The sequence below is a fragment of the Canis lupus genome, chromosome 2 (genome assembly GCF_003254725.2).
Source record: "Canis lupus dingo isolate Sandy chromosome 2, ASM325472v2, whole genome shotgun sequence".
Classification (NCBI taxonomy): Eukaryota; Metazoa; Chordata; class Mammalia; order Carnivora; family Canidae; genus Canis; species Canis lupus.
Window position 1 is genome coordinate 48,337,706 of NC_064244.1, and position 144,179 is coordinate 48,481,884.

The 144,179-nt window shown below is 36.9% G+C and overlaps 2 long non-coding RNA genes and 1 pseudogene across 2 annotated transcripts; 2 read left to right on the forward strand and 1 right to left on the reverse strand.

Moving 5' to 3' along the window:
* Positions 1–9,228: 9,228 nt before the first annotated feature.
* On the forward strand, positions 9,229–11,457 carry LOC112659773 (60S ribosomal protein L19-like; annotated as a pseudogene).
* A 10,714-nt stretch (positions 11,458–22,171) lies between these two features.
* Positions 22,172–92,876, reverse strand: LOC118354056 (uncharacterized). Its single transcript, XR_004813981.2, has 3 exons — positions 92,243–92,876; positions 78,302–78,373; positions 22,172–22,547 (listed from the first exon to the last, which is right to left on the reverse strand). It is a non-coding gene; the product is annotated as an uncharacterized LOC118354056 (long non-coding RNA).
* On the forward strand, positions 71,754–75,995 carry LOC112659855 (uncharacterized). The gene is made up of 3 exons (XR_003136547.3): positions 71,754–71,877; positions 72,876–73,057; positions 75,914–75,995. It is a non-coding gene; the product is annotated as an uncharacterized LOC112659855 (long non-coding RNA).
* Positions 92,877–144,179: the final 51,303 nt, after the last annotated feature.

Below are 144,179 nucleotides of genomic sequence, written 5' to 3' on the forward strand. Positions count from 1 at the left end.
AAAACTCATTTGCCCTCTCTACCTTTTAACTTTCTTACACCTATACTGATATTATCTTCTTCTATAGCAAGAAAGCCATAAATACCTGAAATGGTCATTGGCTTTTTTTTTTCTTTTAACCTTTGAACCAAAAGATTGTGAAAGGCATTCAAACTACCCTTAAAATGGTTCTTTGTCCTCCTTCCCAGTCTCACTATCCTCACTCTGTGAAGGCTTTCTTGGTATCTCTCACTCAATAATGTAAAAGTCCTCCAATAAATCTCCTTGTTTACAGTTTCTACACTCCTGATACATCCTGACACCAGAACAATCTTTTAAAACTAATCTAATTGTGTCATTCACCTCTTCAAAAACATTCAATGGTTCTTCATAGCCTATCCAATTAATTTTAAAACATTTTTCTTACCAAAACAGTATTTCTTTTAAAAAAAAAAAAAAAAAGTAAAAAGCCTGAGCTACTCCATTTGAAGTAGGATTGAAACCATTTTAATTGCTAATTCTCCCAACTCAACAAAGGTAATTTCTTAAGTACTACTGTGGAACCCTTTGTATCTAAAAAGTTTAATTTGTGCTTCAGAATAACAGAGACTTGCTTTGGCAATGTGGTCACACTTTTCATTTCAAATATTATTTCTCAGGATTTCATTTCATGGATCCTATATTATGTTGGGACAGATATTATCACCAAAAATTCCCTGTGGTTTCCTTCCCTCATTGTTTTCCCTAATGCCCATAATAGCCCATAGTTGTCTCATAGCACACTGGCTAACCAAACATCTTCCAATGTGAGCCATAAAAGGTTGATGCACAAAATTAATTTTTTCTTAAATAAAGACAAGTGCTATTCAGCAAAGTCTGTTAGATGGAACATCTGGTGCTATTGAATATAGAAAGCTGAGAACAAGAAGTAAAGAAATGGCATCACCACAATAAGACATATGTACTAGATTATGCCAAAACAATTCCATAGAAGAGCATACTGAGGATAACAGAAAGTTCTATTCAGTTGTGCCAAAGTGCTAAAGGGTGATTCATATATGCAAAGTCTGTGGAATAGTCTAAAGTCTCCAATTATAATGCCAAAAACTGAGTATTTGAGAATATGTTATGAACATGATAAATTGGACATAACTGCTTTAATGGTGTACTCTCTCTCTTTCTGCATTGTCTTCTGTCAATATATATCACTTTTTTTCTTAAAAAAAGATTTATTTATTTATTTATTTATTTATTTATTCATTCATTCATTCATGAGAGACACACGCAGAGAGAGAGAGAGAGGCAGAGACACAGGCAGAGGGAGAAGCAGGCTCCACGCAGGGAGCCCAATATGGGACTCAATCCCAGGACTTCAGGATCACGCCCTGGGCTGAAAGCAGGCGCTAAACTTCTGGGCCACCCAAGCGTTCCTGTATATCCCTTTGTACCCATATTCTGAAACCGCTCTCAAATGCTACCTTATATCCATGAAATTTCCCCCAATTACCCCAGCAAAAATGCGGACTTTCTCTTCTCTAGAATTCTATTCTCTTTGATTTGTTTCAAAGGACCCCAATCTATACTGGGAGAAGATCACTGCCTTAAGAGTGAAATGCTAAGTTTATTTGGCAGTGATCAAGGACACTCAAGAAAGGGAAGCATTCTCCAGGGAACCATGTTGCACTGGCATGGGCTATGCATGGGGGCAAGAAGGTCAGAGTATGAATCTAGTCTATAATGATATCTATTTAAGGGCACAACTTATCCCCATGTCTCCAACAGTATCCAAGGAAGGAGTTGTCTTGGACCAAGATTTGTTATGATACCTCAATGACAGTGACAATATATATCTATTCTTGTTTTTAATTTGATGATTTTAATTTGACTATTTATAAAGACATGTCTTTTGTATGAATACAGACATGTATGTACACACACATGCACATACACACACACAGATTAGAGAGAGAGAATGCATGCTTAAATTAGCTAATAGCTACTCCAGGGAGCCTTTTGTTAAAATTTCAAGAATAAAAATAATAATAATAATAAAAATTTTAAGAATAACACAAGTAGTTGACATGTTGGTAGCTTCAAATCTGTCCTGGTTCAATACACATAAAATTCAGCAAATTCTAAAAATAACTTATCTCTTCCCTTAAGCCCTCTAAAAGTCAATTGTTAAACATTTATTAGAACGCCATTCCTAAGATATAACATCCTAATTTTTTATCTGCTAGATCATTTATGAGGGCACTAAAATAACTGAGCTTCTGGGATCTGCAAAGCTGAGACTGTGACACTTACGTATAAAAAGACTAATAAATTAGTAAATAACATTCATCTCTTATTGAGTACTCCTATATGCTAGATACTCATATTCCCTCAAACATCATCTAATCAGCAGTTAAATGTTATATTACCTCCATGTTACATATGAGAGCTCCAAGGAGTTAAAGCAGTGAACCAGAGATTATATATTGTCTCTATAATGGTTTGTGCCTATCAACTGACCTTCATCTTTGACAAGTCTGCCTTTCTTTTATTACAAGAATAAGTAAATAGGATCAATATTGAGAAATACTGAATATAATTTAATCATTTATATAATATTTGGTCAACATTTCTTGAAATGTTCTCAATTAAGAATATCATTTATCCTTTGTGGTTCTCATTTTCTTCATCTATCAAATCAGTAATTGGAGTAAGATGGTACTTTTAGTTCTCAAGCAATATGGTTTTTTAATTGTATTATGAGTATATGGGAATGTCAATACCAGAAAGATTCTGCTGATAGAAACATGAGTCCTTAAGATTTTATTTTACCTTAGTTATAAAACCTGCTGGTTAAGAGGATAAATTTTGAAGCAAGATAGCCTTGAATGTGAAAGCTATCTATTCTCATTTCTAGCTATATGGCTAGTAGGCAAGTTGCTTAGCTCCAAAGATCATCATGTATTTAAATCTACTAAGCAATAATGATCCTGACACCCCAATCCTACCTAAAATTTCTATAAAGATTAAATATATTAATATATGTTAATTGCTCAACACAGTATCTGGCATCAAGTAAATGATAGTTATTATTTGATTTTTCCAGAAGCATAATGGAAGTGTCTCACTTATATGTTATCCTCACTGTATATTTCCTATGTGTTTTCAGGAAGATAATAGTGTATCACTTAAGTATTATCCTCATTGTATACTTCCTATGTTTCTTCAGCAATGTAGTATTGGGAAAAAGCACTGTACAATTTTTTAGTATTTTGAATGTTGTCAGCCAAAAAAGATACCAATGTATTGGATTACTAATACAAAAATGTTGACATACCATAAATATATTTCAATAATACCTCAAAAACAAGGATGTTTCCAGTCTTTACTGAGTACTTGATTGCCTCAGTTAAATAAATTTGAACTGAAATGACTTTACTGCAACTAGAAAATGATTAGCCACAATTATCTCAAAATATACCGCCTATATTGCATGCTCTCAGTTATTCTGTTTTTTCTCATTACAATTTAATTGCCTTGGAACATAAAACCTTATTTAAAATGCAGAAAATGCATAATGAAATATGGATCTCAAAGAGAAGGCTAAGAAGATGTGTTTTATATATTTAAGACCTGTACCCCACTGATCTCAGCAGGTGAAATGTATCCAGAGATGCCTTAAAAGGCCTTACTCTACTAAATTGTATCTTTGAATTATTACATGAACCTAAGAGAAAATTTGAAAAATTGTCAGAGCAAAACCCCCAGTAACTGTTTATTTAGACACCCCTTACACAAACTGAAAAATGGCTTCATATGAGGCTGCAGCATGAACAAAAGAATGATGAGAGGAATAATTGGGTGAATATTCTGGGAACCATATGGTCTATAGAACCAAGACCAGTCTGCTAGAAAGAGATACTGGATCACAAGGTTGTTTTCTTAGTCTCCCTGAATTTCTCTAAAATCAGGAGTAGATGGTCTAAGGTGACTTCCAATCTAGAACATTACAGTCCAGAAAGCCTAGAGGATAGATGTTAGAATCAGATGGATTTGGGCTGAAATCAAGGCTGTCACTCACTAGCTTTGTGATCTTGGGCAAACTGCCTTAATGCTCTAAGCTTCAAGTTCTCATCTATAAAGTGGATATAAACAATGGCGTTAAAAAAAAACCAACAACAATGGCGTTTATCTCATATGGTACTTGTGAAGACTAAATAAGATAATATAGAGTATACAACAAAATGCTTGTCAGACAAATGGGCTCGTAATTATTATTTTAAAAATATTCTCTCTCCATACATAATAAATCAAGTTTTGATACATACAGTTTTTAGGAAGTAAACATCCCTGGGAGAGGTCAATATGAAAGCCTTTACCATGTAACACCTTATCAAAAATTTAGTAAAACTTGTGTCAGCTGAGATTGTGTGAACTGGGCATCTAAGAGACACCTAGCAAAGAGTGGCAGTGAAGACAAATGGGGCACTGCAAAGAATGGGAGGCCCCAGTGACAACCTTAGTATATTTAACAATTTGCTTGAAGCAAGCCTTGACAACACCCTTAACATTTTCTTCTCTTGCTATATGGCTCACTATAAATGTATCCAATTTGAAGGTCTTACATCTTGGACTACCTGCAGGATCCAAAACACCTGCTGCATCCCTCAGCTGCTGCCAAAAATAAGAAGATGATTCTCTCATCTACACAGACATAGCCTAGACAAAGAGAGGGAGTGCATGGAAGGCTGGTGAACACTCTACCATTTCTAAATATTCCAAATGCAGAAAAGAGAGGGGATTTTAATATGTTATCTGACGCACTGATAGAACATCAAGTGCATTACTTACCAATTATTGTTCAAATATATTTAAAGAAATGTAATATATAAATATAAAACATTAGCAAAATTCAACCTAATCACAACTCTACTTATAGAAAATCAAATGTCTCTAAGTCATGTAAGTTTACCAAATCTCAAAGTATGTTTTTGTTCATTTTCACTTAGAAAATAAATATAGTTTGTATGTCAGCATTAACAGCATATTTGTGGATATGTCTCCTCAAGGAAAGAGAAACAAAAGCAAAAATAAACTATTTGGACTACACCAAAATTAAAAGGTTTTACATAGCAAAGGAAATCACCAACAAAACAAAAAAGCAACCTAGTGAATGGGAGAAGATATTTGCAAATGATAAAACCAAAAAGAGGTTAATGTGTAAAAGATGTAAAGAACCGGAGCAACTTGGACCCCCAAAATAAGCTGAATAGAAAATCAAAAAAGGACCTGAATAAAGATTTTTTTCAAAGACAACACACAAATGGCCAACAGGCAGGTGAAAAGATGCTCACCATCACTCATCATCGGGGAAATGCAAATCAAAACCACAATGAAATACCAACTTACACATGTCAGAATGGCTATAATCAAAAATATAAAAAACATCAAGTATTGATGAGAAGGTGGAAAAAAAGAACACTTGCGCACTGTTGGTAGAAATGTAAATTGGTTCAGCCTTTGTGGAAAACAGTAGGAAGATTCCTGAAAAAAATTAAAAATAAAAATACCAATTGATCCAGTAATTCTATGACAGGGTATTTACTAAAACAAAAACACTGATTCAGAAAGAAATGCACCCCTATGTTTACTGCAGAATTATTTACAATAGCTAATATATGGAAACAACCTAAGTGTCCACTGATGGAAGAATGGATAAAGATGTGGTAAATATACACAGTGGAATATTACTCAGCCATTAAAAAGAATGAGGGGGTGCCTAGGTGACTTAGGGTCGTGAATTCAATCCCAGTGTTGGGTTCCACATTAGGTATCCAGCCTACTTAAAAAAAAGAATTAGGTTTTGCCATTTGCAACAAAACAGATGAACCTACAGTATATTATGCTAAGTGAAATAAATCACATGGGAAAAAATACTGCATAATTTTATTTACACGTGGAATCTAAAAATCAAAGCAAATGAACAAAGAAAAAAGCAGACTCTTTATATAAATATAGAGAACAAACTGGTGGCTGTCAGAGGGGAGGTGAATGGAGGAATGGGCAAAATAGATGAGATGGAGAGGTAGAAATTTCAGTTCTAAAATAAGTTATGGAGATGAAAAGTACAGCATAGGGAATACAGTCAATAACATTGGAATAACATTGTATGGTGACAGATGGCAACTACACCTTATTGGGGTATAGAATTGCCCAATGAATAAGTTGTATTTGTGAAACAAATGCAACATGTCAATCATACCTCAAAATTATACTTTAGCAATGAAGAAAAATAATTAAAATATAGAATACTGCAAGTGTTGTAACATATGGAAACAACATAGCTCACTACAAGCAACTCTAAAAGAACTGAGCATATGCATCCATTCATCAGTTAAGTGCTAGGCATAGATCCATTATCAGAATTCACACTAAACAAAGCAGATATAGACTTATTTTAGAATTCTTCTCTAGGTGCAAGCTATGGTCTTAATGAACTGTTGCTCAGATACCGCCTCACCCAGCCGCACTCAACCTTAGCTACATGTTAGTCATTTGAGAATCTTTTAAAAATCTATCCAAACTCAGAGATCCTGATCTAATATTGTATGAGGGATACCTAGGTATAGTTTTGTACTTTTTACTTTGAAATAATTTACAAAATAAAATTTGGAGTACAAAGAAATCCCATGCATCCTTCAGAAATGGCATTCAGTTTTGCGTATAGTCCCAATAATATAATGTGAAATGATCCATACCAGGATGATATGTCACACTTGGCTGCTATAGCTTTTTCTACCTTAAGTCTGGAAGAGTTTCACAGTTCTTTCTCACCTTACTAACTTTCATATTTAATATATACCAGTTTTTTTATGAAATATCGTTCCAGTTGGATTTGTTTCTTGTTTCCTCATGACCATTCAAGCTGTGTGTTTCTGGCAGACAAATTACCAAGTGAGATAATCTCCTCCCTGCAGCCCATCAGATGTACCATGTCAGTATGTTCCAACACTGATGAAAATTTTCACCAGTTGCTGGAAGTCTTGGTTATAATCTGCTAAAATGACCCCCTTCTAAAGCTACTCTTTCCCCATTATAGTTGTAAGCGTTTTGTGAGGAAATGTTTACAGACTACATAACTATTCTGTAACTATGTTACAGACTACATAACTATTTTGTTTGTTATTAAACAAACTACCGTTTTTAGCATCCATTCATGTTCTTTGTTGACCAAATCTTTACTGCAATTGTTTCCAAGTTGTGATCTTCCAATTCTACCATTACTTCCACATTTATTATTTGGCATTCTGTAAATAAAAGCTTTTTCTACTCCAAATTCATATGCTCACTTATTTCACTGTAGACTGCTAGATTTCTATTTTTTCTATTTTAAAATTTTATTTAAATTGCTTAAAAAGGAAGATACTAACATTTTAAAGCTCCTCAGCTAAAAGTAATAACCAGCTGTGCAATGATTAGTATTTTTTTAAATTTTTCACAACCAACTTTGCCTGCATTTGGCTACAATATTATCTTCCCAGATTTACATAGATGAACGAGACCAGATTTCACTAACGTTTACCTTTTGTGATTATTTCCTTTGCATGTTCTCCTATCTGTCTGAATGATCTGGCTGTGGTCAAAGCCTTAAATCATTATATTCTTTGTATAGTTTCCTTTTGACTCCCCACACTTCTTTCTAGTGTAAATGGACTTATTCTTACCCTTAAATCTTTCTCTTTTATTTGTCTCAATAACTTCATTTATAGACCATTTTAGATACTCTTATGAATGTTAGCAGCCATTTCTTATTTTTGGTTCTCACAAAATACAGCACAATGTTGAACATGGTAAAAGATAAACAACTAATTAAGTAATAAGGTTGAGTAGAAATGCTGATGTGACATTCCATTCTATAGTCTAGTCTGTCTGCTTTATCCTACTCAATTCTGAGTTAAAACAAAGATTCATGGCACTGATATATATATATAGATATATATCTATATCTATATATATAGCAGCTGTGCAATGATATATATTGTATATATATATAAAAGCTTTTTCTACTCCAAATTGATGTGCTCACTTATTTCTCTGTAGACTGCTAGATTTCTATATATATATTTCTCTATATATGTATTTTTAGTATTATATATATATATATATATATATTAGTGTTTTAAACCAGGTAGGTGAAGGTAAGTCACAAAGTGAGAAAAGAATGACGACAAAGAGTTTAGTCCAATAATTTTCAAAAGAGAAGTGTTGGAGAACATTAAACTTCACTGTAAGATTTATATTTCACTACTGTTGCTATACATTAAGCAGTTTTAGCTATCTCTGATAGCATGAACCTGCATTTGAGAAGGCAAAGAAACAAACACATTGCCCAAGCAAAGGAATTTGAAATGTCATCATATAAGGGTTAAATCATTTGGCTGGTAACTTTTCCTGAAGTTTACCTAGTGCAGAAAATGTAGGGTGCTCCAATAATCCTTCCTTCTCCATGAAACCTTCACCAAATGATAAAAAGTGGTAATTTCTTCTTATTCTGATTGAACATGTAACTCTCTCTTCACTCATTTCTGTATCCTCATCTGCCCATATATAAATTTGCACTATCTTTGGATAGCTCTTCCAATATTTACAAACAAAGAAAGAGAAAGAGAGAGAGATAACCTCATCTCAGCAATTTGGAACTATGTCTAGGGATCATGTTTACTTCATGCAAAATGTTTACAACAGATACATATATACCCCTGGGCATAGAGTTTCAGTACATAGAGTTACTTTGCGACACTAGGGAGAGGTTCAGTGCTCTAACCAAGGAAAGTGGACTATAGCATTTAAATCTCTTCTGGCAAACATAAAATTAGAACTTAAACACACATATGCACACCCACTGGAGGCTTCTCAACAAAAGAAACAAATATATGTTGGTGTTCCTAACCCAGATTCTCTGATTAGATAAATATAGTATGAAGATAATCAAATTTGGTACCGACAGAGGGTAGGAGAGTTCACCTCCCCTTCCCTTCTTGCCAATTCCTCTAGGGTCTTTTTGGCATTTACAGTTAATTTTCTAAGTGTGTAATATGTAAGTTGCATAAATCTATAAAAATATAAATTTATGTATGTATAATTACATGTATTTTCACATGTTAATGTATACATGTAAAGCATATGCAAATATCTGCTTAAACTTTCTAATAAATTGATTCCATGCTAAGTCTTCTAAAGCATGCACAAAGTACAATGGCGGTAAGCTCTTTGATATAAATCATGGTGGCGATATTTTGTATGTGACACCAAAACAAAGGCAACAAAAGCAAAAATAAACAAATGGGACTACATGAGACTAAATAGCTTCTGCACACCATAGGAAACCAACAACAAAATGAAAAGGCAACTACTGAATAGGAAAAAATGTTTACAAATCATGTATAAGAAGTTGATATCCAAAATATATGAAAGACCCATATACTTGCAGAGCAAAAAAAAAAAAAATCTAATCAATAAAATGAGAAGATCTGAAGAGACATTTTTCCATGAAGGACATACAGATGGCCAGCAGACATATAAGATGCTTATCATCACTAATCTTCAGGGAAATGCAAATCAAAACTGGAATGAGAGGTCACTTCACACCTGTTAAAATGGCAATTATCAAAAAGAGAGAAATAACAAACACTAGTGTGGATGGAAAAAAAGGAAATCTTTGTGCACTATTGGTAAAAATGTATATTGGTGCAGCCACTACAGAAGAGAGCATAGAGGTTCCTCAAAAATGTAAAAAGGGAACTACCGTATGATCCAGCCTGTCCACTTCTGGACATTTATCCAAAGAAGTTGAAAACACTATCTAAAAAAATGCACATTGAACTCCATGCTTATTGCAGCATTATTTACAACTGCCTGATTTTTAAGATAGTGAAAAAAGTAAGTTTTTGAGGGGCACAAGGAAAAACAAATTTTCTCTCATCTCAACTTTTCAGAATGGTCTTTAAGTAGCAGGACAAGCAGAGAGGAGGAGGGATAGGATAAAAACTAATCTCAAACTAACACCTTTAGATTATCTCCTATTTCCTATCTGCACCTTCATGGAGCTTAGAATGTTGCTTTTTTTGTTTTTATAAGCCCTAGATTTGGGAGCATGTTCATCTCCTTTTTCTCTTCCTCTTTTAACCTAAGGAAACCATCACCACAGAACATAAAGAGGAATTTTGCCACGTTAATAGATCTGAGAACACTCTCATTAAATGTGGTCACTTAATCCACCCAGGCATATCATTTCTGCAGTTGTGGCAGCCCTGTGACCCTATTTCATCTCCACAACACTTAAATTGCTCAATGATATCAAGACGACTATGTCTCCATAATTCTCTTTTTAGTTGATTCAGGATCATTAAAAGTTCACATTTTCTGGTGTTCATTTTCAAATGCTCAGTTCAGATCTAAACATAAACGAGATGACCAACGTAATTACTGATAATAGTCCATGGTTAAAAAACCAATCAAGAGGGGTGAAGGAAGAAACACACCTAGAGTATGAAGTTGTGATTATCTTTCTATGTTGTTTAAGAAAATCTACTTTTCTTTCGGCGCTGCGGCTGCAGCCATGAGTATGCTCAGGCCTCAGAAGAGCCTTGCCTGGGAACCCTGGGTGGCGCAGCGGTTTAGCACCTGCCTTTGGCCCAGGGCGCGATCCTGGAGACCCGGGATCGAATCCCACGTCGGGCTCCCGGTGCACGGAGCCTGCTTCTCCCTCTGCCTGTGTCTCTGCCTCTCTCTCTCTCTCTCTCTGATGACTATCATAAATAAATTAAAAAAAAAAAAAAAAAAAAGAGGCTTGCCTCCAGTGTCCTCCGCTGTGGCAAAAAGAAGGTCTGGTTGGACCCCAATGAGACCTGAAATCTCCAATGCAAACTCCCGTCAGCAGATACGAAAACTGATCAAAGATGGGCTGATAATCCAGAAGCCTGTGACTGTCCAGTGACTGTCCATTCCCGAGTTCAGTGCCGGAAAAACACTCTGGCCTGCCGGAAGGGCAGGCATATGGGCATTGGTAAGAGAAAAGGTACTGCCAATGCTCGAATGCCTGAGAAGGTAACGTGGATGAGGAGGATGAGAATTCTGCGCAGGCTGCTCAGAAGATACCGTGAATCTAAGAAGATTGACCGCCACATGTATCATAGCCTGTACCTGAAAGTGAAGGGACATGTTCAAGAACAAGCAGATTCTCATGGAACACATCCACAAGCTGAAGGTTTGCAAGAAGCTTCTGGCTGACCAGGCTGAGGCCCGCAGATCTAAGGCCAAGGAAGCCAGCAAGCACCGTGAAGAGCGGCTCCAGGCCAAGAAGGAGGAAATCATCAAGACTCTGTCCAAGGAGGAAGAGACCAAGAAATAAAACTCCCTCTCTCTTGTCTGTACATAGTGGCCTCATCATGAATCAGATCAGTTATTCAATAAAACAAACCTTTATCTGCCAAAAAAAAAAAAAAAAAAATCTACTTTTGTCATGTGTAGCTTATCTTGAAAGAAAATGAAAATGAACAATTAAAATGCATTCCCTAGATGACAAGGTACTTGTGTGTTAAGTTATATGATTTTAATAGACTGGTTAAAAATTCAAGGAGTAATGTGGAATTTACAGATTATATAACTTTATACACACACACACACACACACAGGAAAAATCCTGATGTGGCCATTACAATATTAACTTTTTCTTGCCTTGTATATTTGCCTTTGCTATGTTAACATGTACTCACACATGCACATAGCCATATATTTTTTTTAATCCAGGAAAAGTCTTCTTCATTTTTAAAATGTTAACATTGAAAAACTTATGCTTGTTTTAGATATATACTTTCACAATTGATACACTTCTCAGTGCTCATCAAGATAATTGTATTCTTAATTCTTTTTATCTACTTCACTCAACCCCTACCCATTTCTCTGGCAACCATGAGTTTGTTTTCTCTCTCTTTCTCTCTCTCTCTCTCTCTATTTTTTTTTCTTTATTTGCTTTTCTGGTTCTCAAGATCCACAAGAAGAGTGTAATCATATAGCATTTTTCTTTGCCAGACTCATCTCAGTTGGCATTATATGGTCTCAGTCCATCCATATTACTGCAAATGGCAAGATGTCTTTCTTTCTATTGAAAGATTGTCTTTCTTTCAATATTAGCCATCATGCAATATGGCTAATATTGCATTTTATACATAGATACACAAACTGTATCTTCTGAGTTATTTTCCTAATGAAAACAAAAACACTCAGAAAAGCTCTATGTACCCTTATGCTTATTGCAGCATTATTTACAATCGCCAGGATACAGAAGCAACTCAATGTCCATTCATATAGGAATGGGTCTGATATCATCTTTATTGTTAATATTCTATTTACATTCAAGTCTGTAAGACCAACAATTGTACAACTGAGTAAATAATATCAAAATTGTAAGGGTAAAAAGCAATTCATTTCCTGCTCAGGTGGAAAGTAAGAGCAGAATATCTGCAGGTGCAGGACGAGTTCCTTGGTAGAGACAAACAAGGACGCTAGAGTCTTGTAGGTGGTTGTGATTCCCTGGGCCAGACATGTCTATGTCTCCTGGCACTTGATATGGGTCAGTAAATGTCTCCACTTATAACCCAAATCTACTGCTTTTTCATGTACTTCCACTCCATTTCATATCAGCCCTCTGCACTTAACTTTAGCTAAATCCCAAAGCATGCATGAAAATACCTAATGACCTACGAGTTCACGAGCAAAACAGCACAGAGCATATGTGAAATGCTGATTACACTCAGCTACAAGCACCCCAAGGGGAAAAGCACCGAAATCTTAGTGAACGTTATCAAGTCAGACTCTAATTTATACCTGACACATGGCCTTAGACAAGTACAGCCTAATACCACAATCATCACTTGTTCACCATTTTTTACTAAAAAAGTACAAACTGCTGGTACGATTATGTCATTCTATTGCATGTTTATTTTAGCCAGCTACTACCCTGGTGAGGTCTGTAATATATTTTCACTTTTACCTTCATGTAGGATGAAACTAAAATATTGAAAGGTGGAACAAACAAAAGAAACCTTCCCACGGTTATAGAGCTATAGAGCATTTATGTAGCACACTTGCAGTGCAAACTTGCACATGCCTGTTAATTAAGGCAGTGCCCTTCACCCTTCTACTAACTCAGTTGTCCCAGCTCTACAGTGGAAGTATCAAGAGAAACAACATCACTAGGTATGGGACACAGAAGGAGAGCTGCATCAAAAGGACTGTAAAATATTAATTGCTCAATAAATAGCCATGGGCTTATTATTCATCCTATGTCCTTGTTATTTTAGGGTAATAAATTTTGAGCCCAATTACTTGGTCAAGGTTTACATATATCCTTTTATTGTAATGACATAGGGGTCAGGAGAAAAAACCTAGGGCCAAGGAAGCAGTAGATGGGGTGATGTGGATAACTATAAACAGGGTTACAACATTTTATAGGCCCATCAAAATTGTTGACAGACTAATGATTTTTGAAACCTATCTACAAAGCCACCCTAAAGCCTGCCTGGGCTGCTCTAATGACTGTTTTTCTGAAATGTGAACATGAGGTCACATATTAGAGTGAGTTAAGGGCAAATATAAATGAATGTATTAAGGAGCCACAAACATGGCTCTCTAATTACACATTGATATTTTGATCAGAAGCCAAACAAAACAACCAGTGAGACCCAACATCATGAAAATATTTTTCTCCCTTTGAGGATTTAATCATCTTTATTTTTTTCACAGATAATTTTCTCCTTGACCTCCAGTAGTAAAGTCAGTTTTGCATACTGCCTATTTCTAGAATATGTATTTCTAGTTGTTGTTTTGTAATTACATATCAGATGCCAATGAAGTAGTTAGAAGCACTTAAAAGACACCTTTGAAAAATTTATGTAAAAAAATAAACACTTAATGTGTAATTGTCTCTCTTTGTGCAAGTCACATGGCTTTAAAGAGTGCTTTGTCCCTTGTCTCTCTATATAGATGTTTCCAACAAATGCACTTTTTCTGTTGCCTAAGAGTTAGTGACTGCTTCCAACTTCTCTCACACCCTGCACTCCCTTCAAAGAATAAAACCATGTCTGCAAAGTCAAAACACAAGAATAATTTAAATATCAATGATAATGTTTTGTACATGTAAGCACTCTGCAGGTTTCATTAGAAAAGCTGCAAATAGTTTTCTTTTTATATTGATACATATGTTATATTTTTATATATTGCATATTTCATTATACTAATAATTATTTCACATTTTCTTTATATTGTATATAATTATAGAGTATCTATAGTATGCATAGAGTATGACAGGAATACTCTTGAGGACAGAACTATGTATTACAAACCTTTGTATTCCTAATTACTTATAGTTTATTCCATTCAGTACCACTATGCTTTGCTTCTGTTGGTCTATTGGGTCTCTCCAGAATTCATGTTGAAGCCCTAACCCTAAAGCAACCGTATCTGAAGATAGGGCTTCTAGGAAGTAATTAAGATTAAGTCAAGTCTTTAAGGGTAGGGTTCAAATTTAATAGGATTAGTAGCCTTATAGGAAAAGAGAATTCTCTTTTTCTCTGTATATGCCTGCCTACTGAGGAAAGGCCATGTGATCACACAGTGAGACGGTCGTCATTGACAAGTCAGGAAGAGGGCTCTCTCCAGAATCCAACAGGCTGGACTTCCAGCCTTCATCACTGTGAGAAGTAAATGTCTGTTCACCAGTGCATGGTATTTTCTAATAGTGGCCCAAGCAGAGTAATATACTCACCATATATTAATGGTATTCTGAGAACAAACAACTCTGGGCCAAAGTTTCTCATTTAAAAGAAAGATTAATATTACCTTCTATTTACCTCTTATTTCATACTTCCAACTTCCCAAAGATAGCTCTCTTCCAAGGAGTCCTGAGTATATCAATTTCAATTTGCCCCAAACCATTTTTTTTCTCAGATACTACAAAAAAAACAAACAAACAAAAAAAAAAAACAAAAACCAACCATTCTTCCTTTATCTACCTTAATTAATATAAAATCTTCAATTTTTATCTTCATCTCCAATTGTTTGAAAAGACTGGTTAATTGAAACAGGTTACACCCATACCTTTCTGCCTGATTAATATGCTTTTGATCAAACCCTTATTATCTTTATCTTGTCCTGTCACGGAAAACCTCTTAACTTGCTTTTCCTTTTCTGGCTCTGTGGTTTCACTTTCAGATCTGTACCATACTTCTGCACTTTCTATAATTCCTAAAACTCAGATCCAGGGTTAAAAATAACAACATCAGTCAGCAATCTAAGTGATTCCTAACTTTTCAAACCTCAGAAGACAGGCACAAAAATGAAACACCCTTAATGTGTTGAAACTTAAGATGGTCAAACAGCTTATTTCCAGAATCCAAGGGGTGGGGAGGAGGGGGGAGTCACTTAAATAGAAAATTAAAGAAGTTGCAACAGCTTGTAGTTCTTGGGGGAAAAAAAAAAAAAAAAGGTGGAAAGACACATTCTCCTTCTTCTATTATCTACCACCGAATCAGAGTCTTGGGTTCTGTGCTAAGCAGAAAAACTATTCTTGGAATTGGGCTCACGTAACAGAGAACTTCATCTTATCTGTCCCAGAGAGACTATACTTAATGTAGGAATTAAAAGATCAAATTGGATTGACCCTCATTGCCCTTATCTTCCAACAAGTCTTGGATTCAGGTCAATAGCATTTGGCAGGAGCTGAAAGAGCGCCCATCCATTCAATTACCCAGCACTGTAATGCACAAAATTAAACTGTTCCATTTCATGGGCTACTTAGAATTTATTTTCCCAAATGGCAGAAGAGATCCACTTTTCTACTCTCTTGAAGAGATGTAATTTACGCCCTACTTCCATGTTAAATTAGTTAAGCAGACAGTTCTATTGGTGGGAATTTCTTCCCTTTCCTTTGTAGTAAATGTTGGTGTTACAAACTGCTCCAGTAGAAGACCTTTCACATTTGAGAGGAATTCTTTTCAGATATATTATTATGATACATGAGTAAAATGTGTGTCAAATTTTTTCTTCCCTTCCACTCTCCGAAGAAATAATTATCCAGAGGAGATTGAAATGTCACGCAAAGTTTTAGGGTAAGCAGAACGAGTGAAATAACACAGGTATTGGATTTAAACGTATTTGAAATGCAAATGTGGAATAAGGAAAACGGAAGAAACTAGACTTGACATGAGAGATAGAAACTACAAAGACCTCGGTAGGTGGGCAAGTATTTATTCATTCAAGGAGCCTTATATGTATTCATTTGTGGATTAATTTAGCATCTGCTCATTGTGTTGGAAGTGGAGATTAAAAAACTTAATCAGAAAGAAACCCTAGTGTTAGGAATTTGAAGGGTAATAAGATATATATATATATTTACATTTACCCAGAATAGAAGTTAAGTGCTGTAGTAGAAACAAATCAGATGTGTAGGAACTCAAATGGAGTTATGGCTCTTTATTACACAGTAATAAGTACAGTACAGTAATTTCAAACCATCTTTGATAATTTTGTCTTAACGAACTTTTCTGAAGGTAAACAAAATACTTTTAAATTCTCCAGGAACATAAAATAAACCTTTATCAAGTCCATTCTGTCTGTTGCTTGAATATTACTTTCCATGCAACATAAAACTATCACAAATAATGCTGTTCACCAACATGGCTGACTCTATCAGTTAAAGTGTTACTCCCTGAAATAGTGTACTGACTCAGCGTTATACTACATATCTTACTTTATTTTCCCATTCAATTCATCTGCTCTTTTGTACCTTTAACATCCACACTAGGAAGTTGGCAAAGGCTTATACAAAGGTGTTGAAAACATGAGACACACCTAATTCTGGGAAATGAACAAGGGGTAGTGGAAGGGGAAGTAGGCGGGGAGCTGGGGTGATTGGGTGATGGGCAATGAAGGGGGCACTTGGAGGGATGAGCACTAGGTGTTATGCTATATGTTGGAAAATTGAACTACAATACAATACAAAAAATATTAAAAAATATAAATAAAGGTGTTGGGAGGCAGCCCATTAGTTTTAGGGTTCTTTTGAGAGCTGGTAGTCTGAATGTTGTTCATCTCCTGGCTTGAAAACTACATCGTTGCTAACATCCTCATTCACATCAAATAGCCCAGTTAATTTAAGTAAGAGAGATATTGGCTGTGGAACTAAGTCACATATATATTATATAGATACTGAGTCTTATTACTGTTTCAGGCTTCTATTTTTATTTCCAAATATGTGTTGGCTTGTGATGGTCCGACAATACGGCAAGCCAAGTTGACATTTTCCACATATTTAATTCTTTCAAAGTAAAATTTCTATTTGATAAAAGGACTATCTTTCTAATACTCCATCGTGTGCTTTAATATCTTGTAATTTGAGTCTCGCAAGCCAATCGTGTTTTCTACTGTCACCGTGGCAAACGTTGGCAGCTACAGTCCAAGGCATAGTTTATGCAGGGGGAAGTAATTGCCTATTGGTGGGATGCTGGAAAGGTTCTAACAGTACAAAGAGACATCAACTTAATTGCTCAAATATTTCCTAATCAATAAGTAATAAGTCTGAACTACTGGAATCCTCATCATTCAGCAAGGCAGATCCATATATAAAGAAATAAAGCAAAAAAAGGAGGTATTAAGGAAAATGTAGACAAAGTTGGTATACAACTAAAATCTTTATCTCAATTGCTAATGCCTGATCATAATATAGTCTATTCAGTAGTATGGACAGAAATTGTCCTCTTAATTGACTCCTCACTTTATTATGTCCAGAAACTTAACCTTAGCAAAAAAGTCTAAAATTATAAATTTTATCTGTAAGATGAAGAGCTAATATTATTTACTGAACTATATACAAGGAGCTATGCATATGTGACTATTTAAATTCTTTTTAAAATTTTTCCTTTAAATTCAATTTAGTTAACATATACTGTAGTATTAGTTTCAGGAGTAAAAATTAGTGATTTAGCCATTGCATTTCACACCCAGTGCTCATTACATCAAGTGCCCTCCTTAACGCCCATCACTCAATTACCCCATCTCCCCACCCCATATCCCCTCCAGCAACCTACAGTTGGTTCTCTATTGTTAAGAATCTGTTATGGTTTGTCTCTCTCCCTCTGTTTTCACCTTATTTTTATTTCCCTTCCTCTAAGTTCATTTGTTTTTTTTTTTTAATTCTACCTATGAGTGAAATCATATGGTATTTATCTTTCTCTGACTTATTCTACTTTGCATAATACCCACTTAGTTCCATCCACATCATTGCACATGGCACGATTTCATTCTTTTTTGATGGCTGATATTCCATTGTATATGGAGGTTAAAGAGCATCCTATTAAAAATGAATGGGTCAACCAGGGAATTAAAGAAGAATTTAAAAGAATACATGAAAATGAAAACATGACATTCCAACACCACTAGGATGCAGCACGAGTGATCTTAAGAGAAATGTACATAGCAATTCAGGTCTTCCTCAAGAAACAAGTTAAGGCTCAGATACACAACCTAACCTTATGTCTAAAGGAATTGGAAAAAGGAAACTAGCCCTTTATCTGATATGTCATTTGCAAATATCTTCTCCCATTCTGTAGGTTCTCTTTTAGTTTTGTTGACTGTATCCTTTGCTGTGCAAAAGCTTCTTATCTTGATGAAGTCCCAATAGTTCATTTTTGCTTTTGTTTCTTTTGCTTTTGTTTCTTTGACGTATCTTGCAAGAAGTTACTGTGGCCGAGTTCAAAAAGGGTGTTGCCTGTGTTCTCCTCTAGGATTTTGATGGAATCTTGTCTCACATTTAGATCTTTCATCCATTTTGAGTTTATCTTTATGTATGGTGAAAGAGAGTGGTCTAGGTTCATTCTTCTGCATGTGGATGTCCAATTTTCCCAGCACCATTTATTGAAGAGACTGTCTTTCTTCCAATGGATAGTCTTTCCTCCTTTATCGAATATTAGTTGACCATAAAGCTGAGGGTCCACTTCTGGGTTCTCTATTCTGTTCCATTGATCCATGTGTCTGTTTTTGTGCCAGTACCACACTGTCTTGATGACCACAGCTTTGTAGTACAACCTGAAATCTGGCATTGTGATGCCCCCAGATATGGTTTTCTTTTTTAAAATTCCCCTGGCTATTCGGGGTCTTTTCTGATTCCACACAAATCTTAAAATAATTTGTTCTAACTCTCTGAAGAAAGTCCATGGTATTTTGATAGGGATTGCATTAAATGTGTATATTGCCCTGGGTAACATTGACATTTTCACAATATTAATTCTGCCAATCCACGAGCATGGAATATTTTTCCATCTCTTTGTATCTTCCTCAATTTCTTTCAGAAGTGTTCTATAGTTTTTAGGTTATAGATCCTTTACCTCTTTGGTTAGGTTTATTCCTAGGTATCTTATGCTTTTGGGTGCAATTGTAAATGGAATTGACTCCTTAATTTCTCTTTCTTCAGTCTCATTGTTAGTGTATAGAAATGCTACTGATTTCTGGGCATTGATTTTGTATCCTGCCACACTACCGAATTGCTGTATGAGTTCTAGCAATCTTGGGGTGGAGGCTTTTGGGTTTTCTATGTAGAGTATCATGTCATCGGCGAAGAGGAAGAGTTTGACTTCTTCTTTGCCAATTTGAATGCCTGTAATGTCTTTTTGTTGTCTGACTGCTGAGGCTAGGACTTCCAATACTATGTTGAATAGCAGTGGTGAGAGTGGACATCCCTGTCTTGTTCCTGATCTTAGGGGAAAGGCTCCCAGTGCTTCCCCATTGAGAATGATATTTGCTGTGGGCTTTTTGTAGATGGCTTTTAAGATGTCGAGGAATGTTCCCTCTATCCCTACACTCTGAAGAGTTTTGATCAGGAATGGATGCTGTATTTTGTCAACTCTAGTGAGATAATTTTTCTTGCTTAAGAAGTAATTAGAAAAATCCATTTGGTTCTTTTTGTAGGTTCAAGTTTTCTATTGAATTAATCCAATTCATCAAATCTCTTAAACAGTTTTGCTATCGAAATTAAAATCTGAATCTGATACCTCTAATAATCCAAATCTCCAATGAGTCTTCCTCTTGTCTTTTTTTTTTTTTCTTGATATTTGGCTCTTTCTCATCTTATTACATTTCTGATTTTTTGTTAAATGAAAACCAGATCTTTTATTTTAAAAAAGCATTAGAGAAAATTTGAAGCTTTAGATAATGTTATACTCTCCAAAGAACATTTATATTTTTGTATAAAGGTTTTTAAGGAAGGAGAAAATCACTTTAATCCAAGTATTCAAACCCAGATTTAATTTTTATGTGAGCTTGTATATATCAATATGCATTTGTTGCTGTACACAGTCCTCTGGAAATCCCAAATGAAAGATCTCTGTTTAGAGAGCTTTTCCTTCTTGATTCAGCTTTTGTTTGCACAGTCCTGTGTGATTATTAAATGTTCTCTGAATTTCTAAGCATCTCAGGAGCCATTTTAGAATCAGTCTTCTGTTAAAATTGGAATGTTAATTCCAACCGTTTGCATTTCCCTTCTGTCTGGCTTTCTAATTCCTTCAAAAGTTGTTGTGTATCTTTCATTCATCTTTTCTATTTCTTTTTGGTGGAAGGGTTGTCCTGATAAAAGCTAATCTATTATGGACAGAAATTGACATCTCATGTTCAGTAGTCAATCAGACAAAATCGGATTACAGCATAGCTCACTTTTTTTTTTGTCAGCATAATACTATATACCACTCTTGTTTTCCATGCACAAAGTTCTAATTATTCTACTGTTCTTTAGAAATTATTTTTGTTTCAGGTACTCATTCTTTTTAAATCAATAACAGATCCTTTTATGGATAACATTTCAGGGTCCTAGTGACTTTCCAGATTGATCTAAGGTACAAATACATTTAATATATATACTCAATAGAATGCATGGGCTATTCACTTTTTTCTTAGAATATAAAACAAATTTATGAGAAAAAAATTTTAGCAGTGGTATGGTGAGGTTTTTTTTTTTTTGATGGTATCAACTTCCTGTATTTCAAAATTGTTTTTTATTTGCTTTTGAAAAGATCTAAATAGTTTTTAAAATTGGAAAGACTAATCACATGTCAGATTCACACTCTAGTCTACCTTTCTTATCTTGCTGTTTTTCTACAGAAACTACTTACTCTCAGCAAAGTGATGAAGGTGTTTACTATTGTTGAAATGTACTTATATTTCCTATGTCCATGCTTTGGCTTATGCCATTACTTCTTCTTGGAGTATATCCATTTCTAACATCACTGGGAATCTTATACATTGGATAAGAATCTGCTTAAATGGCATTACTCCAAGACAGATGCTACCATCACTTAAGCCCACTTTGAAAGAAAGAAAACAGTCTAATCTATGACATATGCATACAATCTCGCCTAATATGCCTATGCCATTGGCATAAATTTTATAGAGTGATGTTTTGCCGCATAGTTACTCTGTATCTTTGTTACTTCATACATTACTGTAATCATCTTGATACAGGAATCTGACAGGAAATAATGCTTGAGTGCTTTCATATAGCAAATAGTCAAAGTAAAATCACAAGAGTTAGAGATAGTTAAAATCAGATGCTGCACATAGTGGGATTACATTGATTATTTCTATTTTTTTTACATCTAATAGAACTTAACAGGATTTTAAAAATTCTTTGCAAAGATGAAAGAAATAATTGTATGGCGTAAAGTATCTCAAACTACTTTAGGCACAGAAATACAAATAGCAGGAATGTGGAGCATTTTAGGAACTCTTGTATTCTCAGCATTTTAATGAAAATACTGTGATATTAACTCTCACTAGAATTTTGTTCATAATTTTAAAAGCCCTCTTCCCTTTGAGGGGGTGTTTTCATTAGTATTTTTCAATTTTCCCCCTCTTAGATCAATTGGCTGAAAAGCTGGAAAGTGAAAACTTCACTGGAGATGCCTCAGCCTTAACAATATTCCACTGGAAGAACATGTCTGAGGCCATAAAATCTGTTTGACATTTGACAAGAATAATAATTTAAAACCTCAAACTGTTATTTCTGAAAATTTACACTGTGCCCGAGAGGATAGAAATAACCAAATCTCTACAACATTTTGGCTTCACAATTGTTTATTTTTTAATGACAGCCTGTTCCTATTTTTAATAGTACTTATTTTTGTAAACAGAATGATGAGGCCTACCAAGGAAGGACATATGCCAAATGCAAAAGATCGGTCCTCAGAACACTGGAAGGCAGCATGTTGTGCCCATCATTGTTTATTGACATAACGGGTGGCAGAGTCTTGCTAAATGTCACAGATCCCATTTTCTTTTTTCCAAGGTTCCCCACCTGTCAATACTCAGGGAGTCAGCATGATATTTGTTTAAACAGTCTGTGTTCTTTCTACAACTTGTAGTGGAACCAGTCATAGAAATTCAGCAGTCAGATTTTAGCTGACAGTTTTCACGCTGAAACATGGTGCAGAAGGAAACCCAGCTTGCTCTTCCCCAGGTGCATTTTCTCTGTCCTGCCAAAAGGAGCATAAAATAATATATAATTGTCAGTTAGGGAAGCAAATAGAACTCAGAGATACCCAAGGGGAAGAAAATGTTTGCTGTGCAAGTAAGGCTATTTTTATAGTTACATTTTTAGCTATCAACGTTCTTTAATGAAGGAAAGGAGAGCAGCCTGGGAATCATTGGAATACCAAAGTGCAGGTATACCCACTGCATAAATAATACAGTGGTTTATTAAAAACTCAGACCCTATCATAGAAGTAGTTTTAGGTAAGCTAGTGAAGCAATCTCCTCCTGTAGGTAATATGAAAATCTTGAAAATTCTTTTATCAGGTAATTAAGCCCTGCATGTTGATAATAATGGTCAAAATATTTGATGTCTTCTACACATAGATAAGAATGATGTCGTCTTTCTCTCTTCATAGTCTGTAAGTGTTTTTTTTCCATATAAAATCCATAATTTCATTTACAAATATGGTATATCTATGAATGGTAGCTTTGAAATAAAATGTAACTTATTTCCTCCTCTTTCCTAGAATTGAATTCACAGTAATAGCTTGTCATTTCAGTTAATAGAAGGCATCTATTTAAAGTGTACAATTTAATGAGTTTTGAGAATTGGGTAAGTGCTGAAGCTATGGTCACAATTAGGACAAAAAAAAAATATGTGTCATCTCAAATAGTGTCTCAGCCTATTCTCTATTTTGCCCCAGGCAACCAGTCATCTGTTTTATGTCTATAGATTAACTTGTATACTCTGGAATTTTGTATAAAATGGTTAGTATAGTATTTTCTGTGGCTTCTTTTAAACTAGTATACATTCTTTGAGATTCATCCTTTACTTATGTGTATCAGTCATTCCTTGCTTTTGATTGCTGATTATCATTCCATCATATTTTTGTTTTAGCCACTCACCTGCTAATAGATGTTTAAATAATTTCTAATTTTTTGTTACTGTAAATAAGACTGGTAAGAATATCTGTGCATGGGTTTCTATGTGTGTACACACACATACTATTATACCCCTTGAATAATATACACGTGTAGAAGGCCTGAGTTAGATACCAAGTGTATGTTTTTTACAAAATTGCCAAATGGCTTTCCAAAAGGGTTGTGCCATTTCATATTTCTTCCAGGAATGTATAAGAATTCAGCTTCTCCACATCTTGACCAGAATTTAGTAGCATGAATGCTTTTTTAAATTTATCTACCCTAGGAAGTAGTGTTCTTATATATTTAATATGCATTTCCCTAATGACTAATGACAATGTGCATCTTCTTAGCATTTATTTGCCATCTGTAGGTTTCCTTCTCTGAAATGCAGTTGAAATATTTTGCCCCTTTTTATTTGGGTTATTTGTCTTTTTATTAAGTGATAACAGTTCTTGATATATTCTGTAGACAAGCCCAGTTTCAGACATATGCATTGGGCTTGCCTTCTAGTCTGGTTATAAAACCAATTTTTTTCTAAACTGTCACTTAATTAAGGTTATCTTGCTTGAAAGAATGGAGTTTAAAGCTGTCTGGAAGCTCTGAAAATCATGGGCTCACATGGAAAGTGGCACATAATAGAGGTACACATTCGGATTTACTTTGATAAGGCCTTCCTTTCTCTTGTTGCCTAAGTTATTTCCTGTCGATATCTGACCTCTAAAGAGAGTTTATTATTTACTTCTGTTCCCAAAGCTGGTATGAAACTCTATTGTCCAGGCTACTTTGCTTGTCATATTTCTTAAAGTATTCTTTCTGTTGTATTGTCTACCCATACCCATAACCTCTTACATCAAATACTCAAAGATTTTGGGGAAAAAAGTGGATAATGCTTCTTCTATTAAAACAATTTTAAATTAGTTTTGGAGGTAGACTTTAGTGAATCATCAGTTGCATATAACACCCAGTGCTCACATCACATGCCCTCCTTAATGCCCATCACCCATTTACCCCATCCTCCAAACCACCTCCCCTCCAGCAACCCTTAGTTTGTTTCCTAGAATTCAGTGTCTCCTACAGTTTGCCTCCCTCTCTGTTTTTGTCTTATTTTTCCTTCCCTTCCCTCTGTTCATCTTTTTGTTTCTTAAATCCTACGCATGAGTGAAGTCATATGGTATTTGTCTTTCTCTAACTGACTTATTTCACTTAGCATAATACCCTCTAGTTCCATCCACATTGTTGGAAATTCCAAGATTTCATTCTTTTTGGCAGTTGAATCATATATACAGTGTTTTTCCCATTTAGAAAACTATTTAGAAGACTATTTGAGCACCAGGGATTGCAATATTAAACTAGTGTGTTAAGGAAGACCGGACCAGTGTATACCACTTGCAAGGGGACTTTGCTATTTGGAACGAGACTCAGGATCTCTTCAAGATCATATCTCAGTCCAGGCTACTAGAGACTGTATCCATTCTTCTAACAGAGAAGGATTTCATATGGGTGGGTATGTCTTTACAGACTCGATTCCATGTTAAGGACCATCAATCCATAAAGAATGGGTCACTTGATAATCATTTTTTTAAATGTAAGAGGTATGGATTTCTCAAGAATGTGTTTCTAAGAATATACAATTTGGAGTCTCAATATTTACGGTGTGCATGTTTTGTGTGTGTGTCTGCCGTACTTGGCTATTGTGGCACACAGTGGAAGTTTGATAATGATTACAATGCCAGCCTGATCAGTTTTATAGAGCATCACTCTGCCCACCACACAAAACATTCACGTTTCTGAGAAGCTAATTGCCAATCTCAGCCTAAAATAGTTTTCATTGGGAGGGAACAGGCAGCAAGTGTATTAAATCCTTCCAAATATGTTTCAAATTTTTAAATGAAAACAACCACTTACAAATTTTTACTGTTGAGGGTGTAAAGAAATAAACCACAAATACTATGTTTGTTTCACATCATTTTCAAGCTAATGAGAATTCTATGTGATTAATAACATAATTTCCAAATTATGACATTTGACTAAGCTCCTAATGAAGGGTTTTAGGGGCTGAGAAAAATAAACAAAAATATAGATCTTATAATACTTGGTCATAAAAACTGATGAGACTCTCCTCTCTTGGTTATGCTTCTTATGAGTAATACCTCTTTTCTTTGATAAAGATCAATGTAATAACCCTGACTGGTAGTCATGTGCTTCACCATCTCTGTTTTTGATTTTTATCTTCACAAGTGAAAAAAGACAAGTTGTTTTCAGATAGCAGTGCTCCGCAAATGCCACAGTGTAGCTGAGTTCAGACATAAATAACAAATTCCTTTTCAGGTATTATTCCAACTAATACAGGTATTTCATATAACCATATTGCAATATATTCTAAAGCAGTAATATTTAAAGTGATTCAAAGCCACATAAACACTTCTCTGCTAACTTGTCTTTTTAGTGTCCAATTTTTTGAATGTCTCATATTATCTGTAGAGAACATATCTTGCAAAATCCTTGTTTTTTTTATATACTCCATCATTGTCTTCCATACTGAGGTTGGGCGGGGGGGGGGGCGGGTGGAGTGGTCTATTCCCTGCCTTTTCCCTTCTAAAGCCCCACAGAGCAAACTGCAGACCCAGGGAGCTTCACTGGTAAGTCATACCAACATTAAATGAAGAAATAATTCCGATATGCAAAATTTGCCTAGACAATTGGAAAAGAAAGTAGCCTGCTAACAAAGGATATAAAAGAATGTTATGAGAGAGAAATATTACCAGTTTGTCTCAAGTGTGAAGATGGAGGCACATTCCTCAACAAAATAACAAACATGATCTAGCTGTATTAACTATATCATAACCAACTTGGTTTTATTCCAGGAAAGTAAAATTTGTATGTCTGTTTCATATTAGAAAATCAATTGGTGTGATTCACTACATTTGTAGAGTAAAGGAGAACATTATAGAATGGTAATAGACCAGGAAAAGCATTTCACTAAATTCAACATCATTCATTTAAAAAAAAAAAAAAAAAAAGACAAACCTCTTAGAAACCAGTATTAAACATTTAACTGTAATCACGATAATGAAATCCTCCCTCTTTGTGTTTGAAAACACCAGTTTGCTTCTGGGAGGATGCAATTTCTCCTTACAGAAGCTGGCTTCTCATAACTAATTGGGATAGGAAATAGATTGCAGATGTATGACATTAAAACATCTGAACTTTGGGCTGTTCTCACCTCTGCCCTCTTACACTGAGGAACAGGAGCAGCTAGTCAAAGCTTAGGGCATTGTTTCTCATACCTTCGCATCCTTTGGAATCACTGGAAGGACTGTCAAAAAGATGACTGTGTCCGACTCCCTGAATATCTGATCTAGGGCATCTAGATGGAGGCCTGGGAACTTTGATTTCTAACAAATTCCCAGGTGATACTGACGCTGCTTCTTGGGGTACCCAACTTTGAGAACAATGGGCCCAGAATAGTGAGTATGATATCTGGGTTGATGAGGCAAGGCAATGACCGTGGTTGTCATTCTTATTTGCCACCTCACAGAAGCTACATAGAGCTTTCAAATTCTAGTCTGGGTGACACTTTCAGTTTACCCCCTTTGTATTTACCCTACCTTTCTAGAAATCAGACCTTGAAGTAAAGGCTTACGTGGTATGACTTTATTGAGGAACAGTATCCCAAGAGAGATGGAAGAGTGATACAGGACAGGAAGGAGAGAAAACACATATAGTGTGTTATTAAGATTGATACCCAGGGCAACTGGCTACTTAATCCTATGGGGCTATTCTCAGTCTACTTTGGGGCTATCCTTGAAGGGGAAAAAAGAGAGAAAATTGACCTACCAGCTCCTGTATCCCACTGGGAGTGAATTTTTTTAAATGCATTGGTTTCACAAGTACACACTGAAATTTCTCAGTAAATTTCCTCACTGAAACCCTGAATGATAGATGAGGAGCACATTGTAGACCTTTAAGGCGAGACCCTAGGTTTATGTCCCCTGATTCCACTGGAATCACAAAACAGCTGAATAGTGAGACCCAGAGAATTCAAAGTGAATATAAGAAATAGACATCTTGTATACACTGCATAGATCTGTATTATAATTGGCTTCTCATTGTAGCTGGAAACTTTCATGTGATATGTGGCTTCCATTGTGTCAAAGCAAGATGCTCTTGCTTGCTTTTCATACAAGGAAGGAGGTACATTCTTCTTAGAGTGATGGCCAGATGCAATCTTTGAAAAAAAAAGTTTAAATCACCTGTATTCAATCCCATATTTCTCTCTTAGTATATCTCTTCTTGGTTTAAAGCAGAGTGACCTTTGGGACTTCTTGGGAACCATAATCAGGCTAGTGCATTCCCAGGCCTCACATAGTCTCTTCTAAAATTTCCTTCTACTTGTGTCTTTGGACATTTCCTAAGTATTTCACACTAATTATAACATTTATATCTCATTTACTCTATATCCTGATCATATGCAAAATCCAAGGAGTGGTTTTACAAAACTATTAAAACTGATCCCTTGTGTCCTTACCAGGCCATGGAGTCTAATGTCACTAGTAATTAACCCATATCAATAATTCTTACCACCCTACATTACATTTTACTCCCCAGCTCAGTACCACACCATCACGAGCCATTTCTATATATGTTATCCTAGCCCCTGAGTAAATAGTAGCTAAATCTTTATTGCTGTGGGGAATGGATAGGCTTCTAGCAAGTCTACCTCTGAGTAATTCTTCTTTTGAACTTTTGCAAGTAGGTCTGGATGAGCAGCTCCTGGCATAGCAGACACACTCTCCAGTTCCCAGTAAGTCATCTGCGGGTATCACTAGGCCACTTCACTGAGTTTTTCCAAATTGTGGGTTACCGTGTGCAATTCTGGGGGAAGCAGCTTTTTCGGTGCCTCCTGGGTCTCTTCGTTTAGCTTCTATAAATCATGGACCAGCCTGGCATCAATTGCCTCTCTCTCTTTCTCTCTCTCTTACTATGTCCATCATGAATGAATGAATGAATGAATGAATAAATAAATAAATAATCTCTTTTTAGTATATTCTTATATCTCCTCTTGTACTTTCTCATTTGTAAAGTTGGTTGCTGTGTTGATAATTGCATAGATATTAGTAACTATTATATCTTCACCATGAGTTATTTTGCTTTAGAAACATAAATTGTCCTTTTTGTAAGAACTAATGATTTTTGGAATGCTACTTTGTCTGGCACCTTACATATAACACAGAGCTAATTTTATGAAGTAAAATGAAAATATTTTTAATATATGTTACCATATTTATATTTTTTTGAAATGTATAACATATAATTTTATTTTATCAAATAATTTGTAGTGTTTTAATTCCTGTGTCTCTTTCTCTGTGTGAGATTTATTCTCTGATCCCTTCTTTATAATTCCTTTCTGGATTTAAGAGGTTTGCATTTTTAATTCCCTTAGTCAATCTTTTCCTTATTTAGCCTTTAGTTCTTTTGTCGGTCAATTGTTATAAGGGATGAGCTGTTTCCTATTTTTCTCGTGCCTTTTCCCTGCTCACATTTTTAAAAATGTGTCAATTTTACTCGACCAGAATGCACCGGGGCACATTTTAATCATAAATTATTCTACTCTTTTATTCCTTTTATTTTAACCTTAGATCCATGATTAAATGTAGGTAATGCTTTCTTTAAGTCCTGTTGCCAAAGTGACTGCAGTCATTTCTTGGTTAAATTAAACATAGCAACTTCAAGAAGGGCTTGTAAAAACAGTATTTCTTGAAAATTTTTTTGTATATTTTTTTATCTTTAATTCTTCTTAAAAAGTTTTTTTAGATTTCATTTTTAAGGACAGTTGATATGGATATAAAGGCATTAGCTCACAATTTATATCTTGGAGTATTTAGGTAATGTTCCAATGTTGCCTTGCTATATAAATTGTTTTGAGAAACACGATGTCAACTTAATTCTCTTGTCCTTGTAAGACATTCACAGAGCTGTTAAAAGCTCTGAGGGTTTTTTCTTTTTTTAAGATTTTATTTATTGATTCATGAGAGACACAGAGAGAGAGAGAAAGGCAGAGACACAGGCAGAGGGAGAAGAAGGCTCCATGCAGGAAGCTTGATGTGGGACTCGATCCCAGGATCCTGGGATCATACCCTGGGCCGAAGGCAGGTGCTAAACCACTGAGCCACCCAGGCACCCGTTTTTTATTTGTTTCTAAAGAATGTGCATATAGCATAAATCTGCCTAGGATGTGTCTTAAAGTTGAGAATTCCTGATCAAATTGTCTAGATATTTGATAGGCACTTAAAATATGCAGAGAAGTATTCTTTCATTTAACCAGAGTTTATCTAAGTTATAGTTTAGATACTTATTGTTTTAGTTTTCTTCTTCACAGACTTCCAGTATGTATATGTTGGATTTTGGAGGGGCCTATCTTTCATTTTGATCACTGTGTCTATGGTTGGTTTTACTTCTGTGTTTATCTCATTTTCATTCTTTTTCATCGTATTTTCAAGAGACATTGTAAAATTTTAATACGTTGGATACTGTAGAAATTCCTTCTTTTGGAGTGTTTTTTTCTTTAAATATTTTTCTAGTTTAATTAATGTTCATTATAATTCTTCCAACTTTTTGCTCCATTTTAGTTGTTAGTTTTTGAATTTCAAATTCCAGTTGTTTCCTCCTATGTTCCTAAATGTTATGTGCACATCAGATAAGATGGAAGAATTGTATGGTGAATGCTCAAATATGTACCACTTCGATCTAAAAAAAAAAAAGTTAATAAACTTTATCACATATTTATCCATCTATCCATCTTATTCATCTAGCATTGTATTTTATTTCTTTAATGCATGAAATGTCATTTAGTTTCCATTTTTTATTGATACCCATTTTTGTTTTGAGCTGTAAGTTCTTTGAGAGCAGTGACTCTGTTTAATTTATAGTTTTTAATCCATAAAATAGTCTTAGTAGCATCCTGGTGTAAGTTTAATGATTTAGAACTCATCGTAAGTAATGAATTTAGTGTTTATTTTGTAGAAATGTTAAGTAGCTCTTTAAATGCTAATAGGAAGCATGGCCTAGTGGAAAGCTTAATCTGTAGCATCAGAAAAACATGATATTAATTTTCTCTGCCTTTGTCCAAGTTCCTTGAATTTTCTATGCCTCAGTTTTCTCATGTATACCACCCTGTAGATTTGCTGTGAAAAATAGGATTTTATAAATAATAGCAGGGTTGTAGGATATCAGGTTGATATACTAAAGTCAACTACTTTCCTTTATACCAACAATGAACTTGTGGACTTTGAAATTAAAAACACAGCACCATTTATATTAGCAAACCCTCCTCTCTCCCCCATGAAACACTTAGGCATAAATCTAACAAAAATATATACAAGTTTGATAGGACAAAAATTACACAACTCTGAAGACTGAAATCAAAGAACTAAGTAAGAAAATAAGATAGAGTCTACTTTGGTGTAAAGCATGACTCAATATTATCAAGATGTCACTTCTTCCCAACACGATCTATAGATAAAGTGGGGTCCTAATCAAAATCCCAGCAAGTTACTTTGTAGATATCCACAAACTTATTCTATAGTTTATGTGGAGAGGCAAAAGACTAGGAATAACCAACACAGTATTGAAAGGGAAGAACAAAGCTGGAAGACTGATACTATCCAATTTCAAGATAACTACATTAATCTCGTTAATGATTCACAAAAGAGAAAGAGAGCCGAGAAATAGATTCACTACAATCAGCCAATCTGTGACAAAGGATCAAAGGCAACATCATGGAGCAAATATATTCTGTTTAACAAGTGGTGTCTGAACAACTGGACATCAACATGTAAAAAAAAATCTAAATAGAGACCTTATACTCTTCACAAAAATTAATTCAACATGGATCACTCAAAATGTAAAATATACTATAAAACCCTTAGAAGATAACACAGGAAGAAACCTACATGATGTTGGGTGTGGTGATGACTTTTTGATGTAACATCAAAGATACAATCCAAAGAAACAATTGAGAAGTTGGATTTCATTGACATTAAAAAGTTGGCTTTGTGAAAGATGACGTCAAGAGAATAAGGCCAAGACTGGGAAAAAATATGCGCAAAAGACACATCTCATAAAAGACTATTAACCAAAATATGCAAGTAACTAGTAAACCCTAACAATAAGAAAACAATTTGATTTAAAAATGGGCCAAAGGTCTTTAAAGACACCTTATCAAAGATCTACAGATGGCAAGGAAACACATAAAAAGATTCTCCACATACATATCATCAGAGAAGTACAAATGAAAACAACAAGAGGTGCCATCATGAACCTGTTAGAGTGGCCAAAATCTAAAAACATTGACAATACCAATTATGAGTATGTGGAACAACAGGACCTCTCATTCATGCTGGTGAGAATACAAAATGGTGCAACCACTCTGGATGACAGTGTGGTGATCTTAAAAAATCAAACATACTCCTACTATATATCAGCAAGTATGCTTCTGGGTATTTACCCAAAGGAGTTGAAAGTGTATGTCAACATAAAAACCAGCACATTGATGTTCATGCAGTTTTATTTATAATTGCTAAAATTTCAAAGAAACTAAGATGTCCTTTGAGAAGTAAATAGAAAAATAACCTGTGGTAGAGACAGTCTCGGGAGAAATGAAAGAAATGTTAATCAGCACTAAAAAGAAATGCGCTACCAGGCCATGAAGACATATAGAGGAAACTTAGGTGCATACTACTAAGTGGAAGATGCCAACCTGAAAAGGTTGCATACTGTATGATTTCAACTATAAGACAACCTGAAAAAGCAAAACCACGGAGACAGTAAAAAGATTCATGGTAAGAGGAGAGGGAGACATGAATAGGCGGAGCCAGAAGATACTTAGAAAAGTGAAACTGCTCTGTATGATACATGTAATTAATAGATTTGTTGAAACTCGTGAAATATATATCACCAAGGGTACCCTTATGTAAATTATGAACTGGGGGTGATTATGATGTGTCAATGCAGATTCACTGATAAACAAATGTTTATCCGCAAACTGATTCTGCAGTTTATGTAGAGAGGCAAAAGGCTAAGAATAACCAACTCACTATTGAAGGGGAAGAACAAAGCTGGAGGACTGATACTACTACCCTACTTCAAGATAAGTACAGTAATCAAGATGGTGATTCATGAAAGAGAAAGAGAGCCTGATGTGGGGGTTGAGATTAGGAGAGGATATGCATGTTGGGGGGGGGCAGGGGCACATGGGAATTCTCTGTACCTTGTCCTCAATTTGCCTATGAAACTAAAACTGCTCTAAAACATAAAGTCTTGGGGCACCTGGGGGCCTCAGTCAGTTAAGCATCTGCCTTCGGTTCAGGTCATAATTCTGAGGTCCTGGGATCGAGCCCCACATTGAGCTCATTGCTCAGTGGGGAGTCTGCTTCTCCTTCTGACCCTCCCCTAGCTGTCCTCTTTCTCTCTCTCTCACAAATAAATAAAATCTGTTTTTAAAAAAGTCTTTAAAAGTAAAAAAGAAATCTCCTGCTGCATTTAGGCTTTATGTGCTTTCCTTTTTCCAATTCCTTTTTTTTTTTTTTTTTTGGTAGGAGAATACTCAGCAGTTTATTTATTTATTTTTTTATTGGTGTTCAATTTACCAACATACAGAATAACCCCCAGTGCCCGTCACCCAATCACTCCCACCCCCCGCCCTCCTCCCCTTCTACCACCCCTAGTTCGTTTCCCAGAGTTAGCAGTCTTCACGTTATGTCTCCCTTTCTGAGATTTCCCACACATTTCTTCTCCCTTCCCTTATATTCCCTTTCACTATTATTTATATTCCCCACATGAATGAGAACATATAATGTTTGTCCTTCTCCGATTGACTTATTTCACTCAGCATAATACCCTCCAGTTCCATCCACGTTGAAGAAAATGGTGGGTATTTGTCATTTCTAATAGCTGAGTAATATTCCATTGTATACAAAACCACATCTTCTTTATCCATTCATCTTTCGATGGACACCGAGGCTCCTTCCACAGTTTGGCTATTGTGGCCATTGCTGCTATAAACATCAGGGTGCAGGTGTCCCGGCGTTTCATTGCATCAGTATCTTTGGGGTAAATCCCCAACAGTGCAATTGCTGGGTCGTAGGGCAGGTCTATTTTTAACTCTTTGGGGAACCTCCACACAGTTTTCCAGAGTGGCTGCACCAGTTCACATTCCCACCAACAGTGTAAGAGGGTTCCCTTTTCTCCACATCCTCTCCAACATTTGTGGTTTCCTACCTTGTTAATTTTCCCCATTCTCACTGGTGTGAGGTGGGATCTCATTGTGGTTTTGATTTGTATTTCCCTGATGGCAAGTGATGCAGAGCATTTTCTCATGTGCATGTTGGCCATGTCTATGTCTTCCTCTGTGAGATTTCTGTTCATGTCTTTTGCCCATTTCATGATTGGATTGTTTGTTTCTTTGGTGTTGAGTTTAAGAAGTTCTTTATAGATCTTGGAAACTAGCCCTTTATCTGATACGTCGTTTGCAAATATCTTCTCCCATTCTGTAGGTTGTCTTTTAGTTTTGTTGACTGTATCCTTTGCTGTGCAAAAGCTTCTTATCTTGATGAAGTCCCAATAGTTCGTTTTTGCTTTTGTTTCTTTTGCCTTCATGGATGTATCTTGCAAGAAGTTACCGTGGCTGAGTGCAAAAAGGGTGTTGACTGTGTTTTCCTCTAGGATTTTGATGGAATCTTGTCTCACATTTAGATCAATGCCCAGAAGTCAGTGGCATTTCTATACACTAACAATGAGACTGAAGAAAGAGAAATTAAGGAGTCAATCCCATTTACAATTGCACCCAAAAGCATAAGATACCTAGGAATAAACCTAACCAAAGAGGTAAAGGATCTATACCCTAAAATCTATAGAACACTTCTGAAAGAAATTGAGGAAGACACAAAGAGAAGGAAAAATATTCCATGCTCATGGATTGGCAGAATTAATATTGTGAAAATGTCAATGTTACCCAGGGCAATATACACATTTAATGCAATCCCTATCAAAATACCATGGACTTTCTTCAGAGAATTAGAACAAATTATTTTAAGATTTGTGTGGAATCAGAAAAGACCCTGAATAGCCAGGGGAATTTTAAAAAAGAAAACCATATCTGGGGGCATCACAATGCCAGATTTCAGGTTGTACTACAAAGCTGTGGTCATCAAGACAGTGTGGTACTGGCACAAAAAAAAGACACATAGATCAATGGAACAGAATAGAGAACCCAGAAGTGGACCCTCAGCTTTATGGTCAACTAATATTCGATAAAGGAGGAAAGACTATCCATTGGAAGAAAGACAGTCTCTTCAATAAATGGTGCTGGGAAAATTGGACATCCACATGCAGAAGAATGAACCTAGACCACTCTCTTTCACCATACATAAAGATAAACTCAAAATGGATGAAAGATCTAAATGTGAGACAAGATTCCATCAAAATCCTAGAGGAGAACACAGGCAACACCCTTTTTGAACTCGGCCACAGTAACTTCTTGCAAGATACATCCACGAAGGCAAAAGAAACAAAAGCAAAAATGAACTATTGGGACTTCATCAACAAATCAGTGTATGAGTTTAATAGCAGCTAAAGACAAAGCTAGCGACTTGGAAGTTAGGTGGGAACAAAGTTGCATAAAGAGACAAGAACATCAACAAAGATCATAAGGGACAAAAGGTCTAGTGTAGAAGTCCACATGTAAGGTTTAATTGCAGCCCTGGAAGGAGATTACATAAAGGAAAGAAGTTAATAGTTGAGAAGGTGATAAATTTCTAATATACCCAACCACAGATTCAACAGGGACCATGAAGCCCAATCCAAAAGCAAGCAAACAAAGCCCCATTTATACACATCATCATGCAGTTACTAGAAACTAACACCAAGGAGAAAATCTTAAAATAGTACCAGAGGGAAATGATGTATTTTTTTTTCCAAAGTCCCACTCTAAGAATTGCAGCTGACTTCAGGGTGGGGGAGGGGAAGGGAGAGGGGAAGAAAGGAAAGAGAAGGGAAAGGGAAGGGAAAGGAAAGGGAAACGGGAAGGGGAAGGGGAGGGGAGGGGAGGGGAAGGGGAAGGGGGAGGGAAGGGAAGGGGAGAGGAGGGAAGGGGAAGGGAAAAGAGGAGGAGAGGGGAAGGGAGGGGAGGGGAGGGGAGGGGAGGGGAGGAAAGGAAAAACAAGTAACCCAGCCAGTTCTAAATAGAATGGTATTTAAATTGCTGAAAAAACGTAACTGGCAACTTAGAATTCTATATGCAGCAAAATATCGTATCAAAGGAAGTTATAAAAATACTTAATAAAAATGTTTGTAAAAATAAGAATTTAACAGAAGACAGACACATGCAAAAATACTAGAAGGAGTTCTAAGAAACAAAGAAGGAATAAAATATAAAAGAAAGAGGACAAGTGAAGGAAAAGGAAGAGCCAAGAAGAGAATAGAGAACACAGACACACACACACTTATACGTATCAATTAGGTAGGTAAGAAAGATAAAGAAGGTAACAAAAAGATCAATGTATGGGTAAATTTGATTAAATGCTTATGATAAAAAAAGTAACATAACAAAGTGTTATAATATGACACAAGTTTGAAGTAATTAGAACAAAGAGCTCTAAGGTATTTGCTTTGGTATGGAAGTGGTATATTAAACACTAACAAATAATAAGCATTTATTTGCAATCTCTATTGTGCCAATAAACAAAAAATGAGTGACAAACAGATAATAACATAATTAAATATATTTAATTCTAAAGAAGTCAGAAAATTAAAGGAGTAGAGAAAAATAGGGAAATGGTAGATTTAAACAGAAAAATGGCAGAAACCACATGTGAACCAATTAAATACAATAATTAAAAGCAAACACCATGTTAGATTAAAATAAATTATATGTTATACATTAGAAAGATTTTAAATATAGGGATTCAGAAATATTTTTTTTTTTAAAGATTTTATTTATTTATTTATTCATGATAGTCACAGAGAGAGAGAGAGGCAGAGACACAGGCAGAGGGAGAAGCAGGCTCCATGCACCGGGAGCCCGATGTGGGACTCGATCCCGGGTCCCCAGGATCGCGCCCTGGGCCAAAGGCAGGCGCGAAACCGCTGCGCCACCCAGGGATCCCCCGGATTCAGAAAGATTTAAAGTAAAAGGATGAGAGGAAATTATTCAAACACTATACAAAAAATATCTTATATTTCAAAAGACTTAAAATATACACGGGGGGAAATTAAGTTATCTGATTATGACAGAAATAAGCTTGAAAAGAATAACAAATACTTAGAACACTGCCAAATATTTGAAAATGAACCCATTTTAAAATAAAGAATAAAGAAGTAACAAGGAAACTTAATATTTTTCACTAAATGATAATGAAAATAAAATACATGGGGCACAGCTAGAGCTATGATTAGAAAGATATATTTAAAATGTCATAAGCACTGATTAGCTAAAAATTTAACATTTTCTAGGATAGATCACAGACTAGGCCACAAAACAATTATTAGCAAATGCAGGAAGGTTAAAATCATACCAAGGATCTTTTCTGAATATGTGGTATGAAACTAGAAGTCACCAAGAAGAAAGCTAGAAAGTTTACAAGTGTCTGGAAACTAAACAGCACACTCTTGAACAGCCCATTGATCAAAGATAAAAACATAAGGGAAATTGAAAAAACAAAATCTTTAAAGAAATGAACACTGAAACACAACACACTAAAACCTATGAGATAGTACAGAGACAAATGCATATATTAAGTAAATAAAAAGATCTCAAACAACCAACTTAAATTTATACTTCAAGGAACTAGAAAAGCAAGAACAACCTAAGTTCAAAGTTGTTAGAATAAAGAAGAGAACAAAGGTCAGAATGGAAATATATAAAGTAGTGAACAGGAAAACAGAAGGAAAAAAATCAATTTAACTAAAAGTTGATTTTTGAAAAGATAAAAAAGTGACAAATTTTTAGTGAGATAAAGAACAAAAAGAAAGAGGATTCAAGCAAATAAAATCACAGCTTAAAGGGAAGACACTACAATTGCTATTGCTATGATAGAAATACACAGGATCATAAGACTACTCTAAAGAACTACATGTCAACAAAAAATAACCTAGAAGAAATGGGTAAATTCTTAGAATCATATAACCTACCATGACTGAATGATAAGACACAGTAAATCTGAACAGACTAGCAAGTAACAATTCTGAATCATTATCAAAAATCTCCCAACACAGAAAAGCCTAAGAACAAGATGGTTTCACTTGTGAATTCTACCAAAAATTTAAAGAATAAATGCCAACTTTCTCAATCTTTTCTCAAAAAAAAAAAAAAAAAAAAATTGAAGAGGAGAAAACACTTCAAAACTCATTTTATGAGACCAACATTACCTTGGTATTCAAGCTAGAAAGCTAGATAATGACTCTACTAGAAAAGAAAATCATCGACCCATATTCTTGATGAATATAGCTGCAAAAAATTTTCAACAAAATATTAGCAAACAGATTTCAAAAACACATTGAAAGTAATGCACACCATGATCAGGAAAGTGGGATGTATCCCTGGCTTGCAAGAATGGTTTGACATTATTGCAAATCAATACATATGAAACACCACATCAATAGAATAGAATAGAAGATAAAAGTTACATGATCTTCTTAATACATGAAAAAAATGAGTCTAGCAAAATAAACAAACTTTCATCATAAAAACCCTCAACAAAGTTGGGTATAGAATGAACATACCCCAACACAATAAAGGTCCTGTGTCACCAACCCACAACTAACAACACAGTCAACAGTGAAAGGCTGGAAGCTATCCTCCAAGATCAGGGCAAGAGAAGGGTCCTCACTCTTAACACAGGGCTGCAAAACATGGCTATAGCAATGAGGAGAAACAAAACAAACAAAAAATAAAAGGCATTCATATTGGAAGGGACACAAACTTTTAACTACTAAATAAATGCATTTGGAGTTGTAAAACACAGCACAGTCGTGGTCAACTGTACTGTATTAAAAACTTCAAAATCGTGAAGGAACTAGAGCCAGAAGTGCTCTTGCCATGCACAAAAATTCCTAATTATGCCATAAATGGAGGTCCTAGCTGACACTATGGAGGTAACGCTCTCATAGTAATATATGTATCAAACCCACACACTGTACACCTTAAACTTACAGGATGTTATGCCAATTGTATTTCAATAAGAAATAAAAATAAAGTTAAGGATTTGCCAATACATTAATAAATTGTTTCTAAAAAAGACTGCATGAAATTTTATTCATTTCTTGTCTAGATTTTTTTTTACTAGAGAGAAACCAAAATGAAGATGGAATTACTTTCTAACGCAGATTGTATAGACTGTCAACTCTATAGAGTCAACTTTATAGGTTTAATGTAACCTTTTCAATGTGTTAAACAAACCAACCCTAAAATAAAAACCTGACCTAGGATTTTTTTCCCAATAAACATAATATGCCTTCAAATACCTGAGGATGGATTAAAATATGCTCTTAAAATATTAAGAGGATTAGTTCACTAAAACCTGTCTTCTCTATATGCAAAATATTCCCATTCTGCAGCTCCAATAGCATCTTTGCTGTTTTGCTAACTATTGTTTAAGTTATATATCTTTTAGGATATATACCCTGGGGGAACCTAGATGGCTCAATCAGTTAAGCATCTACCTTTGGCTCAGGTCATGATCTCAAGGTCCTGGGATCAAGCCCCTTGTGGAGCTCCCCACTCAGTGGGGAGCCTGCTTCTCCTTCTCCCTCTGTCTTGCCCCCGACTCGTGTTCTTTCTCTTGCTTGCTCTACCTCAAATAAATAAATAAAATCTTTAAAAAAAAGACATATAGCCTGTTTTATAATATCAAGTATTAAATTGGAACTTTAAGAAAGTAAATTCTAAATAGTTAAAGATATCAATAGGCATCTTTTTCTATTACCCATTTCCCTTAGTTATTTCTTCAATTGAATATTTTGAATTATGACAGATCATGGAGAACTCTACTGGTCATGAAAACTGTTTAATATTATATAATGATATGCATTATATTTCATTCTAGAATAAAATCCTAGGGCTTCATGAATCCATACCAGTGAGATACACTAACCCAAAAATTCAGCTCCACATTTCTAATAAACAAAAGATCCAAGTCTTGTTTCTAGAAATAATACTAAAATCAAACTGAGAAAAATAATTGAAAAATTGAAGGCATTGATATAGGCACTCACTAAAATGATACTGCTCATTTAGGCATCATTTCATTCTTCTTCTTTAAGCAGAGTAAAATAGAAGGGAAGGGGGGGAATGTTCCTCATTGGGCAGCTTTCCACTCATTTACTCAACAAGAATTAAATAGTCTAACAACAATGGAAGCATATTATCCTTGTTACTAGGGAATGCCACATCTGAGAAATGGCTTAATAGTGATTGACCTAATCCATCAAGAATTTCAGGCAATTTCTGTCACAAATGTATCTTGAGTCCATTTATTTATCTTCCTCTTCACTAGCACCACCATCCATATTGTTTCCATCCTGGTAGACTATTTTTTAGGTAAATCAAACAACTTTATTAAATATATTTCTGGCTTATCCAAATTATTATCTCCTTATATCCAAAGTCACTTCTTAAAAATAAATCTATATAAATTTTTTTTTTAATAAACTTATATAGGGACACCTGGGTGGCTCAGTGGTTGAGCATCTGCCTTCGGCTCAGGGCGTGATCCCCGTCCAGGGATTGAGTTCCACATGGGGCTCCTGCAAGGAGCCTGCTTCTCCCTCTGCCTATGTCTCTGCCTCTCTCTGTGTGTCTATCATGAATAAATAAATAAAATCTTAAAAAAAAAAGATATATCATCACAATACCTAAAATCCTTGGGTGAATTTCCATCACTAGTACAATCACTCCAGAACAATTAGCATGGCTCATTGCATCCTGCCTGACCCATCACTTGGGAAAACCTCCAGACTCTTCTAGTAATTAAAAATTAATGACATAATATAATCCAGCTTGTGAAATGAGAAAACACAAAAAAAGAATAAACTCAAATACAATAGAACAATAAATGATAAAAGTTTAAGCAAAAATAAACCAAGTAAAAAAACAAAGATTTTCTAAAAAAGCCTAAACTCCATTCTTTGAAATACTTAGATCAATTTACCTTTAAGAGTATTGAGCCATCCAAAAGGGGGGGAGACCCTTAAAATTATATAAAGAGGATCAAAACTATAAATTCAGGAGGAACTAAGCCAGAATTTTAAAAATATATAATAAAATAAAATATAAAAAATTTTATGTCTGTATTTTGAATACTTAGATGAAATAAACTACAGAAAAATAGAAAATTATAAAACTATGTCTAGAGAAAATTGAACATAAAATGTTGCCATAACCACTATGAAATTTGTGGTGTCCCACCACTATGAAATTTTATTCTTAAAATCACTCTCCACTTGCCCCAAATAAAAACCAATTCTGGAAGTTTTCATACAACTGTTAATTCTAAATCAATATATGTTTTTTATAGAAAAAGAGGAAGTTCTCTCATATTCAGTGTATGAGGCTAGTATAAATTTGGTATCAACACCGGAGAAGTACAACGTGAAAAAGGTCAGGCCCACTAGTAAAAAGACGAAGTTCAATACTTCAAAGACCTTATTGGTACCAAGAGGTAAATTAATGATAATAAACCACAACCAAATTGAATATATAGAAATTTCAGATTGTTTCAAATGAGCAAACCAAATTAGAATAAGTAATGCAGGAGAACTCTTACTTGGATGAATTCAACATCCCTTCAAGTTTTTAACTATGAACAAAAGTTTATCTTGTTAATGTCATCGAGATTTCACCAAAAACATTCATAGACAATATCCTCAACAATGAACCAGTGATAGTCGCCTGGGATATTCTTGACACTAATGAGGAACAAAACAAGAATGTTTGCTTCCTCAGGTGGCTGGAAATTTCCAAGAAGGCTTGACTAGAGTCATGTATCTGAGGCCTTGGCTCTTCTCCATTTGGTGTCTATGGGGGTTAGAACATCCAATGTGGCCACTTCACTGTTGTGTCTAGATGCTGGGCTCTGATTGTTGCAATGACTTGGGGATCTTCATCGCTGGTGGCCCTTTTTATGTGTCCTCTCTGCATGGCTAACTTGATCTTCCTTAGGTGATCACTTTCGGGTAGTCAGACTTCTAATGTGGCTGCCTACCCTCACCCAGAGTGATGGTTTCAAGAAACCAAGGTGGAAGTTACAAAACTACTTACAACACAGCCTCAGAAGTTATGTAGCTTCTCTTCTAGCAGCCTGATTCAAATATCAGGAGGTGTACCCCATTTGTGGGTCATCTTGGACAGCTAAAATCATTTTTATCTCAGAACTTAGAGGAGACAACTAATTTTTATGAGTTTCCAGTGATTTTGATAAGACATATAATACCATTCTGATTTCCTTTTTCTTTATAGAGAATTCTTGAAGCCTAAGGGTATTTTCTTTCCATTTTGTATCTGTAGAATATAGGCACTTACATGTAAAAGTTACTCAATAGGTGATGTACAATTGAATACAATTGCAAAAGTTCTGCTTTTGATTTTTTCTTAGCCTAGGTACTTAAAAATTAATGTTCTAATATCGCAATAATATTATCACTTAATTTTCATATTTATTATATTAAAACACAATATCTCAAGTTAACTTATTCTCTCTTATTTTCTTGTTTGTTCAACAGTTTCCAGGCTAGCCCCCCAAAAGTTTTAAGAGAAAAACTATTTCTCTGGTTCTTCCTTTAAGGCAATTTCCTTTCTTGAAATTTCTCTCTCTCCCCCCACCAAAAAAACCCCCCACAAAACAAACAGGCATATCAACAACAGACAACTCTCTTTTCTGTTGACATTTATACTGAGGGCTGGCATTATCACTGCATCAGCTGCTTTCAATTAAATTTCCCAGGCTGTTGCTGGGTAAAAGAGTAAACATCTTGCTTTTTAAAATGGCCCCAAATCTTTTAAATATCAAGCAAAATCATATAAACAAGTTAATGCAACAATAATAGTTTAAATAGTTTTTTTCTTTCAGTGCACACACTTATTAACCTCTTGTTTTACCCCACCAAATTCAGGCTAATTTATTCCAATTATGTTTTTAATATTTGCTTTGTTCATCTTATTCTATAATAAATATGATATTTATTTTAATTTGATCTTTTTTCCATATTAAGACATTAGTGAATCTAGTTACCAACTACAGAACATCTGAGTAAAGTAAGAAAAATTGTTAAAATACTTCCCTTTTCATTTTGAAATCTAGTTACTCATTGGGCTGCAGCATCTCATTTACAGGAGCAGCCTGTGGTAACCCGCAGTGGGTGTTCAGGGACTGATAAATTCATTCCAATGAATTTCTGCTCAAATTAGCATAAAAAAGAACACATCCAATCATATAACAAAATGCTTTCTTTTGTGAACAGAAGCAATAGAAATACTTAGGTATTTGTATAGTTCAAAAATATCATTTGAAAATAATGGCCCTTAATCTCTCCTCAAGGTTCAAAAGAAAATTTGATGGCCAAAAGAAATTCAAAATGCTTCAGTGGAGGGAATTAAGCTTATAGGCTGAACAAGTTTTCAATCAGCACTGAAACAGTGAAACAATGCTGACTATGGATGGAGGCATTAAGGACAATAGATCTTTTTAAAATATAGATACTTAGAGAATATATAGAAATTTTCAAAATGAATCCAAGGATGTCTGAAAGAGCTAGTCTTAGCTTTCAGAAAGGTTAGGGCTAATCATTTGATGGATTCAGTGATATTTCAAGAAGAGACAATAGAGAACCATCATGAGTAGAGTACCTGCCCCCGGGTGGGAAACCCCATATGATTTACCACATTTTTTTTTTAAGATTTTATTTATTTATTCCTGAGAGACACACACACACACAGAGGCAGAAACATAGGCAGAGGGAGAAGCAGGCTCCATGCAGGGAGCCCGATTTGGGACTCAATCACAGGACCACAGGATCACGCCCAGAACCAAAGGCAGATGCTCAACCGCTCAACCGCTGGGCCACCCAGGCATATGCTAACACCCAAGACAAAAGGGTCTGCCATGGGCTTAAGCACAATTACACAGTGAGCAAGGTACTGTCATATTTATATTTTTATCACTGAAAAATGACAGTATTCGATGAGGAATTGAGTTTCTGTTGTGTTTTGTTTTTTTCCTGAATTCAGAAAGAGGCCATTATAGCCTGTGTTGCCCAAAGTCACAAGCAGCAGAATAAGGACATGAATCCAGGTATTCTGATTTGACCAAACTTTCTTACTTCCTGATAGCTTCATTTTATGGGAGTGCCCGGCTAGCTCAGTTGGTAGTGCATGCAACTCTTGATCTTGGGGTGGTGAGTCTGAGCCCCCCTTTGGGTGTAGAGATCACTAATAGCTGCATTTTATCCTGAGAAATGCATGCCTTCTTGTCAAATGCTGCAAAAACCAGTACAGTACTATCAGGGAACTCCCTGCATGTACTTGTTGAGGCGAGGTGGTGTGCAATCTCCTGATTTCCCTTCATTGTATTCCATGATTGTCTTTCTCCATTCAGAGAACTTTAGAGAGTGAAACTAAAATCCTATTTTAGAAATCACTCTTTAGTGAATAAGGCAAGCTTTGTGACACTTTCACATAGGTGAGACTTTTCCTAATTCTACAGTTCATCCAGAGTGGATGAACCTTAAAGCTTTGTGACTACATGAGATAATTACCATAAAGAATTAACTTTCCAGCAATCATACAATGATTAAACATCCATCTTAATTGGATTGGTAAAGAATGAAGGAAACGTGTGAAAGATTAAAATTATACATTTTAAACCACACTTTTAACAAAATCTTTCCCAACAGCCTAGATGAGACAGATAATTCTCACTTGAAAAATACTGATGTGACAGAAAAGTAACGTGACATCAATGGTGTGTACTTTCTATAGGAAAGAGATGATGGGATACGATGGAGGTAAAATGGTTGGGTTTCAAGAAGCAGAAATGGAAACCTGGAACATGACCTTGTTATAACAAGTGTTTATGAAAATAATAGACAAAAGAAGTCTTGGTACATATAGCCAATCAAAAATAAAAGAAATAGCTAATTTAGAAGGATCACAAGGAACGTTCTGGCATTGTCTTTAGCCCTTGGATAACCCAATTTTACAGATGAAGTAACTAAGGTCCAACTATGTTACATAGGTGACATTTAATATATACTTATGAATCAATACATACTAATAAGGTGTGTATCAATCTGGAGGACTTCTTGACTACAAAAACCAAAAAGTCTCTCCTGTATTTCAGGCATAGCTGAAAGTAGATTGCCAGATCTTTCCCAATTTGACTTTTCCTGAGTCACCTTCACCCTTTGGCATGACAGCTAGATCCTGATGGCAGGATACTGCATTCACCCAAAGCCCCAAATCATCTGATCACTGATTCTAGAGTCAGAAAGTCTCTCTTCTTATAGTTCTTCTAAAAATCAAAGAAACATATTCAGGAAAATCCCAGCAAGTGTTTTGATAATCTCCCTGTGTTGAGTTTTATGCTCAACCCTTCACAGTGGACAGTGGGACAGGATATGTAAACTAGCTTCAAGTAATGAGGACCCTCGGTTAGAAATGGTGGTAGGGTGAATTCCAGGGAATCAAATGGCCCAAAATTAGGAGGTAAATTCACATGGAAAAATGAGAATACCGTGGAAAACAAAAGAGGGAGAATCGAGGATGGTAAAACATTTAGGGTCATGTTAAGGTCTCTAACAAAGAAATAGAAATGAAAAATGATTCAAATCTATTATAGTGTATAGTGAACAGGTAGGCGTGAAAGCTTTCAGAGATCCAGGATAGGGAAGGCTCTGTCAGTCTTCAACATGTGCTTCTCAACGTGGCTCTGAAATTCCATTTTATCACAGCCCTCCAAAAGGGAAAAAGACAATAGGAAACAAGCCTTGAAAGGGTATTTTTTCAATTTTTCCCATTAAATTATAAAAACAGGTAAGCTTACAAAACACAAATGAACTATCACCCTTCTAACCACCATTTAGGTGAAAGAATAACTTCAAGAAGCTTTCTCATGTTTGCTCTCAATTACTATCTCTTCCCTCTGACCCAAAGACAACCTCAGTCTGGATTTCCGACACTATCTATTAGTTTTTGGGTATTTTTTTAATGGACTGTAGTTTAGTTTGCATGAGAAAATTTTATGGCCAGACCTAAAGTACTATTTACTACTTTTGATTGAATTCCATTAACTAGAAGCCAGTCACATGGACATACTTGCCTACTAGGAGGGTGTGTGCCCACTCAAATAGCAGTGAGGCAGCCAAAAAACATCTACTGTAGTGTTCTGAGTGTTTTCTAATTATTATCTCCTCCCAAAATCATAGAGCAATAAGGTTCCAGGAACTCAACAATAAGAACATGTAATCTTCCTTACCAAGTCAGGAAAGAGATAGCTACAAACATTAAAGCTTTGATATTTTGTCCCTATCGATGAGTTTAAGTAAATCCAATTTTATCTCTACAAGATTATTCCCTTATTTATTTTTGTTTGAAGAAAAACATGGAGAAAGGAGAACGCTTGGCATAGCCAGCTAATCTGCCTTGAATTATCCAGCAGTAAGAGTCACATATGTGATTTTCATTGTTTATGAATGTTTAGTCAATAAAAGTTGAATAGGATATATTACCTTAGCAAGTTCCTTGACAATCCTGTCCTAACCCACCCTGCTAGTATTATATAGCTGTAATGGATTGAACTTTGCTTCCCCCAAATTTGCAAGTAAGTGGAAGTCCTTACTCCCAATGTTACTCTATTTGGAGACAGAGATAATTCCTTCAAGGAAGCAATTAGAATTAAATGAGGTCATAAGTGAGGAGCCCTAATCCAAACATACTGTTGTCCTTGAAAGAAGATGAGGAAACAATCGAGTGTGCAAGCACAGTGGAATGGCCATGTAAGGACACAAGAAGGGAGCTGTCTGCAAACCAGCTAGAGAGGCCTCACCAAAAAGCTAACTAATCCTATTGGCACCTTGACCTTGGATTGGACTTCCAGTCTCCAGAACTGTGGGGAAAAATAATTGCTCTTACATCTGTGGTTTCTGTTATTGCAACTCAATTAATACATCTGTACCTCCCTTTAATTTCCTCTGCCTAGAGAAAACTTTCACTGTCTAACCTAAGGCCTATCTACTTCCAAACCTTTATTCAACACAGCAGTTCACACACTATGAGCTCACTTGGCATCCCTATTGTGTCATGATCCATGTGGAACTGACTATAATCCTCCAACCCCCAGGGTCTATTTTTCTGCATGTGAGTGTCATCTCCAGAACCAACCTAAACTCTTTGATTCACAGACTAAGCTTCAGTCCCCTCAGGAACATCAGTAAGACATGAGTAAAACAGACCCACAGCAAATCCAGTATAGTCAAGGAAGAAATAGCATTTGACCTTGAAAGAGGTAGCATCTTCATAAAAAGAAGCTTTTGATAATAGCTGCAGTTATACTGTCCTTGGGCTTTTTTAAGATTCCTGAAGACTTTGTAATGTATACCACTTAATATATAAGAAAACACACTTAGACTGGTCAACTTATCTCAGATTACACAACTTACTAGTGTCTATGTTTTGCTTGGTTTTCCAACTATGGCACACCAGTGTGTCATATACCACAACATCTCTTTCAAATGTTGACAAATAGAGAATATGGACCTATCATCTCTTTGTTTTGCCTCTACTGTCAACTAGATTTCCTTAAGATTAACTGGCTGTTGATTTATATATTAGGCTATCAGCTTTCTAAAAAACTTAGCATAAGAGAATTTAAAATAATGGTTTCCTCAGGCACAGAATGAACTTATCCCTTAGTTCACGGGTGTTTTTCTCTTTTTTTCCTAATTTGCTTGAGGTGCTTCATCATTTCACTGACATCCCTACAAATATCTTTGTAACCATGCACCTTCAAGGTTCAAAAAATGTAGTTCTAAGGAAGCCCGAGGGAAATAGTCCTATGTTGTAATGGCTCAGACTGACACAACTTAAAGCCTTTCTAACTATTATAGCAAAACACACACACCAGGTTTTCAGTGATAAAAGCACCTTTCTTCAGGAAAAAAAAAAGCTATACACAATGTGGAGTTTTAGACACCAGTGCTAGGCTTGACTGCAGTCCTATTTTATAACTCCATTTAAATGAAGTGATTGAGCTCACTCTAAGGAGAGAAGTATAAGCTGCCACGCCCATCAGCTTAATGTTGGTGAGCTACAAAATTCTGTAATCGCATTTACTATCCATGCTACGATGAAGGCAAAGTTTAAGGATTCACATCTTTTTTCTCATTTTGCAAACCCCTTACCTACAAGTGAGCTTTTGATAGAGAAGACTAAAAAGTTCTCGATTAATAAGAATAATCCCCAATAAAAAGGAAAAGAATTGTAAAGGTTTGGTCTAGAAGCTTTGTGGCTAAATATTTGCTAGATTGTACATTCTTGCATTTTGAGATGGACAGGAAACGTAAGGCCAACATTTGTCCTTTTCCTTAAAACTATATTACAATTTTAACAGTATCATTATTCATTTAAAATCTGCCTATAAAAATGTGGTCTTTTTAAATCAGAAGAATTGAAAACAATGTTGAAGTCACATAGAGCTTCAACGGCCCATTAGTTTTTAACTGTGAGATTCCTATCACGGCAAATGCTTTTGACTTTCAAAATATACCGGCCCCATTTTCTTCCCACACCAACCCTTCCAATTCATTCAAGGCTGCGCTTTGCATCTCCTTTTTGCTACCAATACCAGTTATTGTCATAGCTGTTGTTCCATACTTTGAGTCTACAATGTTATTTACTAACAAGAAATCAAACTCCCAAAAAAGTTGCTATACCTTATACAAAATCCTGAGCATCACGATAATTTCAAATATACCCAAAACAGCAGTTTTACTGGATTGTGACATCCATGACCATGTAAGTCACCTCAGGCCTTTGTACATTTTTTAGGTAACTGCAATTAACTCTGAAATGTTAAATAAATTCATCAATACCTACCAGTTCCAGTTTGGGAAGTAATTAACTCTGCTATTTCCACCCTGATGGAGGGATCCCCTCCAACCAAGGCAATTAATTCAAATATTCCTCAGGAGCTACTTCCTCCCCTGAAACATTCTTTGGCATCATAGTTTGTCCCTTTGTTAGAACTAAGCAGTCTCTTCCTTCACAACAAATAAAAACTGTATCCCTCAGTCATTCTTAATTAGGAAACTGAGTATCTCTCAGCACAACTGATTTAACATGACTTAGCTTTTTCCAAAAAGATTTTCTTTTTAAAAGAAAGGAACCACACCATTTTGCAAAAACCCCAAAATTGTGCACAGCAATTTCAAGTAGAGATACATTTACAACAACTTAAATATATTTAATCAAAATTCATTAATCAGTTTATCTGAGGAATCACAGTTTCTTGAAATACAAACACAAAACATTTTTTATTTTTCTGTAATTGTTACTAATAGTTTTTTGAGAATTCTCTTTTTTACCTCGGCAGGGCAAGCTTCATTAACAGTAACTGAGAACCCCTTTATCATTTGGGGGGGTACTTTTAACTATGAAAACAGTCTAGTACAGATAATATTTTAATTTCATATTGGGTACAGAGCTCCCCTCATCCCTGTTATTGGTGGCTACCAATAACAGTTTATTAGTATTAGAATACCAATAGGTATTGCCCACCTGTTAGCTCATGCAACTTGGGCTGACAAAAAGGGAAATGTGTAGGGCTCTTCTGAGAGGTCCCCTCTTTGTTTCCTGGGCCTGCCTCTCTGGTTTGGAGCAGGGAAGGAGAAACAGCCCATGTCAAGCTGCCTGTCATGTTTTGTACCTGTCACTGCTGTTTCCAACATATGTATGTGGTGGTGAGATTGTTGTTCCCCTCCCAATGGCTGTCAATTCTTATGAAGCTCCCTGTCTGCAGTGCTACTAAATCCCAAGAGATCTCAAACACATTTGAAAAATTCAACTGAATCTCCATCATGGAGGCATGATGCTGCCATCCTCAGAGGCAGTTCATTTTTGTCCATACTGTGGCAGGTTCCAGTAGGGTCCAAGCTCACCTATTTCTAGAGTCCAACTTTGGACCTAAGGAAAAAGGGCAGGCTCAAGCTTTCAAATCTCTTGGTAATCCAGAAACTGCAAAGATAGCTCCTGTCCCATCGATGTGCAGCCAGGCCAATATGCAGTTTCACACCGTAACTCTTTCTCTAGAACCAGAGATTTGGAATAAAATCAACAGACCTTTCACTCAGGTAACATCCACTAAGATCCTATCTAGTCACCCTTTCGTTACCAATTCCTATGTAACTTACACATGTGTTTTCTGTGTTATTTGCTATTACTGCATAACAAACCATCCCAAACTCATCCCAAAACAAGTCATTCATTACCACTCATGTGAAACTTTACTTTCAACATGCTGTTCTTTCTGTTATAAAGTCTGCCCTGTTTGGTAACTTTCAGGAGTAAGAAATTATCTTCACCAGTATTTCACAACATCCTGTTATAAATCACAGTGGAGGTTCTTCTGATTAGAACGTTTCCCTCTATTGAAATTATTTTTATCAAAAAGGCAAGGATTATTAGTGATACAGCTGAAAGATAATCTAAAGTGGTGTTTCTAAAAAGAAAACAAGCTGGTCTCTTATCAGGTCACATAGAAGTGTCCTTGTGATTAAATACCTTTGGAATAAAGTTGATAAAATCTTTCTCTTATGAAAATTAATAAACCACAAATATACATTTAGGTCTCTGAATAGGAGATATAGGATTTTATGCATCTCACTGAATTCCTGGCACTATCATCTATAACTGAGGTAATAGCAATTTACTTGACTCATCTATTTCTCAGATTCTTCCTCCATGAACAAGGGCAATGATAATAACTTTTGCCTCACAGGGTGATGAGAATTAAAAAAAAAAAAAATATATATATATATATATATATATAAAACTCTAAACCTAATTCATACATTCAGTACATGCTTAATAAATGATAAATAGGAATATTATAAATCTCTAACTTATTTGGCCATGGAAACTTTTTTTGAAAAGTTCTGGATAGGAATATACTTAATGAGAAACAATGGTGTGGGTTTTTTTTTTTTTTTTACTTTTTTTTAGTTTATTTAAATTAAGTAACATATAATGTATTATTGGTTTCAGAGGTAGAGGTCAGTGATTCATCAGTTATATAACACCCAATGCTCATTACTCACATGCCTTACTTAATGCCCATCACCCAGATACCCCATCTCCCCCATCCCATCCTGTCCCCTCCTGCAACTTTACACCTAAAGGAGCTGCAGAAAGAAGAGCAAATAAAGCCTAAGTCCAGGAGGGGATGAGAAATAATAAAGATTAGAGCAGAAATTAATGAAATAGAAACCAGAAGAACAATAGAACAGATCAATGAAATTAAGAGCTGGTTCTTTCAAAGAATGAATAAGATTGATAAATCCCTGGCTAGATTCATCAAAAAGAAAAGAGAAAGGACCCAGATAAATAAAATCATGAGTGAAAGAGGAGAGATCACAACCAACACCAAAGAAGTGCAAACAATTATAGGAACATATTATGAGGAGCTGTATGCCAACTAATTAGCAGTCTGGAAGAAATGGATGCATTCCTAGAGACGTATAAACTACCAAAACTGAAACAGGAAGAAACAGAAAACCTGAACAGAGCCATAACCAGCATTCATTTTTCTTTGGCCCATTTGATGCTGGGCCTTAAATAAGCCATTTTCTATCCCGTGCCTTGTATGTGAAGGCGCTGATGAGACTTCTAAGAGGTTGAAAATAATCTGCTTCATTAAAAGAGTCATTTTTCTTTTTACATAGAGGGTAACAGAAGTTTCTAACTTCACACTTTCAGATGACTAATGGCTACTTTAAGGCTGGCTGTAGGAGAGAGAAAGTAAACACACGTGACCTAAGAAAAGAATTAAGGAAGAGACACACAAATATGCGGTGTGAGATTCTGGGCATTGCAGTAATGCAATGGTGCCAGAAGCAGCAAAAGAGGGTTATAAAAACAATGTTTGTATGGGTTAATTAATAAGTTTGTGCAGGAGTAATTAAGAGGTGGATTGAGGCTTCTTTTCTCCCTCTCTGTGTCTGTCTTATCCTGTGGTAAACAAAAGGAAAATGAGATCAGAGAAAGGATGGTGCTGTCAAATCCAAGGGTAAATGTCATAGAACCAGGGTCAGAACAAACTTTAAAAGTGACAAATGCAAATTCCTGCCAAATCAACGGTCTCTTTGCCAACATCCTGGCAGGTTGGTCAACCATGGAGACTCACTGCTTGTCCAGGCAGGCTTATAGTCTATCTCTCATTATGTAGAATTTCATAAAATATTAAATTAACCTAAATTCAGCATCCAAAAACCTGCCACCGTGTGTGCTTCTACCTCCTACAGCAAAACAAAGTAAGTCCAACCTGTCTTTCAGTGTATGGTCATTCATTTATTTGGAAAGAGACAGAAGACTCCCAAGTCTTTGTTCCTTTAGGTCAAATGTATCCATCCACATGAAACTGAGCTTCCAGGGATGCCTGGGTGGCTCAGTGGTTGAACATCTGCCTTTGGCTCAGATCGTGATCCAGGGGTCCTGGGATCAAGTCCCACATCGGGCTCCCTATAGGGATGAATAAATAAAATCTTTATAAAACTTTAAAAAAAAGAAAGAAACTGAGCTTCCAGGTAACTCACCAACCTGAACCTTGTCTAGTGGCCACGTTGTCATTCACAAGTGTCTCATCTAAACCTTCCCTTTGAAGATACATGTAACGAGAATATATTCATCTTTCTTGTTTTACACTCTACAAGTGTAATCTAACAAACTCTGAGTTTGTCTTGGGATATAGGTCACAGAAATTTCCTCCCCAAACCTGAATCAACAAAGAATCTGAATACAATCCTGAGAATTCCTATCAGGCAAAGCAGATCTACCGACTCATCCATATGTATTACCAGGTCACGTATATTGGCAGGAAATTAGATTTTCTGTCTGGATACTTCCAGAGTACATCATACCTAGTCCTAGGCAGAGCTCAGTGGTTTGTCTACAGCTCTGTCATCTGACATATATTACAGAGATTACTGAACTTCCAGTTCATTGGGAAAATGCATTACACTGAAGAATAACATGATATAAAAAGGAAACCCAAAAAATAAAATAAAAATAAAAATAAATAAAATAAAATATATAAAAAGGAAACCAAATATAGGTGATCACCAGGCAAAAAAACAGAGTCTCTGGTTTGGTGCCAAGCAGTCCTTGATTCAAGGACATAAAGCATAAGGCAGGTTGTGCTACCTTAATTCTTCTTCTGTATGTTTGTTTCATAGACCTAACTCCTCATGCTCTAACAAACAAACAGAAAAAGTAGAAGAATCTTTTGAGGAGCCAGTGCTCATCAATTACCTTGTCCACACAGCTGAGAGGTTTTATTTCCAATGGCAAGGGGGAGAAACTTTATTTTTAATTCAAGAAATCTATTAATAGTAGTATCATTAGTGATTCAAAGACAAATATTATGGATTCCAGAAAATTTCTTCAGGAAAAAAACTGGTTTACTTCATTTTTAATTGCAGGTTCAAAAGTAACACTGACATATTTACACACACAATACTTTTGTTCTGCAGTTCGAAGTACACAGGATAATTCACTGATTACACGTGGATAAAAGTAACAGCACAGACATATTTCTGGATTAAAATATAAGTTTTAACCAGAATTTATCTACCATAGTTGTAATGAATTTTTGTGCTGCAGAAAGAAAAATATTAAAACCATCACTAAAATCAGGCTCAGTGCAGGATTCCAACACTCTGTTACCTTTCAGAAACTACTGCTTTTCCTATCTACTTTCGTCTTCAGTCTGCACTGAAGCTGAGCACAATTCTCAACCCTGCAAAGTACCTCAAAGCACCTGCAAAGTAAAAAAAAAGAGAAGTGTACTAATGAAATGACCTAACTGGGTATCTTAGGTTTATGCTACTATCACAAGAGAAGGAAATTAAATTTTAAAAATACATTTAAAAATGACCTGAAGGTTCATTGTGAAACCTCAACTAAGGAAATTACAATGAGACTACAGCTCACACAATGCACTTATCTTAGCCCCTAATTTTGGTGACAGGCTAAGGTTTCCCACAAGATTACAAAATTAATAAAAACTAAAGGCACCACACGGAACTGAAAGCTACAATTCTAAATAAGTATGAGTACAAATTAAATAGTGTAGGAAACTTTTTTTTTCTTCTCTTAAACACTTTAAGGGAGCTACAGAGGAGGCAAGGCAACCATATTTTACAGTATAGCATAAAACTGGATTAAGAGATATAGCAGTGATAAAATTAAAAAAAAAAAAGCTTGTCTACTTAGGAAAAGGCTGTTATTGATTTTAACACATGTAGCATTTCCAAGAACGTGTACATGTTTCTCTAGAAATGCTGCTGAGTAAAATGTTGAGTTTACCGTAGGTTTAAACTTGCAAAGTATTCTGCTTTCCCAGACACTGAAAGGCTGAAGACCAAGAAACTGTTTAGAGACTTCTGAGCGTCAATTTTGCTTTTTATTTTTTCTTTGAATGAGCTTACGGCTTTATTGGTGTATGTGGGTTGTTGTTGTTGTTGTTGTTTTTTAAGTTTTTCCCAAGGGTTATAATTCTATGGCTCTCTTACACTGGGCAAGATTCTTCCTCAATCAATAATCATGCGCCCCCATAAGAAGGCCAAGGCCATGGAAAAGTCTTCCAAGTATCTTCCACTGGCTTCTGCATAGAACTGCTGCTTTGTTTTTGTTGTGTTCAAGATGCTCTACCAAATAAATTTGGAAATTAGAGCAGATGTATACTTATCCACATTGCCGCAGAAATTTATAATGGATTTTCTTTGCCTGTTAAGAAGAGGTTAATAGCAAGCACTGTTGACCTATTTACTAATGTATTGCATGGAAGAAAATGAGCAATCTTTGGGCACTTCTCTAGCAAAGTTTCAAGAAGTCAGAAGTAAGCACTATAGGAATTAAATATCATTCAGTAGGAGACTGAGGTGATGAAAGAAATAAAGTTTTGAAATGCAAAGAGGTCCATCTGACCAGAAATTATTTACCCTTGTCAAGGTGAAAAATAAATGGAGAATGCTGCAGAGAAGAAACTTAGATAAGAAAATCTTCTAATTTTCAAGGATGAAGAAAGCTGTAGATTTCACACGCTGAACAAGGTTGTGATGTCTTACGAGTGGGAATGAAATTGTCTTAAAGAGACTGTATCTGAAAAATGCCCACTCAAAACTTTGAGTCATCCATACAACGTTCCCACTCTTATTTTCCCTAGCATTACCCTTATGACTCATGATATTAAGCACTTTTCATATAAATACACACATGTTACATATGGCATGTGCCGTAACTACAATGTTAAGCAAAAGTCATTAAAGAAGTTATCTTTGGGGGCACCTGGATGGCTCAGTGGTTGAGCGTCTACCTTTGGCTCAGGGCGTGATCCCAGGATCTGGGATCGAGTCCCGCATCAGGCTCCCTACAAGAAGCCTGCTTCTCCCTCTGCATATGTCTTTGCCTCTATGTCTTCTATGAATAAATAAATAAATAAATAAATAAATAAATAAATAAATAAATAAATAAAATCTTTAAAAAAGAAAAAATCACCTTTGTCTTATTCTTGATTTCAGTGAAAAAAAAAATCCTTTCTTACTATTAAGTAGGATATCAATTATATAGTTTTTGCACTGATTATCAAATGTCAAATCAATCTTGCATCCTTTGAATAACTTTTACCTGGTTCTAGCACATTAACACTTTTTAAATATTGTTGGATTAAATTTCAATTATGTTGCTACAGATTATTGTGTCTAAATTCATGAAACGTATTAGTCTGTAATTTTCATTTCTGTGATTGTCCTTACCCAACTTTGGTATCAATATCATGCTTGCCTGATAAAACAAGTTGGGAAATATTCTCTTTATTTAACAGAAAAATTTATGTATGGTTGGTATTTTCTTTAAATATTTAAATTAACCAGGAAAGGCATCTGGTCCTGAAGTTTATTTTGTGGAAAATTTTTAATTACAAATTAAATTTGAGAAATAAATGGCTTTTTGGATATTCTATCCCCTCCTCTATCATTTTGGGAAAGTTTTGGGTTTGTTCATGAGATTTATACCTACTAAGTCTTCAAATTTATTGGCATAAAGTTGTTCAAAATATCTTTTAGTTCCTGATGTTTGGTAATGTGTGTGTGTTTTTTTTTTTTTCTTCTTAATCATTTTTGGGCAGGGGCTAGGGATTATCAATTTTATCAATATTTCAGTGAAATAACTTTTGTTCCTATTAATTTTTCTTAATATATTATTTCTTTCTTTTGATATATTCTGGTTTATATTGGTTTAAATTCCTCCTCTTTCTTTAGTCTCAAGAAATATATCCTTTTTAGATCAATATTTACAGCTATAAACTTCCCCTAATGATTCTTTAAGATGTATCCTGTAAATTGAGAAGTTTTGTCATTATCAGTTAAAAATTTTTTCTAGTTACACTGTGATTTCCTGACCCATTTGTTATTTTTAAGTGTACTCCTTAATTTCCAAGTATTTGGATATTTTAAAAATAAAGATCTCACTTTTACTGATTTCTAATATAATTCCATTGTTGACATTAAAGCTTTTATGACCATAGTACTTTCAAATTTATTAAGATTTTGATAAACAGAGCATCCTGGGACCATGTAGCCTGTGCCTACTTCAGCTCCAAGCTCTTTGTAGTATGGCCAGCAGACATTCACCAAGCTGCTCAACTTCACTAATCATGAGGGGAAATGCCCAACAAAACCCTAATGAGGTATCCCCACTAGAGTGGCTAGTATTAAAAAGTTAAGAACTAACAACTGTTGACAAGGACATGGACAAAAAGGAATCCTCATGCCCTGTTGGTAGGAATGTAAATTGGTACAGCCACAGTAGAAAACAGTATGGAAACCTAAAATGATAAAAAATACAATTATCACACAATCCAGTAAATCCACCACTGGGCATTAACCCAAAGAAAACAAAAACAGTATTTTTAAAAGATATATGCAACTCTATGGTTTTTTTATCATTATATTGTACATGTGAGATATAACCTCGTATGTCAACTATACTTCAGTTAAAAAAAAAAAAAAATTATTTCATGGCCCAGCACATGCTCTATCTAGTTCAAAGGGCCTGTGGGCACTTGAAAAAAAATATTGAGGGGATATAGTATTCTATATATTTCAGTTAGATAAAGTTGGGTGACAGCACTATCCAAATCTTCTATATTCTGATTCATTTTTCTCCTTCCATGTCTTATCAATTACTAAGGGGAGGAAATTAAAGTCTCCAAGCATAATCTTAGATTTCTCTATTTATTTCCTTAGTTATGTCAATTTTTATTCCTTCTATTGTGAAGCTGTTATTAGATCTTATTTTCTGAATAAACTGATCCCTTTATCATTATACAATGACACACTTTATCTCTTGTAACACCCTGTACTTCATGTCCATTTCATCTGCTCCTAACAGCGTCACCCATCTTTCCTAAGCTTTGTGTTTGTATAGTAGATCTTTGTCCATCCTTTTCCTTTTCACCTCTCTGTGTATTCATACTTAAAGCCAATCTCTTATAAATCGCACATAGTGTCTGACTGGATAGAACAGCAACACTCAACTATCTGCTTTTCATTTGCATTATAATTTGGTTTCATTTAATGCAGTTATTTATATCAATGTGTTTAAATTTATCATGCTGCTTTTTTCTCTTGTTTACCGTTTTACCTTTCCCTTCTTGCTTTATTTCTCCTTCTGTGGCTCTGGATTGAGAGTTGAGAAGTAAGCTTGGAGAGTGGGGATAGGGAAGGGTTCAATCAGATTTATTTTGTTGTTGTTGTTTTGTTTTTCAATCAGATTTAAAAAAAAGACATTTTAACTTTCAACTATATTTTATTGTATTAGGTTTTGCAATGGTTCTCTGATATGAACTTTAAGGATATTCATCTTTAATTTATAACAATCTTTTTTGAATTAATATTCTACAGGGGCAACTTACTCTTTCCTGTGCCATATATCGTGTTTCCATATATATTATTGACTCCATGAAACATTGCCAGTTTTTGCTTTATCAGCTCTATTTTAAAGAAAAGTGATTTATGTTTATTCACATATTTAAGCATTCTTTATTCCTTTTTGTAGATATTTTCCATCTGATTATAATTTCCCTCATGTCTAAAAAAATGTCTCTATTTATGATCATGTTTTCTAGAATGAGTTTGGTGCTAACAAATAGTTGGAGCTTTCCTATATATAAAACTGTTTTGATCTCACCTTAATTTTTAAAGGATTTTTTCACAAGAAATAGAATTATTGGTAGACAGTCTCCTTACCCCCGAAGTTTAAATATGAAATCCCATTATTTCTTTCAGGAAGGTAGCTGTCATTGTTAGAGTTGCTCTGTTGTATATTTTTGTGTGTGTGGCTTCTTTTTCCTCTGGCTACTTTTAAGATTTTCTCTTTCCTCTTAGAATTCAGAAATTTTACTGTTGTCTACCTACTTGTGCTTTTCTTTCGATTTATCTTCCTTAAGGCTCAGTAAGTTTCCTTGAATATTTTTTAACTCAAATTTGGAGAAATTATTGCTGTTACTTGAGGTATTTTCCAGGGTCATTTTTTTTCTTTTATCCTAAGACTGCAATAATAAAAGGTTATTCCTCTTTATACTGCCTCATAGGTCTTTGAGGCTGTTCATTGCTTGTCAATATTTCATTCTGTGCTTCAATTTGTATCATTTCTTTGGACTAATTTTCAAGTCCACTGGTTCTTCTATTATGTTCAGTATACTGTTAATATCGAAGTCTGAATTTCTTGATTTGAGGTACTGAGTATTTCAGCTCTAGAATTTTTATTTTACTGTAACAATTTTTATTTTTAAATTTTTGATTTCTTTACCCATTGTGTCCACCTGTTGCTGTCTTAACTTTTAACATTTTTTAAATATATTACATCCAGCATATCCATCATCATGGATCTCTTTCTAGTCACTATCATGACTGTATATGTAAAATAAATTTGTACTTGTTGTAGACAATCTATGTTCTATTACCTTCTTCTGTGAAGTATACAATAAAATCACTACTAGTTTCCTTTTGTCTTCTGTGGCTTAGGTTTAGGTTTTATTATGGCAAGTGTATTTCTCTAAGTCCTACTAATTTAGTAGGATTTTGTTGGTGCTAACTTAGCTCGGTTTTTCAGTTTCTAGTTGTTGCTTTTGTGTTCCTTGGATTCTTGCTCCACACTGGTACAGGAAAGGAATTAACCTACAAATGGTTTTATTTTAAATATTTGGTGCAAAATTGTGGTCATAAATAGGATTAGTCTGACAAAGTTACTATGCCAGCATTGGAATCTGAAAGTATGTTTTAGAAGTCATGAAAAATATAGAAGAACGTAGATAAAGTATACTGTAAAGTTACCCAGACATTGCATAAAAACTAAAGAAATCTAAATCAAGGAGGGACTATAGTTATTAATTATATCTCAATATTGGTTCACTAATTCTTAATAAATGTGTCATACTTATGTAAGATTTTAATAGTAGAAACTGAGTTGGGGGTGATCTCTGAGGACTATTTTATCATCAGGTAAGACACCCACACAATAACCCAACCCTCTGTCTTCTCCATTTGCTCATTCTCTATAGGATATAAGTATCAAGCATTAAAACATATATGATTGCCAACTTTGCCACATTAGGTCATGTCAAAATCTCAGCAAAGCCCGTTATTGCATATGTTTTCAAAGACTAAAATTTATTTATAGGTTTAACTCACAGCCACAAAAATAGCATAAAAATGAAGCATGAATGATGAGCTGAAACTCAATTAATATGGCTTGATAGAGGCATCAAATAGTAAGACAGCCATTAAGAATGATTAGAATCCTAACAGAGCCTAAGGGGACAGCACACAAGGTTTGGATAAGGACAGAGCTGCCATTTTTTTCAGAAAGGCAGATTCATACTGCAAATTAAAGGAGGCTTCGAATGTCAAATCTCTGATAGAAATAGCTTGGTTCCATAGGTTACATCCTATTAAGGCCATTTGTTCACAGTGTTAAAATTTACTGTGACATTTAATAACCATTCCACAAAGAACAATATTTTTGAAACACAAAAAAGACCAATTAAAAGAAAAACAGATTATACAGTTTAGGTAAAGCTGTCATGAACATTGCTCTGTCCATATGCTTTCTTCCTAAAGGAAGGAGAATCTGTACCCAAGTAACTATTTGCCAAAGACTCACAACTCCTGAGACCATTCTAGGCATTATCCCCTTATTTCATCCCTGTGGATGACTCCCAAGGTTTCCACCCATCCTGTACACAGCCCATATAATCTATGAAGCTGTGAATGTGATAGGTTTTACACCTGTGGTTGTATCATACAGGAAGAGAAGTTTAATTATAGAAAGTGATATTATCTGAATGGGCCTGATGTTATAATTCTAGACACTAAAAAGTTATTTCTAGGTGGTGGTAGAAGAGATTTAGAGATTTAAAGCATTAGGATTTGGTAGCTACTGGCTTGAAGAAAGAGAGGACCGAGTAGCAAATGATGGTGACAGCATCTGGGAGCAAAGAGCAGCCTCTAGCTTCCAGGCATTAAAAAAAAAAAAAAAAAAGGTTTTCCATTTCTTTGTGTCCTCTTCTATTTCCTTCATCAGTTTACCATAGTTTTCACAGTATAGATCTTTTCCCTCTCTGGTAGGTTTATTCTTAGGTATCATATGGCTTTGGGTGCAATTGTAAATGGGATCAATTCCTTGATTTCTTTTTGCTGTTCCATTATTGAAGTATCGAAATGTAATAGATTTCTGCATTTATATCCTGCCACTTTGCTGAATTCATGCAGAAGGTCTAGCAATTTTGGGGGGTGAGTCAGGACAAAGAAGATGCGATTATATACACACAATGGAATATTACTCTGCCATCAGAATAAATGAAATCTTGCCATTTGCCTTGACATGGATGGAGCTAGAAGGTATTAAGCTAAGCTAAACAAGTCAAGTAAGAGGAATACCATATGACTTTACTCATATGTAGAATTTAGGAAGCAAAACAGATGAGCATATGGGAGGGGGGAAAGAAAGGGGAAAAAAGAGAGAGGAAAACAAACCATAAGAGGCTCTGAAAGATACAGAACAGGGTTCATAGAGGGTGGTGGGTGGGGGATGGGCTAGATGGGTGATGGGGATCAATGCAGGCACTTGTGATGAGCACTGGGTGTTGTATGGAAGTGATAAATCACTTCATTCTACTCCTGAAACCAGTATCACACTGTACATTAACCAACTACCATTTAAATAAAAAGTTTGAAAACAAAGAAAAAAATATAGGATCGACAGTTCTACCAATTCAAGGACTGAATTCTTCCAATGATGAATATGAGCTTGAAGGGTATTTTTCCCCAAAATCTCCAAGAAGAACTAAGTCCAGCTGATATCTTGACTGTAGACTTGGAGGCTTTGAGTAGAGAACCAAGCCAAATGGTGGCCAAATGGTTGTTGTCTTAAGCTAAGTTTGTAGCCATCAAGTACACAGAAATAGGATATGAATACAATTCCCAAGGGAGCTTGCTGAGGTTTGTGGGTCACTCCTGGAGAGGAGGATGAAGTAATTACAAATGCTCTAGAAGAGTAATCTTACTTCTTTTTTTATAGTTTCATTTTTCCCCCTGATTTTAAAAATGCTCAGTCCAGAAGAGAGAAAGGGGGAAGAGTGAGCCCTTTATATTGCCTGTCAACCAGAGGCTTTAAACTAAGAGATAAAAGGTATCCATATCCCTCTCCCAACGCGGGTCTGTGGTCAGGCCTGATCCAAAGAGAAATAAAATAAACATTTGAGATCAAAGCCTGAGTCAGGACAATAGAATTTACTAGAGTGACCCTTGCTTTCAAATCAATTCCTGCACATCAAGGTTCAAAGCTCAATGTAGCTGATAGTGGACCCAGTTGTGAATTTCCCATGACCTCAAATATTGTGACAGGCGATTAATTTTTAATGCGTACTGCAAAAAGTATTGCAAGCCCTCCAAGACTTTCTAGAACCAATTGCTGATTATCTAATAAAAGATTTCAATAGGAAAATCATTTTTAAAAAAAGTCTTCAGAGCAGTTTTATTTCTTCGATTCCCATGGCTTTCGAAAGCCTTGCCTTCATTGATCCTCCTGCCTTGGAACTTTTGCTTTTACCTCACCTGGAAAAGCTGAATTTCAGCTAGGTTAATGGCTGGCATGCAGTCCTTGGAGGCCCATCACTGGTCATGTTTCTGAAGACTAGATGGAAAGGCATCTTATTCAGGCTTAAGTCATCAGTAGGAGAAGCTCTTTGGCTATGTCCTGGAAGACCACATGGCTTGATAACCTGCCACATTCAGGATCTGGCCTATGCTTTCTAAGCCCCAGAAGACAATGTTTATAGTGCCCTGAAAGTTAAGTCATTATTCAAGGATGAATTTACAGTAAAAAATGCCAAAGAAGTCCGATGTGTATTTGTAAAGGCAGGAATATAGCTACCATTAGATTTGAAAAACAAAACAAAACAAAACAAAAATACTCAACTTGGCTTGTTAGTTTATTTTCTCTCCATGAGTATATCTAAATATGAAAGTAATATTAATCAGTAAAGTTCTCTACAAGCATGGCATCAAAACCAAAAAAGTTAAGACTAAGAGACAATGATCAATAGCATCAAACCAAAAGTGGTGTAGCTCACATCATGGACTCAGAAACCAGACTGGTAGCTTTCAATTTCTGACTTTTCTACTTATTATTTTTTTAAAGATTTTATTTATTTATTCATGGGAGACAAGAGAGAGAAAAAGAGACATGGGCAGATGGAGCAGCAGGCTCCCTGAAGGGACCCCGATATCGGACTGGATCCCAGGACCCTGGCATTACGACCTGAGTGAAAGGCAGATGCTCACAACCACTGAGTCACCCAGGTGTCCCCACTTACTATCTTAACAGCACATTTTGGTTTCCTCATATGTAAAACATATAGGATAATAAAAACATCTACCTCCCAGAGCCCAGTGTCTGGTGAGGGGGGTGGTATATTTGTGCCAAAACTCTTTACCCTAGTCTCTTTAGTGTGTTGATATATTTAATGCGCTTATAATTATGCCTGCTATATAGCAAAAGCACTATATAAGTATACTGAGTAGTCAGGGTGCTTCTGCTTATGTGCTTCCTGAACAATGTTTCAATTGACAAGAACATTTCTCTACTCTGACTGATAAATACATTTTTTGTTGTTGTTGTTAAATGTGGTGATGGAATGAAGGAGCTACCTCACATCGTTCAATGATAAAAGCAGTAACATTAGCTAATGTGTATTGGGTGCCCACCATGTGGCTTGATACTATTCCAGACTCTTTACAAATATCAATTTTATCCTCAAGAAACCCCATGAGGTAGTCACTATTAGCATCTTCCTTTTAATGAAACAACTGAGGCACAAAGAATGTGAGTAATTTGTATAAAACACCACAGCTAGCAAGAGGCAGGACCAGAATTCAATTTTATCTCCCTGCTACTCAAAACATGATGTGTGGAGCAGCAGCTTCCACACAGCCCTGGGAGCTTGTGAGAAATGCAGATCTGCGGGCCTCACCCCAGATCTACTGGCTCAAGACCTTACTTTGGATACAATCTCCATACACACATCTATATATACATTAATGTCCATGCAGCACAGATCTCAATCCCCATGGAATCCTGCCTCTCCATGTATTAACTTATTAAAACCAGACAACATGACAATGAGGTAAGATCTCAATTTGTTGACAACACGTGAGAAAAATGCACGAGAAAAATCAAGCGGAGTCACTGTCCAATCTCTTAGGACGTATAACTGGCATAGTGGTGACTCAAATTCTTTCGTGAACCGCTACCTTGAAATAACATTCAAGTTATTGGTTTAAAACAGAGCAGACTGTGAAATTATGCTTTGCTCTTTTGCTTCTTTGCTTTAAGGAACATGGCCAGCTCCAAAAGACGAGTCCCTGAGTAATTACTTCAAGATATTTGAATGACTGCCACCAATACCCCCACTAGAAAAACGTCCTACTCTTGAAAGGAATGCCCAACACTGGTGCAATTAATCCCCATGAGTTTCAAGTTTCTACACCACATAGTATCACAAGGAAGGAGGAAAAAAATGCTCCCCACACATTGTACTTGCTCTCAGTTTGACAAAAAGACGAACAAAGATAATTCACTCAGAAGCAAAAAGACTGTTCAAAATCTGACTCAGAACAGTCAGGTGGCCCTCTCCCAATTCCATCCCTCACACGCAGTTCTTATCTTCATTCTACTGGAAAGAGAATGCTGAGGTAAGTGGATTCTACTGGAAAGAGAATGCTGAGGTAAGTGGGGTGAATACCATGTCAGAGTTCTTCAATCATGTATGCCTTGAAGGAGAAGAACTAAAATGATGGAATTTATGAGCCAATTTCAAGTTTGTCTTTTAAAAGATTGTTTCTTTTCACAAATGAAAAGATTTACCACACTTTAGACACTACATCATGTCCATTATCCAATTTAATCCTTGATACATTATCTTGCTTTCTCATCAGTGAAAATGGCCACTAGGTGGAAAAACCAGACATGCTTTTTCTCCTACTCTTTTTCCAGAGCTCATACTCTTAACCTCAATGATAGATTCCAGCTGTAACTTCCCTAATTAATGTCTGTTAAAATTATGAACCAGACCATGTTTGTTTAACCAGATTTTTGCCCGATTGTTGCAGAACAGATGAGCTGACCTCGACATAGAGACCAATCTGTTTTCACTTATTAGCTATGTTGCCCATTTAAGTCATAGCTACTTTGTTCTTTCTCTCAATCAACTTTTGAATTTTCATAATTGCTGCACTCACAGCTCTACCTAGAGCTAAAAATTGTACCTGAAAAGAACATTGACCATAGATTAGTTCTTTTCTTCTCTTTTAACTTAAGTAGTACTTTCTAACTTTAAAAAAATAAAAATGTGCTCTAGATTGGACATTCAATATAAATATGCTAGCTTTGGGGCCTACAGCCTCTAGCTCACTGAAAATGAACTATATTTCTCATCAGCATCTTCCATATAATACACAGTCTTTAAAAAGTAGGCTGTATCAAATTTTTTTTTTATAAATTTATGCTTGTAGCTCATAGTGTAGGTATCCATGCTATAATTACAAATACTATATTGCATATTTGAAATTTACTAAAGTAGTAGATACAGTTGATATAGGAGAGTTTTTGTTACAAAAAACAATTTTAACTGTGTGAGGTCATGAATGTTAACTTACAGAGTAAGCATTTCACAATATGAACCTAATTTAATCAGGTTATACACATTAAACTAATACAAAATTATATGTCAATTATATCTCAATAAAACAAGAAATAAGTATGCTTCTGTAAGAACAAGTATCACATGCAAGCAGCCCATCTAATTAGAATTATGAGCCTGCGTAGGCCGTATGTAGCAAGATCTGGGTCTAAGTCCCACTTAGTCAACTAAGTGAACTCACTAAGTTACTCACTTCTTGAGTAACCATGAAAATACATCAAGCAAATAATGAAAAAATACAAATTATAAACTAAGTACTAAAGTAATATATGTATTTGAAAAAATGAAAGAGAAGTGTAAATACCATAATGAAAATTATCTTTCATATCCCACTTCCCCAGGCCCAGACCCACAGTTTTTTTGGTTGGTTTGGGTTTTTGTTGCTAATGTTTGAATAAAAACTTTCAAATAACAACAACAGAAAATTCCAGTTAGTTAACATACAGTGTAATATTAGCCTCAGATAGACAACAGGGCAATTCAACACTTCCATACAACACCCAGTGCTCATCACAGCACCCTAGTTCACCTATCCTCCTATCCACATTCCCTCGGGTAAACATCAGCATATTCTCTATAGTTAAGAGCCCAGATCCACTTTTAAGAGGCAACCACTTACTTAAATTTTTAAATACTTCAAACTGAAAACATAATTAATAACCATTTATTGACAACATCTAAGGTTTTGCCAAGTATTAACATAGAACTCTATCTTAAAAACCCTGCTCTAATAAACATGGTTAGAGACTTCTCTTTGTGCATATGGTGGGGCGGGGGGGTGGAATACAAGTAGAATTAGTCGAATAGCTGGGGTTGTTTTTTTGCTTTGTCTTTAGCTATTACACAATAATTGTATAAAGCCAAACTCCCTTAAGGAAGTCACATGATCTCATGAGCACTGGGTATTATATAAAACTGATGAATTGCCGAACTCTACCTCTGAAACTAATAATACATTATGTCAATTAATTGAATTTCAATTAAAAAAATAAAAATAAATAAAATTAAACTCCTCTCAAAATCTTGACAACCTTTGTCAATCATCTGTCCTGGGATTAATACTGCACTATGGGAATTAATAAGGCATTAGGGATGTCTTGATCTAGTAACATCCCTCATACCTCTCACTTTATTCTTTATAATTGTCTCTGCTACTTTGACACTTTATTCATCCAAACCAATTTTTGAATTACTTTGTCAAGATCTGTTTAAAAAAAAAATCTCACTGTACCTTTGACTGTAATTGTATTGCCTTTATACATTAGTTGGGAAGAACATACATATTTATGAAAGTTAAGTTCCTTTATCCTTGAATAAGGTCTCCCAGCTCGTCTAGATCTTATGCTCATCAGCTGACTCTAAGTCTTAATGAATCTTCTGTACAATTTATTTCTGGTTATCTGTATTTGTTAAACATTTTCTTTGCAGATAACAAAACTCTGCATAGTTTAATCCGAAAACAAAACTTTTTAAAAGATTACTAGATAGCTCATAGAAGTGGAGGGCCAGAGAACCAAGCTTAATGTTCCTGTCAAGAGGAACATGACCACAGGAAGGCCAGCCCACAGGGTTCCTAATAAAGGAAATCTCCTGCTACTACTGCTGCATCTTCACAAGGATGCTGAAACACTAGGGACTGACCACAGAACCTTGCTGGTAGCTAACTGCCAAAGAACTAGATGTCACCAGCCCTACCATCCCAATTTATCTGGAGTATGTGGCCTCCTGTACTGGTTACTGGCAGCTCTGTCTATCCCTCAAAAGTCTGTCTCATTGAACCAGGACCCATGAGGCAACCTCTCTATGAGGGAGTCTGAAACATGGACTTGCAGTCTCCATCAGAAAGGGAAAAAATGGACTACTGAGTTTACTGTATTTTTTGAAATTTTATAGATGTGTGTTGCTGGAACACAGAGATACAAATGATTTTCAATATCGAGCTTTCTTAGGAAACCTTATTGAATGTTTTTATTAGAGCTAATTATAAATAACCTTGGAATTTTCCACTAGACAATCTTATAAAGCAAACTGGAGATATTTTTCCTTCCTTTGTAGTGCTTTAATATACATATATATATATATTTATATTTTAATTTCAGCCTCAATTTTAACAAAACCTGGCAGTTCAACCTGAAATAAAAGTATTCCTAGCTTTGTTTTGCTGCAGAATACATAGACAATCTGTCTGTTTCTCTAGTCCATCTGAGACTGAAAGAGTGTCTATTCTTTGCTAACAGTTTTAACTAGGGAAGACTTAAAAATTCACACAATGCTTTTAATGTCACAATTTAGATAATCACATGGTTTCTCTTAGAGTGAGCATTTATTCGATCATCCAAGCCAAGACAGTTTTGACAGTGAAAGAAAGCACTATTGGTTATTATGTCAGAGCAATATGAATAAACCATGATTTTCTCTGGCAAAGTGGGACTAAAGTCCACCATAATTTCCCCCTTTCTTCATGAATTAATGGAGCAAATTAAAGGATTTTTTTTTATAAAAGCATCATTGGAATAAGATCTATATAGCACAGTACTTTTAGTTTGTTAATCCTTACGAGGATTTTTGCATCTAAGTTTCTATGGGAAAATTTTTTTCTCCTCTTATCCTCAGTTGGCAATGGCCTTCAAAGTACAGAAACTATACTAATTAGATAAGTTATTTTTCTGCTTTATCACATATCATTTGGATTATTGGTTTACTTAAAGATTGCAAAAGCTCTTTGTATAAATAGACTTGCTATTTTGTAGCTGTGTGTGTTAATTTTTAGTTTTAAGCTTAAATTTTCAAATTGATGTAAGCTTTTGCTTTCTTTCCCATGATAACCGTTTTCAATTGTTTTTGGTTTGGTGCTTCTGATTGCTACTTCCTCATCTTCAAGTATGGGTAAGTACCATGATTTTATTTGCCAATTTAAGGCAACCTCAAATGATTCTTTGATGTGATATGGGACAACTTAACTGGTATCCATCATTCTGCTACCACTACCACCACCATTCTCTGGCCATGCAGCTTCAAATTTGATCAATATCTTAGAGGGGAAAAAATTAGTCATATTTTTCAGGTCTCTGAAGTCTGATTTATGAATGAGGATTCACAGACTACTGCTCAGAGTCAGCAAATGATCTCAGAGAAACGTTAGCTACAGAGTATCCGCACATGTCTTATCAGTTCTCTTCTGGAATTTTGATTTCTATCATTATTATTTCATTACCTCTATGATGCCTTCAAATACGTAAATTTGTCATTTTATCTGGTGATTCTGGTTGCTAGGAGCAACCACCTGCAACATATTAATCTATCCTTCCCTAACAGGTGAAATCTTCATCTCTATTCCTTGATTTTTCTTTCAGGGTCAATTTTTATTTTCCATTTTCCTTCCTATTTCAAGAGCTCATCTAATATCTAGTAATGATCATTTTTCTTCATCTACATTTAAAATTTTCTAATAGCATTGTATGTATCATCAATTGGTAAACTCAAGTTTCAAATGAGCAGGTCAGTGCTGATATTGTAGGATCTCCACTCACCTATAGCAGAATATAGAGAGCTTTACATTGGAGACACCATCACACAAAGTAAGGATCCTGTATCATGTATGGGTTGGTTTGACTCATGTGTTCTCTTTCCTAACTGAAAAGTCTTCTTTCCATTCTCCCCCACCCAAGTTTTGTAACAGCCACTGTGGATGTGCCATAACAAGGCAAAATGAGAAGGAGCTGTTCTTGGCTCTACTTCTCTCTTCTTTCTGTCTCTAAACCAGCTATCTTCCCTAGACCTTACCCTACATTGCTCTGTCATTATCACTGTTCTTCTGCTTTCCACCATACAGAAGTTTGTTACAACTATCTCATTAACAAATGGTTTCCCACTCAATGTTTTTACTGCAGGTTTATAATGCTTTTCATCTTTTTCTCAAAACTTCTGAGGGAAAAAAATACATTTTACAAAAAAAGTAAAGACCTACCCAGTTAATAAAATGGTACAATATGAAATCAAAATTTATATATGTTTATCTGTGTATCACAGTGTCTGGTATACAGTAAATGTAATGTATTTGTACCCTTATTCTTATCTACTCGTATGCCGTGGGACTGAACTGGGTAGTATTACAATCAAAATTAATGTCATCTTAGGACGAAGGGTAGTTCCCTTTAACTAAAGTTTGGAGACTGGTACAAGAAACCAAGGATCCCAAGTCTAGTCACATACAGAAGCTCACAATTGTTTTTCTAATGTCAAAGAAAACAAACACAAGTAATAGGCACTTTCTAAATGAACTCTTAAAGTTATCCTTTAGGCTTCTTGTAGTCTCTCACGAGTGAGCAAGGACAACTTCTATTCTAAGACAATTTCTTCCGCAGGTAATTAAAATTGTGGTTAAGACTAGAGGTTCTGGATCTAGACTGAAATTTCATCTTTGTCCCAGATTGAATAGGCTTTATCTTGGACATATTATCTAAATTTCCTGTGTCTCTGTTGCCACATTTGAAAAATTAGAATAGTAACTTCAGGTCATTAGATGGCCTTCATGAGACAATATATGTAATGCTTTCCAACAGGGCCAGGCAAAGAGTGTTTAATGTATGTTGGGTTTTATAATTAGTAATATTCTCTAAGTCATTACAGGATTAGAGCAATACACTATTCTACTTAATAGTCTTCTGAGTAAATTGAGCAGTAACAACATGGTATCATAGCACCATGGCAAAATTATTGTATCCTAATGGCCCCCACATGAGTAGTTATACATTCTAAGTATCTATAAATACAGCTATCCAAGGATGACAACATCAACCTGAGTGTGCTGTGAGATCCTGACATTGTAGCTTCAGAAAATGGAATGCAAGTCAGTCATTCTCTACTTCTGGCTGCCTATTATAATATTCTAGATAGCCTTTAAAATACCCTTTCTCTTATTAATGGATTTGAGGACAGGACCTGGGGTCTTAGGCAACTATATATCCCAAATACCTAATGTAGCCCCTGTCATGTAATAGGCTCTAATTAATAGTTAATGATATTACAGAATTTCCTTTGTTTCCCAACACTGGTGAATGTTCAATGTATGCTTGTTATCATCATTGTTATACATTCTCAGTAATGACACTGGAATAACATTCTAGTGATGTTTTCTAATTTATTTCTAATTTAACTCAAATTTACACTAAGTTTTAATTTACATACAAAATGTGAAACCCCATTATGTCATCTCTAATATTTTTATCTTTTGAGTATTTGACATTAATATACTTAATTATTTTATATAAGGTCATTTCCTGGAGAAGTTACTGAAGAAAATGTCATGAATATTCTTAAGAGGAAAATAACTTTCCAGTTCTTGTTTTAATTCTTATATTTGTCAGAAAAATGTTGAGATCCATTCTCATACTATACTTAATATTGGGCACCTTTTTATTTTTATTTTTACTTTTTAAGATTTTTATTTATTTATTCATGAGAGACAGAGAGAGAGAGAGGCAGAGACACAGGCAGAGGGAGAAGCAGGCTCCATGCAGGGAGCCTGATGTGGGACTCGATTCTGGGTCTCCAGGATCATGCCCTCAGCTGAAGGTGGCGCTAAATGGCTGAGCCACCTGGGCTGCCCTGGACACCTTTTTAAATTAAATTACATATTTATCTTTATAAAAGATTTTGACTAATAGATTAAGAAACTTTTGTCAGAAATATATTAAGAGATCCATTCTCATAATATACTTAAGATTGGATACCTTTTTATACTTAATATACTTAATATACATATACATAATATACTTAATATTGGACACCTTTTTACATTTTTAAATTAAATTACATATTTATCTTTATAAAAGATTTTGACTAATAGATCAAGAAATTTTTAAACACCTACCATCTTAACATCAGATTCATTCTTTGCATAGGAGCTATGTCCTTTATAAGCAGCATCCAAAAATGGCTCAGAATGATCTTAAAGATTACCATGGTTATGTTTTTTTAAACATGTGGGTCTAATTTTATAAAATAGCCTGGAATTGAAGACCTATAGTCATATTTACCTCTCCTCAGCCACTTCTGCCCCTTTTCCCCAAGTGAAATCCAATCAGTACCCTCAGGGTCACTTTCAAAGAGTAGAATTTATTAAGGAGTGTATAAGTGGGGAGAGTATTTAAGGAAGAGTGGAGAGACATGAAAGGAGTTTGAGAGAACATCCAATGACCAGAAAATACAAAGATCTGTAGACAACACAATTCCATTTGATCAGTACCGTGGATAGAGACAGACCAAGACTAGAGCAGGAGCCTATTAGAGGGTCACCCAATACAACTTAGGGAGAAGTGGGATAAAGGGCAAGGAATGCTGTTTCTGTCTACAGCTATAGAAAGTTGCCCAGCAGAAATGACCTCTGATATGTTTGTCCAAGGTGAGTTAAGGACTAACCATTTGAAGAACCAGATAGGCATGTTCCTGACCTTTCTTATTCAAAATGAATTAAGTGTTTGACAGTACTCTATATACAGAAAACAGTTACTAGTTCACTAGCATTGAATCACAAGTGGAGGAAGATATGGCAAGAGATAAAACTGTATAAGCAGGTAGTCAGGGGGTCACAAGATCCTGTGTTCCATGCTCAGTATGCCCACCATCGGGAAGGAAATAGGGGACCATTTTATTATGAAGATGATATAAAAAGAACTGTTGGTTCAGCTAAGTCATGTTGCTACAGGGGAGATGGCTTGCAGAAAAGTCAAGTAAGATGGAATCTGGTCATAATTGGAGTGAACCAGGACATGAACCCAAAGAAAGAACAGGAACAGAGGAGGTGTCAAGAAAGAAACAGGATTGAGAGGTACTGACCACTCATGAATTGACCAGAGGTCCTCAGGTATATGCTTTCCCATTAATCCATGCATTTTCCTAGAACTGTGAATTTTTCTAATGCCTATACAGTTTCTTTAAAAAAAAAAAAAAGATTTTATTTATTCATGAGAGAGGCAGACACACAGGCAGAAGGTGAAGCAGGCTCCCTGCAGGGAGCTCAATGGGGGACTTGATCCCAGGACCCCAGGATCAGGATCTGAGCCAAAGGCAGATGCTCAAACTCTGAGCCACCCAGGCATCCCACCTGTACAGTTTTTATTACATTTTCCCATACATGTTCCTAAAATATGTACATGGGGAATTCTTTTATTGTTTGCCTTCAAAGAAACATCCTCTACTCTGTGGCAATACCAATTTTGTCTTTTTTATCTGCTTCCATATATTTGGTGCATAGTAGTGATCTTTTAACACAGTAGCTATTGTTAAAAGAAAGCTACAATGCTACCACTGAGTTGAGGCCCCAAGCCAGTAAACCAAGATTTAATTCTTAACCTCACTGCAATTTCAAACTCCCAACAGTGGAACCTTTGAACCCAATATGGAGTTCCTGGTTAGTACTAGGAAATTTCCTGATAAACCCTTTCATGCTCCCCTTAGGACTCAACAATGCACTTCTTGCCAATAAATTGCCTTCCTCTTCTTTAATGTCCTCTACCTTTAAAAACTGGTTTCACTTCAGATAGTCCCCTTCTACTTGCTAGATGGAATGTTGCCTGATGCATGAATTAATAAAGTCAATTAGACCTTAGGGAAATGTTGTGTTATTGTTTTGGCTGGGGAACTGGCTGAAGGTAGCTTTCACTACTGAGCACAAAAATGTCTGTGGGTGATCTCAAGTAGGGCCATTTCAACTTTGGAAATTTTGACTTTGAGACATCTGAAAAAATATCTAAGAACAATCATCTAGCCAAAGTTTTGCTAATTAGCAGCTTTTTTGTGTAACCATCACCCCCCGCAAAATCCTAGTGGCTCCCAACAATGAACGATGAAATCATCAGACCTGTTACAGGATGGGCTGAAGGTCTTCTCCAGAACATGGTCAGAAGGAACAACCCCATCTGAGACCTGCTCTGGCAGTAGCACAAGGTTCAAGCATGAGGAGCCAAGCCAAACCACACTTAAAACTTACAAGTTTCCACTCAGACACAGTATGTATCACATCTACTCATATTCCCTTGACTCCATAACTGGTTTTGGCTGGTGGTACAGGGGTGTACAACCTTACTTAGGAGACAAGAGTAATACAGCCTACTACACTTAGATGAAGAACAGTACAACCCTGAGAGGGAGTCACAGAGGCAGCACATAAAGCTCTCCGAGGGTATGACATGACACAGGGGAATGTGTATAGTAAAAGGAATGACCTGGGACCAACAGAAAAAGAGAGAGAAATGGAGAAAATCCAGAAAGGAGACTAGATCAAGCTGAAAAAGATACAGGAAGAAAACAGGGACACACTCAAGTCCTTGACCCAGGGGAGGTCTTACCTCTTCTAACATTGATCCTGATTTGGTCTGTCCTGAGAGCCAATCAACATCCTGATGAGAACAGGAGGCCCAAGGAGAGCTGTTGAAGTCTGGAAATCAAAGAGCGGGTCCTGGCATCCTCCTGGCCTCACACTTGCTCCTCACGCCCCCCCCCCCCATGGGGGCTGGTTCATTTCCCTAGCATCCCTCTGTTTTCTCTCCCCTTCCCTGGGGAGACATCGGAGGTGAGAAGTTGATCTGGGCCCCATGCTTCTTTTACCATTGCCCTCTCTGTCAACCTCTCATTACTTTTCATTCTAGAACTTCTTCCCTGACAAGCAGAGGATCTCAAGATGAGCAAACTTCTTCCTGTTAAGGGCCAGACAGTGCCTGCCTTAGGCTTTAGAGGCCATGCCAGTTCTTTCACAGCCACTGGATGCTGCAGCACCAAAGCAGCCATAAGTAGTATGTGAACAGACGAAACACTGACCCAGACTTGGTTTGTGGGTCATGAGTTGCAAACTCATGCTCTAACGGAAGGATTCATTTTGGACCATCTCTGGCTGTTTTAGGCTATTCTGACTGGACATAATATTTATACAAAATGCAAGGATTGGAGATAAGCAAATCATAGGCACAATCTTTAGTAAATATCATCACACGCATACTTATGGACACGTAGTCTAGGTTAGAGGCTCTTTAAAAAATCATTTTTAAAATGTATCCTCGCCACAATAAATAGGGGAAAGTTAGTCTCAGTGTCTACTTTGAAAAACATAGAATTGGAAAAACTTTATTCACCCATGTCAGAAACAAGGCATTTGGGAACAAACAAATCATTTCAATCAAACCTCTTTTCTATTCCAAAGCAAATCATCTTAAAATAGCATCAAAGCGACCATACTCCTAAATCCCACATTTAATTATTTTTCTTATTTTGAGTGAAACAACACTAAACTATAGCTGTATTTTCTCCCGGACGCTAGGATCTTACACAAGTCCTTTTTTTTGTAAAAGGAAAATGCATTTATCCTTTAAAATTTCAATTTAACATAAAAAATATAAAAACTTCCAGAGGGCACAGCAAGTTGCCCAGAACTTGATAGCTTTGGGGGGGAAAAGAAAATCTACAGCCATGCCACAGAATCCATATAGAGAAGAAAAAAACTCATTGCATGGACTCCTACACAAAGCAACTTTTATTTAAGTACAGTGTTAATTACCCAATTATAAAAACTCAAAAAATTTAAGTCTTCTTGCTAATTACTAAGCACTCATCACTCAGTACAAACCTAAATGTTCACCAAATAGTCAAAATCATGCTGGGTTGTGTATTTTATTGGTTGTGGGTCATGAGTTGCAAACTCATGCTCTAAAGGAAGGATTCATTCTTCTTCTCTAAATGATTTTGAAAGCTGTTTTCCATATATACCTATTTCTATGTATTTCTCTTGCTCCCAAAAGCAACCACAAAAGGCTGAAAATAATTTGGGCAAGGAAATTATTCCGTATCCTTCAGACCAAGAGTTAGCACTGGTTATAAATAAGGACATTTAATAAATGTGGACACTGTGCCACAGAAGTAATTCCAACAACTATTCATTTATTATCACATATAGTATTTTCTTGTGCACAGGGATTAAATGACAAATAGGAGGAGTTAATTTCTCCACAGCAATCACCCAGAATGTGGCAAAGCCAAGATTTGCCTTTTGAGGACAGTGTCTTAAGCATTTAAACTACTTCCCTGAATGATCAAGGGGACACTCTCCTTTTGAGCTGACTTGAAGCCATTCCAACTTCATGTCTAATCGACTCGGGCCTGAGGCCTGTAAAACACTGCACTGATGGTTTTGTATCTCCTAATAAGTAAACTCAGTCAGGAGACAGCACTGTTTTGGGAGTGTCTGACCCTGGCAAACCTGTGGGCAAACAGAGGACTCTAAGCTGGAAGTGCTAAAGCTTCTAGTGTTTCTTCCCCCTAAAGACAAGTCTTGAAAGTCTAAAAAAGAAAACTGGAAAGCAAAACAAAACAAAACAAAAAATCCAAGGTCTAATCATCACCTTTGTGACATGTTGAAATGTGCTTGATACCTATTGAAGTTTTCTCAGAAACATGTAGATGTCCCATACCTAAGAGCATTAAAATAGAGTCTCCTGGTCTTATCTCTTTTCTCCATGAGACAGAGGCCTTGTCTTTTGCTAGGTATTGCCTTCTTAGTTCCTAAAACAGTGACTTTCATGTAAAAGGCACTCAATAAATATCTACAGAGAGTGAATAAACTCAATGCCTTACTTCTCAGCATTTACCACCAGTCATTTTTCTATAATGTTCCCATTCTTCATTTATTTTCTTGGTTCCCATTTCCCTGTGGTTCACAAGATCTTTAAGAGTGTTAACTTCAGGATGTTTTCACTAGAAGGAAGCAGTGGGTCCTACAATCTAGTAGGGGTGGAGATGGGTCATGGAGAGGGTGTTTGGGACTTAAAACCATAATGGCACTGCAAGGATATTAATGATTTTTGTCTTCATGTTAGGCTGCTTGGCAACTCACTGGAAATTATTGGGGTGGGGATTAAACTTCTCCAAGCCTTCCCTCAGATGATCACCATAGGTAAGTTTTTTTCACTTTTACATAAATGCTTATAGATTTTATAATTGGGCAAACATTAAATATTATATATTCAAGGAATATTATATTTTATTATGTATTATGCAATAAATAAGGTGTTGACCAGTGCTGGGGCTGATAGTCTCCAGACAGGTACACAGGGTACCTTTCAAAAGCCCCATAGTGGCGGGGGTCCACATTGGCCAAGTCATCATGTCCATCAGTACCGACTTACAGAACAATGAGCCTGTGATGGAGGCCCTATGCAAGGCCAAGTTCAAGTTGTCTGACCACCAGCAGATCCATATTTTCAAAAAGTGAGGATTTATTAAGTTTAGTGCTGATGAATTTGAAGGCATGGTGGCTGAAAAGCTGCTCATCTCAGATGACTAGAGGGTGGAATACATCCCTAATCATGGCCCCTTGGACAAATGGGGGACTCTGTATTCATGAGAACTTTGGTGCTGTCCCCTCCTTATTCATGCCTACCAATAAATCCCACTCCCTGTCAAAATAAATATGTATATATTCTGTTTTATAATGTATCCTTTGTTGTTATTTTTCATAGAATATCCATCTTCTTGAGGCTCAAAACAGAATGTTCAAGTATAGTCCATTGTTTTTCGTTTTTTCACTTAGTAACCATACAAAATAGGTGGTATTTTCCTATTTCTGTCTTCTCTGTTCTAGGTTCTTTCAGAAAAGAGAAGCTGTAAGAAATTTGACTCGTCTTTCTCTTCCTTATCTGTGATCTTCTCTTCTACCCCTTTCTCTTAAGTGAACTTTTTGTCCAGGATATAGTAGAAGTTTTCTCTCACATTTAAAAATATGTTTTTCTTCAAAGGCAGGTCTACTCTTCTCTGCCCTCTAAGTGATTTTTTATTTGTTATTATCAATTTTACCCATCAATCATCTCATTTTGCACCTTATTCTGATGAACTCTGTCCCTCTAGCCCATACCATCTATTTGTGATTCATCTTTCCCAACACCCTGCTTTCTCTACAGCTTCACCTGCCCAATTTGAGTCTACAGGCAATTTTTATAAGAAAGTTCATCCCTTGGACCTTGTAAATGCTGTTCCTCTTCTCTTAATATGAAGTAATTTTGAAATACTCCTCCTTTTCTTTCTTTCTTTTTCTCAGAAGTATATTTATATTACCTTTGTTCCTGCTCTCAGCCTACTTTGTAGGTACAGAATCCCCTTTCCCATCCCTAGGCAGATTGTTATTTTGAAATCCTGGCACAATTTTCTGTCTCCAGAGTCTTCACCCATGTCACCTCTGCTCCATGTGGGTGGCATCTCTAACATTTTACCTCATTCTCTGATATGGTGATCCCTGTGATGCTTTTTAATTTATATACACAATTACAATGAAAATGAGCTCTCAGAATGTATTTTATTACCTACTTACTGCTTTTTTTTCCCCCGAGATTAAAATCTTGACCTGCATTTAGCAATAGGAGAGGAGAAAATTGGAAAAAGCATTCTGTGTACTTCCTAGAGTAGAACGCCAAGAGCCAGACAGGGAAACCTTCAACTTTCTGCTTACTACAAGCCTTGGGTCTGAGCCCAGGTGCTGGATGTACCTGTTACTTCAAATGTTTTCTATTCTTACTCAAGTGTGGTAGATTTGATAATGTAAAAATCATATAAGAAATGATCCTACAAAACAAAGACCCCAGAAGAGGGACTACCCAGAACTATGACAGAGTCCTCTTTGGACATCTGAATAATCTGTAAATGGTGATTAAAAGAGAATTTGGGATTTGCATGTTGGGGCACCACTCTAACAATGTCACTGAGGGTCAGTCAAGTAGGTGAGGAGTCTGTTGCTAAGCCAATGTGAGGACCCAAGAATCATTCAACTAAAGGAGAAACCATACATGACAGGAAGGGGGAAACAGATCAAAGATTTTATGAGGTGCAGTTTTCTGCAATTAGAAACCAATGGACATGGGGAGATGGGGGTGAAGGAGGAGTAAAGGGTACTGCCTGCTGTCTACCTTGCCTCTCACCAAGAGAATTTCCAAACAAAGTGCAGTCTCAGGAAGGCTGAAGTACATAAACATCGTTTTTGGAAACAAACCTGTCAAGTTTATTTTGCTTTTGGAGATTGCAGATAAAGATGTGTAGTTACCAATAAAATTCTGAAGCCCAAGAGAAGGAAAGGAGAAATTAAGATGTCATGAGCTTTCAGGCTAAAGCTAAAATCATCAATGTAATTGCTCAGCAACAGTCTACAGAGTGAAAGATGAGCAGACCAAGGACACAACCCTAGGGGCAAAGTGGGTCATGGTCTATTTCTTACTTACCCTTCTTCAAGATTCTACTCTTCATATCCTCCTCAGTCTATTTAGGCCTTGAGATTCAATCTTCAGCTCTCCCTAGGAGTAGATGGGTCAGAATAAGACAACTCTTCCAAGAGAACTGACTCATGCTCTCGCACAGCAACTTCACTCACCTTGCCAGCTTGAAATTGAGAGACAGGGATAGAATCATTTTCTTGAGAATAGAGGTTCAGGCTTGGAACATAGGCCATATGGAATGGGAAACTGAGTGAATTTTAATAAATTATTCACTAAGAAAATGGAATGGGGTAACTAAATAGGAAATTCATGACTTTTTATATCACACACCATCTGTGATCAACAATAGAGATAGAAAGGTGGGAAAATGGTTATAGAGAGCCAAGACTTCATTTTTCAAACTATGGCAGTAGATCAAGAAGATGACATCCTAGAGACACTGATGAGACTACTTAAAATAACACCAGTCAGCCATGAGGAGTCAGAAAGTGAAGTTGATTGCAAGGAAAAGATCAAGCATTTCCATTTTTGTGTACTTGAAAGTTAAGCATCCTAAGTTTGTAAAGGTAATATCATTTCTGGTTTCAATCACAAAGTAAGGTATCAAAGTTCAAGATAATGAGCTATTCATGGAGTTAAGTTTAGGATACACACATGGAAGTGGGTTGTTAGAATGGTAGGCAAAAGCCTTAAGAATTACAGAAATTTGGATTCTTGATGGAATCATCCACAGGGCAGCTGAAGTCACATCCAAGTCATAATGGGAGGGTGATCCATTGGTCAGAATGGGGCCCATTTTCAAAGGTTCAGTCTTTTTTACAGCAAAGTTGAAAATTCCACTAAGAGTAAAAAAGAGGAATCAAGAAAATGACAAGAGAGTGTCTGCACAAATGGCAGCTAATAAAATGTGCATGGAATGAATTTACGGGTCCCACTTCCCAGGGCCATGGTAAGGAAAATGAAACAATAAAACTGCAATGGGAAACAATAAAACTTGCCAGGGAAAAGGGGTGGTAGAAAGAGCTCACAAGAAACAGTTCCACAATTTTCAGAAATTCTGAAAGCTGATTGTAAAACTTGTATTCAACTTATATTTGACTATATGAGGTTAAGGCCCAGAATGAAAACCAAAACAACTTATTCAAAATCCCTCATTTCCTCTGGACTGTACTGCATTTTATTACCCATACTTTTGAGGTAATTTCCACCTATTTTATCTGTATGGTTGAAACATTACATAGAGGCATGCTATGGCAGATCTCTTCCCAAGTCCCCATTTAGTACAATGCATTGGTAGTATGAAAGTGACTGTAATGGAGTTTTCACACTATGGAAACATAATGCTACATATCAGGGTTCAACTTATTGTTTTGTTACTTGTCTAGACAAACTGTTTTCCACTCATTGCCTATAGCTGCAGATAAAGTTTTACTGGAATATAGTCAATAATAAGTGATATCTTCTGTGGCTCCGTTATAATGACAGCATGGAAAAACTCTAAGAGAAACCATATGGCACTAAATTTGAAATGTTTGCCACCTGGATCTTTAAGAAAGTTTGCCAAATCTTGGTTTAGACTTGAGAAAATAATTCAGATTAAACTTATAGGAGTGCAAGACCTGTAAATGGTTACACATCTACAGCCATTTCATAGTAGCACAAAGATTTAGGGAACTATTCTCTGGGTATTTGAAACCATAATCTGATTTAGCAAAGAAGTCATTCATGTCATTAAAAGTTAAGCCTGATTCTGACATATACATTCATGGTTTCACTTTGCCTTCCTCCTCCACCTAAATGAAAGTATTGACGAACATTTATGTTGAAACTACATCCATTTGTAGTCACTGTTCATCAGTAACAAGAGTTTAGCCAAAAAAAAAAAAAAAAAAAACAGTGTTCCATGCAAACCTATTGGCTGCAAGAATTTATAATGAAGAGTATCATTATTTGTCAACTATGGGCTACACTTTATATTAGTAAAATGCATTAAAACCTTTTTTTGTATGTATATATATGTGTGTGTATATATATACACACACATATATATACATACATATTTTTTAATATGTATAAGTTTTGAACACTTGCCAGCAGCATGAGTAATGAAGATATTAAAGAAGCAGAAGTTTCTCAGAACAAAGTTCTGAGAAAGCATCATAATTTTAGCACCTGTGGAAGGGTAGCAGTTCAAGGATGAAGAATCACAAAGCAGTGTGAGGATTAGCAACAGATAGTCAAAACAGAACTTTTTTTCTGGAGGAAGTGATCATCACTCCATTGGCAAGCATGAATCACTCTAACTGGTACAGACTCTCCAAGGATAATTCTGTCATAGATAGTTCTGGGGTCAGAAAAAGCTTGAGTCATCATGGTATTGACAGCCTTAAAATGTCCATAGTCTTCCTGCCACCGTAGGTAAACTGAGCTCAGGACTTCCAAACCAAGGGACACCTGGGTGGCTCAGTGGTTGAGTGCCTGCTTTCCACTCAGGGCATCATGCTGGAGTCCAGGGATTGACTCCCACATTGGGCTCCCCTCGGAGAGCCTGCTTTTCCCTCTGCCTGTCTCTGCCTCCCTCTCTTGTGTCTCTCATGAATAAATAAATAAAATCTTTTTTTTTTTAAAAGAAGGACTTCCAAACTGAACATTTATGAATGATTACAGTAACCGCCACATGTTTGCCAGCCCAAGAGACCCTCAGTGTGTACTAGAACCAAGAGAAGTCTGTTTGCCTGGTATGTAGAAAATATTTTAGTCTGTTATCCATGATTGTGTAGGAATCCTAGTTTCTATTACCATCTCTCTGACCCTATTTCATATGGTTTCAAATTCTCTACATTCCAAGTCCTTATCTACAAAGGATTGCTGCCATTCTTCTCCTTCCATCTCCTAAGGCAGCCATGTGTCTAAATGAGAAAATACGGCGAAGACACTATAAGACCATGAGATCAAAGGCACACAGTTAGTTCAAAGCACTCCAGCCAGAGAAAGTACTCAGCACTTTTGTGTCAAGATAAAATTTAGAAAGCTTCTGAACTACAGCCTAATTTCTGAATGCCAACGGTGGGAAGTTCAACTACCATTTGTTGGCCAAGTATTGTGTATTTAGGTAAGAGTCTAGATACATACCTAAGATAATTATGTACATCAAAAATAGACCTTTTTCAGAAACTGAATTAGACTACTTATCATTTTTAAACAAAGGCAAGGGACAGGGCAGCACATGACCTCAGTTCACCCAGAGATTATGGCATTTATCATATGTAAATCGCTGACCTCTACAACAGGATGAAAGGGTTACTGCTCCTGGCACTGAGTGCGATTATTTGGATTTTTCTGTCAACCTTAGGGTGTAAGTTTAGGTCCCAAGGCATAATGTTCTCATCATACCTATGACCTCCTGCCCTTCCACTCATTCCAGACATGTCCCAACTGCCAATTATTATTTCCAACAGCTGTTGGAGAAGACTTCCTAATTATGCTATCAGATTCTTTCAATAAGATGAAACAACAACACAACAACAAAAACCCTTTCTCAAAGGAGGGAACTAACTATTAAAAATGCAAAAAGGGTATCCACAGATATTTAATGAAATGGAAACAGATGATCACTACACAGACATCGAGAGAGAAGCCTAGATTAATCAAAACACTAGAGACAAAGTGTCTACCTCACAGGCAGCTGTTCACACGTTGATCAAACATAATATGCTATAAGGGAATAAAAATTTGGAAAACTACTAAAGTTTCAAAATACCAGGGCCTTGAAATTACTATCCTTGCATAGCTACAGGCCTTGGAAAGCACTTGAAAGTTAAACTGAGGTCCTACTAGATCACTCAGTGGAAATCTTTCTTCCAAGAATCCAAGTATTCCCTTCCAAACTTCAGCTTCAGCTCTGTCAAAGTACAGGTGTATTAGTCAAAGATTCAGTGAAATGATAAAAGCTCTGACCCATGAGACAAAGCCCTGATATTCTTCTAGCAAGCTGTCTCTCCCTCGAGGGTAGAGTTAATAACATTTGTTTTGTCTTCTGGCAAAGATCAGATTCTTTGATTAGTCTGACAATGTCAGAATAAGTCACTGTACTAAGAAGATGGGGTAGGCCAAGGGAAGCACGTTTGTCAGTGTCTCAAAGATAACAGATCTGTCAGTAAACAAAATGTTCTTTTGTTACGTTTTTACCCTTCAAGTTTTAACCAAAAGTCAAGACTTCCATGGTCTAATGATTTATTTTTAAATAGTCATCAGAGTTCATAGCCACACAGTTGACAGCAAGCTTCTTCCCATAGGGGAGAAGTTTTGGCCAGTCAGCACATAGGTCCCCCACCTGTGGGGGAAAAATCCAAATAATCGCACTCAGAGTGCCAGGAGCAGTAACCCTTTAATCCTGTTGTAGAGGTCAGTGATTTACATATGATAAATGCCATAATAACCAATAGTAACTAGTTATTATTGAGAATGATTTAGATAAAGCCATTTTGTATTGATGTGTATCGATACCATATATATAAATACCTTGATAGAAATATTAAGTTTTTTCTTTATAGATAGATGAGGGGAAAGAGGGAAAGGATCATACTATTTTGCTTTTTCTAAGAACCTTAAGGGAGAGAGGATTACAATAATTCCTGTTCTGTTACATAGACCTGCCTAAAAAGCAATGGCTTTTATGAGAGCATTATACAGTGCCTAATACGGTATTTGTGTTTGACACAGGCTTTCTCGCTGAAGCTAAAACATTTTTTTAAAATAAATAAGACAACAGAATCAAATAGTTTAAGTCCTTTGCTTAAGGATATTTATTTAAGATTTATTTATTTGACAGAGAGAGAGATAACACAAGCAGGGGGAGTGAGAGGCAGAGGGAGAGGGAGAAGCAGACTACCTATTGACCAAGGAGCCCAATGTGGGGCTTGATCCCAGGACCCGGGGATCATGACGTGAGCCGAAGGCAGATGCTCAACTGACTGAGCCACCCAGCCCCTGCTCAAGGATATTTAATTTAAACCTGGATCTAAGTTTTCTAAAACTTATGCTTTCCCAAAGACTACCCTGCATTAAACTTTGAAAACCTGTGTATTCAAGAAACCATCTTTCTTGCTAAAAAAGATAGTGTAAATATTAAGCTTGTAGGAGGTCTAAAGAGAACATAAATGGTAATTATAAAGCATTTTAACATACAGTGCACAATGAAAAGAAACAATACAAATAGCTGGATCATTCCACCTCATTAAAATCCAAATTTATTCCAGGCATCTGTCCTCTACTGAGAACATGCATTCTTTTGATTCTAATAGAACTCATTTTTAACATTAAAAATCATCAGTGCTAAACATTTTCATTCTGAATAATTACAATGAAATCAGTCACCACATTTTTAAAAATGACACCTAGAAGTTTGTCTCCTGCAATGATATACTACAGACTTAAGATCATATCGATAATATAAGCCATTTATTTTCAGGGCAAGGTGTGCAATGTAAAGGTTACTTTTGTCAGCTTACATGTCCAGAATACTCTATGACAGGGCTTCTCAATTCTATCTGCTATGGTTCTAAGGTGCTTCTATCAGAAAAAAAAAAAAAAATTAGCATAGAAATTGAGGGTATGATTTTAAGTGATGAGCTGCCACTTATTGGCTGTGTGAATATGAGGTTAATTATTTTATCTCTCTACCATTTTCTTCTCTATGAAATGAGGATAAAAATAGTCCCTACCTCAGGGATGGTATTGAGAATCAAATGCAATAATATACGTCAGTCACTGAACTCAGGTCCAACAGAGGAAATAGCCAAGAACTACTAACTTACTCTTGGACCAGTGGATGTATATTTAGCACAGGCTGTGTACTAGACAGTGATTTCAGCACTTCATACTTCTTAATTGCTTCATCTTCGTAATGACTTTGAGGTTTTTAACACTATTATTCCACTCTTATTGATGACAATATTAACACACTTGGAGGTCAAGTCTTCACGGAGTTACACAGCTAGTAAGCACAAAGGGTCCAACAGTCTACTCTCTTCTCACTTCAAGGTCTAGGTAATGCCTGAATTGTTTGACTTCTAAAAACCCAACACAAATCTACAATCTGTGTGGACATTCCATTTATCTTCACTAACATGTAATTTAAGCTTCAGGCTGGACCAACTACTTCTACAAAGCAAACTGGAGACACGAAGGCTTGCATATCCCCACACTCCAGCCCTGCCTCCAGTCTGTCATGAGCAGAGAAGGAAAAAGAGTCACACTGTCAGAGAATTGGGGTCCATCCTATCTACCTATGATTTTCATTTTTATTTAGATGTCATGGAAAGAAGGGCCACTGGTTATGTTCCAAGGAAGATCTTTTTAAAGGAACAATGAGTCTTAGCTTCTTCACCCTTTGAACCAAGTCAGTGTCTAGGCCACTTTTTTTCCTCTTGACCAGAGTGTGTTCTGTTCAACCTATGCCCTATGTGAACTGCAGTTTTTAGGTTTCTTCTCTATAAAATTGAGAAAATATACTGGATTATCTTGAGATTACCTTAAGGATCAAATGAAAAATGAATTTTGCCAACTCCTAAGTGCTCTACAATTGGAAGGTGATGTCATCACAGTGGGTATTTATGGGAAAGCAGTATTAAGCTGAAACTAGAGACCTTCCAGATCATGATATTCTCAATTCTCAACCACCTTCTGCCTCCGACCATTTCACAAATGCAAAGACTCAAGAGGCTAAAATACAAAGCCAGTTTAGTGGGAGACTACAGAATTCCATGAAAACTGATGAATGCCACTAATTTAAATATTTAGTAAGGTTAACTTCCTTCTGAAATATGTAAAAAAAAACAACCTAAAAAACTGGGCAATTGGGCAAAATTGCTGACAGGAGATACAGGTATAGGAGCTGTTTATACTTTATTTCAGGGCAGTGGGCAGAGTTTTGAGGGCTTCTCTGGGTGATCCCTAAATGCTAATATTTGCAGAACATTGTTCATGAATGCTCATTCTCACACAAATGGCCTTATTTTTCTTGGTTTCCTTTCTTTAAAGAACAGGACTCCTTTTTACTCTTAGGGGTCAACCCTTTACCTTAATATAGTCGGGAAAGGATGGACCTGAGCTGACTTCCACATACAGGTGTTTCCTTAAACCTATTTTCCCCTTCCATTCCTCACCCCCCACTCTGGCTCCTAGATTTCAAAAATGTAGTGTTTCTGGTTCCCAAGTTAAAGGAAGGTAGAGAATTAGGTTTGAGGGTGCATTAATAATTAGCCCACATACAAACAAGTCACTGGTAGGCTCAAAGGATCTCTCCAGGCAGATGTATAAGGGGTCATGAGCCTTCTCTTTTCACCTGTATTTTCCTCAGAGAGGAGGATTCTGATGGCATACTTTCCAACATCAGACCCAGGCTGTGGAAACTCTTATATCATTTTAAGCCTCCCATGCATATTTTAGGTGGCTCTACTTGCTCCCCCCACCCCATGCACCACTACCACTGCCTTCCATCCTCTAGAATTGTATTGCCATCTCCCACCTTCTGGGGACTCCACTCTTCCCAGAGTTGATAACTCTTCATTATCTAGAAATGGCCCTTTCCCCCTCTCATTTCAACTGTTCTTGAGAGAACAAGTGGACCATGGCTGTCTACATCTATTAGAATTTAAGCTCCATGTGGGTGGGTATCTTATCCATTCTGTCCAGATATATCCCCAGAAACTAAAACAGTAGTTGGTATATGAAATATTCTCTGTATTCATATGTTAAATAAAAGAATTGAGGACATTCCAACAGATCAGCAAGGGTACCAAGTTTTCCCAGGCTCAAATTTATGGTGATAAAAACTCTTCTTCCCCTAATACTTTGCTATCCCCCTCTTATGGTTCAAGCCCATGCCCCTACCCCACCTTACACCTGGTAGCTGGAGAGATATATACTACCTCTATTTTTAAGTTACCTATAGCATCCATAGTTCTGTCAGATGTTTTACATGCATTTCATCTATTCCCCACAGAAAGTCTCAAGGTTCTTATTGTTATCTGAGGTGTTAAGCTGAAGAACATTTATGATACGAGGGGATAGGAGGCGCCTGCCCAAAGGCCACAGCTGGAAGGCGTTGAGGCTCAGTTCCAAACCCGACATCTCCATGATGACTAGTAGTAGTAATAAATATGTATTCATAAAAACACTTTGTAGAATAAAAGCAATCTGCGGATGAGGGAATTGGGTCCCTCTAAGATTTATTAAAAAGATAGGGTTTGTATACAGGTGTTAACAGCAGCAGCTGCCAGGCTTGGAAGTGAAACCGGCTGCTTTGGTGTTAACTGACTCAAGTCATCTCTGCAGTGGGGATAGCTACAGCAAGATCTGTAAAAACATAAAAATCTGTGAAGTCAAATCCACTGTTTGTCTAGAATAAAAGGGATCAATTTTCTCCTATCACAGAACAATCTGTTCACTCCAAGAATGTGGTTAATAAACATTTCCATCAGGATTGTAGACAAATGGAGCTTTCTCTAAAATATGTAAACAAAAGCATCTCTCAGAGATGATTAATGTTTCCAAGAGGAGAAGAAGCAAGGTTCTCTAGCTAACATGTTTTCCAATATTTAAACATAGTTTTCTTGTCTCATTACCTAAATAATGCCAGTTGACAAGGATGATCCCAAATACTTTACACAGTAAAATAGTTCACACAGCTCGTGCTGCAAGCTAACACTGAATTTTAATTCAGACCCCCTATTTCTCATTTGGCCTCAAAAATGAGATCAAAATGAGGTAAGTGTTTTACAAACTGTAAGCTAAGCTGTACTGTTACTATTTTTTAAAAAATAATTTCTTTGTTAAAGAGGGAGCACATTGTCCTAGAATAAAGGTTTTTTTCAAAACAGATTTTTTTATTCCCCCTTTGAGCATTTGAATCTGTGATGCATTAACCACAACTAATTTACTGCCTTATACTGGAAATGTCATTTGGAAAAGGAAAATGCTCTCAAACTAGAATTAAAATCTTATACTGGGCACCACAAATTATTAAATGCATTGCACATGATTATTTTAATTTATCATCCATCCATAATAAACCTGGGAGCTAACTATTTATTGGTAAGGAAACTTCACTCCAAAAACGTAAAATTTTTCAAGATTTCTTAGTGAGTGGTTAAGTCAACACTCAAAGCCAAGATTTGGTCCTTGGTCATATATTCTTCAACAAATTTTTAGACTTCAAACATTTGTAACTATTATCCACATCATGGGAAAAATGAACGAACAATCAAGCCATTTCTTAAAACTGTTTTTTCCTCCTAACCAGGCTTTGGAGGAAAAGGTAAATTGAATCATTAAGGATGTCACCTGCTCTTTCTTCACTTTTATACTGTAAACCAAGCCAAAAACCTAAATAAATGGAAAATTATATAACTCAGAAGGAGATGGAAAACTTGATTATAATACAGTGTTTATAATTAAGTTTCTCTCTACTAAGGAAATATCTGGATATCTAAGAGGCAAAAGCATGCATAATAACTCAAATTCTTCATGATATTAGTAACATTTATTAAAGTGTTTGAAATTTATTGAAGCAAAATGTCTTTGTTACTTTAGTACTTATATATGAATTTAAGAACTCCACACTTCCCTTGAAGATCTATGGCATACTGCACAAAAGTCCAAAAGTTCTGATACTACTTACCTATATTCTCTTGGCCAATCTTTTTTTTTTTTTTTAAACATTTTTTTTCTTAATCAAGATTTTACTTATTCATGAGAGACAAAGAGAGAGAGGCAGAGACATAGGCAGAGGGAAAACCAGGCTCCCTGTGGGGAGCAGGGACTCGATCGCAGGACCCAGGATCACGCCCTGGGTCAAAGGCAGGTGCTAAACTACTAAGCCACCCAGGTGTCCCTCTCTTTGTCAATCTAAATGTAATATCTTCAAAAAGAGAATGACACAAGCCATGAAGGCTCATCCAACTTCTGATGGAGTATTCCAGAATGCTACAGATTAAATAGAGTTTAACGAGATAACCCCAGAAAAACTAGATTCTTTGTTGGCCTCACTCTAATAACCAATTTTATCTTGTCTTACTGATTAGGTTGGAACAAGTAGTACTAAAGGAAATAAATAGCTTAATAATATCGTACAGCATAAATTCTTTTGATGTAATTTCTATCAGCGAAATCATCAAATTGTGAAACACTTTTTCTAGGAAGTACCTTGGATACAATATTATTAATTTTTTTTTCCTCAAGAAATGTTCAAGTTTTTCCTTGCAAGAAAATATGGCTGAGAAGAACTATAGAGAAGTTTAGCTAAACAAAACCAGGGGTTGTTGGTTAGTTACGGAGAATGACCCTACCTACCCACTGTACTGGGCTGGGGAGTCTGAAATGTGAGAACACATGTTGATAGTCCCCCTAATCCCCAGTCCCCAAGGCAGGAACTCTGTGTCAGGCTTCATTGACTAGACCCCAAGACCTCATATGTCACTGCCCTAGAAAGTCATTCAATTCAACCTGGTATCAACATTTTTCAACACAAATCTCAAGGTTACTTGAACAAATCTTCAGATCCAAGATCAGGTACTAAATGACTTAACCTTATTTGTACATATACTAACCAGGCTGATGGGTTCAGAAATGGATAGTTTCCCCAGTTGAAGCTAACTAGATGCAGGCTTGGAACTTCTGCTGGACTCTTGAAAGGAATATAGACCTATCATCCCATTAGACACGAGCATGAGAGAATAGGTTATCTGAAGTTGCTATGGACATCCCAGTGACCACACAGAAAAATGTCCATTTAATAACGAAGTCTACACACCTACAGAGCCTTCCTCCTCAGTCTCACAGGTATTTAAGTCAATAAATAACCTTGTGCTTAAACCACTTGGGGTTTGGTTCTCCGTTACTTTCTAAAATCTTCCTTGTACCCACCACAACTTTAAGAAGGAAAGAGCTTAAGTAGACACAGGGAGTAGGTTAGGGAATTAATTCAAATAGGGTACCTTTTATTGAATTAAGAGGTAGATTATCAACTCAAAGTAGGCAAAAAAAAAAAAAAATACAGTACAAACATTTGAATCTCCACTATCCATGATGATAAATTTAACCAGTTATTGAAAGCCCAGCTGCAATATAGGACCATGAAACGTAGAGACACAAACCCATATAAATGTTTGCTTTTGTCCAATAATATTCAGAGGCCAAGAGATAGAATCAAATCCTTCACACAGCTGAATGGTTGCAGGACTGGAGTTTTGCAAGGTATAAAAGAATTAGAAGAAGACACAAGATCTATATTACCCAGTAAAGAAAAAGAAACTGGACAAGAACTGCTATATTGGTAGGCTGACAAGTTGAGATTTGAAAGTAATCCATTTAGAGTAAGAAGGTTCAGGGAACAGTGCTCAAATAGAAAATGCATGGAACTCTTATGTTGAGTAGTTCTAGAAGAATTTAATGAATCATACGCAAATGTGTACGCAAGGGCAGCATGTATGGGAAGCCACAGGAATAACACAACTCCCTGGACATAATGACAGCAGAGTATGTCTATCAGGCCTGAGTACTTACACTCCAGGCTATCTGAAGTGCAGGACTGAAGTAGTAGTTAAGAGAAACAAGAGAACACAAGTATGTGGTAAGGGCCTCCTGACAGCAACTCCCTCATGAAGAGTGCAGGAGGAGGAAGTTCCCAGACTTTAGCCTCCATGCCATCTACTAGTTTTTTGTTTTTATTTTTAAGATTTATTTGGGGGGTGGGGGAGAGGCATTTTTTAAATGTTTTATTTAAATTCAATTAGCCAACACATAGTATAACACCCAGTGCTCATCTCTTCATTTGCCCTCCTTAATGCCTGGCATCCAGTTATCCCATCCCCCACCACCACCTCCCCTCCTGCAACCCTTTGTTTCCCAGAGTCTGGATTCTCTCATGGTTTGCCTTCCTCTCTAATTGGGAAAGGACATTTTTTAAGAGATGGTGTTGAGACAGACACTAAAAATCCAAATGATTTACCACGACTGAGGAGTGAAAGAATAGTTTCTTTAATCATATAAATGAACATGGAAAGTCATCCATGGCAGCTATTTCTCATTGTTATGTCAAATGAAGAAAGAAGAGAGTTAATACTGATTTTCTAAGCAACTGCTATGCCAAAGCCTCTGCTTTCGAAGACATTAATATTGCTAAGGACACAAAACCAATACACACACAGGAAGATCACAAAGCAGTGGGTGATAAGGCCAATGAACACTATAGACATCTCATTTCCATCGCTTACCACAATTGCCATAATTCTGTTTACTGTCTTGAAAAGGCTCAAGGCCATAGACAGAGCTTCCTTTATCCCCAGAACAAAAACACGTATCATATAGTTAAGATGAGTAATTAGAGGATTTGCATCAGGGAAGATATCACTGTCACCAGGATGAAGCCTCAGCACGGAATCTGAGAGTTTCTGGAATCTGCCATCACCCTAACTATCATTACTGTCCTCCACTGGCTTAAGATAAAGTCAAACTGCTAAAATTCAGGTAATGCAAGGTTATCCCAAAAAAGCAGTAGATAAATAGGAATCAGAATCTCAAGTATCTATCTTTCCAGGCTTATCGCTCTGTGTGCTCTTATTGCGCTAAGTTACTTGTCATTTCCCCGAGCTCCTCATTGTATTAAGTCATTATATTCTCTCTGCGTCCTTTAACAGTAATATTTCCTTGCCTCCCCACTCTATCAACTAATTTTAAGACTCTAGCATCTTTCCTCAATTCCTCCCAAATCCATTCTCAACAGAATGCGCCACTCCTTCATTGAGTCTCCACTGGGTCCACCATTGTGCTTTTTCACTATTTCACTTATGAACTAGTGAGCCCTAAACTATTACAAGAAATAGTGTTGCTCATTTTTTAAATCTCCAGTGTTCAATGAAATACGTAAAAATACTTAATATATGCTGGCGAATGAACAAATGCAAAAAATTCCATGCTTTAAATCTATCTTCATGAACACAGTAAAAATGAGCTTTCCCTCTTATGGAAAACAGAATGTTGCCCCCACCTCCCAAAACAGTGATGTCTTCTGCCCAGAACCTATTATACATTACACTTCAAGGCAGATAAAGTTGACGTTTAAATTAAGGATACTGAGGCACCTGGGTGGCTCAGTTGGTTAAGCGTCTGCCTTTGGCTCAGGTCATGTCCCAGGCTCCTGGGATGGAGCCCTGCATCGAGCACCATGCTCAGTGGCAAGTCTGCTTCTCCCTCTGTCCTTCCCCTGCTCGTTCTTTCTCTCACTCTCTCAAATAAATAAATAAAATCTTTTTTAAAAAATTAAGGATATTAACTAGCTGACCTTAAATTAATCCCAAACCACCTGCATGTAATCACATAAGGAAGCAGAAAAGTGGAATCCAAAAAAAATATGTGCCCACCAAAAGCAGGAGCAGGGGGATGTTATTTTGCTGGCTCTGAAGATGGAAGAAGGAGGGCATTAGCCCAGGAATGCGGCAGCCTCTAAAAGTTGAACATGGCAAGGAGACAGATTGTCTCCCAGGGTCTTTAAAAGGCAACTTGTAACCTACAAAACTGTAAAATAGTAAATTTGTGTAAAATAGTAATTTGTCTTAACCTAGTAAGTTTGTGATGATTTATACCAGCCACACTTGAAAACTAACACACCCCCTTTATAATTCTTTTTGTGTTTGTTTAACCTCTTACACATCATTAACTTCTCACTACTTAGGTAGCTGCCACTTCTGAAGTATTGTACAGACCAAACAATGTACTCAGCATTTTAAACCATTATTTCACTTAATATCCAAAAGCACCCTCCTCAGAGCAAGGTTATTTCCATTTTTTTTATAAGAAAACAGAAGCTTAAGACAATTAAGTGACTTTCCCAAGCACACAGCTAATAAATTCCAGCATAATATCCACAAGCACAAAAATCTTCCTCACCTTTGTGTAATCCAGTGGCAACGGAGGCCTATAATCTTCTGGAATCCCAACATTCGCTCAACCCAAAAAGGATAAGTAGCCCAGTGTTTCTGTCAAAATGTTTTGTGGGCACCTTAGAAACTTGTGTTCTTCTGGGATCCTCCTAATTCCTCAAGAAGCAAAATTATTTTTGATCACGACTTTTAACTGTTAAAGCAAAACCCCTACTTGACCCTTCCCTTCTGGAAAGAGCAACCACGCCTTAGAGAGAGGCAAAACTTGAGAACATATTTTCGAGTTTCCATGCCTTCTACTTGCTTCCCCTGCTAGGATTTCAAGTAAACATCCTGATGGGCAAAATTGATTGAATCTGAAATCCACTGGGCCACATGCTCTGGAGGGGGAAAGAGAAAGAACTTCAGTTCTAAGAGAAGGTGTTCAGAGATAAAAATTTCTAAACTTTTTTAACCTTTGGATCTGAAATGTTTCATCTCCTAAACAAATGTGGACCAAACCTCATGGAAACAGGCTAATGAATGTCTTGTAAAGCTTTGAGTGGTCAGTTCCCAGCCAAAACCCTTGAAATGAACCAAGCCCTAATATATCCATGTTTTCATTCCTTACAACATTCTTAGTTATGTATTGTTTGGCTCAGCCTTTTCAATTTCTCAGATTTAACTCTTAATCTGTTCCAAATTAGAACATATCTAATTGCTTAGCATCATAAAGAGTTCCTGACAGTGGCCTATTGTCTTAGCAACCCACGCAGTGTTTTTATTCTCATTTCTTTACATTAGTGAGCTCATTCCTCCCTTACTGAGTGTTCTTTTCATACAGTTGATTTTATACATGTACTAATACATAAAGACTTTGGAAAGATAGTGTAGACAAATTTGTGATAGCTGAAAATTATTTGAGACAACTAGAACTCTTAGGACAAATGAGAGAAATAGTAGGATCTGCTGTCAGTTTCATAAATCAAGAAAAGAAAAAGGACCATAAATGTGTCCACTGAAGTCAACAAAATGGACTATACCAGAGATACGTGTTGTTCTTTTCCTCCCCATTACCCTGGAGCCAAAGTCATTGGAAACATCCCTTAAGTGACTCTACCTACACAACTGTTCTTACCTAGGCTTTAAAGAAAATACTAAGATTGTCCCTTTTTCCCTAAGTGGGCTTTTATTGCAGGACCTATTATACTTATATTCTTATCTGTTTACTGTCTTTCTCCTCCAACTCCTCAGCCCCTTGAGGTATGGGGCTTACTGCCTTTGTATCTTCTACGCTATTACATGGATGGATGACATTAATAATGGGTTTAGACATGCTTCTGTTCCTAAGTTCAAAATTAGACTGCACAGCTTCCAGCTTCTGTACTTGTTGTTACCCTGTTTACCTCCCAAAAAGTAAGATGTCTTTCTTCTTTATTTCCTTAGCAGGGAAGATCAGACTATAGTTTCCTTCCTAATGTCATAAAGTCCTCACTCTTAATGGCTCCTTGGGATCACAACCAAGTCCATTGAGCAAAATAATGTTTGTTTCTCAAGCTTTCTTGCATATTCTAGAACTTGTAATTTTCCATGACTTGAGTGTCAGGATTCAGTCTGTCTGCCTCCAATCTACAGATCTGTTTCTCAAGTTTGGTTTGTAAAAATTGCAAATGTCTATGCTTTCACTAACTCAATATCACTAAAGATAAACAATCTAATTTTTTTTCACCAAAGGAGTCAATGTGATCTCCAAAAAAGCTAAACTAAACAGGAGTTGCTTCAAATAGTATTTTAAATATATGTTGTTTGTACACATACCCATATACAGAGATGATAGATGATAGATATTATATAATGTTTTTAAAAATACAGGATATTGTGTACTCCGAATGCAGTGCCGATCTTGTAATTCAAAACTGCACAGGAAAATGTTATTCAAAATTCTAACCAGGCATATAAATGCTAATGGGAACATGAAGCTACAAGTCCATCTACATAGTTTGTTTATATTTCTAATGAAAATTTCTAAAATGCGGTATATCTTGCTGTAAGAAGCATAACAGTAATTAAGCTTTCTTTCCATCATTTATAACCTGAGAGTGCCCCAAGACCTCATTACATAACAAAGCCACATACCTAAAAATTACTGTGATGACACACTCCAGACCCCTTTTTCAAGAAAAGACCCAGACAGTTTAAGGGACCAGTCCAAGATTACACAAAAAGTAGGTGCCAGACCCTGGATTAAAACCTCCCTTCTGATTCCAGTTATGGGGCCCAAACATACTGATGATGTTAAAGACAGAGATTAATGTGTTAGGACTCCAAAGTGTGAGTTCTTCTCACATTATAAAAGTATTTATTTATGTCTGTGGTTATCTACTTCTATAATTGTTCTGGTAAATTTTGTTTTGATTAACCATTGTGCCATTTTCAAGGAAGAAGAAAGCTGGTATGAAAATTTTTCCCCTGAAATTTCTGCTTTATTATGATGCCAGACTTCTATTTCCCGGCCTAGCTCTTGACTAAAACACAGATGAAGGCATGGCATGAGAAATGGGTGCGAGACTCTGAACAAAGGAAGTTGTTAGCAGGAGATCAAGATGAATTCCTGTGAAATGAATGTAAATCGATCAGTATTGAGGAATTCAATCAGGCTATACAAGCTTCCTTCAGATTCTAAAACACAGTAGCCAGCAGGATCTACATGGAGATAGAAGGGAAAGGACCCTCCTCTCTTATGATCTGCATCAGGGGCAGTTACCCATTGCTCATCTGCTGCTACATTCTCAGGAAGTCTGAGTTTTATCCATCAGCTGCCTGGTCCAGCCTCATCCTCTTCCCTTACCCCTCCTTCTGTATTTACCAATGGGGCACAATTCCCAGGTCACATGATAGGAAGTAGAAGTGGGAAGACAGAGATCTCAAGGTTTCTTCCCTGAAACATTAAGTACTAGAAAGCACCAAAAACAATGTACTCCACGGCATTCCTAAAATGTGATGGAGGCTTCCTGACTGAGAATCACTGGTGGTATTCAGCAAAATAAGGTGGTTTGTGCCCACCCTACATCTCCCAAATCAGAATCTTTGAGGCAGTGAAACCAAGGGTTTATGTTTTTAATGAGCATCAGGAAACTTCTTACACACCCTGTCTTTTGTACAGGAATACAATGTTTGATGAGGGCTTTAAAAAAAGTTACTTACTGCTAGGGTGCCTGGGTGGCTCAGTTGGTTGAATATATGACTTTTGATTTCAGCTCTGGTCATGATCTCAGGGTCCTGAGATAGAACCCTGCATCAAGCCCCCTGCTGAGCAGGGGTTCTACTTCATTCTCTATCCTGCTCTTCCTCTGTTCCTCCCCTGGCTCACAGACATGCCCTCTCTCTCTCTCTCTCTTTCTAAAACAAAAAAATAAATCTTAAAAAAAATTATTACGTAAATGTGCATAGATCATAAGTGTCCGAACGCATTCAAGAAACCAGCATCCGAATACAGAAACAGAAAATGGGGTTTTACCCAAGAATTTTGTTATAAGTAGTCAGTACATGAAAACCAAAAGGGATTTTCAGGTAAGTATAGGATCATTTGGAAAAATCCAAGAAAACATGAGTGAAAATTTAAAATATAATCTATCTGAATAGAGCATATTAAAATTCTTACATACGAAATAAACATCCACATAGTGATTATTTTCTTATATAGCAATAATTACCAAAATAAAGATGTAAGAAAAATAATATAATAAAAGGTAAAACAAAAAGTCATTCCTGGTAATGACTAAGAACATAAGAGAACTAATAATAACAAATAAAAATATTATAGTCCTTTACAAGAAAATGACTTCACTTAGAAAAATAAGAGAAATCCTTACCAAACATAAATATGTTATGTTACATTCCTAAGATGGATAAAAAAATCTATTTTTAAAGTGACAATTCTGGCACTACTATAAATTAAACTAAATCTCCATGAAAATTACTGTAAAATTCATCTAGAAGACAAAGCACAATTTGAAACTATAAATTAAAAGAATTAAATCAGGCAGCCCCAATGGCGCAGCGGTTTAGCGCTGCCTGCAGCCTAGGGCGTGATCCTGGGGACCTGGGATGGAGTCCCACATCGGGCTCCCCACATGGATCCTGCTTCTCCCTCTGTCTGTGTCTCTGCCCAACCCCTCTCTGAATAAATAAATAAATCTTAAAAAAAAAAAAAAAGAATTAAACTTACCCTACTAGATGAATAAAGCATATCAGAAAGCACATGAGTTAAACCAGTGAAGAACCAGCAAATCACATATAATAAATGAAACAATACATCTCTTAAAGACAGACCCTGCTATAGTGGTTTTCACACTTAAGCAATCATAAGCATCACGTGGCAAACTAGGAAACACTGAAGAGTCTGAGCCCTACCTCAGAACCTTTAAATCAAGTCTTCTTGGTCCCACTCTTATACTCGTGTATTGGCCAACCTCCTGGACAATGATAATAGCACAGACAATAGCCTAAATAGTTCATCATCTTGATGACTCCAATGCCAGACTAACTCCTACAAGGAAATGTATAAGGAGAATGAGATGATGCAGGAAAAGAGTCTTGGAACAGAGAGAGGATATGGATTAGCAACTACATGATGATAAACTACACTAACATAACATCATCTACAGGCCTAGACAACTCCAGGAGAGTGCTTGAATGTATATCTATATAAACCCGCAAGTTTTTGTCTGTTGCCTCTCTTTTTGACTCTATTCACTGAGTCATTAAAAGGACTTTATTTCCTTTCTATATCTAAACATGCATTCATGTTTTTTCTCAATTATATTGCCTTCTCATTTAGGGCAGTTTTATGATTCTACCAACTGCATTGGTAGAGCTTCCAGGACTTTTGATTATCATATCATCCAAGAGACTGGATTACTACCAGGAGCTAAGAAGCCTCTACAACAGTCCTTCCTTAGTCATAGTTGAAACTGCCGTTGGCTTTTTTCAAGAGTGTACAAGCCATGTTAAGCACAAGATTGCTTAACAGAAGCATAGAACAGAGTATGACTTCCACTTTATTATAGAGATGATTTAAACTGGCCTAGATCTGGGTTTCCCAGTGTTTCAAATTGGAATAATTATCTCTCTGGAAATCTTAAAATAATCATGTTATTGTGCCACATTGGGCTATCTGCTGAAATTTTAGATAAATAAAATAGATAAAATTAAATAAGCCCAAAAGAAAACATGAAGTATATGAAAATCATGAAGCCTCTTGAGAGTACATGTAGAACTTTTGCAATCATAAAAACATAAAAAGCATAAAAATGGAAGATATTTGCCAAAAAACAAGTGAAAGATTAGACCTCAATAAAATCTGAACAAAAACATTTTGAAAGATAGAAATAAACTAGATAAATTTTTGCTTAAAAAGACATTGTAAGATAAAATTTTATTGTCAATATAAAGTGCATGCTAAGCAATGAGAAAAATAACTTGGTAATATGTATTAAGAGACATAAAAATAATTACTACTTCCCCTTAAATTCACTTTCAGGAATCAAAGAGAAGGCAGTATATACAAAACATTGTTTTTAAGCAAGTAGTGTCCTATGGCCAGCTAGGGTTCCAAGAATTCAACATAGTCACAGCCATTAACAAGCTATGAAGCCATGGGGTGTAGGGTTGAGTTGAAAGGACAATGATGAAAAAGTAAGCGAAATCAGGAATCAAGGAAACAGTCTGACATAAATCCCCCAAAAGTTTATGACCTGCATAAACCAGCAGCCACCCACTCCTGGGGTGGTTCTACACTTGGAAGCAATGAGAGTTTGATCTGCCTACAGCATCACCACCAACACACTCTTTATCTGTTGTCAGAAGGATAACAAGGGGATGGGGAAAAATGGAAACGAAAATATGGAGCACCAGGTAGGTGCCAGCAGGGTCTCAGGCACAGGGGTCTCTAAAAGGGTACTACGGCTTGGCAGAGGATGGGTGGAGAGTGCCTGAAGACAGTGAGATGCTTAGAAGGGAAGGAAAGTTTAGGGGTGCCTGAGTGGCTAATTTGGTCAAGCATCTGGCTCTTGATTTTGGCTCAGGTCATGATCTCAGGGTCATAACATCAAGCCCTGTATCAGCCTCCATGCTGGGTGTGGATCTTGCTGAAGAATCTTTATCTACCCCCTACCCCTATTCCCTTCTCTCATGTGAGCATGTGTATATGCTCTCTTTCTCTCTCTCAAAAAAAGGGGGGCGGGAAATTTAAGGGTATTATCTCTGGTAGGTAGAACCACAGGGATTTTTTTTTTTTGTCTTTCTACTCTTCAAAGTTTAAAAAATATTCAGCAATGTCCTTTTTTTTAATGATTAGAAAAATCAGTCATAAAATAAAAGGATATCCTTCCTTCCTATAAAGTTTGAAAATTTTGATTTCTCCCTGGTATTCCTTAGGAGAAAAGAATAATCTAAAATAATATTTGTTGGAGGTTAAGCATTTACACTGTGAAAGAGCAATAAATACAGAAGGGTTTTCTCTTTTTATCAATAGCCTGTGCTATTAAAAGTCCTCTGAGGATGCTAAACACCAGGCAATAAATACAATTTTTCTAAGTCCCATTCACACAAGTACTTTTTTGTTTGTATTTTCCAAGGATATTTGGGAAGGTGATAACAGAGTGGTAATGAAGCAATTGCATTTTTTTCCAAATAGGATTCTAAAACATCTTTCTACAGGAAATACAACCAAAAGGAGAAGACATTGAAGACAATTTGCTATAGAAAATGCAAGGAATGATCCATGTTATACCCTATAATTTTCAGGAGCAAATCGGTAAAAACTTTACTTCCTGGGCATCTGCGTGATACAGTCAGTTAACTAAGCATCTGACTCTTGGCTTCAGCTTAGGTCGTGGTCTCAAGAGTCCTGAGATTAAACTACAGGTGGGGCTCCACACTGAGCATGGAGTCTGCTTGGAATTCTCTCTCCCTCTCCCTTTGCTCCTCCCCAACTACCCTATGCACTCTCTCTCTCTCTCTCTCAGATAAAATAAATAAATCTTTAAAAAAAAACCTTTACTTTTTATTTATTTCTATTTTTTATTTTTTTTAAAGATTTTATTTATTTATTCATGAGAGACACAGAGAGAGAGAGAGAGAGAGAGAGAGAGGCAGTACACCGGCAGAGGGAGAAGCAGGCTCCATGCAGGGAACCTGATGTGGGACTTGATCCCGGGCCTCCAGGATCACAACCTGGACTGAATGTGGTGCTAAACCGCTGAGCCACCTGGGCTGCCTCTCCTTTACTTTTTTATATATATAATTGGATAATTGTAAAGATTGGTAATCCTGTCAATTTAATAGAGTGAAGAAATTTGAGAGAATTGAAATTGTGCACCCGGTTTTTTTCCAACTATAATGTATTGAAACTAGAAATTTATAACAGGAAGAAAACCTTAAAATTTGCAAATTAAAGTGGGGTAAAACTCCCAAACTCATTTTATAAGACAAGCATTTGACACCAAAGCACAGAAGGAGACTAAAAGAAAAGCAAACTACAGGCCAATTCCCCTGATGAATATAGATACAAAAATTTTTGATAGAATATTAAGAAACCAAATTTAACTGCACATTAGAAGAATCATACAGTATAATCGAGTGGACTTCATCCATGGGAGCAAGGATGGTTCAATAATATGCAGATTAACAAATATGATACATTACATTAATTAGAATGAAAGATAAAAATCCTATGATCATTTCAATAGGTAGAAAAAAAAAGCACTTGACACAATTCTACATGCATTCATGATACAAACTCCCCACAAATTAGGTATGGAAAGAACATACCTCAGTACAATAAAGACCATATACAACAAACCCACAGCTAACATTATACTTAAAGCTGAAAGGCTGAACACTTTTCCTCTGAGATCAGGAACAGAAGGATACCCACTCCCATCAGTACTATTCAACATTGCACTGAAAGTCCTAGCCATAGCAGTCAGTCAAAGATAGATAGATAGATAGATAGATAGATAGATAGATAGATAGATAGATGATAGATAGATAGATAATGGAATCAGATTTGGAAATGAAGAAGTAATATTGTCTTTTTTTGGAGATGACATGATTTTATATATAGGAAATCCTAAAGACTTCACTAAAAATCTTTAAGATTTATCAACAAGTTCAGTATGGTTAAGGGATGCAAAATAAACATGCAAAAATTAGTAGTTTCTATACACTAACAATAAATTATCTAAAAATGAAATGATGAAAAAATGCCATTTGCAATAGCATCAAAAACAATAAAATAATTAAAAATAAGTGTAATAAGTAGGTGAAAGACCTCTGCCTTGAAAACTACAAGATACTGATGAAAGAAATTGAAGACACAAAGAAATGGAAAAATAGTCCATGTTTATGGGTAAGAAGTGTTAATTTGTTAAAATGTCCACACTACCCAAAGCCATCTCTAGATTCAATGCAATGCCAATCAAGATTCAAATAACGTTTTTCAGGAAAAATATAAAAATAATCCTCAATAATGTCTGAAACCACAAAAGACCCCAAGTAGCCAAAGCAATCTTGAGAAAGAGGAACAAAGCCAGACGTATCATACTTTTTTATTTTAAACTATATTATAGTTGTAGTAATCAAAACAAGGTGGTAATGGCATAAAAACAGACATACAGGCCAACAAAACAGAATCAAGAGCACAGAAGCAAACCCATGCATAAGCAGTCAACAACTATTTGAAAAGGTAGCCAAGAATACTCAGAGGGGAAACAATAGCCTTATCAATAAATGGTGTTGGTAGAATTTATATTTGCTTGCAAAAGAATTAAACTACACACCCATCTTACACCACTCAGAAAAAATAACTCAAAATAAATAAAAGACCTAAATATAAGTGCAGAAGCCATAAAACTCCTAGGAAAAAAACACAGGAAGAAGCTCCTTGATGTGGGTCATGTCAGCAATTTCCTGGCTATGACATCAAAAACACAGGCAACCAAATAAAAAATAAACTAGCGTCTCCATCAAAGTATAAAAGCTGCTGCACAGCAAAAGAAATAATCAATAAAATGAAAAAGCAACCTATAAAATGGGAGAAATTACTTACAAGCCAGACAGCTGATAAAGGGTTACTACCCAATACATACAACTCAAGAGCAAAAAATGAAATAAACCAATTTAAAAACGGGGAAAGGACCTGAATATGCATTAAGAAAATATTCAAATAACCAAAAGGTACACAAAAAGGTGCTCAACGTCACTAAGCATTGGGGAAATGCAAATCAAAACTACAATGAGGTATCACCTCACCCGTGTTAGAATGGCTATTATCAAAAACACAAAACATAGCAAGTGCTGGCAAGGATATCGAGCAAAGAGAAGCCTTTTTACACTGCTGGCGGGAACGTAAATTGGTGTAGTCCATGCAGCCACTATGGAAAATAATATGACTGCTCCTCAAAACAGTGAAACTAGAACTGCTATGTAAACTAGCAAGTCCACTGCTAGGCATATAACCAAAGAAAAATAATTCACTATCTGGAAGAAACATCTGCACCCTCTTGTTCGTTGCACCATTATTTATATTAACCCAGACATAAAAACAACCTAGGTGTTCATCAACATTAAGAGTAGATTAAGAAAAATGCGATTTACAGTGGTGAGTGTAGTTAGCAGTCCTGTAATATATATATTTGAATGTTGCTAAGAGTAGATATTTAAAGGTCCAATCACAAGATACAAGATTTGTAGCTATATGAGGTGATGGATGTTAACCGATTGCGATAATCCTCTTGTAGTATCAAATCACTACATCGTAGACCTTAAATATACACGATATGTTAATATATCTCAGTACAACTGAGAGAAAAAAGTTACCAATGGCCAGTGGTTTATCCAATCACGCCTCTGTAATGAAGCTTCTGTAAAAACCCAGAAGGAAGGAGGTAGGAGGAGAGTATCCTAGTTGTGAAGGGGCAGAGAGAGAGTGATAGGCCCAGAGAGGGGGCATGAGAACAACTCTTCCATCTGATCAGCTCCTAAATTATATCCTTTTATAATAAACTGGGAATGTAGTTCACTGGTTTCCTAGAGCTGTGGAGCTGCCCTAGCAAATCAATCAGACATGAAGAGGGAATCTTGGGGGAGACTCTGTTTCTAGGCCATTCCTCAGAAGTAGAAATGGCAATTTGTATCCACTTGGCATCTGAAGTGGAGGCAGTCTTGTGGCACGGAGCCCCTCATCTGACGGTAGCTCTAAGTACATAGTATCCGAATTGAGTCAGACTTGTAGGACGCCCACCTAGCATTGAGGAATTGCTTAGAGAGGGAAAACGATCACACATTTGATGACCAGAGTACAGAAGTGTTAAGACAATTTTGTGTATTGCGAAGGAAACTGATGTTACTTTTTTTTTTTCTTTCAGCCTCTTTTGAGATTGGAGTGTACACCAACCTAAAATAAAAAGTGTTCATTGTTTTTTTTTTAATTTATTTTTTATTGGTGTTCAACTTACTAACATACAGAATAACCCCCAGTGCCCGTCACCCATTCACTCCCACCCCCCGCCCTCCTCCCCTTCCACCACCCCTAGCTCGTTTCCCAGAGTTAGCAGTCTTTACGTTCTGTCTCATCTTTCTGATATTTCCCACACATTTCTTCTCCCTTCCCTTATATTCCCTTTCACTATTATTTATATTCCCCACATGAATGAGAACATATAATGTTTGTCCTTCTCCGACTGGCTTACTTCACTCAGCATAATACCCTCCAGTTCCATCCACGTTGAAGAAAATGGTGGGTATTTGTCATTTCTAATAGCTGAGTAATATTCCATTGTATACATAAACCACATCTTCTTTATCCATTCATCTTTCGTTGGACACCGAGGCTCCTTCCACAGTTTGGCTATCGTGGCCATTGCTGCTATAAACATCGGGGTGCAGGTGTCCCGGCGTTTCATTGCATTTGTATCTTTGGGGTAAATCCCCAACAGTGCAATTGCTGGGTCGTAGGGCAGGTCTATTTTTAACTCTTTGAGGAACCTCCACACAGTTTTCCAGAGTGGCTGCACCAGTTCACATTCCCACCAACAGTGTATGAGGGTTCCCTTTTCTCCGCATCCCCTCCAACATTTGTTGTTTCCTGCCTTGTTAATTTTCCCCATTCTCACTGGTGTGAGGTGGTATCTCATTGTGGTTTTGATTTGTATTTCCCTGATGGCAAGTGATGCAGAGCATTTTCTCATATGCGTGTTGGCCATGTCTATGTCTTCCTCTGTGAGATTTCTCTTCATGTCTTTTGCCCATTTCATGATTGGATTGTTTGTTTCTTTGGTGTTGAGTTTGATAAGTTCTTTATAGATCTTGGAAACTAGCCCTTTATCTGATACGTCATTTGCAAATATCTTCTCCCATTCTGTAGGTTGTCTTTGAGTTTTGTTGACTGTATCCTTTGCTGTGCAAAAGCTTCTTATCTTGAGGAAGTCCCAATAGTTCATTTTTGCTTTTGTTTCTTTTGCCTTCGTGGATGTATCTTGCAAGAAGTTACTATGGCCGAGTTCAAAAAGGGTGTTGCCTGTGTTCTTCTCTAGGATTTTGATGGAATCTTGTCTCACATTTAGATCTTTCATCCATTTTGAGTTTATCTTTGTGTCTGGTGAAAGAGAGTGGTCTAGTTTCATTCTTCTGCATGTGGATGTCCAATTTTCCCAGCACCATTTATTGAAGAGACTGTCTTTCTTCCAATGGATACTCTTTCCTCCTTTATCGAATATTAGTTGCCCATAAAGTTCAGGGTCCACTTCTGGATTCTCTATTCTGTTCCACTGATCTATATGTCTGTTTTTGTGCCAGTACCACACGTCTTGATGACCACAGCTTTGTAGTACAACCTGAAATCTGGCATTGTGATGCCCCCAGATATGGTTTTCTTTTTTAAAATTCCCCTGGCTATTCGGGGTCTTTTCTGATTCCACACAAATCTTAAAATAATTTGTTCTAACTCTCTGAAGAAAGTCCATGGTATTTTGATAGGGATTGCATTAAACGTGTATATCGCCCTGGGTAACATTGACATTTTCACAATATTAATTCTGCCAATCCATGAGCATGGAATATTTTTCCATCTCTTTGTGTCTTCCTCAATTTCTTTCAGAAGTGTTCTATAGTTTTGAGGGTATAGATCCTTTACATCTTTGGTTAGGTTTATTCCTAGGTATCTTATGCTTTTGGGTGCAATTGTAAATGGGATTGACTCCTTAATTTCTCTTTCTTCAGTCTCATTGTTAGTGTATAGAAATGCCACTGACTTCTGGGCATTGATTTTGTATCCTGCCACGCTACCGAATTGCTATATGAGTTCTAGCAATCTTGGGGTGGAGACTTTTGGGTTTTCTATGTAGAGTATCATGTCATCGGCGAAGAGGGAGAGTTTGACTTCTTCTTTGCCAATTTGAATGCCTTTAATGTCTTTTTGTTGTCTGATTGCTGAGGCTAGGACTTCCAGTACTATGTTGAACAGCAGTGGTGAGAGTGGACATCCCTGTCTTGTTCCTGATCTTAGGGGAAAGGCTCCCAGTGCTTCCCCATTGAGAATGATATTTGCTGTGGGCTTTTCATAGATGGCTTTTAAGATGTCGAGGAATGTTCCCTCTATCCCTACACTCTGAAGAGTTTTGATCAGGAATGGATGCTGTATTTTGTCAAATGCTTTCTCTGCATCCAATGAGAGGATCATATGGTTCTTGGTTTTTCTCTTGCTAATATGATGAATCACATTGATTGTTTTACGACTGTTGAACCAGCCTTGTGTCCCGGGGATAAATCCTACTTGGTCATGGTGAATAATTTTCTTAATGTACTGTTGGATCCTATTGGCCAGTATCTTGTTGAGAATTTTTGCATCCATGTTCATCAGGGATATTGGTCTGTAATTCTCCCTTTTGGTGAGGTCTTTGTCTGGTTTTGGAATTAAGGTGATGCTGGCCTCATAGAACGAATTTGGAAGTACTCCATCTCTTTCTATCTTTCCAAACAGCTTTAGGAGAATAGGTATGGTTTCTTTTTTAAACGTTTGATAGAATTCCCCTGGGAAGCCATCTGGCCCTGGACTCTTGTGTCTTGGGAGGTTTTTGATGACTGCTTCAATTTCCTCCCTGGTTATTGGCCTGTTCAGGTTTTCTATTTCTTTCTGTTCCAGTTTTGGTAATTTGTGGCTTTCCAGGAATGCGTCCATTTCTTCTAGATTGCCTAATTTATTGGCATATAGCTGTTCATAATATGTTTTTAAAATCGTTTGTATTTCCTTGGTGTTGGTAGTGATCTCTCCTTTCTCATTCATGATTTTATTAATTTGAGTCTTCTCTCTCTTCTTTTTAATAAGGCTGGCTAATGGTTTATCTATCTTATTAATTCTTTCAAAGAACCAACACCTGGTTCTGTTAATCTGTTCCACAGTTCTTCTGGTCTCAATTTCGTTGAGTTCTGCTCGAATTTTAATTAACTCTTTTCTTCTGCTGGGTGTAGGATCTATCTGCTGTTTTTTCTCTAGCTCCTTTATGTGTAAGGTTAGCTTTTGTATTTGAGTTCTTTCCAGTTTTTGAATGGATGCTTGTATTGCGATGTATTTCCCCCTTAGGACTGCTTTTGCTGCATCCCAAAGATTTTGAACGGTTGTATCTTCATTCTCATTAGTTTCCATGAATCTCTTTAATTCTTCCTTAATTTCCTGGTTGACCCTTTCATCTTTTAGCAGGATGGTCCTTAACCTCCACGTGTTTGAGGTCCTTCCAAACTCCTTGTTGTGATTTAGTTCTAATTTCAAGGCATTATGGTCTGAGAATATGCAGGGGACGATCCCAATCTTTTGGTATCAGTTCAGACCCGATTTGTGACCCAGTATGTGGTCTATTCTGGAGAAAGTTCCATGTGCGCTTGAGAAGAATGTGTATTCAGTTGAGTTTGGATGTAAAGTTCTGTAGATATCTGTGAAATCCATCTGGTCCAGTGTATCATTTAAAGCTCTCGTTTCTTTGGAGATGTTGTGCTTAGAAGACCTATCAAGGGTAGAAAGAGCTAGATTGAAGTCACCAAGTATAAGTGTATTATTATCTAAGTATTTCTTACTTTGGTTATTAATTCGGGGCATATATATTGAGGATTGTTAAGTCCTCTTGTTGAATAGATCCTTTAAGTATGATATAGTGTCCCTCTTCATCTCTCACTACAGTCTTTGGGGTAAATTTTAGTTTATCTGATATAAGGATGGCTACCCCTGCTTTCTTTTGAGGACCATTTGAATGGTAAATGGTTCTCCAACCTTTTATTTTCAGGCTGTAGGTGTCCTTCTGTCTAAAATGAGTCTCTTGTAGACAGCAAATAGATGGGTCCTGCTTTTTTATCCAGTCTGAAACCCTGCGCCTTTTGATGGGGTCATTAAGCCCGTTCACATTCAGAGTTACTATTGAGAGATATGAGTTTAGTGTCATCATGATATCTATTCAGTCCTTGTTTTTGTGGATTGTTCCACTGAACTTCTTCTTAAAGGGGAATTTTAAGAGTCCCCCTTAAAATTTCTTGCAAAGCTGGTTTGGAGGTCACATATTCTTTTAGTTGCTGCCTGTCTTGGAAGCTCTTTATCTCTCCTTCCATTTTGAATGAGAGCCTTGCTGGATAAAGTATTCCTGGTTGCATGTTCTTCTCATTTAGGACCCTGAATATATCCTGCCAGCCCTTTCTGGCCTGCCAGGTCTCTGTGGAGAGGTCTGCTGTTACCCTAATACTCATCCCCATAAAAGTCAGGGATTTCTTGTCTCTTGCTGCTTTAAGGATCTTCTCTTTCTTTATCTTTGGAATTTGCAAGCTTCACTATTAAATGTCGAGGTGTTGAACGGTTTTTATTGATTTTAGGGGGGGATCTCTCTATTTCCTGGATCTGAATGCCTGTTTCCCTTCCCAGATTCGGAAAGTTTTCAGCTAGAATTTGTTCAAATACATATTCTGGCCCTCTGTCCCTTTCGGCACCCTCGGGAACCCCAATTAAACGTAGGTTTTTCTTTCTCAGGCTGTCGTTTATTTCCCTTATCTATCTTCATGGTCTTTTAATTGTTTGTCTCTTTTTTCCTCAGTTTCCCTCTTTGCTATCAACTTGTCTTCTATGTCACTCACTCGTTCTTCCACCTCGTTAACCCTCGTCGTTAGGACTTCTAGTTTGGATTGCATCTCATTCAATTGATTTTTAATTTCTGCCTGATTAGCTCTAAATTCTGCAGTCATGAAGTCTCTTGAGTCCTTTATACTTTTTTCTAGAGCCACCAGTAGGTGTATAATAGTGCTTCTGAATTGGCTTTCTGACATTGAATTGTAATCCATATTTTGTAACTCTGTGGGAGAGAGGACTGTTTCTGATTCTTTCTTTTGAGGTGAGGTTTTCTTTCTAGTCATTTTGCTCAGTGCAGAGTGGCCAAAAGCAAGTTGTATTGGGAAAAAGAGAAAAAGAGAGGAGAGAAAGAAGGAAAGAAAAGAGAAAGAGAAAAAAAGGGAAGAAAAAAAACGGAAAAAAAAAGAAGAAAAAGAAAGGAGAAAAAAAGGGGGTGGGGGAAGGAAACAAATCAAAAAGCAAAACAAAACAAAACAAAACAAACAAACCAAAAAAAGAACCACGGGGCAGTATCTTCTGATTCTGTGTACTTTAAGTCCCTTGGCTTCTCCTGGAAGTTGTCAGTCTAGCTGGTCTTCTGGGGGAGGGGCCTGCTGTGCTGGTTTTCAGGTGTTAGCACTTGGGGGAGCTGCTGTGCCCCTGCCTTTCAGGGCTCAGTGGGGGTTGTTTACCCCGTGAGGCCCCAGGAGGAACAGCCCTAGTGGCGGGGCAGCTCTGGAGCCCTGGAGTCAGCCCCTGCAGTAACTCCGGAGGTCTCAGTCTGCAGGGCCTGGAGGCTCCGGGGCGGGGCCGCTGATCTGCTCAGCTGGGGCAGGAGCGTCCTTGCTGTCCTGGGCCCTCCCGGCCTCTGCCTGTCCCGGGGGAGGCGGGATCCTGGGCTGTGTCCCGGCGCCCTGTGCTCCGGAGCCTGCGCTGGTGGATTCGCGCTCCGGCCCCGCAGCCCCCTCCGCAGAGCCGCCGCCCGAGCCCCCCCGAGCTGCTCCTGGAACCGCGCAGCCCCCTCCGCACGGAGCCTCTTCCTCTGCCCAAGCCCCTCCGAGCTGCTCCGGGTCCCGCCGTGCGCGCTGCAGCCCTTAGGGAGCTCGGCGCACTCTCCCGGGGCGCAGGTGTCTGTTACTGTCTCAGGGAACCCGAGGGCATCCCCGCCCTCCTAGGTCCTGCTCCACCCCCCTGCGAGCCCCTTTCCCCCGGGAAGGTCGGTGCAGCTCCTGCTTCTCCGGGACGGGGCTCTCCTGTCCCGGGGACACTCGCCCCGGCCTCAGCCCTGCTCCTCGCGGGCCCCTCCCCCTTGGAGGCCTTTGTTTCTTTACTTCTTTTTCCCCGTCTTCCTACCTTGATAGAAGCGCGAACTCTTCTCACTGTTGCATTCCAGCTGGTCTCTCTTTAATTCTCTGGCCGAATTCATAGATTTTCAGGATGATTGGAAGGTTTTCTAGGTAATTTGGTGGAAACAGGTGATTTGGAGACCCTACTCTTCCGCCATCTTGCTCCCCCCCCCCCCCCGTGTTCATTGTTTTTATCCAAAGATCTTGCCTTTTTTTTTTTGGTTTTTTTTGTTTTGTTTTTTTTGCTTCTACTGAGCTGGAGTAAATTAAGCTCTTCCTTATATAAAGAAAAGTAAGCTGAATAAATCAAAGATAAAATTGAAAGCAATGATATGAAAGAAAAAAAATCAACAAGATCTTGTAAGATTGATGGATTAAAATATCATTTCACGAGAACTAGGTTTCTCTTTCTTCTTTGATTACCCTAAATATCTTGTAAATAACATTTTTTTCCAATCATGTTTAGAACATTTTCTTTTAGATTCATAACCTGAAATGTTCGCTGGCCTTTTAAATTACAAATAAATCCGAACAAAGAAAGGCAACATGGGATAAACTAAAATCCATTGTATTTAAGGATTACTCATTTATATGATATAAGCCTTCTACATACATACCTGGTAGTGATGCAGGAATTTTTTTCTCATCAGCCATCCCTCACATGCCTGAGTTGTGTCTAAGGGAAAAAGTATCTGGGAGAAGAGGGAAAAAAAATGAATTTGCTGTAACTTAAGTTCTAAGATGTGGCAGCCTTAGCACAGAATGACTGGGCCCCTAAAATGTGTCCAGCACTACAGGCTGTAGGAGACAATGGAAAATAAGCCGGATACAGCTACTGCCAAAGGGGAGAGAACCAATGAAACTATTATAATGTAGGTGGCCAGTGAACTGAGGAGCAAAATGCAATGTCCTGAGGGAGCTCTGCCCAAGCAGAGCCAGAATAGGGGTTGTCTAAATGGCACCTGTTAATAGGATGAGCATAGATAAGATGGAGGACTAGTGTTCTAGGCCAAGGAAATGAGAGCCGATGGCGGCTTGCTGAGGAATGGGTTTCACACTGACATGAGTGTGAAACGTATTTATGGTTCTTATGGGAATGGCAAAACCAAAGGGGGGCAAAGTAAGCCAAAGCCAGTAGCCATGAAAGGCCTTGTAGGACATCAAGAAGTTTGATTTTATCTCAAGGGCAATGAACATCAGAGAAAGAGCTTAAGGAGGGAGGGCTGACATAGAGGTGGGTTTAATGGTAACAAAAGTAGTAAGAACTGCCACTGACTGCTTCCAGGGATACTCAGTAAACATCACCACCTTTTACCTGTGCTACAACCTCAGGATAATATTATTCCGACTTGCCAGATAAGGAAAAATGAATCTTGTAGAAATAGTTGGCCAAGCTAGACTGTTGGCCAAGCTAGAGAGAGTTCACACAGCTAGAATGTGACAGGGCCACACCTCGAACCCAAATCTGTCTGACCCCTGGGGAGATCAGAGGAAGAGTGAGGTCATTATTAGGTTGAACCACGTGAAAGTGCTGAAAACAATCTCACACAGTTGATTCCATCTTACAAAACCCCCACACCCTCTGAAATTAAATTGTAATTCCAAAAATTAAGCTCCCAGATGCACATACCTAAAGAACAGAGATGTCATTTGAAATTCTTGGTCCAATTCCTTTTGGCAGCATCACTGTGCAGATTTAAACCCAAAGGTCCTGGCTTCATTCTTTTCTTTCTCTGCTTCTGTCATTCCAAGTCTTTTTGTGCTCTTTCAGCGTCCTCTATTCCCCAGCAGCCAGGAACCCTCTGACTCCCCCAGTGGATTGCAGGACCTTTGGCTCTGCTGCACTTGCCCCGATGTCTCTATTCTCAGCCTGCTTTCTATAGAAAAAAGAAAGGACTCATTGTACAGTGAATCCAGGAGACATCCCCCTACAACATAAATCCCCTTACAGAGGTCCCCTGGAGTGATGCACTCCTCATTCCACTCACCAGACCTCTCACCTGTTGCCACGTCTCAGCTCTGTATCCACCGGAGGATTTCAGTAACCAAACTCAAGTGGAGAGAATGAGAGATTGAGTGCACTGTAAAGTGGCATCTGAATCCTGAGTTCATGGGGAGTCTGCTTGGAATTCTCTCTCTCCCTCTGCCCCTCTTCTTGCTTGTGTGCATGGGCTCTCTCTCTCTCCAATCAATAAATGAATCGTTTAAAAAATTAAATAAATAAATAAAATTCTAATCAAAGATGGTCAATTACATCAATCTGTGTGTGTGTACCAATAGGACCACAGCCTAGCCTTCAGCTTACTACAGGCTTTGGACAATTAGGTCGATAGCCCCATTCTGCTTCATTATTATTCTTTCTCTTCCTCAGTCCTCTCCATCTGCAAAAAACTTCCACGAGGAATTTGCTCACCCAAAATGTTCTGCCTCAGTTATTTGCAAACCCAGATGGCTCAAATAGCAACTCATTTTCGCGAAGATTATGTGTGTTTGTTATAAAGAAAAATCAACAAAACGACCCAAATACCACTACAGACGTATATTAAAAAATTATCATTCCAGAATTCTCTTGGTGAAGATTTACAGATTAAGGAATGGATAGATAGATGGATAAAGACGGTGGTAAAGAGAAATCTGGCTAAGAGAATCGGTCAGTAGGGAAGAAGAGAAAAGACGGACTAATCAAAAGACAAAAGTAATTGCATGAAAAGTTGATTGTCCTCTCCCTGTCGCTTTAAAAAAAAAAAAGTATGAGATTTAAGTTTTGCATTTAACAATAGAAGAAACCCAAGGGAAGCTGAAGAAATGGTTGGAACTTAAATACATCTTTCTTCATTTCAGTTTATAATTTCCTTACTCTCTATAAGTAAGAAACATAGACATGGAGCGACATTACATAGAGAGAGTTATGATTTCTTGTAAATGACATGTTTCAATTTTAGGCAAAATAATTGACTCCCTGCTTTTAAAAATAAAGAAATTGGCACTCCTGCATATACTTCAGTCTTCACTTCTCACCCCCTAATTTGGGTTATATAATTTCTTATGTTACAGGATTTACAACATTTATATTCTGTTCTATAACCATAATTCTCTCAGTTATTTAGCCTCAGTTCCTATATTTAAATAGATGCAGTGAAAACTACCAGTCCTTTGGCCATACTTTTCAGTAGTCATTTCTTGGTTGAACAGATTTAATCATTAATTTGTTTTTAAAGAATGGCTTGTAATTCCTCTATTCAGTGATTTGTATGTGCTTTATTTCTTTTCTTTTTTTTAAGATTTTATTTATTTATTCATGAGAGACATAGAGAGAGGCAGAGACATAGAGGGAGAAGCAGTCTCCAAGCAGGGAGCCCGACACAGGACTCGATCCCAAGACCCCAGGATCATAACCTGAGCCAAAGGCAGACGCTCAACCGCTGAGACACCCAGGTGCTCCTGTATGTGCTTTAAAATGCCAGTCCGTTGCCTTTTACAGTAGAAAAAGATGTTGAAGGTTAGAAAGTCATTGGCTTGGTCTTCTTCTTGCTAAACACTTTAGACATTACTCCACCATCTTCTGGAAGTGAGAGGTGGTTTAATCCTTTGCTGTTTTGTCCATTCATTGGTTGGCAGGATTTCATCCTCAGTAGTTTCTTCATGGGTGCTGTGGCCACAGGAGGTATTTCTGCTCCAAGTCCAGTACTTTAAAGTGCCTTGAACTAGCTTATCCCAATTCCCATCTTTCTCCATGGAGCCAAAGTTTTGTAGCTGTAACGGACTTTGTGCCTGTGCCTATTTTGGATCGCATTTGGGGTACATGAGAGCCGGACATTCTCCACCCAAACAGCTAGGAAACTGTTTCCAGCACCTACACAGATGTCTTCCCCAGGTCCATCTCCTGAACGTGGACCAAGCCACCACAACACATGTGGACTACAGTAGTCATACATGTACAAATGACATCTCTCACAGTGCTAAACATTGACAAGGGTCCTGGGGCCAGGGCTGGCTCTTTCTGTACAATCATGTTCTGGTTTGTTCCTCTAAGGAGCTGAAAAATTCTAAATTTAAACTGGATTGTTGAGAAGTATATTTATCAAGGTAGGAGGAGAGAATATATTTTATTTTATAGTTCTTAGCTATGTGTGTGTGCTTGTGTGTGTGTATATATATTATATATATATATATATATAATATATATATATATATATATATAAAATCTTAGACATAATCTTGTAAGTTTTGACATATGGTACCTCAGCCTCCATTTATAGTTTTGTGTAGTTTCCACTGAGGTCCTGGCAAGATAGCATCCAAAAAACTTTGTTTGCTTGCTTTTTTATTCAAGAATTCTACCCCTTTACCAAACAAATGAAAATCATCTTGGCCAGCTACCATATTTTTGGGTCTCTCTTTCCTCAGAATCCTATTAACTCATTTGCCTATTACTGAGGAAAACGTTAAAATACCCTGATTTTTTTTTTTTCATTCTAAGCGATTTGCACTTTCTACATTAGGCCTAAAGAATGATGCATTTTTATTGCAAGCTCAATAATTTAACTAGGCATGTCTTGTTATTTATTATTCTATAACAGTTTTTCCAAAATGAATGTGTTTTTCTTTTTAAAATTTTTATTTATTTATTCATGAGAGACACACACAGAGAGAGAGAGAGAGAGAGAGAGAGAGAGGCAGAGACACAGGCAGAGGGAGAGGCAGGCTCCATGCAGGGAGCCGGATGTGGGACTCGATCCCGGGACCTCAGGATCACACCCTGGGCCGAAGGCAGGTGCCAAACCACAGAGCCACCCAGGCGTTCCCCAAATGCGTTTTTCAATCCTCATAACCAGTTATGCTATTAATTCAAGGAATTTTGTTTTTTATTTTATTTTAAATTATTTTTATCATTATTAGGTTGTGTTTTATAATTTAGTGACATGTATTTTCTTGTATCTGTGTTCTTTCTCCTTCTTATATTGTCTGCCCCAATGCTTTGATGTCTTTGCTTATTTATGTGTTCAAGGTAATTGTATTAATACTTTCTTCCTTGAGATAATTTAATTTTAATCCAGTTCATTTTGTTGCTTACTATTTCTTATTCATATTTTGAGTTCAGTAAAGGTAATTTTTGCACCACAGGCATTCTTTTTTTCTTGAATTCTATACATTCTCTTTGCATTTTATTTTGGTGTTTTATTTCCAGGACTTTGGTCTTTTTATTTATTGAATTTGTCTTTTTATTAACCTCTTCAACAATGCGGTATTAATGAGGAATTTTCTTTTGTTCTTTAGATTGTATTTTCAACCCAGTTATTTTACCTGTGTTTTCTTTTCTCTCCCTGTTACTCGAACTAAGGGGTGCTGCTGTTTTTGCCGAGCCTTTGGACCCTATCTTCAGTTTAATCCTGCTAAAGTGAGCACTATATGAAATACGCATGAATCCTTCTAATTCATTTCCCACCTTATCTGAAACCCGCATATCTTCCCCTAAGACAACTTGCATAATTACCAACAGTATTTTTTCCTGTTAACACAGCCTGTCTACTTGGCTGGGGACTAAGAGACAGAGAAGAGTTCATCTAGAGTTTGTATGGGATTTTTAGGAAAAGCTCCACTTAATCTTCAAAAATCCTATTAAGGGCCACCTGGGTGGCTCAGTGGTTGAGCAACTGCCTTCAGCTCAAATCATGAACCCCAGGGTCTTGGAATCAAGTTCCGCATCAGGCTCCCTGCAGGGAGCCTACTACTCCCTCTGCCTGCGTCTCTGCCTCTCTCTGTGTGTCTCTCATGAATAAATAAAATCTTTTCTAAAGATCCTATTAAATATTCTTTACTAGAATTCACAACGTGATATGCTTGTGTGTGCATATGTGTGTGTCTGTGCATGCACACACAGGCATGCAGACTGGGCACAAAAGCAAGATGTTACCCCAAGGTGATAAAACCCTCAAGTTGGAGATCATTTCTCTGTTTTAGTTGAGAGTTATGGGCTTCCTTCAAAGATACTTCATTTTCCCATTCCACTTTTCTACTCCAGTGTTTTTTGTTTTTGTTTTGTTTTTTTTTTTTTTTTTTACCAGAGACACAGGCCTAACCAACAAATTCTGACTCACTGTATCTGTAGTGGAGAACAAAATCTAGTTTTGTTTCATGAGACTGGGAAAGTTTTTAGTTATTATTTCTTTAAATATTTCTATGACTCATTCCCTTTCTGACACTCCAATTACATATTTTTGTAGCACACTTGATACTGCCCTCCATGTCATCATGCTCTGTTCATTTTTTTTACCCTTTTTTCTTACTGTGCCTCAATTTGGAGATTTATGTTGATATAGGCCTAAGTCCACTGTTCTTTTTCCCCCTTGCAGTGTCTACTCTGCTGTCAATCCCATCCAGTGCACTTTCTTCCCAAGACAAAACGTTTTCAATCTCTAGAAATTTGATTTGTGTCTTTTTTAGGTCTTCTCTATGTCTTTATTATGCTCACACTTTCTGCTACCTTCTTGAACATAGGGAATATATTTAAAGAGCGTTTTTAATGTCCTTGTGTACTAATTCTATCATCCGCTGCATTTGGGGGTCTCTTTCTCTTGATCGATTTCTCCCTTGTTATGGATCATATTTTCTTGTGTCTTTGCTTGCTAGGTAATTTTGATTAGATGTCAGAGATTGTAAATTTTATGCTATTTAGTATTGGATTTTGTTGTAGTCCTGTATTTTTTAGGGATTTGTTCTGGGAAACAGTTAATTCGAAACAAGGCAAACCCTTTGAGACTTGCCTTTAAGCCACGCTTGGCTACCACACAACAGCCTTTGGTTTGGAACTAACTCGGTCTCACTATTGATGTAATACTCCCCTGAGGACTTTACTCAATAGCACATAATTAAGAGGTCTTTCCATTTTTGTTTGTGAACTATTCCTGGCTCTGTGTGATCCTCAGAAGTTGTTTTACCTGTTCCTTTATGTTGGTTCTTCCTCCAGCCTCGGGTAGGTCCCTCCTGTGCGTGTACACATTTATCACCAGTACTTTGCTCCTGACTCAAGAGAATCTCTGCAGATTTCCAGACTACTCTTTCCTGTTTAAATTCCCCTCCTGGGGCACCTGGGTGGCTCAGCAGTTGAGCATCTGCCTTTGGCTCAGGTCATGACCCCGGGGTCCTGGGATCGAGTCCCACATTGGGCTCCTCACAGGGGGCCTGCTTTTCCCTCTGCCTCTGTCTCTGCCTCTGTGTGTCTCTGATGAATAAATAAATAAATAAATCTTGGAAAAAAAAAAAAGAGGTTCCCCTCCCAGCTTTACAGGCCGGATACTCTCACTAGGCAGTGAGCTGGGGCAATGAGAAGGCATACTTGTTTCACTTCTCTCCGAGATCATTCTTCTATGCTGTCTGTGGTCCAATGTCTGAAAACTGTTGCTTCACACATTTTGGTAGTTTTGTTTGTTGTTTCAGTCAGGAAGTCCCTCACCATGTTTAGAAGCAGGAGTCTTCTCATGATTGGTACATTTTAAACAAAGTGCTGCAAAAGGCACTTGTTTTGGACCCTACTATTAAGCAGAAAGGGTGACCAAGAGTAAAACTGGTACCAAGTACCAAGTAGCTGGGACCATCTTTAGTTCCAGGCAAGAGAAGAAAAGGAGGTTACAGACCATCCCTCCCACGGGATGATTCGGCTCCCATAGCTCCTTCTATCCTCCAGTATTTTATTTCTCTTCTCTACCCTGTTTTTGTTTTTCCTCCTGAACTTCTGCTTGTCACTTTTACATAAGAGAGACCGTCTGTGCTTGGTGATGGAACCTAGAGAGAGACAGAAAGCTCCCATTCATAGGACAGGGACTAGGTATGCTTGACTCCTGACTTTACAATTGCATAGAGAAGCTGTGGAGTCTTCCTTTGTAAATTATCCAATGCATAATACCTTAACCTGAAATTTTAGTCTTTCCCTTTCTGACATGAAAGTCTTAGATCACACAGCATCCAAGGAAATTACCGTTGTAATTCTGTCATCAGTATAGACATGCTCTGGGAGCCATTTAAAAGATTAGAGCCACATCGGAACCTCATTTAAGCATAATTTACTTTCTAAAGCTCTATCACCTTGATTAACTAAATTAGTAGTTCCTTAAAAGGCCTTGTGATTTTAAATGAGTCACTTTACTTGTACTGTTTTGCAATAAAACTTAATTTACTGGCACCTTCTCCTATAGTTCTGATTTGCTGATGTTTTCCAAAGTCAAAGAGAATGATTGGTTCATGGGAAAATGGCACTGCTTAGAAAATAAACTAGAACGCAGCTTGTCTTTCTATGCTCCATCTGCTCAACCATGTCTTATTAAATTAAATTCTAGGAAAGCATCTCACTGTTCTTTAAAATGCCATGTTGGACTCTGGAAATTAAAAATAATGTTATTGCCTTGAATGCATTTGTTGACATTTTAGTGTTAAAATATGAAGGTCTAAGTTCTAATTAGAGAAGCACTGACTGTGGGATGTGCAACATTTGATATCTGCACTCGAAATCTAGGTATCGTAACACTAGGTTTCTGAAACAAGATTATAACATAGATGGAATCTAGCTCAGAGTGATGCCAGTCCTGATCCCAAATTTGACCAATTGCAGAGAGCAACCTCTTTGAGAAATCATATTGCATGACTTCAAAGTATGTTCATAAGATATGGATCTTTAATGATTTTGACCATGGCTCGTTTTTGGGGAGTGACATGGTGATCCGCAATGCAAGCATTAGTCCCTTGATGCCTGAATCTCAGTAATATTTAACTTACCCTAAAAGATACACATAAATATCATAAGTGTGTCTCTTCTGAAACACTTAAGAAACAGAGAAGTTTCCTGGGGAGAAGAAAATGGGAGGATAGAAAATATCAGTATTTATACTCAACATTAATTCCTTAAACTATTAATGGCCAGTATTCTCTTGGTAGACATTAATCAGTCTACCAGAAGCTGTTCATAATATGATGGCATCACAAAGCATTAGAGTAAAAAAAAAAAAAAAAGTAATTAATGCCATTTAGTCCAATCTTCTCTCTTGACGAATGATATCCCAAGATCAGCCTAATATCAGCCAGATAAACATTAAAAGCAATGGGGTAGGGATGCCTCGGTGGCCCAGTGGTTGAACATCTGCCTTCAGCTCAGGTCATGATTCTGGGGTCCTGGGATCAACTCCCACATCAGGCTCCCTGAGAGGAGCCTACTTCTCCCTCTGCCTGTGTCTCTGCCTCTCTCTGTGCTTCTCATGAATAAATACATAAAATCTAAAAAAAAAAAAAAAAAAAAAAAGCAATGGGGCTAAAAATCTAGGTCTCCTGATTCCTAATCCATTGTCCTTACTACCTTTGCACTAATGTTGGAGGAAGTGACTTACTGAGGAACATGACAAATTAATAACAGTGCTGATCATTACTCCTGTACAACTGAACTAATTTAGAAAAGCTTTCATGGTACACTTTACCCAAACTCTTCTAAAAAGACATTTGCAAAATAATCATTATACTGCTTAGAAGGAGGTAGAAGTCCACAAAAAAAAAAAAAAAAAAAAATGTGTAATCTAACAAATTTGTAGCAAGTCCTAGAATTCAGATATGATTTCACATATTAGCATTATTATGCTCCAATTTTTTTTGTTTTTAGATTTAGGTTGTGTTTGCCAGAAGAGAGAGAATGCATGTGTAAACGTGCGTGCGTGTGTGTATGTGTGATGTGTGTTGGTAGATCTAGCTTAGAAGTTCTCATTCAAAAATGAGTGGGAATTATCAGAAAGGGAGACAGAACATGAAAGACTCTTAACTCTGGGAAATGAACTAGGGGGGTGAAGGGGGAGGTGCGCGGGGTGGAGGGGGCTGACTGGGTGACGGGCACTGAGGTGGGCACTTGACGGGATGAGCACTGGATGTTATTCTATATGTTGGCAAATTGAACACCAATAAAAAATAAATTTATATATATAAAAAAAGAAGTTCTCATTCATGCATTCTAGGTCATCACACAATATGTATGTTATGGCCAGATACATAGAAGCAATGCCTGCCTGGTAGTATAATGGCTTATTCTTTTGGGTTATTCAGTTAATTCAATTGGCCATCATAACACTATGACCTAGCCAATCCCTTATTAATTCAATGAAAATTTTGATTTGCTTTTTTAATATTACATAGTGGTTGTGATGGTTTATTTTATATACCAACTGGACCAGGCCACAAGGTGCCCAGATATTTGGTGAAGTATTATACAGAATATTTCTGTGAGTGTTTTTTCATAAAATTAAATATTTAAATTAGTAGACTAAGTGAAACAGACTGCCTTCCCTGATGCCTAATGTGGATCAGTCTCATCCACATTTAGTTGAAAGCTTGAGTAAAACAAAAAGGCTGATCCTTCCCCACGTAAAAGAACTTTTCCTACTTGACTCCCTTAAAACTGGGATATTGTTTTTTTTTCCTACCGCCAGACTTGAACTGGGACTTTGGATCTTCCTGGGTCTTGAGCTTGTCAGCCTTTACAAAGGAGATACACAAATAGTTCTTCTGGGTCTTCAGCTTGCTGACTCACCCTGCAGATCTTAGGATTTGCCAAGAGCCAATTCCTGGTAATAAAACTATCTTCCCTTCCCTCCTCCCTCTTCCTCTCTCCCTCTCTCTCTATACATAGATAAAGAAACTGAGTCACAAAAAGGTTAAGTGACTTATTTTTGGTCATGTCATGAGTGAGTAATGAAACCTGATTTAAACACTATCTTCATGCGGTGCATTATAAAAGGGTCAAAAACAAAGAGAAAGTTGCAAAGTGGCTGCAACTTCTACTTTGACGAGTGCCATGACATTTCTGGTGCATGTTGTGTCTTTTTTTCTTCTCTCACCTATATGTACTTATCATATATCATTTTAGGAATAATATATTTTCATCCACTCTGGAAATCTCTTCCCTTTAATTGAAGTCCTTGATCTATTTCTTTGTCATATAATTATTTGTTATATTCTATTTTATTGCCTCTATTGGCTTTTCCCTTTAGCTCTGTGTATCATATTTAGTGGGTGCTTCTAGTCCTTAAAATATGCATCCTTACCTTATTACAATCCACTGGAACATAAGATGGTACTACTTGATATAAAACTAACAGACATGCATCACTTGAAATCCATTTACAACCTCATCTTTCATACAGCTATCATAGATATTACATTTGCTTATGTTATAAATTCTAAAATACTATATATATATATATAGTATATTATTGTATTTTAAATGGTCAGCTGTCGTTTAAATATGCTAAAAGGAGAAAGGAAAAGTCATACTTTTGCAACTTCCCATACTCCTTATTTCTGCTGTAGATCTGAGTTTCATCTGATATCATTCTCTTCAGCCAGAATAACTTCTTTTAATAGTTTGCCTGAGACGGGTGTATTGGCACAATATCTGTCAGCTCTTAATTATATGAAAATGGCTCTTTTACCCTGTTTTGAATTATATTTTTGATGAATCTCAAATTCTATGTTGACCTGTTTGCTTTGACTATTTGAGAGATATTCTTTCATTGTCTTGCAGCTTCTCTGTTTCTGATGAGACGTACATCATCTTGCATGTAAATTGTCTTTTTCTCTGGCATCACAGATCTTCTCTTTGTCTTTGGACTTTACCAGTTTGACTATGATGTTGCTACATGGGTTTGATTTCATATTTATCCTGCTTGGGATTTGCTAAGCTTCCTGAATGTTTGACCTGATGTTTCCATGAAATTTGAGAAATTTTTTTCTATTATTTCTTTTTAAAAAAAATTGGGCCATTTTCCCCCTTTCCTCTCTCTCTCTCTCTCTCTCTCTCTCTCTCTGGGAATGTTATTACAGGGCCAAATTGCTTGTACAATCTACGTGTTTGCTGAATGATTGTTACTGAATGGCTTTCCCTCCTGCAGAAGAATCCCAGCCTATGGGCTTGCTCCCTATAGATAACATTTTGCATTATGATGCCCTATTGTGTTATTTCCTACCTGCCAGATTCCCTTGCTACTCTTTCTAGAGTCCAGGATGACAAACCTGACTTCTATTATGACATGTTGTTGGGGAAACTTTAGGAGGCAATGCTATACAACCATGTGAATCTTTCCTAAGTAGTTAAGTCTGTCTTTTTCCCCATCACCAACCCTTTTCCCCTTTCCCCAAACCCTTGGTGGTGGTTCACCTGTTCTGAAACAAGTAACTAGGCTATTCCTACCCAAATCTTGACATTCAATGCCTTGACGACATTGTATCAAATATAGTCTTCAAATACTGTGCCTAGCACATGTCAAGATGTGTATTGCCATAAGAAAACTGTTCATAAGACAGAGATGATGATATAAGAGGAAAAGTGGGCAAGGGAGTTAAGAAATTAAATTTAGGGAAGAAAAATATTCATTCCCAAACATTAGCTATTCAATTTCTACTATCTACCAGGGACCCCACTAGATGATATAGGGAGAACGAAAGCAAGTCTGACGATCTTGAGTCTCAAACCAAATACAATTGTATGAAATGAGATTATACCCAAGAATTTTATATGTGAAAACATATCTGTCCTCCAAAACTCGTCTTAGTTTATCAATTGTTCTGATATACTTTCCTTTTTTTTTAAACAACATAACTAATCATCATAAACAACAGGGAAACTTTCCCCTATGTGCAGAGACTTTTAAGTCCTGGGGAAATGAAGCACTTTGAGGAATATGTGATTATTAGTCATCCTCAAAATTCCTGTGTGGCCTGCCTATATTCATCCCTCCACCCACCCCAACTCCTGAAAACCACTGATCTTTTTACCGTGTCCTCAGTGTTTCAGAATGTCTTATAGTATGAATTATACAGTTCATCACCATTTCATATTGTCTTCTTTCCCTGCATAATATATGTTCAAAGTTCCTTCACATCTTTTAATGACTTGAGGTCATTTCTTTTTAGTGCTGAGTAATATTCCACTGTAGGATGGACCACAGTTAGTATCCATTCACCTACTGAGGGACATCTTGGATACTTTCAGGTTTTGGCAACTATGAAAAAAGCTGTTATAAACATTTGTGGGGTTTCTAAGATTTTATTTATTTATTCATGAGAGATACACACACACACACACACAGAGAGAGAGAGAGGCAGAGACATAGGCAGAGTGAGAAACAGGCTCCATGCAGGAAGCCCGATGGGGAACTCGATCCTGGGACTCTAGGATCACCCCCTGAGACAAAGGAAGACACTCAACTGCTGAGCCACCCAGGTGTCCCTGCTATAAACATTTGTAAGAAGATTTTTAGGTAGATATAAGTTTTCAACTCCTTTTGATAAATACCAGAGTGAAATTGCTGAATCACATTATAAGGATATATTTAGTTTTATTAGAAACGGTGCAACTGTCAATCTTGCACTCCCACCAGCAAAGAATGAGAGAGTTCCTGTTGCCCTACATCTTCAACAATATTTGGTGTTGTCAGTATTCTGGATTTTGGCCACTGTGTCAGGTATGTAATGCTACCTTATTGTTATTTTAATTTGCATCTCTCTGATGTCATATGATTAGAGCAGTTTTTCCTACACTTATTTGCCATCTCTACACTTCTTTGTTAAGATGTCATTAAGGATGGCCCATTATGTAATCAGATTGTTTTCTTATTATTGAGTTTGAAGAGTTCTTTGTATATTTTGGAAAACAGATCTTTATTGGTTATATATTTGCAAATATTTTCTCCTAGTCTGTGGCATGTCTTCTCATTTTCTAGGGAATTTACTTTTCTGTCTGGTTGACTTATACTGGATTTGAAGTCAGCCAAAACCTCTAGAGTAAATGAATTCATAGAATATGAAGACTTTCTTCCCCAAAAGTCTTTCCTGGAATCCACATTTCACTAGAAAGTTTCAAGGACTACTTTCAGAGGCTAATTTCATAAAAATTTAAGTAAGAACAATGTCATAAGGTAAGACTTGAAAAATATGACAAGATCATGTATTAGGTTTTCAATACACTACTATAAAGTTGTAACACCAAATTTCTAAGATTTAAAAAAAAATTCTCCCAAATGAAAATCCAGAAAGCTCTGTGTACTTCTATAATCTTTTGTAGATGGTGGGATTTCATAAGTTAGTAACAACATTTGCAAGAGGAGGAAAGGAAAGATATTTTTTCTCCTTTTTTATCTTTTCTTTTTCACAGCCAGGACTTTTAAAAATAGCATAACTATACTGCCATATACAGAAAAGAGCATTTTATGAAATGAAAGCAAGAACATTTGCCACCTTACCCTGGAAAAGGGCAACCTATGTTGGAGGAAGGGGACAGAGATGGATGACACTTGTACTGGTCTGCTTGGGCTGCCATAACAACATGACAGGCTGGGTGGCTTCAACACCCGAAATTTATTTCTCACTGTTCCTAGAATCCCAAGATCAAAGTTACAGCAGGACCAGTATCTGATGAGAGCTCTCTCCTTGGATTTTGGATGACCACCATGTCACTGTATCTTCTGATGGCAGAGAGTGAGCAAGCTCTGGTATCTCTTCTTCATGAAAGGTCACCAGCCCTATTGATTACAGCCCCACCCTTATGACCTCATTTAACCTGCATCACCACCTTGCAGGCTCTACCTTCAAGTTCAGTTACATTGAGGATTAGGGGTTCAAACTATGAAATTTGGGAGAACGTAGTCCAGGACAGAAGAGCTTTTAAACTAAGAGAGATGACTGAGGAAAGGTAAAATATAATATTTTTTTTTAAATATAATATTTTAAATAAATAAAAAAAACAATTCAATGTAAACAAATGAGAATATAATAGCACAAAGGAAAAAGATTACCCTGTAAAAAATGATGAAACAATCCAAGCTCAGTCACTATCAGATGAAAGAGAAAGTCACACATTTAAAATATAAAACTGTACCATCATGGCTAAGATGAGTGTAAGCTGCAAAGGGCAATGTGCTGCATGTGAAGAAGCCAGATGCTCACTGATTTTCTCTCAGAGTTTTATAGGTAGTCGAGTTATAGGTTATGGCTAATTATCCAAAAGTCAGCTGTTACAGAACTGCGTGACTACACACATCTGCATAAGTACACTATCCCTCAGCTCATTTATGTACATTGTCTTGTAAAGGCTGCAGGGACAATGGGGTCTTAGAGGAGAGAGAGAGAGGGAGGGAAGGATGAGAGAGAGAGGAGAGCTGAAAGGCAAAGAGAAGAAGAGAGAAAACAAGAGCAATACCTTTTTGGCATATTTCCCAGCAGCCTAAACAAAATCATTTTGTAGAGACAACAGAATTGTTCACAATTATTAAATCATGGATGGTGACCTTACAGGACCAGAATACAGCTTCAGTGACAATTATTAAATAATGGGGAGGATGATCTATATATTCTAGCCCCAAAGTAAAATATTTGTAATGATTTTTAAAGTCAACAAATTCTTTGATTCCTCTCTAAAAGGAAGAGTCTAATTTCTCTTCCCTTGAATGAAAGTCATGCTTGGTGATCCACGAAATAGGCTGTGGTGGAAGTAAAAGTGCATGACTTCCAAGACTATGTCACAAAAGGCATGTGGCTACATCCCCCCCACCCCCCTCTCAGATCCTTTTCTCTGGGGAAAGCCAGTTGTCATGCTGAGAGGGCATGTGTCAAGGAATTGAACCTTCTACCGAAAGTCAGGTGGAGGTGGCATCTTAGAAGCATTTCCTCCTGCCCCGGTCAAGCCTTCAGATAATAACACCTCAGCTGACATCTTAACTGCACTATCACAAGACTCCCTAAGCTTGCACCAAACAGCTAAGCTGCTCCTACACACCCTACCCACAGAAACTGAAATAATAAATGATCTTCATTCTAAGCTAATTTGTAAGCTGCTAAGTTTATTAAGTGAAATAATATATGTCTTTTGTTTTAAGCTGCAGTACTATAAAGCTAATATAATATCTAATATACATTATATATCTAATAACTGTTATATATTTTCTACCTAATGACATATCTAATATCTAATAACTAATATAATATCTAATGTTCAGCAGAGGGAGGCTCAGTGAATAGAAAGCACATTGAGTACACATTTGTGTTTCTGTTATTAACTATACTTCTGTGTTTCACTGAACTCTTTCTTCTGACATTCATCCCAGTCAACAGTACCTATCAGTAAGCAAAAGGTGACTAAATTTAATAAGTCATTGAAATCTTTGCCTTTCATTTTTTTGTAATAGGAAACCTGTCCCATAATTGAGAATCAAGTCACAGAGCAAAAAAATCAAACTCTGTACTAGGAAAAGAATGATCTCTCCCTTGGACTAATTCTGTCCCAGCCCCAAGAAATTTTAGGACCTTTAATACCATAGCTTAGAGAATCAAAAGCCAAGCAGCCTGACTTCTGGTTCTGCTCTAAGATTGGTTTGAGCTTGATTAGGCTATCCTCTTATTTTTGCTAGCCAAACTCTAGCTATCCTATTTTTTCTACTATTTATGTCTTTGCTTTGGTTTCCTGGATGATTCCCCACTCTTTATAAGATGAAAAAAGACATATTTAATTGATCCCCATTAATTATTGCTATCCTTTCCTTATGTCAACTCCTGACCTTCTTGAATTTCTGCCTGCTGTCTATTCCTCAAACTATCATTTGTTTGGTGGTTAATCTAATTCCCCCAATCTTTCTCATACCCATATGACCAGATCTAAAATATGGGTCACAGTCTCTTATTTCCCTCCTACCTCCTTATTCCTTTCTTTAAGACCCAAAACCTCAAATCAGTAACATTTAAGTAATTTCCCTTACTTAAAAAATTGTTGTTTTTTAACTTAAATTTCATCCTCCAATAATAAGCTTCAACTTTCTAACACACAGTTCTCATGAGACAGTTAGATCTTATTATTTGTTTTGTCTTTGGTTAGGTTAGATTTCATTAAGTTTATTACACCTTATTATTTGTTTTGTCTTTGGTTAGGCTATAATCAAATGCAATAATTTTGTGGTTGGGAGAATTACTGGAAAAGAGCATGTATTCCATGTATCTTCAGATCCATTGAAAAGTCAGAATATTGTCAATTGGGGAGCTTCACAATTATAATTTGAATTGCATATTTCACATTAATATTTATTACATTACACAAGATCCTAAGATGGGTTATGTTTGTTCTAAGTACTCAAGGAAGAAAAGGTATTATCCCTTCTGTTTATCTGATTGATGAGATAGTAAGAGTATGACTTCTGTTCATTCCTATTTTCCTATTGGGTAGTGTTATAAGCTAAAAGTCCTTATGTATATTTGGCCTCGGGCTTCTTGTCGCTGCTCTCAGCAAGGGAGAGACAAGTTCTCCATTTAGGTGGCTAGATAAGCATTCTCTGCAAACTGAAGGTTGTCAGCTCTGAACTTGATGGTATGCTGAGGAACAGGGGGTAGAGGAAGCACTAGGAACCCCATTTTACCATGAGATTCTGGCTAAATTCTCTAGTTCAGCTTTATAGGCAATAAATTGAATATGCTGGTCCCCATTTGTCCCCTGTGTGTGTTTTTCAGTGGGTCAAGTATATCCAGTTATCTTCCTCAAACCACAATAAGGAGGCTTTAGCTCAATTGAAACTTCTGTGTGGGAAGAGCACCTAATTAAACTTGAATGTTCCATTAAGTCCTTGGTTTTAATGGGTATATAATTTTCCTACTGAGAATGGGGCCCAGGGGTTGTACAGCCAACCTATTAGTGGGGCAGAGGCAAGGGAAGGCTGAGAGCTACTACCACTGGGTAGAGCACCCTGGGCACTGCGGACAGTAGAACGGTTCAGTTAGCAAAAAAGAAAAGGAAGATGGATGAAAGGAGTGGAAAGACCCTAAAATCACAATTTACCATCAATATTTTTTTTCTAGGAAGAGCTCTTATTTTAAGTAATAGCTAGCATCTCTATTTTTTTTTAAGATTTTTAAAGAGATTTATTTATTTGAGAAAGAAAAGAGAGCATGTACATGTGTGAGCAGGGGGAAGGACAGAGGGAGAGGAAGAGAGAGAATCTCAAGCAGACTCCCTTCTGAATGCAGAGCCCAAGGGGGTAATGGGGCTCCATCTCACAACCCTGAGATCATGACCTGATCTGAAACCAAGAGTTGGATGCTTAACAGATTGAGCCAATAGCATCTCTACTTAAAGAACTTTGCACAGAGGAAACTTCATAAAAACTGTATGGAGTGATCAAAATAACTATCACAAAGGGAGAGTTGCCCCTCCCCCCAAAAGAAACAAACAAAAAGGAAATAAATAAAACTTTGAGGAGATTATTTTACGTTCCTCCAAAGCCTTTTTCTCTTTACCAAACTTACTTACATTTACACAGAATAAGCATTTATTTTTACAGATTTTTACCTTGAGGACTAAAGAGGTTAAGTAGTGAACCTAAGTTATAGTTAAACACTAGTGAGCAAAGGACACCAGAGTTTGCTCCACCACCAGTGCTAAAGAAAAGATCCCCCAGTACAACTGCTCTCATTGCCCTGGAAACTTGATATTGTGGCTACTACCTTTCCAGAAAATATTTTCCTCAGCTTTTGCTTCTTTGTCTGATTAGCTCTTACTTCAAAGACTAGGGTGGGTACATCTTATTGGTTGAGCCTAGGTCATGTGCCACCCCCTAAATTCAAGGGAGGCTAGAAAAGCAAGTATCTGGGGCTTTCAATGTTGATGTTGAGAGATGAACTCTGCCTTCCCACAAGACTGATACAGATAATCAGGACGGTTTCAGATTACCAGAATCCAAAGAGTGTAAGTATCCATTATAAATACTGAATAAATTCTTAAAAAGTACTCATTCAGTTATACTAACCACATTTCTAGGGTTCAATAGACAGATATGGCTATTTGCCTCCATATTGGACATTGTAGATCTAGAACATTTCCGTCATCACTAAAACTTCCATTGAGCAGGGCTGGCCTAGACAAAACCTCTTATTAATATGCAAAGCCAGGGCCCTGGGGGCAAACTGATTTATCAAGGTCCTGGAGCTAGCTGGTGTTCAGTTCAAAACTAGATACCAAATTTCCTGCCTCCCTTTTTATTTCTCTATCCATCACAACTTACTGTCTTTCAACTTACAGTTGTAAATGTGATGTTGGTTTTGGTTCATTTCTCTAATTTGTCAAAAGCTGCTGATTCCAAAATCTGGTTTTATTGTATTAATTTGAAGAACTGGAAAGCTTCAAGGAGAAGCTTTTAGGGTTATAAAGACAGTTATTAGCAGAGCCTGGATATAACATAGTGTTTTCTGACTCAGTCTTCAAATGATCTGTCATATAGAAGATTGAGAGAATAATCTCGAAGTTTCTCATTCAGCCAGTCATAGAAAGGAGACAGGGCTCCTGCAGAACACCGAAGGTTAAAGAAAGGACATCTGTGCCTCTTTAGCACAGGTTATGGAGAGTCTAGAAACCCTGCCCATATCTGCAGAGTGGCAGAGGCATTTTCAGCCAGTCAACAGCGTTGATCTCTGCTGTGGAATGTGGCTCCTCAAACCATCCCAAAGGCTAGTGATAGTTAAAGAAACAGATCTAGGAGAAATATTTACACCCACACCCACTCGAAGATGCTGGCTCTCTTCCTGAGTGGAGACACACTTGCTGCACTGCTAACAACTGAGAGCCCCCAGTCTCTTCTCAGGCGACACTGTGGGTGTTCAAAGGAAGGCAGTGACTCTGGGGAGAGGCATACACTTTTCCCCCAAACCCAAAGTGTGAGAGAGTGCCTGCTGCCACAGAGGCCATGTGCTTACCAGCACTCTAAGGGTGATTCTGGGGGAGTGGGATTCAAATGTTTTAGTTCTCAGACTTGGTATCTTCAAGAGGATTGAGATGCTCCTCTTCACACTCCCTGGGATACACTGTGATTGTTCAAAACACTCCTTTATCTCTCTCCAGGCAGCACATAGAACAAGGCTGAAAGAAGGTGGTGAACAGAACACACAGCCTCTCACAGCTGGAGCTTACATTTCAAACAGACAGCATGCACGAAGCAAGGGAAAAGGGTAGACAGCCCAGCTTATCTTTCTAGACTCAGCCCGTTAGCTCCTCCCAAGCACTGAGCTATGTCTTTTCCCTGTACTTTAAAAGTATTTCCTAGTCACTCCTAGAATTCCTCTTATTACCCTATAATTGTTAAATTCTTTTGTTTCCCATTATTCATTAAGCCTCTGGAGGGCAGGGAATGAGTCTCATCCTCCCCCCCCTCCCCTCCCCCCCCCCCCCCCCCCCCCGCTATCTATTCAGTACTATCTGTGAGCACTACTGTAAGCTAGACCCTATTCTAGGCTCTGAGTATATAGTGGAGAACAAAACAATTTTCAAGGTCTCCTAGAACTTATATTCTATTAATGGCCAAATACAAATACCCACAAAGGAGTGAGGTTGGGGTGCCTAGGTGGTGCAGACAGTTAAGTGTCCAACTCCTGGCTTTGGCTCAGGCCATGATCTCAGGGTTGTGAGATCATGACAGACTCTACACTCCGTGTGAGGTCTGAGACTCTCTCTGCCTTTCCCTCTCCCCCTCTGAGTGCTCTTTCTTTCTCTCTCTCTCTCTCTCAAAATAAATACATATTAAAACAACAAAAAAAAAAGAGTAAGGAGGTGAAGAATTGTGGGAGGCTGCTTTTTTAGATAGGACAACCAAGGGAGGTATTTCAGGTGAGATAATCAGAATAAAATGAGGAAATAAATCATGTCACCTATGTGTGCAAATGAAGAACTTTCCAGGCCAAGGGAACAGCAAGTAGCTGATGAAATATAAACAATATTCACGGGATCCCTGGGTGGCTCAGTGGTTTAGCGCCTGCCTTTGGCCCAGGGCGTGATCCTGGAGACCCGGGATCGAATCCCATGTCGGGCTCCCGGTGCATGGAGCCTGCTTCTCCCTCTGCCTGTGTTTCTGCCTTTCTCTCTCTCTGTGTGTGACTGTAATAAATAAATTAAAAAATTAAAAAAAAAAAAAACAATATTCACTAAACAATATAGTTGCTTGTTATCTAATATGTACCTAATATGTACATATTAGGAAGGCAGATCCTGTGAGCAAGCAGATGAATGAGATATGCTGAGACTAAAACCATAGAAGTGGAGATGGGTCTTACTAGCCTACCAACAAGTCCTTGTCAATCCTCTTCACAGCACCTCTCACGTTTGAGGGGCTCACAAGCCTTGTCCTTCACAACACCATGTAAATGCCTCACCACAAGGCCCATAATACCATCTGTGTACCTAAGTATCCAAGTCTATTTCTGTTTACTCAAATGTACATATTTAAAGTCTAGGAAGTGTCAAAAAGTCACTCCTACGATCCATGCTATCACCAACCCCCTAAATGGAAATTGAGTGTAAGACAGAGCATTTTTCTATTTAATATGGTGAATTACCTCAACAAATCATGCTGGAAGCTAAAAATCAGTCACAAAAAAACACAAGCCAACTTCCACTTCAACTGGAAAATCAGCTAAAGTTTATTTATCCTTATAAGCTAATTTATCATAAATTACTATCTTACTATCTTCTGCTATCTTTTGTTCCTCAGTGTACTGTAAGCCCCAAAGGACAATTATCACATATTATCACTGGTTGATCCTTGGTTGGTCTGGTAGGCAGTCAAACAATTGTTTATCCAGTGAATGACGCCCTTAGGAAATCGAGTCTTGATTGAGACATCAAAGTGGGGGATCCAGGAGGGCAAGGAACAGAATGGAAGTTACTGAAGATGAAGAAAAGGAGTCTCATGAAAAAAAATGGGGTGCAATATAGTGGGAGCTGGCTGCATGTGTATGTTTTAAATATTTACTCCGAGAAACTAATGTGGATCACAAAATGGAATGTAATGAAAGAGTTAAGGTAATGCTGTAAGACTTGCCACTGGCAAAGTTGGCAAGCATTTGATATGCATCTGTTTTTTACTTGCTAATACTCCTTCTGACATCATGTTGATGTCATGTATGAGATTCAAATCCCTGTATCTGAGTCCAGACACAATGCTGTATAACCACACACACAACAAAGATGATGGTAATATACACATAAATTATGATATGGAAAAAATATATATATTTATATTCCAACCAACCCTCTATCACCTCTGCTGCTTCTGCTGGTCCAAGCCAGTACCTTTTTTTATTTGGGTTATTGAAATAGCACATCCCCCCACCTCGCCGTGTATTTTATAGCTCACCTTTGCCCTTGTTTGGTCATTCCTCTGCTCACGACTGTCCAGTGGCTTCCCATCTCACCAAGGGTAACAATGAAAGCCCTGACAATGGCCTACAAGGCCCTCCATGGAGTACCTCTCCTTCCTTTTGATCTCATCTCCTTTTACTCTTTCCTTTCATGATTCTATCTCTGCCACACACCCTTCTTGCCAATTCCTGAATGTACTAGCTATGTATTTCCTCCAGTGGAAATGTTTCTTTCTTCTCTCCCATTCTGTTCAAGACAACTCAAATGTCATTGTCAGAGGATTTTATCACTCCATATAAACAATGACTTATCTTCTTCCTATGTCAACCCCGCTGCAATATTTGGCCTCCCATGTCTCCCTTGCCCATTTCATTTTTCTCTATAACACTTAACACTGACAAACTAAACATTTATTAGCTTGTCTGTTCATTATCTACCTTCCTTCATGAGATTATAAGATCCTAGCATCCAGATTCTATTTTATTCTAGATACATAAGTATTGATAAATGAATGAACAGTAAGCAAGCTAAGGAAGTAGGAGTAGAACTTCTACACTTTATACTTGAGACAGTACTAATTCATGGGGCAAACAGAATCAGAGAGGTAAAGTGATTATCATGGTGGTGGTGATGGGAACAATGACAAGGATGAGAATGATGCCAGTAACAACTATTCATTGATCTTTCATAAAGCACTGTCACTGTGCACAATGCCTCATTAAATTCTCCCTCAACTCTATGTAGGTCTTGTTCTTATCTCAATTATAGATAAGGAACCTGAAACCTTAAGGAATTAGATAACTTGCCCAAGAACATAGGGACAGTCAATGTTAAGACCTATGATTTTTAATTCCTATCCATCTCCAAAGTTTTTGTTACCACCTGCTAATCTAACATCTCTGAGATAAGTATGGTGCCCTGCTAGGGTCTGCCAAAACAAAATAAAGCAAAAAACGACACAACTGAAAGATTGCCTAAAGCAGCAGTTCAAGAATAAAACCGGATTCATGGAATTAATAAACGGAGCTCTTGATTATAATGAAAACCTATAATCCTGATTCACTGAGCAATCCTAATCAAGAGGAAACAAATATAAGCAAATACAGAGGTAACTAAAATACATATAAAAGAAAATAACTCTCCAGATTGTAATTATTTTATTCTTGGTCTCTGCTATCTTTCAAGATGTTAGTAAACCGATCATTTGTTTACTTATCTTCATGAGTAACTCTTAAGTTTACATTATGTTTCTGCCATATTCAGTTTCTTCATGAAATATGCCAACATGGCTTCTGGTTCAGTTCAAGTCAATGCCCTTTTTCTGCAGCCACTTTATGGTTGCACCACAAGTCAGGGCTATTGCTGTCCACAAAGTAAGAGGGTGAGAATTACTTCGTTTTGTTCAGTTTCACACTGAGAAGGTTAGTGTGAAAAATTTAAAGGGGCAATTCTATTTTTTTCTTTTTTGATTTTATTCATGAGAGAGAGAAAGAGATAGCATGAGAAAGGAGAGAGAGAGAGCATGAGAAGGGGGAGGGGCAGAGGGAAAAGCAGACTCTAGAAAAGCAATTCTTTTAACGAAACATTTTCTAGCTAGTAGAATAGCAGTTTTTAAAATTAACTATTACTGGTGAGATATATCAGGATGAACGCTCTCATGTCCTATAACTGTAAACATAGATTGATATAACCTACCTGGGAAGGAGTGTGACACAGTGTTCTTACAATCTAATAATTCAACTTCTACAACTGTAGCCCGAGGTTAAATTTGAAATAGAAAAATGAAAATCTGCACAAACGTGTATACTTTAGCTTATTTATCAGAGAAAAATATTAGCAATAGGAGTATTTACAATAATTACTGTAAATATTTCTATTTACAGTAAGAAAAGACTGGCTAAATGATTACATTACTTAGGATAAAATAAGCACACTGCCAATGAAAGGTATACTGATGAAGAGTTTATATTCAAACAGGGGAAGCGTTTGTGCTGGCCTACTCAATGGAAAAGATTAAAGGATTCTAAATTTTATAGAAAGTTGAATTTCAACATTGTAAAAACATGCCCAGAGAAAGAGGTGGGGCACAAAAGAAACACAGAAAGTTTTTGACTCTGAGTAGTAAATGCAAGTGATAGTTGTCATGCTGTATCTTGCATTTCAAAAAGTGTATTAAAAAGGATGATTATATGCAACTGATGAGTCACTAAATTCTAAAACTAAAAAAAAAATACTAAAACAAAAAAAAGGATGATTTATTTATATAACTTAAAACTGTTTACTTTTTAAGAAAAAAATGGATTAATAGAAAATGCAACATGGCTAAAATTTCAACAAACTAAAAAAAAAAAAATAAAATTTCAACAAACTATTTGATCGTAGACTCTACCATACTTTCAAATGAGAATACATTTTCTTTTTTTTTTTTAAGATTTTTTTATTATTTATTCATGAGAGACACAGAGAGAAAGAGGCAGAGAAAGAGGCAGAGGGAGAAGCAGGCTCCATGCAGGGAGCCCAGGACTCCAGAATTATGCCCTGGGCCGAAGGCAGGCGCTAAACTGCTAAGCCACCCAGGGATCCCCAAGAACACTCCCTTTCTCTGACCCTGAGATAAACAAGTAGATAATGCATTGTACTAATGCCAAACTGCATCATTTTTTAAACAGAGAGAAGAAAGGGAGGAAGAAAAGACAAAAAAAAAAAAGGCATTTTTTGACAAAATGGAGGGGTCATGGGTTCTCCACTGGCTCTGTGAATCTGAGAAAGAAACCAAACTTCCTTGTACTGAGAAAAAGACATTAGATACCTAAAACTTAATGTTTTTAGAAAAATATCATGTGCATAAGCATTATTAAAAAAAGTTAACTTTTATTTTTAACCTCACTCAATAATTAATCATACTTACTTAACATATCAGTTACCTTCTTCCACTATTCTCTTACAGTTCTGTAGGTCAAAGTTCAACACGGGTATTACTAGCCTTGAACCAAGGTATCAGGTGAGCTACATTAATTTCTAGAGATTCTGGGGGAAAATCTGTTTCCTTGCCTTTATAACTTCCAGAAACCACTAACACTCTTCAGCACATGACCCATTTCTCCACCTTCAAAGTCAGTAACTGCAAAGTTGAATCCCCCTCATGCTGCTCTCTTCTGTTTTCTGTAGCCAGGAAAGGTCCTCTGCATTTAAGGATGCAGGCTGACTACACTGAGATTACCACAATAATCCAGGATGACCTTCCCTTCTCACTTTCTTTAACCTCAACCATATATGCAATGTCCCTTTTGACATGTAAGCTAACACATCTATAGGTTTTGAGACTGAAGGCATGGACATCTTTGTGGCCAATTCTCTGCCTATCACACCTCCCCACCCCATACAAATATAGATATGCAATACAAGCTATACATGCAAGGATCTTACCATACTTTCTCTTTCATTTCCATATAATAAAACAATTTTAGAATGTCACAATTTTATCTAGCATAACAGTATTTTTGTCTTAACTATTATCTGTAAGAGAAAGAGAGATTCCACATTTTTGCCATAACCATTACTTATGAGCACACCAGAGCAGGGGCTACATTTTATGACCTTACTTCCAGGATTTATTGCATTAAAAGAGAGAGAGAGAGAGAGATGATTCTTGTAGCCTTCTCCAAAATCTATGATAATGCCTCTGCTTTTGCCTCTTGAGGCAGGTAGCCAGGGAAATCCTTAACAATGTACAGGAGAGACTGCTTTCTATTTCTGAATGATGTTTACTCCAATTATCTCCCATTATTTGAGGCACGAAATTCCCATTATGATATAGTCTTCATTCTTAACGAAAAGGACCATTTTAAGAAAATAAATATATTATCTTAAATGATTAAAACAGTCATAAATACCTTGATCCAACTGCCCTTAGAGAATGGGGAAATAGGTAGTGGGAGTAGAGGAAATGATGTAGAAAAGATATGAAGAAAAGTTTATCAAAGCATAGTTGATTATAGGCTCTATTAGACCTATTGAGGGCCACACAGGAGATTGTGGAACCTGATGGAAGGAGGAGACTTTAAGAAATATACTCCATGAATTCAATATGTTGCCAGAGAAGGAGTGTGCTAGACACACTCACCTTGGGCCTCACCAAGTTGCCAGAGATTAATACAATGGCTGCTCCTGGGCATGAAATCCTCCTAGTGGAGACTCTGCGGAGCATGAAACCGTATGGGCATTAATGAGAGCAACAGACACTCACTAGTCATCATTCTGTGCTAGATGCCAGCTTCGATTTAGGCAGGTTGCTCTTCCTTTTTAATCCTCAATTTCTATGTGTGGACAATAGGATTAAAATACCTGCCTGAAAAAGTACTTTGAGGATTATATGAGGTAATACCCAGTTCAATTAAATGTTTGGTACAACATGTTTGGATGAGAGTAGATGTTACTATATTTTCTCATTTCCATACTATGTCTCAAACTCACCGTGAAGGTAATAATTTATATTCTATGATATGTGGTTTGTATAGTCTTGAGAAAACACCATTACCACCAATAGAAAAAAAGGAAAGGAAGACAAGCAAAAAAGGACAAGGAAAACTATAGATATAAAGGCTAAAATGCATACTTATTTTTTCCTTAAAGCAAATTTGTATTTGTACATAGAAAAGTTTCATGAAAAAAATCTAGACAGAAAAGTGGTGTTCTTGCCTCCAAGTATAATTTTATATTAGTTTTTAGCCCCTCAACACTATTCAGTTTAGTACTTTAAGCAAAGGTCTTTGGATAGTAGAAAACCCGCAGTGTAAATGTCATGGGCCATAACATTATATACAATTCCATGCCACATATCACACACACACACACACACACACACAAATCATTTTGGGTTGTGTCAGTGTGAAGCAATGGAAAGAATACTAGATGGAGTTGGAGTTAGAATACCAATTTGTTAGCTTCTCAGCCAATAGATTTTTGTGTATCCTTGGACCAGTCACTAAGCCTCTGAGGAGCCTCTATGAAGGCTCAATTCCCTTATCAATAAACCTGGAAGTTGGGATAGATCATTCTTAATTGTAAAAATGTAGTACTTTCATGCCAAAACAAATCTGTCAACTGAATTCAGTTCTCAAAGCAAAGTGACAAGCTCTCAAGGTGAATATTATAAAGGTAACTGAACTTGAGCACATAATGAGGAAGTCATAGGTAATGAGAGAATAATAGACTTACATTGCACCTTCATATTTCTGATTGTCTTACTACCTTTAAACAATCCCCCAAAGTATAATAATGAGCAACACTTAAAAAAATAGAATAAAGGCTCTTATGCTACCGACCGCCCACCTGGGAGGGCTCCTTCTCTACCTGACTACCTAGATCAAAGGTTTTTGAGAATATCTGAGGACTTATCCCAATTTTGCCAAGGCAAAACTCCAGCTAAGCTACCCACCCCTTGATAATATTTTGATCACCCCAAAATACCATGATTACCTTTCCTTCACAATTCTTTACCCGCATGTTTTTGCAGACTCCTTCAGTATTATAAGAGAGTCTAAGAAAACCTCAGCATTCATCTTTAACAAAAAAGACTAATATCTACATTGTTTTACAGCCCTCAGGCTGCTTCTTATATAGTCAAGTTTGGTTATTATCACACGAGTTAAAAGAAGAAAATCACTGACCACATTGAGTTGGTCAGAGCAAAGTAAATACATCAAATTTTTCTAACCCTGTCAGATTTGGCTGTGCAAATGCATATGCTAAGTCTTTCCAAGTCCGCCTTTGCTGGGTTATAATCCAAATTTTCAAAGGACACAGTATTTAACTAGATGCATATCATTTTCACAGCCTTCACATAAGTCCCTAAATTGGGACCTTTTGAATCAGTTTCAGCGATTTGATGACTGTGATAAAGTGAATTTAAGTTACAGTTCTCTGAGTTTCTTCCTTATGAAATGGTAATTGTGAAATTTCAAGGTGAACAGGTTCTCTCTCTTTTAAAGAAATATTTATTTGAGAAAGAGAGCAAGAGTAGTGGGGAGAGGCAGAGGGAAAAGGAGAAGCAGACTCCTCGATCAGCTGGGAGCATGACTCTGAGCTTCATCTCAGAGCCCTGGGATCATGACTTAAGTGGAAGGCAGATGCTCAACTGACTGAGCCACCCAGGTGTCCCCAGGTTCTCTCTTTAAAAAGTTATCCAACAAGAATTTCCTTCACACCCAGATGTCTCAAAACTCAGGAGTAAGGAATTGGGCTTATGGTGTGAGGATTGGAAGACACACCAAAATGGATTTGCCCATACAAATGTGAGATGTGAGGTTCCAGAAGGAAAACAGATGTGAGCAAAGTACTGTCATGATGGTTTTTCCTACTGGGAAATTGGAACTATGCTTATTCAAGAACAGTGACACCTTTGCCATACAACATTTGTTTAAAATATTGAAATACAAAAGAAAAAAAAAGAAGTGCTCAGGAAAACACAAATATTGCAGGCCAGAAGCAGGTGCAGTGTTGCCTCTGGGAACAGATGGAAGAAAACTTGACAAGCCAACTGAGCTGGAATCTCAGCATGGTGCTTTGTATTTGCATTCCTCCTGCTGGTCTGGCCTCCTAGATCACATGGCCAGATACTTCCCTCATGGTGCTCATCACTGTGTCTCCAAAAACCTTTAGGACTGTGTTGTACCCAAACTACTGGTTCTTCTGAATTGAAAATCAACACATTAGGTTAAAGCTAAACTCATAGGGAAATGTTACAGCTCATTCACTTCTGCAATTCATTCCATGGGAAAAGATGAGAAAAAAAGCTCATGGTGGATTAATAAATAAATCTGAACTAGGTCAGAGTTCACTAAAGAAGGTCTTCTGAAGCCATGGGCTGTGCTGGAATAGCTTTAAATGAGTCCTGTCAAATCCCCATAAAAGGAAGCGGCTTTCTTCCTCTTTCATAGAGAAAGAACAACGTGTACCCAGAGTAGATTCTATAAAGTCACTATTGGAGTCACACATTTCAGTATCCGTTTATATCATTGTTTGACCCTAAATCTGCCTCCTTTATTGTTAAATGCATAAGCACTTCTGGGCTCTTGCAAAAGCCTCAAACTGTTACCTGGTAAGTGTTGATTAAGTAGATTGGAGAGCATTAACCACAGAAATTAAAGTAAAAGCTGAGATCCTTCCATCTCAATGGGACATAATGAAAAACCAGGAAAACTATAGACACTAAAAGTCTGGAATCTAATCTCCATATCTGTGATCCTGTTTATGTTCTATCCCATGCTCCCCATCAGAATATTCCATAATATACTCCTGCCTTCATGATAAAACTTAAAGCAACAATTTATTCTGGCTGGAATTTTTTTTTAAAGAGCTGTTCATTTTTCAAACTGCTTTAACCTTTTTTTCCATACTGACTTCTCCACTAAGACTGCCCTTCCTATAGCTCTGATATCCAATGGATATCAGAATATTCCCCAATGGTTAAATTCCCATTGTTTCTCACCACCATTTGCCCATTCTCTCCTCCAGAAACTCTCTATTAGAGCTAGTTCCATGATCCAAATCTCTCCTGAATTTTCCTACCTCCCCAGGAGCTCTTTCTCAGAATTATTTGAAAGCATTCTATTTCTGCTCACTCCTTAAATGTTGGAGTACCCCAGAAGCTCATTTAGCTGCATGGTTTCAGATCCCAAAGCATTTTTCTTCAGCTTAGATCTCTCTCTTTAGCAAGAGAATCCAATTTCCTCTAAAAAAAAAAAAAAAAAATTCTGCTTGTAAATTCCACGAGTATAATATTTTTAGAGCTAAATTTCTCCTTCATTCCCCATCCTACCTTGCATTATCAGTCACCGAAATCAGAGAGATGGCCAGAGCAGTGCTTTGCACAATGTTAGGTACTCAGCAAATGCTTTGTAATACATGTGAATGGATTGGGGGGGAGGGGCTAAAAAATAAAATTCATATTCTAAAGGGTCATTTAAAAATAATTTAAAAATTAAAAGTAAGATGTAGAAATTTTCTTAAATCTAATGTAGCCTAATTTCTACACAGCTAGCTGGTAGCCACGTTTCTAGAACCTAGGTTTTCCATCACTTAAGCTTTTGCTCTTTAATATACAGTAATTGCAACCAGTATTGATATAACAATGGTCAATCATAAATACTAAAAGTTTCTTGTTAAGAATCCTCTCCAGCGATTTCCTGGTCCTTCTAATTCTCTGATATACTTTAATCAAGTTGGGGTAAAAATGTATTACGCTTCTATCTATTGGGCACTCGAATGTGTTGTCTTTTCATTTTTATACCAACCCAACAATATATTTCCTGTTTCACTCTGATGGGGGAGCAGAAGTCTAGCTGAGGACAAGGTCCAAGCTCACACCCTGCAAGGTGGGATATGCGTGCCATTCCTTAGCTGCCCTGAGCATTTTTATCAATAAACTAGCTTCCAGAAGGAAATGTAGATAGAATTAAATGTCCTTACAACCTGCAGCCCATTGACAGATACTTGAAGTGGGTAGAGCATAATATTCCTGCAGGAAGTTCCCAACTATTTTAATGTTAATACCTTGCTAGAGGGAAAAACAACCTTAACTAGGCAATGGCATGGCCTTTAGAATCTTGTGAATCCTAACGTATGAAAATCCTTTTGAAACCTCCCTTTTCCTTAGTTTTCCCAACCCCAAGCATATAATCAGCCACCCCTCACAAGCCCTGGGCAGCAGCTCTTCCTGCCCATGGGCCCTGTCTTCCTGCTTTAACAAAAACCACCATTTTGCACCAAAGATGCCTCAAGAATTCTCTTAGCAATCAGTTCTGGACCCACCCCATCAAACCTCCCCTACAGTCAAAAACTACAACTCCATTTTACAGATAAAGAAGTAAAGTAAGTCACCCAAGGTCATGGTCTTGAGGTTTCCGAGTAGAACACAAAACACATGTAGTCTGTTTTCTTGCTATTATCCTCCGTAGAATAACTTATATCCTTTACTGGAGCTACTCATCCCTATCCTGGTCATATTTCTCATGATTTCTTAGGAGATGAATGTGCCTTTCTGTTTTTAAATAGCTGATTCCCCTCTCAAAAAATCTAAGAAATGTGTTATTCCTCATGATTGCCCATGGTAAGGCCAAATACCAGGAAAAAATTCTTTGTTCCTACAGTTTTGACCAAAACCTCCTAAGAATCTTTAACTTTCCACAGCAAGCTGTAAGCTCTTTTAAATATCCTGCAGAACTTCCAGTGCAAAATCAGTTCATTTACTGAGGATCAGATAAACGAAAAATAAATATCCTTCTAAAAAACTCCACGGCACCCATCTGCCAAGCAGGAGATATCTCTCCAAGATGCCTATTTCACTGTCCCTACATTTGTAGTGGGATGTTTCCTTTTTCATACCTAGTTTCCTGAAAACTCTCAAAAGCCTTTCTCTGACATAGGTATACAACAAAGCTTTTATATAGAGGAAAATAATTTATTTTCATGAAATCACAACTTTATATGTGTCAACTCTTACTTTTAAAACCCTTATAGCCTACAGTTGAGTGCTAATAGTCTTTTCCTTTTTTATATTCACATCTTATTATTGGTGGGGAAGAAAGCCAATTAACCTTTCCAGGGAAATAACATTACAATTAACTCTTCAGTAAATTAAGTAGTAAAAGCTTTTCAACAATGCACTTTCCTTTTGAATTGTTATAAAACCTTTGGCTAGAAATTAATGCAGCAAATTCACAACAAGATTAAAATTCAAAACAAGCTATTTCTCTTCTCCCATCAATAGAGAAACAGTTTTGAATCCACATAGAAATTTTAGACACCGAATCCTTCAGCAGCAATTGCCATTATTTTTCAAAACTGTTCAATGCATTCTCAATTTATCTGTATCTTTTATTGAATTATGAATTCACCTCTGATTTCTACTTTTGCCTTAGTAGCCTGCACTTATTAATTTCCTTGTAATACCATCCCCCCAATTTATGCAAGGACATTTGAACATCATCAGAAACATCATCAAGTAAGGCGGAAACGGTGAACTTCTCAGTACTCTCAGAAAATGTCAGAAAGCAGATTTGTATTTTTCATGTCTTTTTCAGACAGGTAACATGGTGGGAATGGATTTAGGAAAGGATAGATTCAAACTTGAATCTAGGCCCTGCTAGTTGATGAGGAGAATGTCCTTGGGGCAAGGTCTTACATTGTGTGGAATAACTTTACTCAGGCAAGGTGGGTAAATGTTTTTAAACCTTGAATCTTTCATATGTTAATAGAGCTAATTATAATGTGAGGATTAAATGAGATAACGTTGTATAAAGCCCCTGGTACATGATGGATGCTCAGTAATTACTGGCTCTGTCCCATTTCCTGTTTATATCCCTGTGAACAGAAGCCTATTTAAAGACCAAAAGCAATGACTCTGAATCGACTTCTCAAATCACCTTTTGTGATTATTCCCTTTGGTGGGAAAAAAAAAAAAAAGTGATATTACATTTCAAATAAGCATTCAGACCACAAAAATGTAAAAGATTGACTGTGAGACTGTTATGAGACTAGAGAGATTAATGTGTTATCTCCCTTAGATGGGGAATTTGTGACAATAATAATTATCATGAGAAACATGTTTGAAGCTTAAATATTAAGAAATATTACACGAACATCAGTGTTGTATACATCTGAAGTCTCAATAAAGCCTGTCATCTTCTGAGGAAGCCTATTCCTCCATGACCTTCTGCGTTTTCATCAAGCAAGTCCCTTGGAAATAATGTTTTACATACCTCACCTCTAAAGGATTTAGCATATGCTTTCTTTATCTCATCCAAACGTGAAGGAAGAAATCCAGTAACCACCTACAGACTAAGAAAAGATCATAGAGACCGTCTACTCCAGTCTACAACAGATGGTCACCAAGCCTGAAGACAAGTTCCACAGGCAGGCCTCTAACTTCTGAGTTGGGTTACTTCTTGTGAGTTCTAAATTCTTAGCTCTTGTTCCTGCTGAACTAAAATCTGCCTCATACTCATTTCTTCCAATTGATTCCAGTTCCATCCTGTGGAACAATGTAGAGTAAGAGGCCTCCAACTTTCATTTTATAGTAGCTATCTTCTCTTTCTTTACTTCAGAACACATTGCCCAGGTTTTCCTCTGGAGAATTATCCCTCACCAAGCTTCAGTACATTTAGATACGTGTCGCTGATTGTTACCATCTCCAGGAGTGGGCCTATGATTTCAACAGGGATCTAAACACAGTTATCAACTCAGAAAAGGGTATGAAATCTAATTCAGGTCAGGACTTTTTGCTTTTGCATGATTGAGCAAGAGAAACACTCAGTGACTATTTCAGTAGACTTGAAATTGCAGATGCTCTAGCCACCATCTTGCCCATGGGAAACAAGAGCATCTCTGGAAATGGGGCCTACACAGAAAAAAGTAGTACAGAAAGAGTGACAGGGTCCTAAAATATCCAGCCAGGTATGAAGGTAGGGCTAGTTCCCTGCAGTTTCTCCTTATATAAATGAAAACATATAATTTTTTTCTTAGGTTTGTTTGGGTTGGATTTACTGTCACCTGTAGCCAAAACCCTAACCTTAACCCTAACCTCTAACCTTAACCCTAACCTCTACTGACATACAGATATCAACATTCTATGTATTTCTGAAGATTAATATTACTTCCTCTCCATAATCTTCTATTATTTCAAACCCACATTCTCAATTCTTTAAATTCTCACTATTAAAAAAGTTTACCTAATGTCTTTTGAAAGTGGTTCTTTTGTTCCTTAGCGTCTCCCGAGTAAAGTAAGAATAAAAACTAAAAAGTTTGTTTGTTTGTTTATTTATTTATTTATTTATTATTTATTTATTTAAGATTTTATTTATTTATTCATGAGAGACACATAGAGAGAGGCAGAGACATAGGCAGAAGACTCCCTGCAGGGAGTCTGATGCTGGATTTGATCTCAAGACCCCAGGATCATGACCTAAGCCAAAGGCAGATGCTCAACCACTGAGCCACCCAGGTACTCCGCAATAAAAAAGTTTATAAACAGTATGTAAAAGAAAAATAGATAAAGAAATTCTTTTTCGTGTGTTTATGACAAAGAAATTCTTAATCTACTTTATGGCAAGAATCATTTTCAAAAACCTAAGAAATAGCACGTCATGTCAATTAACCTGCCAACTTCAGTCTCTGTTATCTCACCAGTAAATAAGGTTTCCAGAGGACCTCCATTTGGTTACTCTTTTTTAGCACTGAGGTTATTAAAAATTTCAATCCAACTACATTTGTTTGCTAATAGTCCATTATTCTACTTTTCATGAGCTGAAAAAAAAAACCTGTCTCCAATTAAGATTCTAAGGATTTCTGCTTAACTAATTCTTTTTTTTTTTAAGTTTTTTTTTTTTTTATTTTTATTTATTTATGATAGTCACACAGAGAGAGAGAGAGGCAGAGACATAGGCAGAGGGAGAAGCAGGCTCCATGCACCGGGAGCCCACGTGTGATTTGATCCCAGGTCTCCAGGATCGCGCCCTGGGCCAAAGGCAGGCGGTAAACCTCTGTGCCACCCAGGGATCCCTGCTTAACTAATTCTATACACCTTTCTGTACCATGTACAATTTTGATCCAATATTTTAAGCACATAAAAATAGCTAAGACATAATCCCTTCATTTGAGGATTTTATACTTGCTGGGTTAAAACATTTATGACTCATCATGACCACCATCACCACCAACAACCATAGGACTCCTATTTATTTACTCAGTACCTAAAATATGACAGATGTCATGCAAAATGCTTTGCAGATAAGATCTCATTTAATCCCCTTAACCTCATGCCATGGTATTATTATCACAAACTTACGGACAAGAAACAGAGATAAGTTGAGAAACATATCCAAAGTCACACAACCTATAGATGACAAAGTCAGTAATGACTACAAATTCTAAGATCATGTTTTTACTAATCATATGAGTCGGTCTCCAGTTTCTGTAAATACTGTAAAGGTCATACAATATGACTGCCATGTTATTATAGATTTTATCCCTATAATACTAGGTGGAACCCATGCAAACAATGTTCTGAGGTTAATATAATGGAAGAAGCAAGCACTTCTGCTTAGTGGTAGGACTTCGTAAAGGGGCAGCATTTTTAATTTAAATTTAATTTGCCAGCATTTAATATAGCACCCAGTGCTCATCCCATCAAGTGCCCTCCTTAATGTCCGTCACCCAGTTACCCCATCCCCCCACCACCTCTCCTTCTACAATCCTTTGTTTCCCCGAGTTAGGATTTTCTCATGGTTTA